Raw genomic sequence first — 144,179 nt, 5'->3', positions numbered from 1 at the left:
TCACTGCAGATTCAATGCTGAGTTCTCGGTGGATGCGTCTGCCTAGGGGCATCATTGTATATTTAAAGTTCCAAATGCTAGACAGAAGGCCTGAGTTTTGCTTCCAGGTATATTCAGAATTTAAGATTCATATTTATTTTCCAACTCTCAGCCTATGATGTGTGGGATGTGCACTGGGTTGAAATTTGGATTCTTGTAGTAGCTAGTAGCTAGGCCTCCAATGAGTTGTGGGCCTCTCTGTGCCTCAGTTTCCTTATCAATTAAATGGGTTTAATAATAATGCCTACTGCACAGGCCAGTTGTGCCATTAAGAAAGATAAGCATAAAATGCTTACCCATTGTAAAGATAAACCAGAGGCTACTAATAGAGACAATATATATTCTCTAATGCTGCTTCCTGAGGAAAACCGCCAGGCTAACCTTCTGTGTTCACGTCATGTGAGCAGCTGGCTCAAGCTCGCCAATGCAGATGTCATGATAGAAGAGACAGGAGTTGAGCAATGAGACAAATGGGCTCTGGGACCAAAAGCAGAGGGGCCGGCAAGGCATGCAGAGGCATGGGATGCTGGCCACGGGAACTGCAGGAGCTTTACTGGAACAAAGAGTACCAAGAGTGGGGTTTCTTTCTCTCATTGGGGTCCAGATATCGGGGATGGACTGTGAAACATGGCTCTTCTGAAAACAAGATGTAGCTATCTTAGCCAAACTGGTTTTTCCTCTCCTAGCTCAACAGTGTGGCAATAATCAACAGGGACCACACAGACAAAGCCTGACATCCCTCCATCCCTTTTGGTCTTCCCTGGCCTGTCTACTGTGCTCTGAGCTCCTGATCACCTTATCCACTCAACACGTGTCTTAGTTTCCTGGCACTGCTGTAACACAAGCACCACAAGTGGGTGGCTTTAAAGAACAGGAATTTATTCTCTCTCAGTTTTGGAGGCCAGAACCCCAAATCAGGGTCTAGGCTATGTGTATTCCCTCCTTGTCAGTAGCCCCAGGGGTTCCTTTCTTCCTTGACTCTTCTTGGCACCTGTCTTTTCTGCTTTATTCTGTGGGTCTATTCTGGTCTTTTTATAATTCAGAAGTTAACAGGTTTAGGACCCCAAAGAGGATTACATCCACAGGTACAGGGACCAGAAGTTCACCACATATTTTAGGCAGACACAATTCAATCCACAACAGTACTGGTTACAGAACATGGAGCAGACAGAGAGCCGACCTGAGGCTGAGGCAGCTCAGGCCATCCTCTTAGCCATCCAGCTCTTGAGAGTAGCAGCCTTTGGGGTTGCCTTGCAGGTTACTACCTTCCAGACAGGCTGATAACACTCTGAGTTTACTGACTGCTTGCTTCAGGCACAGCCCTTTTTCAGATGCAGATCAAACCACACAAGAGCTCAAAAGAATATTGACTCAGAAGACATAGTTATGAGCATCTGACCCTGGGACTTGACCCTCTTCCAGCTTCCCATGCTTACCTTGTACCCCAAAACATTATGCAACCCATGAGAAACTGAGTGCCTTGCCAGTCACAGGAAGGTACCCTCACGGCTCAGTCAGCCCAAAGGTCTCAGTACGAGGTCACCTGGTGCCACAGCAACAGCTTTCCAAAAAAAACGTCAAGAGATTGGAGCCAATGTCAAGAGCAGAAGCAGGCAGAAGCCTGTTAAGAGTGTCTTCACACAGGGAGGATGGGGTTAGAGTGCACAGATTCCAAGGTAAACAGACACACAGGAACCAGCTCCCACCCACACACAACACTCTCTATACCTGAACCCAAGGGGAAAGGAAAGGGGAGCTGGGCCCTCTGCCGGGAGACCTAAGCCAAGTTCAGTTGCTTAAAAGAATCAATCTAACTTGTGGGCTTGGTTGTAGACACCTTCCCAGGACTGTTCACCCTTCAAGCAATAAGGATACCTGAGCAGGGATCCAGTGGGGAAGGAGGACAAAGGCGAGAAGTTGCTCATCAGTTCAGGAGAAGGAGAGTCAAGTCCTGAGTCTTCCTGCGTCATCTCTTCCAAAACTTACAAACAATGCAATACAAAAGCCTGGGGTGGCTAATACTTCAGGAGTCTGTCTTCGATTTCCTCCACGTTTTTAAGGCAACATCAAAGTGCTGAAGTTGACCTTGCTATTACTACTGGAATAAAATGTGGGCCACACACATTCAGACTCGGACCCAAGCTGAGAATGAGAAACAGAGGCCTGTCATCTGCTCTTCCCCAGCCCCTTCATCCCAAGCTGGTGGAGAGGATGCCCCCAGAACTGCGGTCAGGGGTGGCTCCTCCGGTTTCATGAGCACCCCCTCTTGGAGTCACTAGCCCTTTGGAGTAGCATCATGGACAAATTGAAAATGGCACATGAAACAGCTCTGGGCCTTTTATATTGAGGGGTGTCTCTAATGAGCCTTTGAAAGGAAGCCTGGCATCGCTCAGTGGGAAGAAATATGCACTGACCACCAGTCCTTGCATGGACATTCCTTTCTTTGATTCCACCCAGTGTCATCTGTGCATTGTCTGGAGTTGGGCTCCCTCTGAATGCACTAAGAGATCCAGAGAACAGAACCAGGTTAGAAGAGAGGGCACTTGGTCACTCTTGCAAGCCCCAATGATTTCCTCCTTCCCCAGGCCCAGTCTTCCTGGCTACAGAACAGCAGCTCCCTTGACTTGCTCATTAATCTGAAAAGCCCAGCCTGGCTTTAGCCTCTGACCATAATGAAGAGGAGGCTTGCCAAGGGCTTCAGTGGCCTTGAAGATGAAAGGCCGATGCAAACATGAAATATGACACACAGACCAATAAAAGAATGTGTTCTTTTCAAGACACGCTGAAGAGAATTGCCTGATTCAAAGGCCTCAGAACGGCTTTGGCAACGTGACTCTCTTTTTCCATATTTGGCCAGAAGCATATGGGTAGACAAAGTAAATGCTACTGTTTTGAAATATGTAGTTATTTTTGCAAGATAGTCTATCTGGTCACACATTCCACAGCTGATATTAAATACTACTAAATGTCCACGTCAGAAAATTTGAGACCAAAATTAGGGTGGCAGTAATCAGAGCATCTCTTTCCCATGCCTACAGAGAGCTGAGGGTGGATCCGGCTCCAGCAAGTAACTTCTTCTAGGACATTCTGTGGATGGCTTTGAGTGCAGTGGTGGTTCAATGGTAGAATTCGCACCTCTCACGCAGAAGACCCAGGTTCAATTCCCAGCCAATGTACCTCAAGTGTAGCCACCACCCATCCGTCAGTGGCGGTTCATGTGTTGCTATGATGCTGACCAAGTTTAAGTGGAGCTTCCAGACTAAAATGGACTAGGAAGAAAAGCCCGGTGATTTACTTCTGAAAATCAACCATGAAAACCCCTTGGATCGCAACAGTTCAGTCTACAACTGATAATGAGGATGGTGCGGGACCAGGCAGCATTTTGTTCCATTACGCATGGGGTCATCATGAGTTGGTGGCCGACTGGACGGCAGTTAACAACCACAATGGATGACTTTGGCTGGTGGGTGGAGATTTGGAGTCAAAGGAGTCCCATGCACTTGGAGTCCATGAGCCAACAGGCTAGGCAAAGACGCTTGAACTTTTCAGGGCTGGTTTCTCTGTACATGTCCAATTCTAGTGCTTAGGAACAGGGACCCACACTGATGTCCAAGGACAAAAAGCCCCGCTTCCTTTAAGGAAGGGAGCAGGCCTGACCCTGATGCCCAAGAAGGGGCAACCCTAAGCTTTTTGGTTTTTTTGGCTCTTGGTTCCTTTTTGTTGTTGTTGTTGTTGTTGGCCTTGTGCTGGGCTTGTTTACAAACAATGTATTTTTTTAACCAAATATTAAAAATGGGAAACTTCATACATAGAAAAAAAAATGCATTTTCTCCATTCCTAGACACATTTTTACACTTAGTCTGAATCCAAAATAGCCCAAATTAGACCTGTTTCTTGAAGTCCATTTTTTTTTAGATGAAGTTATTGAAGGAAATTCACAGGCACAATTTTCCCAAAGCAAAAATTTCACCCGGTGGGTAGCAACTGGGTGGAAAGAGGGTGTCCTACCTGATGCCCTGGTGCTTACTTTGGGACGCCGGGTTGGCGGTCAGGTCAGGGCACAGCGGTGTGACTGTCAACCCAGGTGATGCTCTGGCCCCCTGTGCTGCTCCCCTGCCCACTGCAGCCCGGCCAGTGTCAGCAGAGCACGCACCCTGTGAGGGTGTGACTGTCATTCTTCAGCCCCTTGTTCGTGTGTGAGCAGGGCTCGGTCGGTGGCAGATGGGATGTGAATAAGCAGAGACTGGCAGAGCCATAGGTGGGCGCTGCCTCCTCCCCGCTGAGATATACTCAGCAGACTCACAATCTGCTCTGACGCGTCACAGGGTCTGATGGGTGGGAGCAGTGAGAATCTCGCAAAATCTGTGTCTAGTCACGATTCATATGCTTCTAGTGGGGACTGTACTTTCTTGCTTTTTTTTTTTCTTGATAAATAAACATCAAACAGGGTTTTGGAACAATTCCAATGCACCTCTGGAAAGAGATAAAGGAAATTTCCCCCCTACAAGGCAGTCTCACGCAAAAAAAGCGTTAGCAAAGCCCCGTGCTGCCAGAGTTGGATTCAGAGTTTAAAGCTAGCTGCTGTTGTTAGCTACCCTCAAGCTGTCCCGTGACTCACGGTGACCCCACGCACAACAAGACAAAATGCTGCCTGGTCCCGCGCCATCACCGTCATCGATTGCAGATCGGACCATTATAATTCATAGATTTTTGGAAGCAGACCGTCAGGCCTTTCTTCCTAGTCCATCTTAGTCTGGAAGCTCCACTGAAACCTGTTCGGCATCATAGCAATACACAAGGCTCCAGCAGAAATGTATTATTTCACTGCTGGCCAAGAATCATCAGACCTTCTTAGAAAGCAAGGGTAGGCAGTGGGGGCCAGACGACTATGCAGGAGCATAAGGCCCAGTCTATTTGAAAGAACTTGACTTTCAGGGGCCTGCATTGAAGTGTTCACAGGTTGTAGTTGCAGAGGAGAATAATAGGATGGAATATAATTCATTGTGGGGCAGAAATTGGAGCCCTGGTGGCACAGTGGTTAAGTGTTCACCTGCCAACCAAAAGGTCTGCAGTTCGAATCCACCAGCACTTCTTAGAAACCATATGGGGCAGTTCTACTCTGTCCTATAGGGAGGCTATGAAATTGGCCAATACTTTCTTTATAACTTCAAATATCAACGTTTGGATCTGAGACGCCCCAGCTCAGCTGCGCATCAGAATTCCCCAGGCAACTTTGCAAAGTCTCAATGCCCAGGCCTTGCCCAGACCAGCGGACTGGGACCTCAGGGGCATGGCCTGGGCATCAGCATTTTTAAAACCTTCCAAGCTCATCCAGGGTTGAAAACCACCGCTTTCGATCTACTTTTACTTAGATGTCACTCCTTTTCAGAAGGGTTGCACACGGAAAACAGACAAGATTTTTAAAGAATGTAAATTTATAAGCAGATTGAGCTCTCATAGGATCAAGTGAAACCCAGAGGAAGCAAATGACTGACCTTTCCTGCCCTCAAGCACCTGGGCACTTTCATCTTTCAGATGAGTCACCGTTGCCTCACAAGTGGCCTCCATTCCTGCAGCACAACCCGGCGTCCTCATCCTCAGAAGGCCACGCATAAGCTCTGCTGGCTCTGCACTTCTGCACCTCGTGGGCATGAGGGTGAGGGCTGGAGGTCTCTGATCTGCCTCTGTGGAGAGCCTCGGAGGGCTACAGGTGGGCGTCCATCTCCATCGTCATTAGTTGAACACCCACCTGAGGACAGCTCTATGCTGCACAAAGCTGATTAGCCAGACCAGGCAAGGGCTTTGCTCTGTCCTTGTGCTCAGGAAGCGCTGAAGCCACTACCCACATTTCCACTCCGAGCTTTACAGTGAGCCCAGGCACAAACTGCCACAGATGGGGATGATGAAATGACAGCAAACACCATTTGATGGAACACAAACCATCAGTTCTGACTCATGGTGACCTAGTATGTGTCACAGTAGAACTGTTGCCAGCGCCTCTATGCCTTTAATTGAATAAGGTTCTTGCCTCTCACTGGTCAAAAATGAATAGGTAAGGCACGCAGAATTTTCCATACGAGCAAAGCTTTATTGAAGAGGCTTGTAGGCAGAGACAAGGAAGGCCTAGGCAACGCTTATTCCCCTCTCACAGAACAAAGGACTTGCATGGATTTTTTAAAAATTCTTGAGCCCGGGGTGGGGGGTTGGGGGATGATTCATGTTTATTCATAGGTATAGGCGGGGTTTTACAGGAGGTGGCCCGTCTGGGCGGAGATATGTTAACTATGGTGCGGTGTGCAGCAGCTTTCTAAGATGGCTTTAAGTTGGCTCTAGCCATCTAAGATGCATCAATTGTTCTCAACCCACCTGGATCAAAGGAGAATGAAGAACACCAAAGACATAAGGTAATTATGAACCCAAGAGACAGAAAGGGCCACATAAACCACAGACTACATCAGCCTGAGATCAGAAGAACTAGATGGTGCCCGGCTACAACCCATGACTGCCTTGACAGGGAACACAACAAAGAACCCCCTAGGGAGCAGGAGAGCAGTGGGATGCAGACTCCAAATCCTCATAAAAAGACCAGACTTAATGGTCTGACTGAGACTAGAATGACCCCAGAGGTCATGATCCCCAGACCTTCGGTTAGCCCAGGACAAGAATCATTCCCAAAGCCAACTCTTCAGAAAGGGATTGGACTGGACTATGGGATAGACAGTGATACTGGTGGAAAATGAGCTTCTTGGATCAAGTAGACTCATGAGACTATGTTCGAAACTCCTGTCTAAACGGGAAATGAGAGGGAAGAGAGGGTCAGAAGCTGGCCGAATGGACACAAAAAGAAAGAGTGGAGGGAAGGAGTGTGCTGTCTCATTAGGGGGAGAACAATTAGGAATATATAGCAAGGTGTTTATACATTTTTGTATGAGACTCCGACTTGATTTGTAAACTTTCACTTAAGGCACAAAAAAAATTAAATATATATATATATATATATGGCTCCTGTCCCAGAGGCCTCTGGGATTAGTAGCAGGGCTTATTATGGGGTGTTGAGCCTGTGCAGTCTCCCAGCTGCTGCTGCAGCCCCTCACTGCCCCTGGTGGAAGGCCACACAGCTGTCACAGGTGGATGTTCTGCCCACGTCCTTGGGGCTGGTTTCATCCGGCTTCTTCTGAAACATAACTTTAAAGAAGTTTGTGGGCTGTTTTCTGATACCCTGCCCCATTATTCTGGGGAAGGGTTTGTTTCTGTGCCCTGGCCCATTTCCTGTTGCTTTGCTGCTTTAATTTGTTTATGCGAATTGCAGCTTTGGGGGCCCCTCTGTTCCCTGTTTTAGAACTGCTCCAGGGGGTTTTCAATGGCAGATATTGGGGAAGTCGATCTCCAGGCCTTTCTTGCAGAGTGCCTCTGGGTGAAATAGAAGGTGCAAATTATTGGTTAGCAATTCAGCACATTAACGTTTTGCACCACCTAGAGATTCCCATTTGGGTAATAATGGCTAATAAACTGACTATAAAAACCAAACCCGGAGCTGGCAAGTCAATTCCAACTCATAGCGACCCTATAGAACCAAGTAGAACTGCCCCATAGGGTTTCCAAGGCTGTGAATCTTTACGAAAATAGACTGCAACATCTTTCTGGCCGTTGTGTCCCACGTGACTCCGGGATGGCCATGACCTCAGTATTTGGACTCTGCCTCTCCAACCTCCCAGAGATCTATGCCTTCTCCACCAGCACCTCCCCTGTCCCTGGCACTCTCTCGCTGGGTGGCCAAGCTTCCCCCAAAGCCCCCTGCCCGGGCAGATCCTTTTAAACTTCTCTTTCCCTTTCTTTAATCTCTGGGTGTCTGTTTGGTGTCCAGCCTCCAGGCAGTGATCTTATGAACTACTTCACACTGAGGTGTTAATGACTAATCACAGTGATTAGAGATGCCAGGGATCTAAATCCTTGAATGAGTCAGCCCTCCCCATTTACAACTGGGGAAACTGAAGCCCAAAGCACTAAACCCTTGTCCCTTACTACGTGTCTGCTATTCTAGAATCCACTTTCCCTGGCAACCATTCCAGCTAGAGTTTGCTTTCGGTGCCTGAATCCTGCTGAGAACCCTCTCGTGTGAACAGAGGACAGGCATTTTCAGGACTGAATCTGGGCAGGAGCTCATGGGAACTGCCCCTCAACTCTGAGTTCTTGGTTCTGCTCCCAGATCTGCTGGGCAACATAGCCATTGCATGCTTTTCCCCAGATGAAAGGAGGTGAGCAGCTGGCTGTGCACCCCACTAAATGAGAGACGTGAGGTCTCCCCCAAAGCCTTCAGGTCAGGGACAGGGACCAGACACTGACCTCAGCACTGGCCATTGCTGCCAGCTTTCAGAACTCGGTACAGCATGTCCCTGAACACTGGGAGGCCCTGAGGGGTCAGCCTTTCTTCCCTGGCACGGGTCTCATGCCAAGCCCCGTACTGAGAACTGTGAGGACTTGGAGCATTCCAGGACAGGCTGCTCCAGCAGCTTTGCCTCTGCAAACCGCACTGAGGAGTCTTTCCCGTGGGCAAGCATGTGGTCCACATGTGTTTGCAAGCAGGGGCGGCTGCACAGAGCCTGGATCAAACACATCTTTAAACTGGGAACTGTCATTAATAATCTGATTTTTATCTTTATAGGGCTTTGGCCCCCAAGGTATTGAGCTTACGTATTCTCTCATTTCAGTCAAGCTTCCTTCCAGCACTCACTTGACATGATGTTTAATCTTTGCACTTCAAAGGAAAAGGCTTCGGCTACATTTGTCTGCTACATTTGTTGCTAGCGTTACCATCTGCCTGAATCCACCCTGCCCTGAAAAGAGAAGCGACCGCTCCAGGCTGTAGGAATTCCACTGCCTTCCCACCTCAAAGCCCCTAAAGACAAAGCCATTAAAATGAAATAAAATAAAATGTAACGGGGGAAAGCAAAACGGTAAGGTTTTATTTGTTTTTCAACATGTTCCCTACCATTACCACTGTGGAAGTCAGGCCAGCTTACCGCGGAGTGTCCACATGTTAAAGTGCTGCCGTATCTTACTATTAAACTAAGAGCACAGCATGTTATGTTTCTGTAGTCTCTCTGCTCCAAGGAGCTCAGAATACCCGGGGAACTTCTGAAGGATAGAACATCGTGGCCTGTAACAGTCACTCGATTAGGCAATGCATCTGCTCAGAACTGGCACAGTGGAAGAGGCCCCTCTTTCTATCAGCCCTTTCTCAGGGTGCGGCCATCACATTTGAAGGACACTGTCCACACACTTGCCCCCACCCAGGGGAACCAACCAGACTAGAGCCAGCAGAATCCTCGTCCCCACATTCCCACCACCTCCCATACACAAGTTTCTTACCTCCCAGCCTTTGTTCCCCGTCTCTGCACAGACAGCTGTGCACCCAGAGCCTTCAGCCTTCCAGAGCCAGCCCAGGAGCACCCTGTCCCCCACCGAGAGACCCCTCCTGTTTGTCCACCCTCGTCCAGGAGAACTGGCTGAAGTGCACCCCAATCAGGCTCGCTGCAAACAGCCACATCTCCCCTCCGATTGCGTGAGCTCGCAGAGAGCAGGGCCTGTCTGTAATAAAAAAAAAATAATAATAATAATAGGATGGTGAAATCCGACGTGCAGCCCAGGTGTCAAGGTGTAACAGGTGTGACACACTGGAAGTAAGGCAGGTCACCACCTGCGCCGAATAGTCAAAGCAAATGGTAGTGAAGCATCTCACAACCTTCCCACCCACCTGAGCAGGGAGAGGACGTGGTGACAGGACTTGGGCCTGAAGGAGGTGGTAGGTAGGTGTGTGTGTGGTGGGAGTATGACAGTTCCTTACCCGAGTGACACGGGGTTCCCATGAATACCTCTGAGAGCTTGACATGTGCTCCCTACAGCCTGAGAACATGGTGGCCCAGGATGGGTGTGAAGGTCCCCTCCCCTAGGGAAATTTAAGGAGTAAGAGATAGTGGGCTGCCTTCCGCATTGGGGAGGGGGAGCCACAAGTTGGGCCGCAACATAAGGGCCTGCATCCCCAGATCTGTTGAGCCAAAGAAGCAAAGTTGTGGGAGGGTTTCCCGAGGACCATGTGTGAGCCTACAGGTAACGTGGAGGCAGCCCTACAGGGCAACCCTAGGGAGTCCTCAGTGACCACCAAGAATAGAAGTGCATCAGCCCAAAGCAACACCAGGAAGGCTCAGGGTGGGAGCTGCCAGACAACCTACACAGGCCCCTGAAAGAGTCCACTTTGCCCAGCATGAGGCTGCCCTGGGGCCACCTGTGGACAACACCAGCTCAAGAGAGGCCTTTGCTTTCTCTGCCATCTCTCCCTCACGCCACCTGGCCCTGCAGATTCAGGAACTTTCCAGCAAACTTGAGGGAGGGCGGTGAGGAAGGAGCACATGGAGGAAGAACAGAAAAAGTGGCCCCCACATTGCATGTTCCCATTGCTGACTCCCATCCTAAATAAAGCAGGCCCAAGACGTTGCAGGGGGTGGGAGGTCTGATGCTAAATCAAATTCCGAGTCGGGATTAGCTGGGGCCAGACAAGCTCACGTTTTTAATCGAGATTGATTGTTCTGGTGACCTAAGCTGACTGAGGGTGCTTTATTGCCCAAGACGGGCAGGCAGGACATGGGCCTGCCCGAGTTCCCACCCAGGCCGCAAGGACTACCCTGAGCTGAAGAAGTTCATTCATTTCAGGTGCCGCAACTAGGACACTGTTTCCCTCCTAGCCTCGGATGATGTTTCCCCCCAGCCAATACTCAGTGAATATTTGTTGAAGGAACAAGGGTATTCATATGAAAACAAACGTCTGGGTTGAGGCATACGCAAGGTAACACCTGCAGGGCAGTCTCTTCTGAGGATACACCACCCCATCGTGCTCCTGGTTTGTTTCCTGGGCCCCCGGCGCAGGGGCTAGGCTCCTCGTCACTTCTCTGTCAGACGTGGGTCTGTCCCGTTTTGTATACCCATTCTCGTCGTAGCCAGGCTTTAACCCACCCTGAGGGAACAGCGACAGCCACCAGTTCCCAGTTCCCAGAGAGCTGACTCCAGCTCGTGGCGGCTCCGTGTGTGTCAGCGCAGAACTGCCCTCCACTGGGTTTTCAATAGGTGGTTTTTTTCTAAGTAGATCACGAGACCTTTCTTCTGAGTTACCTCTGAGTAGACTCGAACCTCCTATCTTTTGTTTAGTGGCCAGGCCTTTCCTCTAAGACACCTCTAGGTAAACTCAAATCTTCAACGTTGTGGCTAGCAGCTGAGCATGTTAACCATTTGCAATACCCAGTGACTCCCCAATTCACCGTGAGGTCATAATAGTAATAATCTCAGCTGCGACTTCCTGGGGGCTTACTCAGCTAGGCTCTGGGCTCACCCTGCACAGCCACTGCATGCCTCACCCCACACCCGGCATGGAGGAGACGGTGCATCCCCTCAAGTACAGGCAGGAAGGAGGGTGGGCCGTAAGGCATTTGGCACCATGGGGCAGGAGCTTTTTTTTTTTCCAACTAGGAAATGAAATACCTTGTCATGTGCCAGGGCTTCTTCAACAAATCAAGAATACCACACAGCTCACCATAACATGCAGTATGTTCCTTTTCTCTTGTTTAATTTTATTATGGTAAAATACCCAAAAATAACAAAATTGTTGCTGTTTTAGCCACTGTTAAGTGTGCATTTCAATGACATTAATCCCATTCACCATGCTGTGCAACCATCACCACCATCTACTTCCAACTTTGCATCCCCCCAAACAGGAACTCAGTACCCCTTCACAATAACTCTCCACTCTCCCCTTCCTCCAGCCCCTGGGAACCTCTGATCTACTTCAGTCTCTATGCATTTATCTATCCTAGATATTTCATATAAGTGGGGTCATACAATATTTGTCCTTTTGTGCCTGAATTATTTCATCCAGCACCACGTTTTCAAGGTTCATCCATGATGTAGCATGTATCAGGCTTCATTTCTCTTCATGGATGACTAACATCCCATTCCACCACTCTTCTGTCAGTTTGTCCTAACGTGATGGCTTGTGTGTTGCTGTGATCCTGAAAGCTAGGCCACTGGTACGTCAAATGCCAGCAGGGCCACCCATGGCAGACAGGTTTCAGTGGAGCTTCCAGACTAAGATAGACTAGGAAAAAAGGCTTGGTGGTCTTCTTCTGAAAAAACTGGCTAGTGAAAACCTTGTGAATAACAGTGGAACATTGTCTGACATAGTGCAGGAAGATGAGCCCCTCAGGTTGGAAAGTAGTCAAAATGCAACTGGGGAAGAGCTGCCTCTTCAAAGTAGAGTCGATCTTAATGACGTGGATGGAGTAAAGCTTTCAGGACCTTCGTTTGCTAATGTGGCACAACTCAAAATGAAAGAAACAGCTGCAAACATCCACTAATAATCAGAATGTGGAATGTATGAAGTATGAATCTAGGCAAATTAAAAGTTGGCAAAAGCAAACTGAACACAGAAAAATCTATATCATAGGTATTAGTGAGCTGAAATGGACTGGTATTTGCCCTTTTGAATTGAATGATCATATGGTCTACTATGCCAGGAGTGACAAATTGAAGAGGAGTGACATCACACTTATCATCAAAAAGGACATCGAAAAATCTACCCTGAAGTACAACACTGTCAGTGATGGGATAATATTCATACAAGGAAGACCAATTAATGTCTATTATTCAAATTTACCCATGAACCACGAATGCCAAGGATAAGAAATTGAAGATTTTTACCACCGTCTGCAGTCTGAAATTGATCCAACATGCAATAAAAATGCATTGATAATTACCGGCAATTGGAATGTGAAAGCAGGAAACAAAGAAGGATCAGTAGTTAGAAAATATGGCCTTGGTGATAGAAATGACACTGGAGATCACGTGATAGAATTTTGCAAGACAAATGACTTCTTCATTGCAAATACCTTTTTTCAACAACATAAACAGAGACTATACACATGTACCTCACCAGATGGAGTGAATACACAGAAATCAAATTAAACACGTCTGCAGAAAGAGACAATGGAAAAGCTCAAAATCATCAGTTAGAACATAGCCAGGGGCTGACTGAGGAACAGACCATCAATTACTCATATGCAAGTACAAGTTAAAGCTAAAGAAAATTAAAACAAAGCCACAAGAACCAAAACACAAACTTGAGTATATCCCACCTGAATTTGGAGACCATCTCATGAGGAGATTTGACTCACTGAACACTAATGACATAAGACCAGGCAAGTTGTGGGATGACATCAAGGACATTATACATGAAGAAAGCAAAAGGTCATTAAAAAGACAGGAATAAAAGAAAAGACCAAAATGGATGCCAGAAGAGACACTGAAACTTGCTCTTGAACATAGAGTAGCTAAAGTGAATGGAAGAAATGATGAAGTAAAAAAGCTGAACAGAAGATTTCAAAGGGCACCTCGAGAAGATAAAGTATTATAATGAAATGTGCAAAGCCCTGGAGTTAGAAAACGAAAAGAAGAATATGCTCAGCATTTCTAAAGCTGGAAGAACTGAAGAAAAAATTCAAGCCTTGAGTTGCAATATTGAAGGATTCTATGGGCAAAATCTTGAACTACTCAGGAAACATGAAAAGAAGATGGAAGAAATACACAGAGTCACTGTACCAAAAAGAATTGGAAGATGTTCAACCATTTCAGGAAGGAGCACACGATGGTACTGAACCGATGGTACTGAAGGAAGAAGTCCAAGCTACACTGAAGGCATTGGCAAAAACAAGGCTCCAGGAATTGACAGAATGCCAGATGAGATGTTTCAACAAACAGTGGAACACTGGAGGGGCTCGGTCGTCTATGCCAACAAGTCTGGAAGACAGCTACCTGAACAATTGACTGGGAGACATCCATATTTTTGCCTATTCCAAAGAAGGGAGATCCAAAAGAATGCAGAAAGTATTGAATAATATCATAAATATCACACTCAAGTAAAATTTTGCTGAAGATCATTAAAAAACGGTTGCGTCAACAGTACATCAACAGGGAACTGCCAGAAGTTGAAGTCAGATTCAGAAGAGGACATGGAACCAGCGATATCATTGCTGTCAGATGGATCTTGGCTGAGTGCAGAGAATACCAGAAAGATGTCTACCTGTGTTTTATTGTCTGTGTGGAGCAAGATAAATCATGAATAACATTGCAAAGAATGGGAATTCCAGAAAATTTAATTGTGCTCATGCCGAACCTGTACACAGACCAAGAGGCAGTCATTTAAACAGAACAAGGGGCTACTGTGTGATTTAAAATGAGGAAAGGTGTATCCCAGGGTTGTATCCTTTCACCATACTTATTCAATATGTATGCTGAGCAAATAATCCAAGAAGTTGGATTACACGAAGAAGAATGTGCCATCAGAATTGGTGGAAGACTCGTTAACAACCTGCGACATGTAGATGATACAACCTTGCTTGCTGAAAGTGAAGAGGACTTGAAGCACTTGGTGATGACGATCAAAGACTACAGCCTTAAGTGTGGATTACATCTCAACTTAAAGAAAACAAAAATCCTCACAACTGGGCCAACAAGCCACATAATGATAAATGGAGAAAAAATTGAAGTTGTCAAGGATCTTCATTTCATTTCATTTTAATTGGATCTACAATCAATGCCCATGGAAGCAACAGTCAAGAAATCAAACTATGCATTGCACTGGGCAAATCCGCTGCAAAAGGCTCCTTTAAAGTGTTGAAAAGCAAAGATGTCACTTTGAGGACTAAAGTGGGCCCGAATCTAAGCCACGGTGTTTTCAATCACCTCACATGTATGTGAAAGCTGGACAGTTAATAAGGAAAATGGAGGAGGAAGAATCGTTGTCTTTGAAATATGGTGTTGGGAAAGAATCTTGAATATACCATGGACTTCCAGAATAACTAATAAGTCTGTCTTGGAAGAAGTACACCCAGAGTGCTCCTTGGAAGCGAGAGTGGTGAGACTTCATCTCATGTACTTTGGATGTTGTCAGGAGGGATCGGTCCCTGGAGAAGGATATCATGCTTGGTAAGGTAGAGGGTCAGCAAAAAGAAGAAGTCTTTCAGAGAGATGAATTGACACAATGGCTGCAAAAATGGGCTGAAACATAGCAACAATTGTGAGGATGGCACAGGACCAGTCAGTGTTTTGTTCCATTGTACATACGGTCGCTAAGAGTCAGAACTACCCGACAGTGCCTAATAACAACAAAACATTCCATTGTATGAATGCATCACATTTTGAATATCCATTTATGTGTTGAGGAACACTAGTGTTGTTCCCACACTTTGGCTACTGTGAAAATGCTGCAATGAACGTTGGTGTAGAGCAGAACATTTTTAACAACTCTGTCCTCTGTAATAAAAACATCAGAAATAATCATGAAATGAAACAAACCCATTTCAGGTAGGAACTAAAATTTGCACTGTGTCACCCCAAACAGCCACCTAACATAGGACAAAACTGAAGTAATTCAAGTTCTGTTTTTTTGCCTTTATAATCATCATGTTGCCATTGCTTATTTCAAGACTGCTATTTAAAGTCAAGGGTACGTGGGACCACCACGTGATCCTTGTCCATTATGAACTTACTCTTGAAATGACCGTGTTTGTCTGAGTCTGCCTGTGTCAGGGCCAACCATACAACCAGAAGTTCTCCAAATTAACTTCCACGTAGAATATAACACTAATGAAAGGGTAAGTAGTATAACCTGGCATCTGATGATTCCGTCTACAGGCATACCTCATTTTATTGCACTTCACTCTATTGTGCTTTGCAGATACTGCATCTTCTACAAATTCAATGTCTGTGGCAACCCTGCGTAGACCAAGTCTATCAGAGCCATTTTTCCAACAGTGTGTGTTCCCTTCTTGTCTTTGTGTCACATTTTGGTAGTTCTCGTAATATTTCAATCGTTTTCATTATTATTGTATCTGTTATGGTGATCTGTGATTTATGATCTTTTTTTTTTGATGTTACTATTGTAACTTTTTTGGGGCACCACAAACCACACCCATATGAGACAGCAAACTTAATTGATAAATGCTGTGTGTGTTCTGACTGCTCCACTGACCAGCCGTTCCACCATCTCTCTCCCTCTCCTCAGGCCTCCCTATTCCCTGAGACAGGACAATATAGAAATTGGGCAAATCAATAACTCTACAATGGCCTCTAAGTGCTCAAGTGAAAGGAAGAGTAGCAATTTATAAATGATTAAGCTTAGTGAGGAAGACATGTCAAAAGCTGAGATAAGCTGAAATTAGGCCACTTGTGCCAAACAGTTTGCCAAGCTGTGAATGCAAAGGAAAAGTTCTTGAAGGAAATTAAAAATGCTACTTCAGTGAACACACGAGTGATAAGAAAGCGAAACAGACTTAATGCTGATATGCAGAAAGTTTTAGTGGTCTGGATAGAAGATCACACCAGCCACAGCATTCCCTTAAGGCAAAGCCCAATCCAGAACAAGGCCCTGACCAAAAACCAAACAAACCCAGCGCCATCGATTCGATTCCGACTCACAGCAAGGCCCTAGCTCTCTTCAATTCTGTGAAGGCTGAGAGAGGTGAGGAGGCTGTAGCAGAAAACTTTGAAGCTAGGAGAGGTTGGTTCAGGAGGTTTAAGGAAAGAAGCCGTCTCCATAACGCAAAAGTGAAAGGCGAAGAAGCAAGCGCTGCTGTAGAAGCTGCGGTCAGTTACCCAGGAGATCTAACATCACTGATGAAGGTGGACACGCTAAACAACAGATCTTCAGTGCAAACAGAACGGCCTTACGTTGGAAGAAGCCCCCACCTAGGACTTCCCTAGCCAGAGAGGAGAAGTCAGTGCCTGGCTTCAAAGGTTCAAAGGACAGGCCAACTCTCTCGTTAGGGGATAATGCGGCTGGTGACTTTAAGTTGAAGGCAATGCTCAGTTACCATTCTGAAAATCCTACGGCCCTTAGGAATTATGCTGAACCTACCCTGCCTGTGCTCTATAAATGGAACAGCAAAGCTGGATGACAGCACATCTGTTTACAACATGGTTTACTGAATATTTTAAGCCAACTGTTTAGATTTACAGCTCAGAAAAAAAAGATTCCTCTCAAAATGTTACTGCTCATTGACAAGCACCTGGTCACCCAAGAGCTCTGATGGAGATGTACAAGGAGATTAATGTTGTCATGTCTTCTAACACAACAACCATTCTGCAGCCCATGGATCAAGGAGTAGTTTCTACTTTCAAGTCTTATTGTTTAAGAAATATATTTCATAAAGCTATAGCTGCCATAGATAGTGATTCCTCTGATGGACCTGGGCCAAGTAAATTAAAAACTTTCTGGCAAAGATTCGCCATTCTAGGTGTCATTAAGAACATTCAGGTCTCATGGAAGGAGGTCAAAATATTAACATTAACAGGAATTTGGAAGAAGTTAATTCCAGCCCTTAGAGATGACTTTGAGGGGTTCAAGGATTCAGTGGAGGAATTAACTGCAGATGTGGTAGAAATAACAAGAGAACTAGAATTAGAAGTGGAGCCTGAAGACGTGACTGAATTGCTGTAATCTCATGATAAAACTTTAACGGATGAGGAGTTGCTTCTTATGGATGAGCGAAGAGAGTGGTTTCTTGAGATGGAAACTACTCCTGATGAAGATGCTGTGAACATCGTTGAAATGACCACAAAGGATTTAGATTACATAAACTTAGTTGATAAAGCAGCAGCAGGGTTTGAGAGTATTGACTCCGAGTTTGAAATAAGTTCTACTGTGGGTAAACCCTGGTGATGTTTTCAGTGGTTAAGAGCTCAGCTGCTAGCCAAAAAGGTTGGCAGTTCGAATTCACTAGCCACTTCTTGGAAACCCTATGGGGCAGTACTACTCTGCCCTATAGGTTCGCTATGAGTCAGAATCGACTCGATGGCAACAGGATTGGTTTGGGTTTTTTTTTGGTGGGTAAAATGCTATCAACAGAAAGGTATGCTACAGAGAAATCCTCATGAAAGGAGGAGTCAGCTGATGTGGCAAACTTCACTGTTGTCTTATTTTAAGAAATTGCCACGGCCACCCAACCTTCGGTAACCACCACCCTGATCAGTCAGCAGTCATCAACATCAAGGCAAGACCCTCCACCAGCAGAAAGATTACGACTCACTGAAGGCTCAGATGATGTTTAGCACTTTTTAGCAATAAAGCATTTTTAAATTAAGGTATGTACATTGTTTTTTTTAGACATAATGCTATTGCATGTTTAATAGACTTCAGTATGGTGTAAGCATAACTTTTATATGCACTGGGAAGCCAAAAAATTCATGTGATTCACTTTTTTGTGATATTCGCTTTGCTTTTTTGCAGTGGTCTAGAACCAAGCCAGCAATATCTCCCAGGATGCCTATGTATTATTAAAACTCCATAGTAGCCATTGTTTGACACTTAGACCAACAAAAAAAATTTTCAGGCAGAAGTATTTTATCAACGACTGACATCTTTTAGAATTGCTAGGGCATGGTGATAATACACAGCAGATGGAGCAGTCGGTCTAATTTTTGTGTGGAATTCTTTAAAGACAGGCAGCACCGTTACTGCCTATGAGGAGGAGGAAGCCACTACCATCACCCCATCCTTGTTGCCCACTGCCCAGGGTCACCCAGAGTAAGGGGAAGATCCAGGACTAAACTCCGTGTATAGCCAAGGCTGTGGTCGCTGACTCAGCCCCCTTAGCCTTCCCTGGAAGGGCCTGCAGACGGCTCCTGTTCAGGTCTCTGTCTGGGGATAATGCCAGGTGCACCAGAGGGCAGAACTCTAGGAGCAACATCAGCCAAAGAGGAGGGAAGTTGATGGACAGATCCCCCAACTTTCTCCTCACCTGAGGCATGACCTGCAGAGTCTCCCAGGGGCTCCTGTCTTAGATTCCTAGTGCCGCCATAACATAAATATCACAAGTGGTGACTTTTAAGAACGGAGATTTATTTTCTTATGGTTCTGGAGACTAAAAGTCCAAATTCAGGGCATGGCTCTACAGGGAGATCCTTCCTTGTTTATTTCAGCTTCTAGTAGTGGCTGGCAACACTTGCAGGTGCATCTGTCTCTGTCTTCTGTGTGTATTTTTTAATATCCTGCTCTTCTTGTAACTCAGAAGTGATTAGATTTAGAACCCACTCTACTGGGGGCATAACCTAATTAACCTAACAAAGAAAACCCTATTTTCAAAGACGTTCATATTTACAGTATGTTGTTAAAGCACTAGGCTGCTAACCAAAAAGTCAGAGGTTTGACCCCACCAGTGGCTCCACAGAAGAAAGATGTGGCAGTCCGATTCCACGAAGATTTACAGCCTTTGAAACCCCTTAGGGCAGTTCTACTCTGTCGTATCAGGTCACTATGAGTTGGAATCAAGTTGATGGCAGTGGACGTCATTGTTAGCTGTGGCCAAGTAGGCACCCCGACTCATGGAGACCCCATGCATAATGGAACAAACCACTGCCTCTTCCTGCGCCATCCCCACGATCAGTTGCAACTTGGTCCATTGTGATCCATAGGGTTTTCGTTGGCTGATTTTCAAAAGTAGATCATAAGGCTTTTCTTCCTAGTCTGTGTTAGTCTGGAAGTTCTGCTGAAACTTATTCAGCATCATAACAATATGCAAGCCTCCACCGACAGGCTGGGAACTGAACCCAGATTTCCTGCAAGGAAGGCAAGAATTCTACCACCAAACCACCACTGTCCTCCCCTCCTTCCCCACCGTTACAGACTACAGCATTGAAAATATGTCTATATTTTGAAGATAAATAGAACTTCAATAAAAAGGAGGGCAGTTCTGCTTGTAGTTGGCTTCTTGGGAGGATGCTCCAGGCCCCAGAACACTCTGTCTTGTAACTGCTTTGGTGGCAATACACCCCCTCCAAGCCCTGGCATGAAATCAGCCTGCATAAATATCTAGGAAAATTAGGTATTCTAAAAGAGAAACAAAGTCAGACTTGGTTCCCTAGGAGGAATCTTCAGCCCCCCAAAAAGCCTGAGAATACAGCCCAGGCTGCCCAGACAAGAGAAAAGTGCTCTTGCAAACAGAGGGTTTGGAGTGAGCACCCAGTGGACCGGCACTCAGGGGAGGGAGATTTGGACCCAGAAGTTGCCTGCACCTACTCAACTTGTCAATAAGGGAGTGGGTGCTCCAACTCAAACCCCATTCTCACCCTGAGGTGGTGTGCCTAAGAACTTTGACCTGAGGGGTTTCTTAAAGCATTCGCCACCACCAGAGTTTCTGAGTCAGCAGCCTGGGTGGGTGAGAGGTCCTGCATTTCTAAGCAATTCCGGGTGATGCGGTGCTGCAGGTCAAGCCACACATTTTGAGAACCACTTTTCTAAGATACTGGCATCATTAAGTACCTTCCAGCTGCCCAAAGAATAGCCTTCAGTCCCTCAGTTATCAGGATGGCAAAGAAGAGGATTTCTGGGTTTCCCTGCCTGGCCCCTGCCCAGTCCTTAATCTGCCCTAGCCCATGCGGCAGCTCAGGACAGAGAGACAGAAGTGCTGCCTGGAAACCCTTGGCTGCAAGCAGCCTGGGCGGCCTGACCCCTCCACCCTTCTTCCCCTCCCCCAGCTCCAAGAACCAGGTTGCCTGGCTGCTGCTCAGTCACCCTGGTTCCCGTTTAGCTGCCTGCAGAGGGGTCCTGCATCCCCAGCCCCAAGAGAGAATACCACTGCTGACCCCCTGCCCTCTTACTGTTTGACCCCCACTTCTTCTTGCCACTCCCCACTGTTTCCACAGAGAAGGATGCTGGTGACCAAGCCTGCTGCACACACTCCTTCCACATGAGCTGCCTGCCACCCTGATGCCCGGCCACTCTTGCTCACCCACCTTCCACTCGGCATTTGCTCTTTTTGGCTGAGCCCCTCTTTCCACTTTTCTTGAAGAATGCCACTCTGAAACCAGGCTTTTCTGAGATGGAATGCAGAGAACTGCAGGGCGGGGAAATGGATGCCCCAAAATGGATCAGAGATCTAAATATAAAACCTAAAATGATAAAGACCATGGAAGAAAAAATAGGGACAATGCTAGGAGCCCTAATACTTGGCATAAAAGTATACAAAACATTACTAACAATGCACAAACACCAGAAGAGAAACCAGATAACTGGGAGCTCCTAGAAATCAAACACTTATGCTCATCCAAAGGCTTTACCAGAAGAGTAAAAAGATTACCTACAGATGGAAAAAAAATCTCAGCTACAACAAACCCAATCAGGGTCTAATCTCTAAAATCTACAAGATACTGCAAAATCTCAAAAACAAAAGACAAATAATCCAGTTAAAAAATGGGCAAAGGATACAAACAGGTGCTTCACCAAAGAAGACATTCAGGTGGCTAACAGATACATGAGGAAATGCTCATGATCATTAGTCATTAAAGAGAAATGCAAATGAAAACTACAATAAGATACCATCTCACCCCAGCAAGGCTGGCATTAATCCAAAAAACACAAAATAATAAGTGTTGAAGAGGTTGTGGAGAGACTGGAACACTTATGCACTGTTGGTAGGAATGTAAAATGGTACAACCACTTTGGAAATCAATTTGGCACTTCCTTAAAAAGCTAAAAATAGAACTACCATAAAATCCAGCAATCCCACTCCTTGGAATATATCCTAGAGAAATAAGTGCCCTTATATGAATAGATATACGCACACCCATGTTCACTGCTGCACTGTTTACAATAGCAAAAAGATGAAAAAACCAAGGTGCCCCAAAATGGATGAATGCATAAACAAATTATGGTATGTTCACCCAATGGTATACTATGCAAAGATAAAGAAAAGGATGAATCTGTGAAATATTTCATAACATGGAGGAATCTGAAAGGCATTATGCTGAGTGAAATTAGTCAGTCACGAAAGGACAAATTGCATGAGACCACTATTATAAGAACTCAAGATAATGTTTAAACATAGGAGAAAACATTCTTTGATGGTTATGAGGATGGGGAGGGAGGGAGACGGATATTCGCTAACTAGATAGTGGACAAGAATTATTTTAGGTGAAGGGAAGGACAACACACAATTCAGGGGAAGTCAGCACAATAGGAATAAACCAAAAGCTAAGAAGTTTCTTGAACACAACCAAACACTTTGAGGGACAGAGTAGCAGGGGCAGGGACCTGGGGACCATGGTGTCAGGGGACATCTAGGTCAACTGGCATAACAAAGTGTATTAAGAAAACATTATGTATCCCTCTTTGGTGAGTGGTGTCTGGGGTCTTAAAAGCTAGCAAGCAGCTGTCTAAGATGCATTGATTGGTCTTAACCCACCTGGAACAAAGGCAAATGAAGAACACCAATGACACAAGGAAACCATGAGACCAAGAGACAGAAAGGGCCACATAAGCCAGAGACTCCATCACCCTGAGACTGGAAGAACTAGATGGTGCCAGGCTACTACCAATGTCTGCCCTGACAGGGAACACAAGAGAGAATCCATGATGGAGCAGGAGAAAAGTGAAATGTAGACCTCAAATTCTGGTAAAAAGACCAGACTTAATGGTCTGACTGAGATTGGAGAGACCCCAGAGGTCATGGTCCTGAACTCTCTGTTAGCCCAAAACTAGAACCATTCCCGAAGCCAACTCTTCAGACAAAGTTTAGACTGGACTATAAGACATAAAATGATACTGTTAAGGAGTGTGCTTCTTAGCTCAAGTAGACACATGAGACTTTGTGGGCAGCTCCTGTCTGGAGGCAAGATGAGAAGGCAGAGGGGAACAGGAGCTGGTTGAACAGACATGGGAAATACAAAGTGGAGAGAAGGAGTGTGCTGTCACATTGTAGGGTCACAACTAGGGTCACATAACAATGTGTATAAGATTTTGTATGGGAAACTGACTTGAATTGTAAACTTTCACTTAAAGCACAATTTAAAAAAACAGTACTTCTCACTACAAAAAAAAAAATCAATATGCTGTCTGTAAGAGATACACCTCAGGCGCAAAGACATAAACAGGTTAAAAACCAAAGGATGGAAAAAATACACAATCAAAAGAGAGTGGGAGTGGCAATATTAATATCTAAAAAAAAAAAGGCTTTAAGTCAAAACCATTATAAGAGACAAAAGAGGACACTATATAATGATTAAAGGGTCAATTCACCAAGAAAACATAACAATTGTAAATATGAATGCACCCAATACCAGAGCCCCAAAACTTATAAAACAAACCCTAATAGAATTGAAGACAGAAATAGACAGACCCACAACTATAGTAGGAGATTTTAACACACTTCTTTTGACAATAGAGAGGATAATTAGAAAGAAAATCAGCAAAGACACAGAAGACCTAACTAACCCTATCAACCATCCAAACCTCATGGACATGTGTAGAACAAACCACCCACAGCAGCACAATACACATTCTTCTCCAACACACGTGGAACATTCTCCAGAGCAGAACAGATCTTACACCACAAAGCAAGCCTCAATAAATGTAAAAAGATTGAAATTATATAAAGCATCTTCTCTGACCATAATGGTATGAAACTAAAAATCAATAACAGGAAGGACAGGGGAAAAAACACATGAAAACTAACACATTACTAAAAAATTATTGAGTCATAGAAAAAATCAAAAGTGAAATAAAAAAGATACTTAGAACCAAACGAGAATGAAAACGCAATGTACCAAAACCTATGAGACACAGCAAAAGCAGTGCTCAGAGGGAAAGGTATAGCAATAATTATATATATTAAAAAAGAAGAAAGGTACAAAATCAATAACTGGACATGACAACTCTAACAAATAGAAAAGGAAAAGCAAAAGAAGACCAAGGCTACAAGAAGAAAACAAATAATAAAGATCAGAACAAAAATAAATGAAATTGAAAGAAGAAAAACAATAGAAAGAATCAACAAAATTAGAAGTTGGATCTTTAAAGGAATCAATAAAACAGACAAACCACTGGCCAAAATGACAAAGGAAAAAAACAAAAAGATGTAAATAACAAAAATAAGGAACTAAATGAGAGACATTACCAGAGATCCAACTGACATGGAGAAGATCATAACTGAATATTATGAAAAATTATACTCTAACAAATTTGAAAGCCTACAAGAAATGGAAAAATTTCTAAAAACACACTACCTACCTAAACTAACATAAACAGAGGTAGAAAATCTAAAAGACCCATAACAAAAGAAGAGATTGAAGACGTCATTAAAATACTTCCAACAACAAAAGAAGCCCTGCCCAGATGGCTTCACTGGGGAATTTTACCAAACTTTCAGAGAAAAGCTAACACCAATTCTACTCAAACTCTTCCAAAACTCATTCTATTAAGCCAGCATCACCCTGATATCAAAGCCAGGGAAAGACATCACACACACACACACACAAAAAGAAAGAAAGAAAGAAATTTACTGACTAATATCCCTCATGAACATAGATGCAAATGTTCTCAAAAAATTCTAGCCAACTGAATTCGACAGCATATCAAAAATATCATACATCATTATCAGGTGGAATTCATATCAGGAAGGGTGGTTTAACATTAGAAAATCAATTAATGTAATTCAGCACATAAATAAAACAAAGGAAAAAGAATCACATGATTTCCTCAATTGATATAGAAAAACATTTGATAAAATCCAACACCCTTTCCTAATAAACACCCTCAGCAAAATAGGAATAGAAGGGAAATTTCTCAACATAATTAAGGGCATATATGCAAAACCAACAGCCAACATTTTTTTTTATGCAAAACCAACAGCCAACTTTTTTTTTTTTATGCAAAACCAACAGCCAACATTATTCTCAATGGAGAAAGACTGAGAACGGGATGAGCAAGGATGCCAATCAACTACTATCACTCCTATTCAATATTGTACTGGAAGTTCTAGTCAGATCAATAAGGCAAGAAAGGGAAATAAAGGGTATCCGAATTGGAAAGGAAAAAGTAAAACAATCCCTAGTTGCAGATGACATGACCCTATACATAGAAAATCCCATAAATTCTGCAAGAAAGCTATTGGATCTAATAGAACAATTCAGCAAAGCAAAGTAGCAGGGTACAAGATCTACACATAAAAATCATTTGGATTCCTTCACACTAACAAGGAGAACTCTGAAAAGGAAATCAAGAAAGCAATGCCATTTACAATAGCTTCCAAAAGGATAAAATACTTAGGAATAAACTTAACCAGGGATATAAAAATCTATACAATGAAAACTATTTAACACTACTGCAAGAAACTAAAAGAGACCTACATAAATGGAAGAATATTCCATGCTCGTGGATTGGAAGACTCAACATTGTGAAAATGTCAATACTGCTCAAATTGGTCCATGGACATAATGCAATCTCAATCCAAATTCTAACAACATTCTTTACTGAAATGTAAAAGCATTTTACCAACTTTATACAGAAAGGAAAGAGGCCCCAAATAGCCAAAGCAATATTGAAGAAGAACAAAGTAGGAGACCACAGATTCCTGATCTCAAAACATACTACACAGCCACAGTAATCAAAACATCCTGGTACTGGTTCAGTGACAGATACATAGACCAATGAAATAGAATTGAGAATTTGAAAAGGGGCCTCAGTCCACTCACCAGGGAAGAAACAGTCTCTTTAACAAATGGTTCTGGCAAAACTGGATATCCTTTCGCAGAAAAATGAAATAGAATCCATACCAAACACCAAAACCAAAAACTCACTCAAAATGGATCAAAGATCCAAAAGTTAGAGCTAAAACTACAAAGTTCCTGGAATATAACACAGGGAGAAAATGATGGGACCTAATTTTTTTTTTTGGTAATAAAATACCAATCACAACTTCAAATGCACAAGCAACAGAAGATAAATTAGATAACTGGGACCTCTTAAAAATCAAATATTTATGCTCATCAAAACAGTAAAAAAAGAACCCACAGATTCAGAAAAAAATCTTTGGAAATGATATATCTGATAAGGTTTTAATCTCTAAAATATATAGAAAACTTTGACAACTCAACACCAAAAAGACAAACAACCCAATTTAAAAATGGACAAAGTACAGGAACAGACACTTCACCAAAAAGGGCAGTCAAGTTCCCCACAAACACATGAAAAGATGCTTGTGATCATTAGCCATTAGAGAGATGCAAATCAAAACTACAATAAGATATCATCTCATCTCTGCAGAAATAGCACTGATCAAAAACAGAAGACAAATGCTGGTGAGAACGTGGGGAGATTATAACCCTTATCCACTGCTGGTGGGACTGTAAATTGGTACAACCACTATGGAAAATGGAATGGCACCTCCTTAAAAAGCTAGAAATAGAAATAACTTATGATCCAGCAATCCTACTCCTAGGTATGTACCCTAGAGATCTAATAACAGTGACACAAATAGACATATGCACATGTCTGTTCATTGTAGCATTATTCACAATATCAAGAAGACGGAAACAACCTAAGTGGCCATCAACGGATGAATGGATAAACAAAATGTGGTATACGTATGTACAATGGAATACGACATAACTGTAAAGAATAATCATGAGTCCATGAAAAATCTTATACCACGGATGAATCTGGAGGGCATTATGTTGAGTAAAATAAGTCAAGCACAAAAGGACAAATATTGTATGATACCAATTCTATTAAAAAAAAAAAAAAATAGAGCTGGAACCAAGATGTGGAATAGACAGATGCTTCTGTGGAGCCCTCCTTACAACAAAGACACCCAAAAACAAGTGAAACGAGTATATTTGTGACAACCTGGGAGCCCTGAGCATCAAAGGCAGGCTTAGACAATGAACTGAGGGGCAAGGAAGGAAGAGGCCGTTCAGAAGCTGAGAGGAGTTACCAGACCTGAATCACAGGGAGCCCTCAGGCACCATTCCTGGAGCGGCAGCGGAATGGTCCTAGTGTTTGGCCTCAGTTTCCTCAGGGAGAAGCAGCCAGCCACACAGCCCACTCACACCTCTGGAATCTGCGGAGGAGGGCGCGCTCGGCAAAAGCTAAGTACTTGCGTATATTTTACTGCGCCCCCCTCCCCCCGCCCCCAAGCCAGCTTCAGCAGCTGAATCCCTGGGCCTGAGATAGACCCTGGTGAGCACCTAGAGCCATCCTCCGGCCTTGGGGAAAGAAAAAAAATTGCAACTGGCGGAAAAGATAACTTGCCAGCTCCATTAGCCAGGGGAGCTCCGGACAGAAGCGGCTCCTGTCCAGGCATAACCGTCCATGGACCTTGAATACCTTTACCTTCTGCATGGACCTGTGTGGGTCTATTTCGGGAGAACAGGCCCTTGTTGGTAAACTACAACCATTTCAGCTGTTCTGTGGAGAGGTGGGTATTTGATGTCTGACATTGCTTTGCCTATCAAACAACGTCCTTACCTACCCACAACAGGGACCTAAGGACTGGTAGCTCCATTCAGGTCACCCAGCCACCCGTGACAGGGGTCCAAAGATAACTGGTACCTCCCAGTCCCTAAAACCAAAAATTTGGGTGCCCATGGTCCCTCTGCAGAACCCACCCACCAGCACACTCTAGGGAACAGAAACCCATTTTCCTCAGAGACACTTGGAGGTCAGTTCTCAGCCCGCTGCCTTGTTCAGACCGTGACCCCCTGCTGCAATCAGATACCGGTATGTACACCAATCACCCCTGCCCCTCTAAGACTGTAGGACAGAGCCTGTAACACACACTTGATGATCAGCTACCTGGAAACGTAAGCTGAATTCATACAAGAAAACTGAATGGACTCCTAGACTGATATACCTGATAACAGCTATAGCCAGCTGGGGAGAGAACGCTGGAGCTCCAAAGGCAAAAATAATCAAGCTAGCACACTCAAGCAACCCATGGGATATACCAAAAGAAAGCAAAGCAAGCAGCTATGACACAGTAAGCAAGCATGAACTAATACAATGACTTATAGATGACTTGGAGACAACAGTCAATATCAATGCACATAAGGAAACAGACCATGATCACCTCAAAAGGCTCTCAAAACAAAGAATCAGGGATCTTTTAGATGAAAGTGCACTCCTGGAATTAACAGATGCAGAATACAAAAGTTTAATATACATAACCCTTCAAGACATCAGGAAGGAAATGAAAAAATACGCAGAACAAGCCAAGGAACACACAGATAAAGCAACTGAAGAAATTAGAAAGATTATTCAGGAACATAATGAAAAGTTTAATAAGCTGGAATAATCCATAGACAGACAGCAATCAGAAATTCAGAAGGTTAACAATAAAATTACAGAATTAGATAACTCAATAGAAAGTCAGAGGAGCAGAATTGAGCAAGTAGGAGCTAGAATTTCTGAACTCGAAGATAAAAATCAGATAAAAGAATTAAAAAAAAAATGAAGAAACCTTAAGAATCATGTGGGACTAACCTACGAGTGATTGGAGTACCAGAACAGGGAGGGATAACAGAAAATACACAGAGAATTGTTGAAGATTTGTTGGCAGAAAACTTCCCTGATATCGTGAAAGATGAGAAGGTATCTATCCAAGATGTTAAACGAACTCTACATAAGGTAGATATTAAAAGAAAGCCACCAAGACATATTATAATCAAACTCTCCCAAAACAAAGAAAAAGAGAGAATTATAAGACCAGTGAGGAATAAAAAAAAAAAGTCACCTGCAAAGGAGAGCCAATAAGAATAAGCTCGGACTACTCGGCAGAAACCATGCAGGCAAGGAGGCAATGGGATGACATATTTGAAAAATTGGAGGAAAAAAAATTGCGTGCCAAGAATCATATATCCATCAAAACTGTCTCTTAAATATGAAGGTGAAATTAAGACATTTCCAGACAAACACAAGTTGAAGGAATTCGTAAAAACCAAACTAAAACTACAAGAAATACTAAAGGGAGATCTTTGGTTAGAAAATCAATAATATCAGGTATCAACCCAAGATTAGAACAATGGACAGAGCAACCAGAAGTCAACCCAGACAGGGAAATCTAAAAAAAACAAAGCAAGATTCAAAAAAAAAAAAGGCCCAACACAGTGTAAGAGTGATGGTATAATATAAAAGAAGACAACATTAAAATAATAAAGAGGGACTAAGAAATGTAATCATACACCTGTCATATGGAGAGGAAGATACAGTGACACGAAGAAATAAAAGTTAGTTTTAAATTTAGAAAAAGAGGGGTAAATAATAAGGTAACCACAAGGGAGACAAACTATCCCACTCATGAAAATAAAATACAAGGGAAAAATACAGACTCAGCAGAAACAAAAGCAACAACAACAAATATGAGGAAAGGACAATATATAAAGAAAATCTACTCAGCACATAAAATCAAGTGAGAAAAAGAAACTGTCAACACACAGAAAAAGACATCAAAATGATAGCACTCAATTCATACCTATCCATAATTACTCTGAATAGAAATGGACTAAATGCACCAATAAAGAGACAGAGAGTGGCAGAATGGACTAAAAAACAAGATCCATCTATATGCTGCCTACAAGAGACACACCTTAGACTTAGAGACAAAAACAAACCAAAACTCAAAGGATTGAAAAAAATATATCAAGCAAACAACAATCAAAAAAGAGCAGGAGTGGCAATATTAACTTCTGACAAAATAGACTTTAAAGTTAAATCCATCAGAAAGGAGAAGGAAGGACACTATATAATGATTAAAGGGACAATACACCAAGAAGATATAACCATATTAAATATTTATGCACCCAGTGACAGGGCTGCAAGATACATAAAACAAACTCTATCAGCACTGAAAAGCGAGAGAGACAGCTCCACAATAATAGTAGGAGAATTCAACACACACTTGAGGTGAAGAAAAGGACATCCAGAAAGAAGCTCAATAAAGACACGGAAGATCTAAATGCCACAATCAACCAACTTGACCTTGTAGACACATACAGAACACTCCACCCAACAGGAACCAAGTATACTTTCTTTTCTAGTGCACATGGAACATTCTCTACAATAGACCATATATTAGGTCATAAAGCAAGCCTTAGCAGAATCCAAAACATTGAAATATTACAAGCATCTTCTCTGACCATAAGGCCATAAAAGTGGAAATCAATAATAGAAAAAGCAGGAAAAAGAAATCAAACACTTGGAAGCTGAACAATACCCTGCTCAAAAAAGACTGGATTATATAAGACATTAAGGATGCAATAAATTCATAGAACTAAATCAGAATGAAAACACTTCCTATCAGAACCTTTGGGACACAGCAAATGTAGTGCTCAGAGGCCAATTTATATCAATAAATGCAGACATACAAAAAGAAGAAAAGGCCAAAATCAGAGAATTATCCCAACAACTTGAACAAATAGAAAGAGAGCAACAAAAGAAACCCACAGACACCAGAAGGAAACAAATAATAAAAATTAGATCTGAACTAAATGAAATAGAAAACAGAAAAATGATTGAAAGAATTAAGAAGACCAAAAGCTGTTTTTTTGAAAAAATCAACAAAATTGATAAACCACTGGCCAAACTGACAAAAGAAAAACAGGAGAGGAAGCAAATAACCCAAATAAGAAATGAGATGGGTGATATTACAAGAAAACCAACTGAAATTAAAAGAATCATATCAGATTACCATGGAAAACTATACTCAAATAAATTTGAAAACCTAGAAGAAATAGATGAATTCCTAGAAAAACGCTACTTACCTAAACTAACACAAACGGAGGTAGAACAACTAAATAGACCCATAAAAAAAGAAGAGATTGAAAAGGTAATCAAAAAAGTCCCAACAAGAAAAAAAAAAAAGCCCTGGTCTGGACAGCTTCACTGCAGAGTTCTACCAAACATTCAGAGAAGAGTTAACACCACAATTACTAAAGGTATTTCAGAGCATAGAAGAGGATGGAATACTACCAAACTCATTCTATGAAGCCACCATATCCCTGATACAAAAACCAGGTAAAGATACTACAAGAACAGAAAATTATAGACCTATATCCCTCATGAACGTAGATGCAAAAATCCTCAACAAAATTCTAGCCAATAGAATTCAACAACTTATCAAAAAAATAATTCACCACGACCAGCTGGCATTCATACCAGGTATGCAGGGATGGTTCAACATTAGAAAAACAATTAATGTATCCACCACATAAATAAAACAAAAGACAATAATCACATGATTTTATCAATTGATGCAGAAAAGGCATTTGACAAAGTTCAACACCCATTCATGACAAAAACTCTCAGCAAAACAGGAATAGAAGGAAAATTCCTCAACATAATAAAAGGCATTTATACAAACCCAACAGCCAACATCACCCTAAATGGAGAGAGCCTGAAAACATTCCCACTGAGATCAGGAACCAGAAGAGGATGCCCTTTATCACCACTCTCATTCGACATTGTGCTGGAGGTCCTAGCCAGAGGAATTAGGCTAGATAAAGAAATAAAGCGCATCCAGATTGGCAAGGAAGAAGTAAAAATAACTCTATGTGCAGATGACATGATCTTATACACAGAAAACCCTAAGGAATCCTCCAGAAAACTACTGAAACTAATAGAAGAGTTCAGTGGAGTATCGGAATACAAGATAAACATACAAAAATCAGTTGGATTCCTCTACACCAACAAAAAGAACATCGCAGAGGAAATCACCAAATCAATGCCATTTACAGTAGCCCCCAAGAAGATAAAATACTTAGGAATAAATCTTACCAGACATGTAAAAGAATTATACAAAGAAAACTACAGTGCACTTGTGCAAGAAACCAGAATAGACTTACATAAGTGGAAGAACATATCTTGCTCGTGGATAGGAAGACTTAACATTATAAAAATGTCTATTCTACCAAAAGGGATCTATACATTCAATGAAATTCTAATCCAAATCCCAACGACATTCTTTAATGAGGTGGAGAAACAAATCACCAATTTCATATGTGGAAGGGAAAGAGGCCCCGGATAAATAAGGCATTACTGAAAAAGAAGAACAAAATGGGAGGCCTTACATTACCTGATTTTAGAATCCATTATACTGTCACAGTAGTCAAAATAGCCTGGTGCTGGTACAACAACAGATACATGGACCAGTGGAACAGAACTGAGAACCCAGACATAAATCCATCCACATATGAGCAGTTGATACTTGACAAAGGCCCCAAAACAGTGAAATGAGGAAAAGACAGTCTTTTTTAACAAATGGTGCTGGCATAACTGGATATCCATCTGCAAAAAAAAGAAACAAGACCCATACCTCAGTCTATGCACAAAAACTAACTCAAAATGGATCAAAGACCTAAATACAAAATCTAAAATGATAAAGATCATGCAAATAAAAATAGGGACAACATTAGGAGCCCTAATACATGCCATAAACAGTAAACAAAACATTATAAAGAATGTAGAAGAAAAACTAGATAACTGGGAGCTCCTAAAAATCAAACACCTGTGCTCATCCAAGGACTTCACCAAAAGAGTAAAAAAACTACCTAAAACTACCTATAGACTGGGAAAAAGTTTTTAGCTATGACATTTCTGATCTGCGCCTGATCTCTAAAATCTACATGAAACTGCAAAAAGATAAATAACCCAACAAAAAAATGGGCAAAAGATATGAATAGGCACTTCACTAAAGAAGACATTCAGGTAGCTAACAGATAATGAGGAAATGTTCACAATCATTAGCCATCAGAGGAATGCAGATCAAAACGACGATGAGATTTCATCTCACTCTAACAAGGCTGGCATTAATCCAAAAAACACAAAATAATAAATGTTGGAGAGGCTGTGGAGAGATTGGAACACTTCTACACTGCTGGGGGGGGGGGATGTAAAATGATACAACCACTTTGGAAATCGATTCGGCACTTCCTTAAAAAGCTAGAAATAGAACTGCCATATGATCCAGCAATCCCACTCCTTGGGATATATCCTAGAGAAATAAGAGCCTTTACACGAACAGATATATGTTTATTGCAGCACTGTTTACAATAGCAAAAAGAAGGAGGCAACCAAGGTGCCCATCAATGGATGAATGGACAAATAAATTATGGTATATTCACACATTGGATTACTACGCATCGATAAAGAACAATGAGGAATCTGTGAAACATTTCATAACATGGAGGAGCCTGGGAGACATTATCCTGAGTGAAATTAGTCAGTTGCAAAAGGACAAATATTGTATAATACCACTATTATAAGAACTTGAGAAATAGTTTAAACTGAGAAGAAAATATTCTTTTGTGGTTATGAGAGGGGGGAGGGAAGGAGAGTGGAGGGGGCATTCACTAATTAGATAGTAGATAAGAACTACTTTAGGTGAAGGGAAAGGCAGCACACAATACAGGGGAGGTCAGTACAGTTGGACTAAACCAAAAGCAAAGAAGTTTCCTGAATAAACTGAACTCTTCGAAGGCCAGCGTAGCAGGGGTTGGGGTCTGGGGACCATGGTTTCAGGAGACATCTAAGTCAATTGGCATAATAAAATCTATTAAGAAAACATTCTGTATCCCACTGGGGTCTTAAAGGCTAGCAAGCGGCCATCTAAGATGCATCTGCTGGTCTCAACCCACCTGGATCAAAGGAGAATGAAGAACACCAAGGACACAAGGCGATTACTAGCCCAAGAGACAGAAAGGGCCACATGAACCAGAGACTACATCATCCTGAGACCAGAAGAACCAGATGGTGCCTGGCTACAACCGATGACTGCCCTGACAGGCAACACAACAGAGAACCCCTGAGGGAGCAGGAGAGCAGTGGGATGCAGACCCCATATTCTCATAAGACCAGACTTAATGGTCTGACTGAGACTCGAAGGACCCCGATGGTCATGGCCCCCCGACCTTCTGTTGGCCCGGGACAGGAACCATTCCCAAAGCCAACTCTTCAGACATGGATTGGACTGGACAATGGGTTGAAGAGGGATGCTGGTGAGGAGTGAGCTTCTTGGATCAGGTGGACACTTGAGACTATGTTGGCAACTCCTGGCTGGAGGGGAGATGAGAGGGTGGAGGCGGTTAGAAGCTGGCGAAATGGACAAGAAAAGAGAGAGTGGAGGGAGAGAGCAGGCTGTCTTATTAGGGGGAGAGTAATTCGGAGTGTGTAGCAAGGTGTACATGGGTTTTTGTGTGAGAGACTGTCTTGATTTATAAACTTCCACTTAAGGCACAATGAAAATTATTTAAAATATATATATATATATATATATATATATGTATATATATGTTTGTCCCATAGAGTTTTCCAGGAGACCCTCTGGTTAGCAGCCAGAGCACTTAGCCACTACCCCACCAGGGTTTCCAAAATAGGTATACATACAGAAATCAGTTTCTTCGGTGGTTACCAGATATGGGAAGGTGAGGGAGGAGGCATCGCTCTCTAGCAGTAGGCCCTTGGTATTTTTGGTGATGGGAAAGGCAGTACCAAATCTGGGTGAAGTGTATACAACTTAACCAAGGTAAATGATGACAGTAAGAAATACACAAGATTAAGGGACCTTATTGGTAAATGCTATAACGTATACAACTAGGCAACAGCAGTAACAACCCAAATATATGTGAGTGGTTAAATAGGTAGATACATATGCATATATGTGTATAGAAAGGTATGTGTATGTCTATAAGTATCTGTAGGCATAGATATATACATGTTTGTGTGTGCTGCACAAATAGTCATATATACAATAAAGCACAAAAGGAACACAGTCACATTTACCTTTCAGACATAACCAAACACCTCACAAGATTCGTTTACTGGGTTTGAAGGCTTAGGATCATAGTCTTGCAGGACAACTAGGTCCATAGGCACAACATATTTTATAAAGTTTATGTTCTACATCCTAGCATAGTAAGTAGTGTGTGGGGACTTAAAAGCTTGCTAGCGGCAATCTAAGATACAACTATTAGTCTCTATCCATCTGTAGCAAAAGAGAAAGAAGGAAACGAAAGACTCAGAGAAGAATATAGTCTACAGGACTAATTGTCTGCAGGAGCCACAGCCTCGTCTATCCAAAGACCAGAAAAACTAGATGGTACCCAGCTACCCCTACCTACCATTCTGATCAGGGACGCAATAGATGGTCCTGGATAGAATGGGATAAAATTGTAGAACAAAACTTTGATTCTTATGAAAAATTTAAAAAGCCAGACTTACTGGACTAGCAGAGACTAGAGGAACCCCTGAGACTATGGCTCTGACAGACTCCGGCTCTGACAGACTCCTTAAATTCTGAACTGAAACTACTCCTGGAGGTCGGTCACCTTTCAGCTAAAAACAGACTGGCTCACAAAATAAACAGTATCACCCGTGAGTTCTGTGCTTCTTTAAAAAAAAAAAAATCTACATCTGTATGAGACAAAATGGTCAACATTTACCCTAAAGCATAGGTGAGAAGGTCAGGGGTACAGGGAAGCTGGATTAACGGAAGTGGAACAACAAGAATGGAAATACAAAGATTGTTGACACAATATGTAAAACATAACCAATGTCACAGAACAATATGTATAGAAATTGTTAAATGGAAACCTAATTTTCTGGGTGAACTTTCACCAAAAACTTATTAAAATATTTACGAGAAAAACCAACAACCATGCCTATAGCTGTTTATAATATGGAGTCTTAGGTGACATGAATTCTCAGCTGCAAAAATTTTAAGACCATCTTTATGTTTTGCCTATCACATGCAAGAGAAACTTCATCTAGTGAAGATACACCTTAGCTGGTAGTGTGTTACACTTGGAGTGTAACTTGTTCATATTCTACATCTTCCCCATAAGAGAAAACATATTTCCTAGGTCAGTCACTCCCTGGGATTCTAAACTGAAGGAAAGCCATTACCTAATGGCATCCTGAACACGAATGCATTTGGCTACAAGCAACAGGAAACCTAATTCAAGGTGGCAGAAGCAATGAAGGAGAATCCAGCAATGGTTCAGGGACATGTGGTTTATCCAAGGTCAGTCACAGGTCTAGTCAGTGATACAGCCGGCACTAGACTTGATCGTGTGATCACTCCAGAGCACTCTAGAATTTCAAACAAATATTTTCTTCTTCTGTGTCACACAATATAATTCTTTTTTTTTTTGTCTTCTTAGAAGGTACTTGGAGTGTGTGTGTGTGTGTGTGACAAAGAGAGAGAGACGTCTATATCTTACTGGAAGAATAAAATTAGCAGATGTCCAAAACTATTCTAGGTAACTTTCACCCAAACCTATGCCACATTTAAGATTCTCAATCCTGGTTAATTGAATCATTTTCTGACAAGTTGCCCAGGCTTGAAATCACTACCATCCTGAGGTCTTCCACCTCAGCATCCCACCTTCACCCACCTAGTCACAAATGTGTTCTATTCTGTTGCAGAAATTCCTGTTAATTTCAGCCTTTCTCCTCACCCATCACTGTGTCAACCTCATAGCTAGTCTCCTGCCTTCCAGTTTCCCACCCAATGTGTTTTCCACACTGTCATCAAAGTTCTATTTCTAACTAAAATATGACCAAGCACTAAAAATCCTGACTATAAAAAAAGTAAAAAAAAAACTATGTTATTTCCCTTGTTTGCCTCCAAACTTTAGAAATGTATAGACTTCTTTTAAAAGAAATATATTTTATTTAAATATTTTATATGCAAATTGAAATACATATATCTTGAGTCTTTACTGTTGTCTCAAATTATATCATATCTATTTTATTCTTGTATATTTAAATATGTTTGAACCCAAAACTATGTATAAACCTTATTATTCTATTGCTATTTAACTGTAAACCAAATTCAATGTCATGAGTACAAATAAATGTATAAAACAAATAATATCATATTAAAGCCATTTATTCCACACAAATGATGTTTCATTCTAAGTGAATGACCGACAGTGGGGAGAAAGGTGTGGTCTCAGGTCCGATTCCATGTTTAATGTTTAGCTTTATTTTTTAATAATAATAATACCACCAAGAATGCTTGTTTGGTATTAATGGTCTGAGAAAGAGTAATAAGCATGTTAAGGCTTTGTTCATAAGTTCAGAATAATCATAACTCATAGTAAACCCAAAATGTCAGCAAGCAGCACTCAAAGTCACTTTTAATAAAATGTCACTTTGTAAATTAGTCAAGTCGCCCTGTTCACTGGAAAATCGACTTTAAATAGCCACCACCTGTTTGCCAGTTTGGACTGCAAAAGTTGGAAAGAAGAAAGATCAGTTGTTGAGAAACACGGCCTTGGTGACAGAAACAACCTCAGAGATCTTACAATAGAATGCTGCAAGACCAACTACTTATTCACCACAAATACCTTTTTTCAACAATACAAATGATGACTATACAGGTGGACCTCACCAGATGGAATATACAGGAATCAAGTTGACTACATACGTGGACAGAGATGATGGAGAAGCTCAATATCACCAGTCAGGATAAGGCCAGGGGCCAATTGTGGAACAGACCATCAATTACTTATATGCAAGTTCAAGTTGAAGCTGAAGAAAATCAGAATAAGTCCACTAGGGCCAAAGTATGACTTTGAGTATATCCCACCTGAATTTATGGAATATCTCAAGGATAGATTTGACTCAGGGAACACTAATGACCAGAAGAACTGGTGGATGACATCAAGGACATCATATATGAAGAATCAAAAGATCATTAAAAAGACAGGAAAGAAAGAAAAGACCAAAATAAATGTCAGAAGAGACTCTGAAACTTGCTCTTGAATATACAGTAGCTAGAGCAAATGGAAGAAACTATGAGGTAAAAGATGAATGAAGGACTTCAAAGGGAGGTTCGAGAAGACAAGGTAAAGTGTTATAATGAAATGTGCAATGGGACCTGGAGGCAGAAAAACAAAAAACAAAAAGATTTGGCATTTCTCAAGTTGAAAGAACTAAAGAAAAAAAATTCAAGCCTCAAGCTGCAATACTGAAGGAGTCTATGGGCAAAAAACTGAATGATGTAGAAAGCATCAAAAGAAGATGGAAGGAATATATTGAGTCACTGTACCAAAAAGAATTGGTTGACATTCAACCACTTCAGGAGGAGGTAGCATATGATCAAGAACCGATGGTACTGAAGGAAGAAGTTCAAGCTGCACTGAAAGCACTGGCAAAAAATAAGGCTCTAGGAATTGAAAGAATACCAGTTGAGATGCTTCAACAAACAGATGCAACGCTAGAATCACTCTCTCATCTATGGCAAGAAATTTGGAAGACAGTTACCCAGCCAACCGATTGGAAAAGACTCACATTTTCTCCCGTTTCAAGGAAATGTGATCCAATGGAATGAGGAAATTATCAAACAGTATCATTAGTAACTCATGCAATCAAAATTTTGCTGAAGATAATTCAAAAACATTATCAGTAAATTAAGCTGAATTCAGAAGAGGATGTGGAGCAATGGATATCATGGTTAATGTCAGATGGATCTTGGCTGAAAGCAGAGAATACCAAAAAGATGTTCACCAGTATTTTATTGACTATGCAAAGGCATTTGGCTGTGTGGATCATAAGATATCCTAGATGACATTGTGAAGAATGAGAATTCCAGAACATTTAATTGTACTCATGCGGAACCTGTACATAAACCAAGAGGCAGTCATTCAAACAAAACAAGGGGATACTGCATGGTTTAAAATCAGAAAACGTGTGCTTCAGGGTTGTATTCTTACATTATACTTATTCAATCTGTTTGCTGAGCAAATAACCCCAGAAACTGGACTATATGCAGAAGAACACGGCATCAAGATTAGAGGAAGACTAATTAATAAACTACCTGCAATATGCAGATGACACAACCTTGCTTGCTGAAAGCAAAGAGAACTTGAAGGGCTTACTGATGAAGATCAAAGACAATGGCCTTCAGTGTGGATTACACCTCACCATAAAGAAAACAAAAATCCTCACAATGGAATCAATAAGCTGTTGTTATTGTTAGGTGCCATACAGTCAGTTCCAACTCATAGTGACCCCTATGTACAACGGAATGAAACAATACCCGGTCCTGCACCATCCTCACAATCATTAAGCTTGAGCCCATCCGGTTAAGGGTCTTTCTCTTTTTTGCTGACCCTCTACTTACCAATCATGATGTCCTTCTCCAGGGGCTGATTCTTCCTGAAAACATGCCCAAAGTATATGAGATGTAGTCTTGTCATCCTTGGTCTTAAGGAGCATTCTGGCTGTACTTCTTCCAAGACAGATTTGTTCATTCTTTTGGCAGTCCATGGTATATTCAATATTCTTTTCCAACACCATAATTCAAAAGTGTCAATTCTTTTCTGGTCTTCCTTATTCATTGTCCAGGTTTCGCATGCTTCTGAGGTGATTCAAAACACCATGGCCTGGGTCAGGAGCACCTTGGTCCTCAAGGTGACATCTTTGTTTTTTAACACTTTAAAGAGGTCCTTGGCAGCAAATTTGCCCAATGCAATGTGTCTTTTAATTTCTTAACTGCTGCTTCCATGGGTGTTGATTATGGATCCAAGTAAAACGAAACTCTTCACAACTCTAATCTTTTCTCTTTTTCTCACGATGTTGCTTATTGGTTGCTGAAAGTGAAGAGGACTTGAAGCACTTACTGATGAAGATCAAAGACTTCAGTATGGCTTACACCTCAACATAAAGAAAACAAAAATTCTCACAACTGGACCAATAAGCAACATCCTGAGAAATGGAGAAAAGATTGACGTTGTGAAGAATTTCGTTTTACTTGGATCCATAATCAACATTCATGGAAACAGCAGTCAGGAAAACAAATGATTTATTGCTTTGGGCAAATCTACAGCAAAAGACCTCTTTAAAATCTTAAAAAGTGAAGATAATCGCTTTGTTGATTTAAGGTGCACCTAACCCAAGTCATGGTATTTTCAATCACCTCATATGCATGGAAAAGCTGGACAACGAAAAAGGAAGACTGAAGAAGAACAGATGCATTTCTTCTAGAAGAAGAATTATGGTGTTGGTGAAGAATATTGAATATACCACGGACTGACGAAAGAACTAACGAGTCTCTCTTAGAGGAAATACAGCCAGAGTGCTCCTTAGAAGGAAGGATGATGACACTTTGTCTCACTTACTTCAGGCATGTTATCAGGAGGGACCATTCGCTAGAGAAAGACATCATGCTGGTAGAGGGTCATCGAAAAAGAGGGAGAACCTTAATGAGATGGATTGACATAGTGGCTGCAACAATGGGCTCAAATATGGCAATGATTGTGAGGATGGCACAGGACCTGGCAACATTTCTTTCAGTTATACGTAAGGTCGCTATGAATCAGGGCCAACTCAACGAACCCTAACAACTTTAAATGAGATTCTAATACAATTATTTCTCTAATTAAAAATAGAAAATGTCTTCAATGGTTATTCCAACACTTGCTGCTAATAACCGGTTATGATATGATAAATAAAAAGACAGGATGTGCCAAGAACATCCATTCACAATGGGACTGTGGCTTCGACAATTAGAGTTCAAGTTCTTTTGATGTTGAAATGACAATACTACTTTGTTAAACGCAATGACTCAACTCTTGCACCCCTTTTCTCTCTTTAAACTGCTGTGAAACCTTTTGCTTTCTACGGCTGTAACATCATTTTGCCTTACTGGCGTGAAAGCTACTCTCAACACAACCACCGTGGCTCTGAAATCAAGTGTGTGTGCGTGTATGTGTGTGTGTGTGTGGTTTTAAGTTGGACCTCCAGATGATCCAGAATACACTTGTAATATTTTATTTTAAAATATCTGTATTAAAAACCAAAGAGAAATCACAGATTTCTGCAAAGTATCCTACAAAGCTCAGCCTGAGAAACAGATTGGTGGCTCAGTGGTAGAACCCTCATCTTTCATGTGGGCCGCCTGTTAGATTCCCCACCAATGGTCCTCATGCACAGCCACCATCAGTTTGTCAGCGGAGGCTAGTGTGTTGCTATGATGCTAGAGATCCACTTCAAGTGGTACACACGAAAGCATTTCTAAAACTAAAATTAATGATAAAGTGCAAAAATACGAAAAAAAAATTACCATGATCATAGCATTATTGGGCCTCCCAAACATATTTACATCTAAGCATCAGATCTAAGTCTGGGCTAAGGTGAACCGTAGCACTTAAAAACCACTTTTGCTTTTTTTTTTTTTTTTCAGGCTGAAGCTGATTATTTTCCAGCCCAAAGTCTTAATCCACTGTAGTGTAGTATTGGCGTACCTCTATTCTAATTTGTGTTCTGTGCATCGCACAGGTCATTTTTTATTTCAGTTGGTATAATTTTGAATAGCACCCAAGAGCACTAACAGCTACATGGGACTAAACAAACAACCCATTGCCGTCAAGTTGATTCCGACTCATAGTGACCCTATAGGACAGAATAGAACTGCCCCATATGGTTTCCAAGGAGCAGCTGGTGGATTCAAACTTCCGACCTTAACCACTATGCTACCAGAGTTTCCAGCTACAAAAAATACCCTGTACCCAGATGACAGAGTGGAACCCTTGGTGTCGAGAGATTAATCCGTAGAAGAGGCTGTTCGGCCCAGACAGACAGAAGTGTCAAGCCTAGCTCTGCTACTTTTTAACTGTGTGACCTTGGAAGCATTAATCAATCTCTCTGAGAACTGGTTTTCTCTTCTGTATCAATGCCACTGGGTTGTTGTGACACTAAACGAGGCAATGTGTATCATCTATCTCAATACAATCTGTATTTCAATTAAAAAAAAAACCCAAACCCACTGCCATCGAGTCGATTCCGACTCCATGAGATAGTAGAACTGTGTTCCACAGGGTTTTCAAAATGAGATTTTTTGGAAGTCAGTCACCAGGTCTTTTCTCCAAAAGCCTCTTGGTGGACTTGAACAGCCAAATTTTGGTTATCAGCGGAGTGTGTTAATCTTTTGCACCATCCAGGGACTCTGATGTGAAAATGCAGGGTAAATAATCTTTAATCAGAAGGGCCTGTTTGCCTGCATCAGCGCTTGGAACAGCCTCTTGTATGGGATGGGGCAAGGCTCCAGGGACCATGACTTCTCAGAGTGGATTGCTGCTTTGTGGCTGACCAAGGGGCTTTAGTTTTGCTAGGTGAGGAATCAAATTTCTGGGTAGGTGAGGTATCAAGATGAGGGTTGTTGTTGTTATTGTTAGGTGCTGTCAAGTAGATTTCCAAGTGACAAAGTAGAACTCCCCCATAGGGTTTCCTAGGCTGTAATCTTTATAAAAGCAGATCACAAGATCCTCCCATGGAGCTGCTGTGTGGGTTTGAACCGCCAATCTTTCAATTAGCAGCTGAGCACTTAACCATTGTGCTACCAGGGCTCCTTAAGCTGAAGGTAAGAGTGGAGTATCTCTGGATAATTGAGGTAATCTTGAGAAATAGTTTCTGTGAAGAAGGCGAGGAAAGAAAAGGTTGCTAACAGATGAGAATTACTTATTGAAAAACGGGTGTTTGACAAACTATGAAAGTTTTGTTGTTAATATGTGACATAAACTTTTTCTGTTGTTGTTGTTGTTGTTAGGTGCTGTCAAGTAGGTTCCGACTTTCCTTCACTTCCAGGAGATCTGCTCAATCTTACTCTCCCTATCCACCCCCATTTCCTGCCTTTTCCCCCTTGAAGTCTTTCCTGTAGGCCATTTTGTTGCTGTTAGTTGTCATTGAGTCATCCTCAGCTTACGCAGAATGAAACGAAGTGCCGCGCCATCCCCAAGATCGGTTGTAGATCAGACCATTGTGATCCATAGGGTTTTCATTGGCTGATTTTCCGAAGTAGGTCACCAGGCCTTTCTTCCTAGGCCCTTTATTCTGGAAGCTCCAGTGAAACCTGTTCAGCATCATAGCAACACTGGGCCTCCACTGACAGACGCTGACGGCTGCACTTGGGGTGCATTGGCAGAATCAAACCTGAGTTTCCCTAGAGTGAGAATGAAAATTCTCCCACTAAACCACCAAGGCCCCCAAACGCAGTAGGTGCTTTAGTCTGCAAACCAAACAGATCTTCAGCTGCTCATGCAGACTGTTTCCTGTGACTTAACCTTGGTGTGTTAATGTGCTGCTTTTCTCAAGCCCTTCCTAAGAGGAGAGAAAGAGGAGGAAGAAAACCCTTTCTTATCAGAAATGCTTTGTGTGAGCCAGGGATCCACTGATAGGCCTGGGGCCACAGCAGGGACTGCCTGAAGAGCCAGGCACAGACTGGTGACTACTGCCATTCCAAATTTATTTTAACAAGGAGTATAGCCTGTTATTATCACCGGAACAAGGGAACCTACATCTGGGAAGTGGCCTTTTCCGCTCAGAGGCCCCAGCCCTGAAGCTGTCCTGGGACTGTGTTGGAGCCCCTAGCATCTGCCCTTCAGCCCCCCAGCTGCCAGGCCTGAAAGCGGTTTTTGAGGATCAAAGAGTTGCAGAATGATACAAGACTTGCAGATCAAGGAGGCTCACCTGTTCTTTCAAAGGATCTGAAAGAATGCCTTATCCAGGGAGGTGCGGAGGCTGCAAATGTAACCCAGGGGGGTTTCCGTTACAAGACGAATGAGACAAACCAACTGGCATTGAACACATGGCAGAGGGGGCAGAGAGGAGAAGCCAAGGCCATTTGACAACAGCGGTTCACTGTGTTCCTGAAAGGCGGCCAAGATGAGCAAGGGGGACTCTGGTCCAAGGTTGTTTCGTGTTGTTACCATAACAGAGTGTGACTGTGGAAAGATCAGAGGAAGGTTATGGAGTGAGATAGTGGGGTGGAGGAGAGGGAGAGGGCCAAGGCACAGAATATACCAGCGTCCTTCAATGTCCTTTGAGAAAGAAAAAAATGCCTTATAAACAACATGCATTAATGGGCTCCATTCTCCTCTCTGTAGGAAAAGCAAGATTACCTCTGAAAAATTGCGGATAAAGTGCTCAGAAGTAACCATGTCTCTTTGTACATGCATTTACACACCCTTTAAAATGGGGTATTTGGTTTTTGGTGGCTCAGTAGTTAAAGCGCTGGGCTACTAATCTGAAGCTTGGTGGTTTGAACCTCCCAGTGGCTCTGTAAGATTAAGATTCAGCCTTGGAAACCCTAAAGGGCAGTTCTACTTTGTCCTATAGGGTTGCTATGAGTCAGAATCGACTCCCCGGCAGTCGGGTCTTCTGGGGTTTGGTTTTGGTTTTTAAAATGTGGTATCGTGGGGAGTGAGGTACCTGGTTTTTCCCAGAGAGCACCAGGTTCATTAGGGGTAAGATCTTTCCAAGGCCCAAACATTGTCTGTGCCAATTAACTATCTTTTTCGGCTGGGCTTTCCCTTTTTCAGCAACCACTGTGCTTGTATGGTGGGAGAAGCCATGAGTTAATATAATAAGTTGCTTCTCTGTATATATCTCTAGTCATATCCTACTTGCCATGACTTGCTTGCATTGCCCCTAGGATTATTCCAACATCAATCAGTCAACTTATCTTTAAGATAGGCTCAGGATAGAGGCTATTTCTCTCCCACAAGGACCTGGTATGGTGACTCCATGGTCACGAGGGACCCAGACCTCCATTTTTCTGCTCCACTCTCCTATCCTTACCTAATGTTCCAAAGTGGCTGCCAGAGCACCAGGCCACAGAGCTACTTTCCAGGCAGGAAGATAAAAGAAAGGAAAAAGGAAAGAATACCCCAGTAGGACCATCCTTCTCAAGTGAGGATCTGTAGTGTAGTTCCTCAGTGAGTTCTATTCCCAGGAAAGAAGGGAAGCATGAGCACTGGAGGACAGCTTCCCTCCTTCTCCTTATACTTTATCTAGGGAATTTAGGTAATTCACCCATCAGCCATATAGTTTGGTTTGGGAAGCTTTTATTTCATACATTCCATTGCATGACAAGCCCAAGTAAGTTACTGAGCCTGTAAAGAAGTTCTTTATTTTTCTAAAGTGAATCAGATCTGACTTCCAGCTCCCACTTATCAATGTCAGCAGAGGGAAAAAGCAGACAGTCCAGGAAAGTGGGGAGAGAAGCCACATTCTATTTTCCTTGAAAGCAGCAGTACCCTCTGGCCCCTGGACAAGCCCGCTTAAACATCTGAATTGATTCTGTCCACAGAGTGCCCCAAAACCTGCTAGGGGTTTGTTATGGATTGAATTATGTCTTTTCAAAATATATGCGGGAATCCTAACCCCTCACAACTAACCCCTCATAAATGGACCGATAAACAACATCATGAGAAACAGAGAAAAGATTGAAGTTGTCAAGGATTTCATTTTACTTGGGCCCACAATTAACACCCACGGAAGCAGCAGTCTAGAAATCAAAAGACACCTTGCAGTGGGCAAATCTGCTGCAAAAGACCTCTTTAAAGTGTTAAAAGGCAAAGACGTCACTTTAAGGACTAAGGTGTGCCTGACCTAAGCCACGGTGTTTTCAATTGCCTCACACGCATGTGAAAGCTAGACAATGAGTAAGGAAGACCAGAGAAGAATTGATGCCTTTGAACTGTGGTGTTGGCGAAAAATAGTGAATATACCATGAACTGCCAAAAGAAGGAACAAATCTGTCTTGGAAGAAATACGGCCAGAATGCTCCTTAAAAGCAAGGATAGTGAGACTACGTCTCACATATTTTAGACATGTTATCAGGAGGGATCAGTTCCTGGAGAAGGACATCATGCTTGCTAAAGCAGAGGATCTGTGAAAAAGAGGAAGCAAAAGAGTCAACGAAATGGATTGACGCAGTGGCTGCAACAATGGGCTCAGGTGTAACAGTGATTGTGAGGATGGTGCAGGACCAGGCAGTGGTTCGTTCTGTTGTGCGTAGGGTCACTATGAGTCGGAACCGACTCAACAGCACCTAACAACAACAATGACATACCTGTGGATGTCATCCCGTTTGGGAATAGGGCTTTCTTCGTTATGTTAGTGAGGTCATGTCAGTGTAGGGTGTGTCCTAAACCTAATCACTTCCAAGTTTTAAGGACCAACATAGACACAAAGATAAAGGCCACATGAAGATCAACAAGGGACCAAGAAATACTGAGGCTGAAAGAGACAAAGACCTGCCCCAGAACAGACAGAGAGCCTTTCCCTAGAGCTAGTGCCCTGAATTCAGACTTCCTAACCACATGAAAGGGAGTCCCTGGGTAGCATAACAGGTTAGCACTCTACTTCTAACTGAAAAGTTGTTAGTTTGGACCCACCCAGAGGCACCTCAGAAGAAAGGCCTAGTGATCTACTTCCAAAGGTCACAGCCTTAAAACCCTATAGAGCACAGTTCTACTCTGACACACATGGGGTCATCATGAGTCAGAATCAACCTGATGGCTCTAGTACTGGTGAGAAAATAAATTTCTGTTCTTTAAAGCCACCCACTTGTGGTATTTCTGTTACAACAGTGCTAGACTAAGATGGGCTCCTTTCCTGGCAACTTCTCTTTCTGTTCAGGCTTGAAACACAATAACCTGTTGGTTGCTCTTTGAATAAGGGGCCAGAGCACTGCACAGACACCTGGCTGCCCATCTTGAGTGCAGAGAAGAGTTTACATTCTCATTTTTCCACCCATAAAGGTAAAATACCAATTAGTTACCAAAAATGTGATGCCTCCAACATCATAGCATCATGCAGTAAGACAAACCCACAGAGACATAGGTGGTTGAGTTTTTAAACATATATTTTGACAATCCACAAATTAATTCCTTTTAGAGTACATAAAATTACTCCTGAACTTTCCAAAAGTAGTGCCATTTAAGTAATCTACTGTCAAAATAATCAATTTATATTTTCCCTTTCCTAGTTCAGTAAGTATATATTTCAAACCTCTCTGGTTCAATTTCCACATTCATAAAACAAGGAGGTGAACCAGAAAAATTCCAAGAGTCTCTAAGAGTCAAGGATTTGTTCATGGTTGGAAAAGTGAAGGTACACATGTTTAAAAATAAAAGGCATACGTGTACCTACTCCTGGCCAGATCTCTCGCTCAGTTTCCTGACTCCTTATGGGCACGTCGTAGAAGAAAGGCCCAGCACATTCAGGGAAGGTTCTGCCTGAAAGGTAAAGGAAAAGGAGAGTTCATCACCATTTCTCAGTATTTGTTGTTCTTATTAGATGCCATCAAGTCAGTTCCGACTCACAGCAACCATACTCTGCAGAGTAGAGAGGCTTACCAGAGCTCTCAAGGCTGTGATCTTTTGGAAGCAGATCACCAGCCTGGTCCTCCGAGGTGCCACTGGGTAGGTTTGAATTGCCAACCTTACAGCTAGTAGTCGAGTGATTAACCGTTTCCACAACCCAGGGACTCCTTCTCAGTAGTAAGACTGAAAAATTGGTGGTCTCTCCTGCAAATGCCATCTTCCCCAACCAGGGTTTAGTTTGCAAAAGATATATGTAATCTAGCTTTTGTGCCAAAAAGAAAAAAAAACAGTTCCTGCGGTTCTTAAATATTACATGTGTCTTCTATAGAATGTGTTTCACAGAGATCTGGATCAAGCATGACTAATGTCTAAAAATTTGGCCAAGTAAGTTACTCTTGTTCTCTTCCCCTTTCAGAAAGCTGGAAGTCAGAGAAGCTTCCTGGCTGGCATCTTATTCTGTACCACCAATCCAAAGGCAGGCAGGTGTGCACGGGTGTGACGAGGAAGACGCCCTTCTCATGCCAACCAGTTGCTGTGGAGTCAACTCTGATTCATGGCGACTCAACGTGTGTCCGAGTAGAACTATGCTCCACAGGGTTTTTAATGGCTGATTTTAGTCCTGATGTATTTTGATGTCCTCTGTATGTGTCCCCATCACTTATTTAAATATTTAATGAATCACAGGCAAAGGTGCAGGACTTGGAGTCATCAGCATCCGATTGGTTTTTTATGGTGTCTACCACCCATCTGTCAGTTTGTTGTTCTGTGGTGGCTTGCGTGTTGCTATGATGCTGGAAGCTATGCCGTCAATATTTCAGACACCAGCAGGGTCACTCATGGTGGACAGGTTTCAGTGGAGCTTCTAGAGTAAGACAGACTGGAAAAGAAGGCTTGTCGATCTACTTCTAAAAATATAGAGCTGGAAGATAAGCCCCTGGGGTTGGAAGGCACTCAATATACACAGTGGCTGCAACAACGGGCTTGAGCTTACCAATGATCCTGAAGATGGCTCAGGACCAGGCAGCATTTCGTACAGGGACCACCGTGAGTCAGAGTCAACTCCACAGCAACTAACAACGTTTCTAGTGTGTTCATTACTTGGCAAAACAATCTCTTCCTCACTTTTTTAACGAATAACACATGTCTCTCCCCAGTAAAAGAGTTAGCAGCTGTCAGGCAGTTCCAGAAGGCCGGGGTCAAGATCCACTCAGGAGAAATCAGTCCATTTACAAAGGGAAGCCTGTTTGACTAGTGAACGCAAAAGCTCTCTTAAATGAGAACAGCCGAATCTAAGACATTAAAATAATAAAGTTCATTTTTAAAACACTTTAATTGAATTTTAAATTCAGAAGCAATTGAGCGCATGGAAAAATTACATGGTTTTTCAAATATTCAACTGAAGTTTAACTCATTGGTTTAAACTTCAAATTTCTCCACAATAAACATGATTCAAAATATATGCAATTACTTTTTTCTCAGTAGAAAACAAAATTAATCTCATCTAAATCCTGAAGTTAGATGAAATAGACTGGGGCCCAACAACCAATCTGCAAAAAGGGCACTTCTTTCAGGTGGGTGGAAACATTTGCAAACTTCCTTCCCTTTTTGAGAAATGCATGGTTCACTTCCCTGGTGTTGACCAGCCTCCGAGGACTGCTACTGACCTGTGCTCTCTCTTCCTCCACAAGTAGCCTGTGCGATGTCTGCTAGCTCCTTGGGAGAGTCTTGGGCTTACAGCAGCGTGGAGAGAAAATCTTGTGCACTCTCTTCTGCCTGGGGGGGAGGGGAAAGGAGGCCTGGGGGGAGCATCTATGGCAGTAAGGGAGGGACTGTTCAGAACTCTGTGGCTTCTGGACCCAAATAACTAGCCCCTGTTTTGCCACAGCTTTATAACTCATGCAACAAACATCAAGAAAGAGAACAGCATGTTCCCCCAAATCTGAGGTTCTTAAAAAAAAAATTTAACTCATTCACAAAGGAGGCTTTGCTGCTTTATATAAGCCAATGTTTTATACTATCTTTATGCCTTTAGATACTCTGCTTGAGTGATTAAACCTGATCTGGTCCCAATTTGAGTTCCAGTGAAAGTGGTTCCCTTGTCTGTGATGGTGACCGAAGCCGGGGGAATGATGGATGCACATATGTGTACGCACACAGACATGAGCACACATACATATACACACATGCACACATATTTGCACATGCACACACATACATACTTGCACATACTGACATGTGTACACAAACTAAGGAATCAAGGAGTGTGATTCTCCACCGTTGATAATAAATAGCAAGGAGTTCTGCCAGCTTTGAGATTTTTTTCATTTGTCTCTTACAGAGGTTTTCAGATCACCAGAGTATTCTTTTAAAGGCTCAAATAGTAAACACACATGAAACGAGAAGTTTCAAGGAAGTAAACTAGACAGGCAGCTTCTTCCGTGTAATCTCAGAGGGCCTGTCACTCATTCACGCCTTCATTCAAGGGAATCAAAGTAATTAAAACCTGACTGGCTGCTGGAGATAAAAAAAAAAAAAATTTAGACTGGTGAAAACAAAAAAAAAAGCAGAGTTCCTAGCCTCAAAATCATTGAGACTAGTTGGAGGGACTAGTGAACACACAAATTTAATGCCTTGTTTAATAACTGCTGAAATTGGGCAAGATGACATAGGTTGCCTGAGGAATCACACAGGAACTCTCCCCAGGTTGCCTAGAGTGAGGACCACCAGCTCCCCCTCCCCTCAGTGGGCGGAACTACTCCTGACCCAATTTCCCCAAAGCTTCCAGGGCCTGGGAGCTGGCATTCCCAACAACTCCCAGGAAAACACTGAAGCTCAGCTCAGGCCATTTGGTGTAGAAACATAGGCTCTTCTTGCCCCTCTATGAAAACTGCTCTCTCACTTGCCCATGAAAAAGGAAAGCAACAGCAGCCAGATTTCCCTCTCTGGAGTACAGACCCTGCGTTCCAACTATACCTGGGCCCAAGCAGAAGGCCAGAGAATAGGAACCTGAGCACAGCCTATGATATTCCAGGGTGCTATTTTTTTTTTTATGGGTACACAGAAGAGGGCTTCCTGCTCTGTCTGGGACAAGGACAACTTCCCAGAGGCAGTGATGTCTACACTGAAACCAGCAGACCAAAGAGGAGTTGGTTAGTTAAGAGAGAGAACACCCCAGGCAGAAAGAGCACCAGCCTGGCAGCCTGCTTATCGTTAAGGCTTAGCTTCTCCATCCTTCTCCTCCCAGGCTACGTTCAGCTATGCTGAACACTCACGTTCCCCACACAACCTTTCTCGTTCTTCAACACATCCTCAGTACTTTGCTTGAAGTTGGCTTCTTAATGGAGCCAACTTCATGAGTCAGCAGCTTCCTAAGAACCTCTGAGAGTTGCCAGGGCTCAACCATGGCCTGGGTCCTGGGGAAAGTTGATGACTTCCACCAACCCACTGAGCTTGAGGATTCTCAGGCTGGATCTATCTGTTAGCCCTCTCCTAGTGCTTTATGCCAGCTGAAAAGGTTGTTCTCTGTGGGTGAGTATCAGTTGGGTTTCTGGTACAAAATGAAATGAAAGTTACTACCAACCCTCTAGTAAAGAAGGGTATCAACTCCTAGGGCCTCTGAGTCCTAGGACAAAAGAACTTGATTCCTTTGACTTGTACAAGGATCAAGTCTTCCCCAGGTAGAGGCCAGTCCTTAGGATTTGATCAGCTTCAGAAATCCTATCAAAGCTGTAGCAATCAGGGGACATTGTCTGTGAGAGTGACAAAGATGCTGCAGGAAGACAAGGAATGTAGGTCCTGCCTAGACAGCCAGTGTGATGGTTACTTTTACGTGTCAATTTGGTTAGGCTATGATTCTCAGTGGTTTGGCCAGATATTAGACTGGTTGCTGTTCCATAACGTAATGTTCTATAATCACACTTCCATGATACTCATCGAACTCCACATAAGGTAGATTTTAAAAGAAAGTCACCCAAACGTATTATAATCAAATTTGCCAAAACCAAATATACAGAGAGGATTTTAAGAGCAGCTAGGGATAAAAGAAAAGCAAACTACAAAGAAGATTCAATAAGAATAAGCTCCAACTCCTCAGCAGAAACCATGCAGGAAAGAAGGCAATGGGATGACTTACATAAAGTATTGAAGGAAAAAATCACCAGCCAAGAATCATATATCCAGCAAAACTATCTCTTAAATATGAAGGTAAAATTAGGACATTTCCAGATAAACAGAAGTTTGGGGAATTCGTAAAAACCAAACCAAAACTACAAACAATACTAAAGGGAGCTCTTTGGTTAGAAAATCAATAGTATCAGGTATCGACCCACGACTAGAGCACTAGGCAGAGCAGTCAGATGTCAATCCAGACAGAGAAATGGCAAAAATAAGGCAGATTAAAAAAAAAGGTTAAAACAGGGAAACAGAGATGTTGTTACAGAATAGAAAAAAAAAATTTTTTTTTTCTTTTAAGACCACATTAAAACAATAAAGAGGGACTAAGAAATGTAGTCATAGATCTTCCATGTGGAGAGGAAGACAAAGCAATACAAAGAAATAAAAGTTAGTTTGAAATTTAGAAAAATAGGGGTATAAAATAAGGTAACCACAAAGAAGACAAACTATCTTACGCATCAAAATAAAATACAAGAAAAAAATAGAGACTCAGCAGAAACAAAATCAACAACAATGAATATGAGGAAAAGACAGTACATAAAGATAAACTACTCTGCAAAAAAATTAAGTGGGTAAAAAAACTGTCAACAAAACACAAAAAAAGACATCAAAATGACAGCACTTAATTCATAATTATCCGTAATTATGCTGAACATAAATGGATTAAATGCACCAATAAAGAGACAGAGAGTGGCAGAATGGATTAAAATACACGATCCATCTATATGCTGCCTAAAAGAGACACAACTTGGATTTAGAGCCACAAACAAACTAAAACTCAAAGGATGGAAAAAATATATCAAGCAAACAATAATCAAAAAAGAGCAGATGTGGCAATATTAATTTCTGATAAAGTAGACTTTCAAGTTAAATCTACCACAAAGGATAAGGAAGGACCCTATATAATGATTAAAGGGACAATATACCAAGAAGATATAACCATATTAAACCATTATACACCCAATGACAGGGCTGCAAGATACATAAAACCAACCCTATCACCCTTGAAAAGTGAGATAGACAGCTCCACAATAATACTAGGAGATTCCAACACACCACTTTCGGTGAAGAATAGGACATTCAGAAAGATGCTCAATAAAGACATGGAAGATCTAAAATGCACAATCAACCAACTTGACCTTATAGATGTATACAGAACTCTCCACCCAAGAGCAGTCAACTACACTTTCTTTTCTAGTGCACATGGAACATTCTCTAGAATAGACCACTTATTAGATCATAAAGCAAGCCTTAGCAGAATCCAAAACATTGAAATATTACAAAGCATCTTCTCTGACCATAAGGCCATAGAAGTAGAAATCAATAACAGCAAAAGCAGGGAAAAGAAATCAAACACAGAAACTGAACAATACCATGCTCAAAAAAGGTTGAGTTATAGAAGATATTAAGAATGGAATAAAGAAATTCATAGAATCCAATGAGAATGAAAACACTTCCTATTAGAACCTTCGGGACACAGTGAAAATAGTGCTCAGAGGTCAATTTATATCAATAAATGCATGCATACAAAAAGAAGAAAAGGCCAAAATCAAAGAATTATCACTACAACTTCAACAAATACAAACACAGCAACAAAAGACACACTCAGGCACCAGAAGAAAACAAATAATAAAAATTAGAACAGAATTAAATGAAATAGAAAGCAGAAAAACAAGAGAAAGAATTAACAGGACCAAAAGCTGGTTCTTTGAAAAAATCAACAAAATTGATAAACCACTGGCCAAACTGACAAAAGAAAAACAGGAGAGGAAGCAAACAACCTGAATAAAAAATGAGACCGGCCATATTACAACAGACCCAACTGAAATTAAAAGAATCATATCAGATTACTATGGAAAATTGTACATTAACAAATTTGAAAACGTAGAGGAAATGGATGATTTTCCAGAAACACACTGCCTACCTAAACTAACACAAACAGAGGTAGAACAACTAAACAGACCCATACCAAGAGAAGAGATTGAAAATGTAGTCAAAAAACTCCCAACCAAAAAAAAAAAAAAAAAGCCCTGGCCTGTATGGCTTCACTGCAGAGTTCTACCAAACTTTCAGAGAAGAGTTAACACTGCTACTACTAAACGTATTTCAGAGCATAGAAAAGGACGGAATACTCCCAAACTCATTCTATGAAGCCAGCATATCCCTGATACTAAAACCAAGTGAAGACACCACAAAAAAAAAAGAAAATTACAGACATATATACCTCATGAACTTAGGTGCAAAAATCATCAACAAAATTCTAGCCAGTAGAATTCAACAACATATCAAAAAGTAATTCACCATGACCAAGTGGGATTCATACCAAATATGCAGGGATTGTTCAACATTAGAAAAACAATGAATGTAATCCATCACATAAATAAAACAAAAGACAAAAATCACATGATTTTATCAATTGATGCAGGAAAGGCATTTGACAAAATTCAACACACATTCATGATAAAAAAAAAAAAAAAACTCAGCAAAATAGGAATACAAGGAAAATTCCTCAAGATAATTAAGGGCATTTATTCAAAGCCAATAGCCAACATCCTAAATGGAGAGAGCCTGAAAGCATTCCCCTTGAGAATGGGAACCAGACAAGGATGCCCTATATCACAGCTCTTACTGAACAGTGTGCTGGAGTTCCTAGCCAGAGCAATTAGGCTAAATTTGAAGACAACATCATATTATACACAGAAAACCCTAAGGAATCCTAAAGAAAACTACTGATACTAATAGAAGAGTTCAGCCGAGTATCAGGATACAAGATAAACATGCAAAAATCAGTTGGATTACTCTGTTGTTGTTAGGTGCCCTTGAGTCGGTTACAACTCATAGCGACCCCATGCACAACAGAATGAAATCCTGCCCAGTCCTGAGCCAACCTCACAATCTTGTTATGCTTGAGCTCATTGTTTCAGCCACTGTGTCAATCCACCTCGTTGAGGGTCTTCCTCTTTTCCGCTGACCCTGTACTCTGCCAAGCATGATGTCCTTCTCCAGGGACTGATCTCTCCTGACAACATGTCCAAAGTATGTAACACACAGTCCCGCCATCCTTGCATCTAAGGAGCATTCTGGTTGTACTTCTTCTAAGACAGATTTGTTCATTCTTTGGCAGTCCATGGTATATTCAATATTCTTCACCAAGGCTACAATTCAAAGGCATCAATTCTCCTTCGGTCTTCCTTATTCACTGTCCAGCTTTCACATGCATATGATGTGATTGAAAATACCATGGCTTGGGTCAGGTGCACCTTAGTCTTCAAAGTGACATCTTTGCTCTTCCACACTTTAAAGAGGTTCTTTGCAGCAGATTTACCCAATGCAATGAGTCTTTTGATTTCTCGACTGCTGGTTCCATGGCTGTTGATTGTGGATCTAAGTCAAATGAAATCCTTGACAACTTCAATCTTTTCTCCGTTTATCATGATGGTGCTCATTGGTCCAGTTGTGACGATTTTTGTTTTCTTTATGTTGAGGTGCAATCCATACTGAAGGCTGTAGTCTTTGATCTTCATTAGTAAGTACTTCAAGTCCTCTTCACTTTCAGGAAGTAAGGTTGTGTCATCTGCATAAAGCAGGTTGTTAATGAGTCTTCCTCCAATCCTGATGCCCCGTTCTTCTTCATATAGTCCAGCTTCTCGTATTATTTGTTCAGCATACAGATTAAATAGGTATGGTGAAAGAATACAACCCTGACGCACACTTTTCCTGACTTTAAACCAATCAGTATCCACTTGTTCTGTCCAAACAACCACCTCTTGATCTATGTAAAGGCGCCTCATGAGCACAATTAAGTGTTCTGGAATTCCCATTCTTTGCAATGTTGTCCATAATTTGTTATGATCTACACAGTCGAATACCTTTGCATAGTCAATAAAACACAGGTAAACATCCTTCTGGTGTTCTCTGCTTTCAGCCAGGATCCATCTGACATCAGCAATGATATCCCTGGTTCCACGTCCTCTTCTGAAACTGGCCTGAATTTCTGGCAGTTCCCTGTCGATATACTGCTGCAGCTGTTTTTGAACGATCTTCAGCAACATTTTGCTTGTGTGTGATATTAACGATATTGTTCTATAATTTCCACATTCAGTTGGATCACCTTTCTTGGGAATAGGCATAAATATGGATCTCCTCCACTCAGTTGGCCAGGAAGCTGTCTTCCATATTTCTTGGCACAGGCGAGTGAGCACCTCCAACGCTGCATCTGTTTGTTGAAACATCTCGATTGATATTCCATCAATTCCTGCAGTCTTGTTTTTGGCCAATGCCTTCAGAGCAGCTTGGACTTCTTCGTTCAGTACCATCCGTTCCTGATCATATGGCACCTCTTGAAATATAATGACCCTGTGTATTCCTTCCAACTTCTTTTGATGCTTCCTCCGTTGTTTAATATTTTCCCGATGGAATCCTTCACTGTTGCAACAGACGCTTGAATTTTTTCTTCGGTGCTTTCAGCTTGAGAAATGCTAAGAGTGTTCTTCCCTTTTGTTTTTCCATCTCCACCCTTTGCACATGTCATTATAACACTTTACTTCATCTTCTCCAGATGCCCTTTGAAATCTTCTGTTCAATTATTTTACTTCATCAATTCTTCCTTTTGCTTCAGCTGCTTGACGTTCGAGAGCAAGTTTCGGAGTCTCCTCTGACATCCATCTTGGTCTTTTCTTTCTTTCCTGTCTTTTCAAAGACCTCTTGCTTTCTTCATGGATGACGTCCTTGATGTCATTCCACAATTTGTCAGGTCTTCGGTCGCTAGTGTTCGATGCATAAAATCTATTCTTCATATGGTCTCTAAATCCAGGTGGGATATACTCAAGGTCATATTTTGGCTCTCGTGTACTTGCCCTGATTTTCTTCAGTTTCAGCTTGAAACTGAAGAAATGAGTAATTGATGGTCTGTTCCACAGTCGGCCCCTGGCCTTGTTCTGGCTGATGATATTGAGCTTTTCCATCGTCTCTTTCCACAGAAGTAGTCAACTTGATTTCTGTGTGTTCCATCTGTTGAGGTCCATGTGTATACTCGCTATTTATGTTGGTGAAAGAAGGTATTTGCAATGAAGAAGTCGTTGGCCTTGCTAAATTCTATCATTCGATCTTCAGCATTGTGTCTATCACCAAGGCCATATTTTCCAACTAGTGACCCTTCTTCTTTGTTTCCAACTTTCACATTCCAATTGCCAGTAATTATCAATGCATCTTGACTGCATGCTGCATCAATTTCAGACTGCAGCAGCTGATAAAAATCTTCTATTTCTTCGTCTTTGGCCCTAGTGGTTGGTGAGTAAATTTGAAAAACAGTTGTATTAACTAGTCTTCCTTGCAGGCGTATGGATATTATTCTATCACTGACAGCGTTGTACTTCAGGATAGATCTTGAAACATTCATTTTGATGAATGCAACACCATTCCTCTGTAAGTTGTCATTCCCAGCATAGTAGACTATATGATTGTCTGATTCAAAATGGCCCAAACCAGTCCATTTCAGCTCACTAATGCCTAGGATATTGATGTTTACGTGTTCCATTTCATTTTTGACAATTTCCAATTTTCTTAGATGCATACTTCGTACCTTCCAGGTTCCAATTATTAATGGATGTTTGCAGCTATTTCTTCTCATTTTGAGTCATGCCACATTGGCAAATTAAGGTCCCGAAAGCTTTACTCCGTCCACGTCATTAAGTCGACTCTGTTTGAGGAGGCAGCTCTTCCCCAGTCATCTTCTGAGTGCCTTCCAACCTGGGGGGCTCATCTTCCAGTACTATATCAGACAATGTTCCCCTGCTATTCATAAGGTTTTCATGGCTAATGCCTTTCAGGAGTAGATTACTGGGTCCTTCTTCCTAGTCTGTCTTAGTCTGGAAGCTCAGATGAAACCTGTCCTCCATGGGTGACCCTGCTGGCATCTGAATACCAGTGGCATAGCTTCCAACATCACAGCAACACACAAGCCCCCACAGTACGACAAACTGACAGGCATGTGGGGGTGGATTCCTCTACACCAACAAAAAGAACATTGAAGAGGAAATCGCCAAATCAATACTATTTACAGTAGCCCCCAAGAAGATAAAATACTTAGGAATAAATCTTACCAGAGACGTAAAAGATATATTCAAAGAAAACTGCAAAACAGTACTGCAAGAAACCAAAAGAGACATACATAAGTGAAAAAACATACTTTCCACATGGATAGGAAGACTTAACATTGTAAAAATGTGCGTTCTACCAAAAGCAAACTATAGATACAGTGCAATTCAGATCCAAATTCCAGCAGCATTTTTTAATGAGATGGAGAACAAATCACCAATTTCATATGAAAGGGAAAGAGGCCCTGGATAAGTAAAGCATTACTGAAAAAGAAGAACAAAGAGGGAGGCCTCACTCTACCTGATTTTAGAGCCTATTATACCACCACAGAAGTCAAAACAGCCTGGTCCTGGTACAAGAACAGATATATAGACCAATGAAACAGAATCGAGAATCCAGACATAAATCCATCCACATATGAACAGTTAATATCTGACAAAGGCCCAAAGTCAGTTAAATGGGGAAAAGACAGTCACTTTAACAAATGGCACTGGCATAACTGGATATCCACCTGGAAAAAAAAAAGACCCATACCTCACACCATACACAAAAACTAACTCAAAATGAATCAAAGACCTAAATATAAAATCTAAAACAATAAAGATCATGGAAGAAAAAATAAGGGCAATGTTAGGAGCCCTAATACAGCACATCGACAGTATACAAAACATTACTAACGATGCAGAAGAGAAACTAGATAACTGGGAGCTCCTAAAAATCAAACAGCTATGCTTATCCAAAGATTTCACCAAGAGAGTAAAAAGATTACCAACCGACTGGGAAAAAGTTTTTAACTATGACATTTCCGGTCAGCATCTGATCTCTAAAATCTGCACGGTACTGCAAAAACTCAACTACAAAAAGACAAATAACCCAATTTAAAAATGTGCAAAAGATATGAACAGACACTTCACCAAAGAAAACATTCATTCAGGTAGCTAACAGATATATGAGGAAATGCTCATGATCAGAGAAATGCAAATCAAAACTACAATGAAATTCCATCTCACTCCAACAAGGCTGGCATTAATCCAAAAAACATAAAATAATAAATGTTGGAGAGGTTGTGGGGAGACTGGAACACTTCTACACTGCTGGTGGGAATGTCAAATGGTACAACCACTTTGGAAATCAATTTGGCACTTCCTTAAAAAAGCTAGAAATAGAACTACCATATGATCCAGGAATCCCACTCCTTGGAATATATCCTAGAGAAATAAGAGCCTTTACACAAACAGATATATGCACACCCACGTTCATTGCAGCACTGTTTAAAATAGCAAAAAGAAGGAAGGAACCAAGGTGCCCATCCACAGATGAATGGATAAATAAATTATGGTATATTCACACAATGGAATACTACACATCGATAAAGAACAGTGATGAATCCGTGAAACAATTCATAAGAAGGAGGAATCTGGAAGGCATTATGCTGAGTGAAATTAGTCCGTTGCAAAAGGACAAATATTGTATAAGACCATTATAAGAACTCGAGAAATAGTTTTAACAGACAAGAAAATACTCTCTGATGGTTAGGAGAGGGGGCAGGGAGGGAGGGAGAGGAGTATTCACTAATTAGATAGTAGATAAGAACTGTTTTAGGTGAAGGGAAAGACAACACGCAATACAGGAGAGGTCAGCACAACTGGCCTAAACCAAAAGCAAAGAAGTTTCCTGAATAAACTGAATGCTTTGAAGGCCAGTGTAGCAGGAGTAGGGGTTTGGGGATTATGGTTTCAGGGGACATCTAATTCAATAAAAAAAAAAAAAGTCAATAGGCATAATAAAATCTATTAAGAAAACACTCTGCATCGCACTTTGGAGAGTGGTGTCTGGGGTCTAAACGCTAGCAAGGAGCCCTCTAAGATGCATCAATTGGTCTCAACCCTCCTGGATCAAAGGAGAATAAAGAACACCAAAGACACAAGGTAATTATGAGCCCAAGAGACAGAAAGAGCCACATAATCCAGAGACTACATCAGCCTGAGACCAGAAGAACTAGATGGTGTCTGGCTACAATGGATGCCTGCCCTGACAGGGAACACAACAGAGAACCCCTGAGGGAGCAGGAGAGCAGTGGGATGCAGACCCCAAATTCTCATAAGAAGACCAGACTTAATGGTCTGACTGAGACTAGAAGGACCCCGGTGGTCATGGTCCCCAGACCTTCTGTTAGCCGAAGACAGGAGCCATTCCCAAAGCCAACTCTTTAGACAGGGATTGGACTGGACAATGGGGTAGGACACGATACTAGGGAAGAACTAGCTTCTTGGATCAAGTAGACACATGAGACTATGCTGGCATCTCCTGTCTGGAGGGGAGATGAGAGGGCAGACGGGGTCAGAAGCTGGCAGAATGGACATAAAAAGAGAGAGTGGAGGGAAGGAGTGTGCTGTTTCATTGGGGGGAGAACAAATAGGAGTATATAGCAAGGTGTGTATAAATTTTTGTATGAGAGACTGACTTGATCTGTAAACTTTCACTTAAAGCAGAGTAAAAAAAAAAAACGAGTACACACAGGCACACCACATACACATGCATATAGTCATGCACACACACAAAACACAGACTTGTGCAAATATACGACATACACACAACCTTACAAATGCACACCCACAAATAATACACACGGATACAGGCAAATGCACACCACACACACACAAATACACAGGGGCACATACAAATGTACACTATACACACACATGCGCATTTACACTCACACATAGGTGGACCTCATGCAAATACAGACACACCCACGTCAAAAGGCCCCCCACAGGCCCAGCAGCCAGCCGTGGAGACGGGGCTGTGCCCCAAACCACCCAGCACACAGGCTTTGTTCAGTGATATTGATGAGATGTAGACAGAAGAAAGGCTCAGGATTGCCCGGTAGAGGATCAGAGGGATTGAGCGGTCATGTACAAGGACATCTGGTTCATCTCCCTGCCTCCCACAAGGCCCACCCGCTGTGCTGCCAGGACTCTTTCCCTTTCACATACAAGGGAAGAATCACACCTGCTACCATTCTGGAGACTGTGTCCCAGGCACCTTGCCAAGGATTTTACACACATCACCTCATTTTATGCTCGTGGAACTCGTCTAGAAGGGCTGTAAACACCCATAGCACTGCCTATTCCTAACATAGCCCAGGTGGCTTCCTCCCTTGGGGTCCCTGGACACACAGAGGCTCAAATGGCACGTGCCACAGACAGTGCCAGGCTGCCCTCCGGCCGGGACATCTGCCATCAGCGTATGTGGGGGGGCCAGGAGGTTGGTCACACTCATCTCCTTCAGGGCCAGTCCAGGTTTTGGCACTCTCTCCGCAGGAATAGAGCTTCTTGAACTCCTTCCCACCACCAATGCAGAAAACAGTCTGTTACCAGCTGCTTTTGCTTACTTCGGTGGAAAAGTTTCAAGATATAATTTTGAGTAGTGTGCAATGACTGGTATTTAGCGGTGCATCATCTATAAGCTTCCCACCCTAAATTTTCTTTTGGAAGGTGTGTGCCTAAGTAGCCTGATATTCGAGTCCTTTCAATACACTCTCCGTAATAAAATACCAAGGTACCTGGGACATTTCCAGGAGCTGGGCTTGAGGGCCCAAAGATTTTCGGAGCTACTGAATGCAAAGCCCGAGTTCCATTGTTCCCTCACTGCAATCCCCATGGGTCGGGCATTCAGAGAGCCAAAGATGAGAATCTAACTGTTTTAACCTCAAAAGGAAACTTCTTAGCACATTCCTATTGTGAAATAAAGAAAGTTCGGGGCCGAAGTTATTTTTTGCCCCAGGAGTCATTGCCAAAATTTCTATTCAATACACAGAAAGGCTGTCAAAATACCTCTTGCCCTTTAAGGACTAAGTACCAGCTGCCACAGAGTCAACTCCAACTCCTGGTGACCCCAAGTGTTATCGCAGTAGAACCATGAGCCATAAAGTTTTCAGTGGCTGTGTTTTTGGAGGTAGGTCACCAAGACTTTCTTCTGAGATGCCTCCAACCTTTTGGTTAGTAACCAAGCACGTTTACAGCACCCAAAGACCCCGTGAGGATTAAAAGTGACTGTTTACATGAATGAACACACACTATAGGAAGGAAACACAGGAAGAAGGAAAATACAATCAGAAGTTGAAGGCTCACTCAGAATTCACGTTGACCAGCCTGCGGGCAGATGTGCTCACTACCTTATGTGCTCACCAGCTTATTTCACTGAATGCCACTGTCCTCTTTGGGAGTTTTTACCACACAGAAAATGACATCAGAGAGAATGGCAACAATTAGCTACAGAATCAAAAGGGCCAAGAGAAGACTGAGACACGGTATTTCTAGTTTAGCCATCAGCACTTGGGCTTTCTAATAGCCCACAGTGAGGAATGTAGCCTCAGGTGAATAAAAAAAAACATGAAGTAGAGATCATAAATACCAACCAAACACAGCAGCAGGGTTCGGAGCAACGAAAAAGTGGAAACAACCCAAAAATCCATCAACAGAGGAATGGATAAACAAACTGTGGTCCATCCACACGATGGAGTACTACCCAGCAACAAAAAGGAATGAAGCACTGAGCCTGGGAAAATTCTGCTAAGTAAAAGAATCCAAGTGCAGAAGACTACATATTGCATGATTTCATCAATATGATGTGTCCAGAAAAGGCAAATCTTTAGAGAGAGGATGCAAATCAGTGGTTGCTTGCCAGGGCTGGGGGTAAAAGTGAGGATTGCCTGCAAACGGGAGTGAGGGACCTTGTTAGGGACGACAGAAATGTTCCAAAACTGGATTGTGATGATATTCGCATAGCTTTGTAAATTTATTAAAAATAATTGAATAGTAAAAAAAAAAAAAATTTTTTTTATAGTTAGATTGGGTGAATTTTATGGCATAGAAATTATACCCCAATAAGGCTGATTAAATTTTTTTTAATTAAATATATATGTGTTGTTGTTAAAAAGTTAGCTGCTATCAAATCAGCACCCAGCTCATGGTGACCCTATGCGCAGGAACAAAGCTTCCCAGTTCAGACCACTGTGATCCATAAGGTCTTCACTGACTGATTTTCAGAAGTAGATCATCAGGCATTTCTTCCTAGTCCATCTTAGTCTGGAAGCTCTGCTGAAACCTGTTCAGCATCGAAGCAGCATGCAAGCCTCCACTGACAGGCGGGCGTCAACTGTACAAGAAGTGCATTGGTTCGAAATAGATCCTGAGTCTTCCACATGGAAGTTGAGAATTCCACCCCTGAATCATCACTGTCCTCTCTCTATATAAACAGAAGTACCAAACCAAACCCACTGTTGTCCAGTCAATTCCAACTCATAAAAAAAAAACAAAAAACACAGTGCCGTCGAGTCTATTCCGACTCATAGCGACCCTACAGGATAGAGTAGAACTGCTCTGTACAGTTTCCAAGGAGCGCCTGGCAGATTTGAACTGCAGCTGCAGCACTTAACCACTACACCACCAGGGTTTCCATAGTCAGTGAATATGTTAATTCTCTGGGTCAGAGTTCAAGACAGATTGTTAAATTGGACCAAAGAAGAGTTTTCTCTCTGCTGTCTAAAGTATTGAATCTCTCCTAATTGCCCACTCAAACACCAGCACTTTGGCACTTTCGTGAATTCAATCACGGGCCAGCTGAGCTCAAGGCACCTGACATTTGAGAAAGGCAGTCTACAAAACATCTTAACAATCCATTACTGTCTATTCTCTAAACACTGTCCTTAGATTAGATTAGGTTAGATTAGATTAGATTAGTGATTTACCTGTGCCATATTATCTTGGCACCGCAAGAAATAGATTCTCTCAATTAATATTTAAAAGGGAGTCCTGGTGGCTCAGTGGTTAAGCGCTCAGCTGTTAACTACAGGGTCAGCAGTTAGAACACATCAACCACTCTGCAAGAAAAAGATGTGGCACAATCGATGACTGCCCTGACAGGGAGCACAACAGAGAACCCCTGAGGGAGCAGGAGATCAGTGGGATGCAGACCCCAAATTCTCATAAAAAGACCATACTTAATGGTCTGACTGAGACTAGAGGAATCCGGCGGTCATGGTCCCCAAACCTTCTGTTGGCACAGGACAGGAACCATTCCCGAAGACAACTCATCAGACATGAAAGGGACTGGACAGTGGGTGGGAGAGAGATGCTGATGAAGAGTGAGCTAATTATATCAGGTGGACACTTGAGACTGTGTCGGCATCTCCTGTCTGGAGGGGGGATGGGAGGATAGAGAGAGTTGGAAGCTGGCAAAATTGTCACGAAAGGAGAGACTGGAAGTGCTGACTCATTAGGGGGAGAGCAAGTGGGAGTATGGAGTAAGATGTATATAAACTTATATGTGACAGTCTGACTTGATTTGTAAACGTTCACTTGAGGTTCAATAAAAGTTAGTTAAAAAAAAAAAGATGTGGCAGTCTGTTTTTGTAAAGATTTACAGCTTTGGAAACCCTATGGTGCAATTCTGTGAGTCAGAATTTGACTCCTTGGGATTTTCTATATATAGCATCATATCTCCTCGAACGGAGATAATTGCACTTCTTTTCCAATCTTGATACCTTTTATTTCTTTTTCTTGTCTTATTGCTCTGGCTAGGACTTCTAATGTAATATTGAAGTGGTGAGAGCAGGCACCCTTGTCTTGTTCCTGATTTCAAGGGGAAAGCTCTCAGTCTTTCTTCATTAAATAGCATGTTGGCTGTTGGCTTTTCATATATATGCTGAATCATAATGAGGAATTTCCCTTCTATTCCAATCTTTAGGGTTTCATCAAGAAAGGATATCTGGATTTTATCAAATGCTTTTTCTGCATCCATAGAGATGATCATGTGGTCCTTTTCTCTTGTTCTGTGGATGTGGTGTATTATGTTGACTGATTTTCTAATGTTGAAAATCCCTGCATTCCTAGAATAAATATCACTTGGTCATGCGACATGACTCTTTTAATATGCTGTTGGGGTCTCTTCGCTAGTATTTTGTTGAGGATTTTTGCATCTATATTCAAAGGAGATATTTGGCCTGTAATTTCCTTTTCTTGTGGTGTCTTTGTCTGGTATCAGTATGAGGATTATGTTTGCTTCATAGAGTGAATTAAGAAGTATTCCTTCGTTTTCTATCTTTTGGATGAGTTCAAATAGTGTTGGTGTCTATTCTTCTCAAAATGTTTGACAGAATTCTCCGGTAAAGCCATCTTGTCCAGGACTTTTTGTTGTTGTTGTGTTTGGGAGGTTTTTGATCACTGATTTCATCTCGTTATGGGTCTGTTGAGACTTTCTCTTTTCTCTTAAGTCAGTTTGGGTGGGTTGTGTGCTCCTAAGGATGTCCATTTCATCTACCTTATCCAGTTTGTTTCTGTATGGTTGTTCATAATATTCTGTCATGATTCTCTTTATTTCTATCATGTCAGTTGTAATGGCCCCTCTTTCATTTTGTATTTTGGCTGTTTGCTTCTTTTTTTAGTCAGTCTACCTAAAGGTTTGTCAATTTTATTGATCTTTTCAAAGAACCAACTTACGGTTTTATTTATTATATTGTTTTTCTGTTTTCAATTGTATTTCTGCTCTAATCCTCGATATTTCATTGCTTTTGGTAACCTACCTAGAACCAAAGGTAGGTTACCAAAAGCAATGAAATAACAAAGAGGTGAAGCTTATTTCGCTCCTCTCTTTCTAGTTCCTGGAGTTGTGGAGTTAGTCTGTTGATTTGAGATCTTCCTTCCTTTATCACGTAGGCATTTATTGCTGTAAGTTTTTCCTCAGAGCACTGCCTTTACTGTGTTCTGTAAGTTTTGGTAGATTTGTGCTTTCATTTGCATTTGACTCTAGGAAAATTGTGATTTCCCTTTTGATTTCTTCCTTGACAGATTTGTCGTTTAGTAGTGTGTTATTTAATTTCCATAGGTTTGTGTATTTTCACAGTGGTATTTTTTTTTTCCTTCCTTTGTCTCTCATATTGATTTTTACCTTCACATTGTTGTGGTCAAAGAAAATACTTTGTATGATTTCATTATTTTTAAATTTATTGAGGCTTCCTTTGGGACTTAACATGTGGCCTATCCTGGAGAATGATCCATGTGCACTGGAGTAGAATGTATACTGTGCTGTTGTTGGGTGGAGTATTCTATAGTGTCTGTTAAGGTTAGTTGGTTTATGGTATCATTCAGGTCCTCTGTTTCCTTGTTGATCTTTCTACGTGTTCTGTCCTATATTGAAAGTGGTGTGCTGAAGTCTCTAGCTATTATTGTAGTGCTATCTATTTCTCCTTTCAATTCTATCAGTGTTTGCTTTATATATTTAGGTGCTCTGATATTGAGTGCATGTATATTTATGATTGCTAAAGCTTCTTGATGAATTGACGCTTTTATCACTATACAATATCCATCTTTATCCCTTCTGACAGATTTTGTCTTAAAGTCTACTTTTTCTGATATTGAGATTACCATCCCAGCCCTCTTTTGATTATTATTTGCATGGAATATTTCTTCCATCCTTTCACTTTCAACCTATTTTTGTCCTCTGGTCTAAGGTGTGTCTCTTGTAAACACCATGTAGTTGGATCGTGTTTTGTTTTATCCATTCTGCTGTTCTCTGCCTTTTGATTGGAGCATTTAGTCCATTTACATTCACTGTAATTGGTGGTAAGAGCTGACTTACTCCTGCCATTTTGTTATTTGTTTTTGTATGTCTTAAGCTTTTTGTTTTTGTCCTTTACTACTGCTTACTTTTGTGTTTTTTTGGTTTATTGTTGTGAGCCATTTTGGTTCCCTTCTCCTTTGTATTTTTTTTTTTTTTTTAGATATTTTCTTAATGGAAACCATGAATATTACATTTAACAGCTTGTATTTATAACATCTGTCATGTTATAAACTTTGTACCCCAAAACTATCTGTCAACTTGGCTGGGCCATGATTCCTAGTATTGTGTGATTGTCCATCATTTTGTCATCCGATGTGATTTTCCTATGTGTTTTTAAATCCTACCTCTATGATGTTAATGAGATGAATTAGTGACAGTTATGTTGATGAAATCTACAAGGCAATCTCCTTTGAGAGCAGAGAGATGGCGGGGCAGGGTCCTCATACCACCAATAAAGCAGTGTCAGAAGCAGAGCACATCCTTTGGAACTGGGGTTCCTGAGCAGAGAACTCCTAGTCCAGGGAAAGATTGATGACAAGGACCTTCCTTCAGAGCTGACACAGAGAGAAAGCCTTCCACTGGAGCTGACACCCTGAATTTGGACTTGTAGCCTACTAGACTGTGAGAGAATAAGCTTTTGTTTGTTGAAGAAATCCACTTATGGTATTCTGTTATAGCAGCACTAGATAACTAAGACAACATCCCAGGGTAAGTTGGCACCAACTTAACGTCAATAATATGCAAAGAATTCTATACCTATATAATTCCTTTTGCCTTCTGCCCCATTTTGTGCATATTACTAATTATGTCTATATTTTATGTGCCCTGTAACATAATTTTATCCCTGATTTTTATACATTTGTCATTAAAAAACATGAAGGACAAAATGATTTGAATTATCAAGCATGAATACCTTATTACTAGCCCTTCTATTTGTCCATAAAATGCTCTTCAATATGGATCTTTCTTTCTATGCATGTCTTTGAATTACTTTCTAACGTTACTTCCCTTCCATCTACAGAACTACCATTAATATTTTTTGTCAGGCCGGTATGGTAGAAATGAACTCTCTCAGCTTCTGTTTGGGAATGTTTTAATTTCACCCTCAATCATGAAGGACACTTTCTTGGTTGACTTTTTTTTTTTAATTTAGCACTTTAAATATTTTTTTCCATTGCCTTCTGGCCTCCAATGTTTCTGAGGAAAAATAGGCATTAAATCTTACTGGAGATTCTTTGTATGTGACTGTTTGCTCCTCTCTCCCTACTTGCAGAGTTCTCTCTTTATCTTTACTATTTGAGAGCCTAAATATGATGTGTCTTGGTGCAAGTCTCTTTGGGTTTATCCTGCTTGGGGTTCTTTGTGTTCTTGGAATTGTAGATCCATGTCCTTCGTTAGATTGGGGAAATTTTCTGTCATTGTTTCTTCAAATATTCTTTCTGTCCCTTTCTTTCTCTCGTCTCCTCTACAGTCCGCATGATGGATATATTAGGTCTTCTGATGTTTGTCTATTAAACTATATTTAGCCTTCTTGAGCCTCCATTCTTGTTGCTCTTCAAACTCAGTAATTTTAGCTCTCTTATCCTTTTTTTTTTTTTTTACTGATTCTTTCATCTGCTTGATTAAATCTGCTGTTAAGGGGAGGGGGGCAAAGCCAAGATAGCAGAATAGACAGAGGTTTCCAGCAAGCCCTCTTTACAACAAAGACCTGAAAAAACAAGTGAAACGAGTATGTTTATAACAAGCTAGGAGCCCTGAACATCAAAGGCAAGCAAAGAAAATGAACTGAGGGGCAAGGGGAGGAACAGACGGTTCAGAAGCAGAGAGGAGTTACTGGACCTGAATCGTGGGGAGCCATGAGGCATCATTTCCGGGAGTGGAAGCAGGCTGGTACTAGCATTTGGCCACACTTTCCTCAGGGAGAAGCAGCCAGCCACACAGCCTATTCACACCTCCGGAACCAGAGAAGAATGGTGCTCTTGGCAAAAGCTAAGTATTTGTGTATATTTTACTGAGCCCCCCCCCCCCACCTCATGCTCCCAAGCTGGCTTCAGCTGCTGACTTCCCTGGGCCTGAGGTAGGCCCTGTTGAGTCCCTACAGCCATCCTCCCGGCCTTGGAGAAGGAATAAATTTTCAATTGGGAGAAAAGATAATTTGCCAGCTCCACTAACCAGAGAAGCTCAGGACAGAAGTGTCTCCTGCCCAAGCATAAATGGTACATACAATTTGAGTACCTTTCCCCCCTGCATGGACCTCTGTGGGCCTTTTTAAGGAGTAGGCCCTTGGCAGACTCTAGCCACTTCAGCTGTGCAGCAGAGAGGTGGGTGTTTGGTGTCTGATCTTTGACATTGCTTTGCCTATTAAAAAGGGTCCTCACCTACCCACATCAGGGGCCTAAAGACTGGTAGCTCCACTCAGGTCACCCAGCCACCCGTGACGGGGTCCAAGGATAACTGGTACCTCCCAGTCCTTACAACCAAAAACATTAAGTGCCCATGGTCTGTCTGCAGAACCCACCCACCTCTATGCTCTGGGGAACAGGAACAAGCTTTCCTCAGAGACACATGCAGGATGATTCACAGCCCCTTGCCTTGTTCAGAGTATGATTCCCTGCTGCAACCAGATACCGATACCTACACCAATCACCCCTGCCCCTCTAAGACTGTAGGACAGAGCCTGTACCACACAATTGATGATCAGCTACCTGGACACCTGAGCTAAAGTCATACAAGAAAAGTGAATGCACTCCTAGACTGATACACCTGATAACAGCTTTAACCCTCTGGGGACAGGATGTCAGAGCTCAAAAGATGAAAATAATGAAGCTATCTCACTCAAGCAATCCATTTGGGCATATCAAAACAAAACAAAGCAAAAAGCTACGACACAGTAAGCAAACATAAAAGAAGCCAATACAATAACTTATAGATGGCTCGGGGAAAATAGTCAATATCAAGTCACATAAAGAAACAGACCATGATGGCCTCAACAAGCTCTCAAAACAAAGAATCAAGGGATCTTCTAGATGAAAGTGCATTTCTGGAATTACCAGAGGCAGAATAAAAAGATCAATATACAGAACCCTTCAAGACACCAGGAAGGAACTGAGGCAGTATGCAGAACAAGCCAAGGAACACACAAAAAAAGCAGTTGGAGAAATTAAAAACATTATTCAGGAACATAACAAAAAATTTAATAAGCTGGAAAAATCCATAGACAGAGAGAAATCAGAAATTAAGAAGATTAACAGTAAAATTACAGAACTAGACAACTCAGTAGAAAGTCAGGGGAGCAGAATTGAGCAAGTGGAAGGCACAATTGGTGAACTTGAAGATAAAGCACTTGGCAATAACATATTTGAAGAAAAATCAGATAAAGGAATTTTTTTAAATTGAAGAAACCTTAAGAATCTTGTGGGACCCTATTAAGAGAAACAACCTATGGGTGATTGGCGTACGACAACAGGGAGGGATAACAGAAAATACAGAGAGAATTGTTGAAGATTTGTTGGCAGAAAAATTCCCTGGTAGCATGAAAGACGGCTATCCAAGATGTTCATCGAACTCCACATAAGTTAGACATTAATAGAAAGTCACCAAGACAAATTATAAACAAACTTGCCAAAACCAAAGATAAAGAGAGAATTTTAAGAGCAGAGGAAAAGTCACCTACAAAGGACACCCAATAAGAATAAGCTCCGAGGGGGTGGAGGCAAGATGGCGGAATAAACAGACACTTCTGGCAAGCCCTCTTTACAACAAAGACCGGAAAAAACAAGTATATTTGAGACAAACTCGGAGCCCTGAGCTTCAAAGGTAGGCTAAGAAAGTGAACTAAGGGGAAGGGGGAGGAAGAGACCATTCAGAAGTGGAAAGGACTTACCGGACCTGAATCATGGGGAGCCTTCATGCACCATTCCCGGAGCGGCGGTGGTGTGCTGGTATTAGCCTTCAGCCTCAGTTTCCTCAGGGAGAAGCAGCCAGCCACACACCCTACTCACACCTCCAGAACCTGAGGAGTACAGCACTCATGGCACAAGCTAAGTACTTGTGTATATTTTAATGCACCCTCCCACCCACAAACCGGCTTCAGTGGCTGAATTCCCTGGGCCTGAGACAGGCACTGTTGAGCACCTAGAGCCATCCTCCCGGCCTTGGAGAAGGAAAAAATTTGCATTTGTGGGAAAAGATAATTTGCTAGCTCCACTAACGGGGAAGCTCAGGACAGAAGCAGCTCCTCTACAGGCATAAACCTTCTGTGGACTTTCAGCACCATTCCCTTTTGCATGGACCTGTGTGGGCCTATTTTGGGAGAATAGACCCTTGTTGGCAGGCTCCAACCATTTCAGCTGTGCAGTGGAGAGGTGGGTGTTTGATGTTTGATATTGCTTTCCCTATTAAACAAGATCCTCACCTACTCACAACAGGGACCTAAGGACTGGTAGCTCCACTCAGGTCACACAGCAACCCGCGACAGGGGTCCAAGGATAATTGGTACCTCCCAGTCCTTACAACCCAAAACTTTGGGTACCCGTGGTCCATCTGCAGAATGCACCCACCTGCATGCTCTAGGGAACAGGGACTTGCTTTCCTCAGAGACACTCAGGGGTCAGTTCTCAGCCCCCTGACTTGTTCAGAGTGTGACCCTCTGCTGCAATCAGACACCGGTACATACGCCAATCACCCCTGCCCCTCTAAGACTGTAGAACAGAGCCTTACCACACTCTTGATGATCAGCTACCTGGACACCTGAGCTAAAGTCATACGAGAAAAGCAAATGGACTCATAGACTGATATACCTGATAACAGCTATAGCCAGCTGGGGACAGGACGTCAGAGCTCCAAGGGGCAAAAACAATCAAGCTAGCTCACTCAAACAACCCATAGGGTTATACCAAAACAAAACAAAGCAAGAAGCTACAACACAGTAAGCAAGCATAAACTAACACAATAATTTATTGATGGCTTGGAGACAACAGTCAATATCAAGTCACATAAAGAAACAGACCATGATCACTTCAACAGGCTCTCAAAATAATGAATCCAAGGATCTTCTAGCTGAAAGTGCATTCCTGGAATTACCAGCTGCAGAACACAAAAGTTGATTATACAGAACCCTTCAAGACATCAGGAACGAAATGAGACAATACACAGAATAAGCCAAGGAACACACAAGTAAAGCAACTGAAGAAATTAGAAAGATTATTCAGAAACATAATGAAAATTTAATAAGCTGGAAAAATCCAGAGACAGGCAGCAATCAGAAATTCAGAAGATTAACAATAAAATTAAAGAAGTAGACAACCCAAAAGAAAGTCAGAGGAGCAGAATTGAGCAAGTAGAAGCTAGAATTTCTGAACTTGAAGATAAATCACTTGGCACTAACATATTTGAAGGAAAATCAGATAAAAGAATTTTAAAAAAATGAAGAAACGTTAAGAATCATGTGGGACTAACATACGAGTGATTGGAGTATCAGAACAGGGAGGGATAACAGAAAATACACAGAGAATTGTTGAAGATTTGTTGGCAGAAAACTTCCCTGATATCGTGAAAGATGAGAAGGTATCTATCCAAGATGTTAAACGAACTCCAAATAAGGTAGATGTTAAAAGAAAGTCACCAAGACATATTATAATCAAACTTGCCCAAAACAAAGAAAAAGAGAGAATTATAGGACCAGTGACAGATAAACAAAAAGTCACCTACAAAGGAGAGCCAATAAGAATAAGCTCGGACTACTCGGCAGAAACCATGCAGGCAAGAAGGCAATGGGATGACATATTTAAAAAACTGAAGGAAAAAAATTGCCTGCCAAGAATCATATATCCAGCAAAAATGTCTCTCAAATATGAAGGTGAAATTAGGACATTTCCAGATAAACAGAAGTTTAGGAAATTCATAAAATCCAAACCAAAACTACAAGAAATACTAAAGGGAGTTCTTGGTTAGAAAATCAATAATATCAGGTATCGACCCAAGACTACAACATGGGGCAGAGCAAAGAGAAGTCAACCCAGACAGGGAAATCCAAAAAAACAAAGATTATACATTTTTTTAAAAAAGCTCAAAACATGGTAACAACGATATTATTATATAAAATAAGACATTAGAATAATAAAGAGGGACTAAGAAATGTAATAACACACATTCCATATGGAGAGGAAGATACGGCGATACAAAGAAATAAAAATTAGGTTTAAATTTAGAAAAATAGGGGTAAAAAACAAGGTAACCACAAAGGAGACACACTATCCCACTCATCAAAATAAAATACAAGGGAAAAATACAGACTCAGCAGAAACAAAATCAGCAACAATAAATATGAGGAAAATACAATATATAAAGAAAATCTACTCCGCACATAAAAGGAAGTGGGAAAAGGACCTGTCACAACACACAAAAAAAGACATCAAAACGACAGCACTAAATTCATACCCATCCATAATTACACGGATTCCAAATGGACTAAATGCACCAATAAAGAGAGAGAGTGGCAGAACGGGTTAAAAAAACAGGATCCGCCTATATGCTGCCTACAAGAGACACACCTTAGACTTAGAGACAAAAACAAACTAAACTCAAAGGGTGGAAAAAAAATATATCAAGCAAAAAACAATCAGAAAAGAGTAGGAGTGGTAATATTAATTTCTGACAAAATAGACTTTAAAGTTAAATCCATCAGAAAGGATGAGGAAGAACACTATATAATGATTAAAGGGACAATATACCAAGAAGATATAACCATACTAAATATTTATGCACCCAATGACAGGGCTGCAAGATACATAAAACAAACTCTATCAGCATTGAAAACTAAGATAGACAGCTCCAAAATAATAGTAGGAGACTTCAACACACCATTTTCGGAGGACAGGACATCCAGAAAGAAGCTCAATAAAGACATGGAAGATCTAAATGCCACAATCAACCAATTTGACCTCACAGACATATACAGAACACTCCACTCAACAGCAACCAACTATACTTTCTTTTCTAGTGCACATGGAACTTTCTATAGACTAGACCACATATTAAATAATAAAGCAAGCCTTAGCAGAATCCAAAACATTGAAATATTACAAAGCATCTTCTCTGACCATAAGGACATAAAAGTAGAAATCAACAACAGGAAAAGCAGGGAAAAGAAATCAAACACTTGGAAACCGAACAATACCCTGCTCAAAAAAGACTGGATTTTAGAAGATATTAAGGATGGAATAAAGAAATTCATAGAACCCAGTGAGAATGAAAACACTTCCTATCAGAACCTTTGGGACACAGCAAAAGTGGTGATCAGAGGCCAGTTTATATTAATAAATGCAGACATACATAAAGAAGAAAGGGCCAAAATCAAAGAATCATCCCTACAACTTGAACAAACAGAAAGAAAGCAACAAAAGAAACCCACAGGCACCGGAAGAAAACAAATAATAAAAAGTAGAGCTGAACTAAATGAAATAGAAAACAGAAAAACAACTGAAAGAATTAACAAGACCAAAAGCTGGTTCTTTGAAAAAATCAACAAAATTGATAAACCATTGGCCACACTGACAAAAGAAAAACAGGAGAGGAAGCAAATAACCCGAATAGGAAATAAGATGGGCGATATTATAACAGACCTAACTGAAATTAAAACGATCATATCAGATTACTATGAAAAATTGTACTCTTACAAATTTGAAAACCTAGAAGAAATGGATGAATTCCTAGAAACACACTACTTACCTAACAAAAACAGAGTTAGAACAACTAAATAGACCATAAAAAAAGAAGAGATTGAAAAGGTAATCAAAACACTCCCGACAAAAAAAAGCCCTGGTCCAGATGGCTTCACTGCAGAGTTCTACCAAACTTTCAGAGAAGAGTTAACACCACTACTAGTAAAGGTATTTCAGAGCATAGAAAAGAATGGAATACTCCCACACTCATTCTATGAAGCCAGCATAACCCTGATATCAAAATCAGGTAAAGACACCACAAGAAAAGAAAATTATAGACCTATGTCCCTCATGAATGTAGATGCAAAAATCCTCAACAAAATTCTAGCCAGTAGAATTCAACAACATATCAAAAAAATAATTCGCCATGACCAAGTGAGATTCATACCAGGTACGCAGGGATGATTTAACATTAGAAAAGCAATTAATGTAATCCACCACATAAATAAAACAAAAGACAAGTATCACAGATTTTATCAATTGATGCAGAAAAGGCATTTGACAAAGTTCAACACCCATTCATGATAAAAACTCTCAGCAAAATAGGAATAGAAGGAAATTCGTCAACATAATAAAGGGCATTTATACAAAGCCAACAGCCAACATCACCCTAAATGGAGAAGGCCTGAAAGCATTCCACTTGAGATTGGAAACCAGAAAAGGATGCCCTTTATCACCACTCTTATTCAACATTGTGTTGGAGGTCCTACCCAGATAAAGAAATAAAAGGCATCCAGGTTGACAAGGAAGAAGTAAAAGTATCTCTATGTGCAGATGACATGATCTTACACACAGAAAACCCTAAGGAATCCTCAGGAAAACTACTGAAACTAATAGAAGAGTTCAGCAGGGTATCGGGATAAGATAAACATACAAAAATCACTTGGATTCTTCTACACCAACAAAAACAACATCAAAGAAGAAATCACCAAATCAACGCCATTTACAGTAACCCCTAAGAAGATAAAACACTTAGGAATAAATCTTACCAAAGATGTAAAAGACTTTACATTACACTTCTGCAAGAAACCAAAAGAGACTTACATAAGGGGAAAAATGTACCTTGCTCATGGATAGGAAGAATTAATACTATAAAAATGTCTATTCCACCAAAAGCGATCTATAGATTTAATGCAATTCAGATCCAAATCCAAACAACATTCTTTAATGAGTTGGAGAAACATATGGAAACATATGGAAGGGAAGGAGGCCCCAGATAAGTAAAGCATTATTGAAAAAGAAAAAAGTGGAAGGCCTTACTTTACCTGATTTCAGAGCCTATTATACCCCCATAGTAGTCAAAACAGCCTGGTACTAGCACAACAACAGATACATATACCAATGGAACAGAACTGAGAATCCAGACATAAATCCATCCACATATGAGCAGTTGATATTTGACAAAGTCCCCAAAACAGTTAAATCGGGAAAAGACAGTCTTTTTAACAAACAGTGCTGGCGTAACAAGATACCCATCTGCAAAAAAATGAAACAAGTCCCATACCTCACTCCATGCACAAAATCGAACTCAAAATGGATTAAAGACCTAAATATAAAATCTAATACAATAAAGATCATGGAAAAAAAAAAATAGGGACAACATTAGGAGCCCTAATACATGGCCTAAACAGTATATAAAACATGATTAAGAATGCAGAAGAAAAACTGGATAACTGGGAGCTCCTAAATAAAACACCTATGCTCATCCAAAGACTTCAACAAAAGAGTAAAAAGACTACCAACAGACTGGGAAAAAATTTTTAGCTATGCCATTTCTGATCAGTGTCTGATCCCAAAAAATCTACAGGATACCGCAAAAACTCAACTACAAAAAGACAAATAACCCTATTAAAAAATGGTCAAAAGATATGAATAGACACTTCTCTAAAGATGACATTCAGGTAGCTAACAGATATATGAGGAAAGGTTCACAATCATTAGCCATTAGAGAAATGCAGATCAAAACTACAATGAGATTTCATCTCACTCCAACAAGGTTGGCATTAATCCAAAAAATACAAAATAATAAATGTTGGAGAGGCTGTGGAGAGATTGGAGCACTTCTACACTGCTGGTGGGAATGTCAAATGATATAACCACTTTGGAAATCGATTTGGCATTTCCTTTAAGAGCTAGAAATAGAACTACCATATGATCCAGAAATCCCACTCCTTGGAATATATCCTAGAGAAATAAGAGCCTTTACACGAACAGATGTATACACACCCGTGTTCATTGCAGCACTGTTTTAAATAGCAAAAAGAAGGAAGGAACTAAGGTGCCCACCAATGGATGAATGGATAAATAAATTATGGTATATTCACACAGTAGAATACTATGCATCGATAAAGAACAGTGAGGAATCTGTGAAACATTTCATAACATGGAGGAACCTGGAAGGTATTATGCTGAGTGAAATTAGTCAGTTGTGAAAGGACAAATATTGTATAAAACCACGATTATAAGAACTCAAGAAATAGTTTAAACTGAGAAGAAACCATTCTTTTGTGGTTACAAGAGAAGGGAGGGAGGGAGGGAGGGAGGGAGGGAGGGTGGGAGAGGGGTATTCACTAATTACATAGTAGATAAGAACTACTTTAGGTGAAGGGAAAGACAGCACGAAATACAGGGGAGGTCAGCACAACTAGACTAAACCAAAAGCAAAGAAGTTTCCTGAATAAACTGAATGCTTCGAAACCCAGTGTAGCAGGGCATGGATTTGGGGACCATGATTTCGGGGGACATCTAAGTCAATTGGCATAATAAAATCTATTAAGAAAACATTCTGCATCCCACTTTGAAGAGTGGCATCTGGAGTCTTAAACACTAGCAAGCAGCCATCTAAGATGCATCAATTGGTCTCAACCCACCTGGATCAAAGGAGAATGAACACCAAGGACACAAGGTAATTACAAGCCCAAGAGACAGAAAGGGCCACATGAACCAGAGTCTACATCATCCTGAGACCAGAAGAACTAGATGGTGCCCGGCTACAACCGATGACTGCCCTGACAGGGAACACAACAGAGAACCCCTGAGGGAGCAGGAGAGCAGTGGGATGCAGACCACAAATTCTCAGAAAAAGACCACACTTAATGGTCTGACTGAGACTGGAAGGACCCCGGTGGTCATGGCCCCCAGACCTTCTGCTGACCCAGGACAGGAACCATTCCCGAAGTCAACTCTTCAGATATGGATTGGATTGGACAATGGGTTGGAGAGGGATGCTGGTGAGGAGTGAGCTCCTTGGATCAGGTGGACACTTGAGACTATGTTGGCATCTCCTGCCTGGAGGGGAGATGAGAAGGTAGAGGGGGTTAGAAGCTGGAGAAATGGACACGAAAAGAGAGAGTGGAGGGAGAGAGCAGGCTGTCTCATTAGGGGGAGAGTAATTGGGAGTATGTAGCAATGTCTATATAAGTTTTTATGTGAGAGACTGACTTGATTTGTAAACTGTCACTTAAAGCACAATAAAAAATTATTTTAAAAGAATAAGCTTGGACTACTCTGCAAAAACCATGCAAGCAAGAAGGCAATGGGATGACTTACATAAAAAATGGAAGGAAAAAAAATTGCCAGCCAAGAATCATATATACAGCAAAACTGTCTCTCAAATATGAAGTTGGAAACTAGGACATTTCCAGATAAACAGTTCAGGGAATTGGTAAAAACCAAGCCAAAACTACAAAAATACTAAAGAGAGTTCTTTGGTTAGAAAATCAATAATATCAGGTATCAACCAAGGACTAGAACACTGAACACAGCAATCAGAAATCAACCCAGACACAGAAACCAAAAAAATAAATTGAGATTAAAAAAATGCTCAAAACAGGGAAACAGCAATGTTATTATGTAAAAGAAGACAACATTAAAACAATAAAGAGGGACTAAGAAATGTAGTCATATGTCTTGCATATGGAGAGGACGATAAGGCTGTACAAAGAAATAAAAATTAGGCTTCAATATAGAAAAATAGGGGTAAATAGTAAGGTAACCCCAAAGGAGACAAACTATCCTACACATCAAAATAAAGTACAAGAAAAAAACAGAGACTCAGCAGAAACAAAATCAACAATAACAAATACGAGGAAAGGACAATATATAAACATAATCTACACATCACATAAAATTAAGTGGGAAAAAGAAGCTGTCAACAACACAAAAAAAGACATCAAAATGATAGCACTAAATTCATACCTATCCATAATTACGCTGAATGTAAATGGACTAAATGCACCAATAAATAGACAGAGAGTGGCAGAATGGATTGAAAAACACGATCTGTGTATATGCTGCATACAAGAGACACACCTTAGACTTAGAGACAAAAACAAACTAAAACACAAAGGATGGAAAAAAAATATACCAAGCAAACAACAATCAAAAAAGAGCAGGAGTGACAATATTAATTTCTGACATAATAGACTTTAACTTTAAATCCATCATAAAGGGTTAGGAAGGACAATATATAATGATTAAAGGGACAATATACCAAGAAGATATAACCATACTAAATATTTATGCACCCAATGACAGGGCTGCAAGACATATAAAACAAAATCTATCAGCATTGAAAACTGAGATAGACAGCTCCACAATAATAGTAGGAGACTTCAACACAACACTTTCAGTGAAGGACAGCACATCCAGAAAGTTCAATAAAGACATGGAAGATCTAAATGCCACAATCAATGAACTTAACCTCATAGACATATACAGAACGTTCCATGCAACGGCAGTCAATTATACTTTCTTTTCTAGTACTTACGGAACATTCTCTAGAATAGACCACATATTAGGTCATAAAGCAAACCTTAGCAGAATCCAAAGCATTGAAATATTACAAAGCATCTTCTCTGACCATACGGCCATAAAAGTGGAAATCCATAACAGGAAAATTAGGGAAAAGAAATCAAACACTTGGAAACTGAACAATACCCTGCTCAAAAAGACTGGATTAGAGAAGACATTCAGGATGGAATAAGGAAATTCACAGAATCCAATGAGAATGAAAACACTTCCTATCAGAACCTTTGGGACATAGCGAAAGCAGTGCTCAGAGGTCAATTTATATCAATAAACACACACACACACACAAAGAAGGGGCTAATATAAAAGAAAACCCTACAACTTGAACAAATAGAAAGAGAGCAACAAAAGAAACCCTCAGGCACCAGAAGAAAACAAATAATAAAAATTAGACCAAAAGCTGGTTCTTTGAAAAAATCAACAAAATTGATAAATCATTGGCCAAACTGACAAAAGAAAAACAGGAGAGGAAGCAAATAACCCGAAAAAGAAATGAGATGGGCAATATTACAAGAGACCCAACTGAAATTAAAACAATCATATCAGATTACTATGAAAAATTGTACTCTAACAAATTTGAAAACCTAGAAGAAATGGATGAATTCCTAGAAACACACTACCTACCTAAGCAAACACAAACAGAGGTAGAACAACTAAATAGACCCATAACAAAAGAGGTGATTGAAAAGGTAATCAAAAAACTCCCGACAAAAAAAAAGCCCTGGCCTGGACTGCTTCACTGCAGGGTTCTGCCAAACTTTCAGAGAAGAGTTAACACCACTACTACTAAAGGTATTTCAGAGCATAGAAAAGGACAGAATACTACCAAACTCATTCTGTGAAGCCACATATCCCTAATACAAAAACCAGGTAAAGACACCACAAAAAAAGGAAACTGTAGACCTATATCCCTCATGAGGAAACCCTGGTGGCACAGTGGTTAAGTGATACAGCTGCTAACCAAAAGGCTGGCAGTTCGAATCCACCAGGCACTCCTTGGAAACTCTATGGGGCAGTTCTACTCTGTCCTATAGGGTAGCTATGAGTCGGAATCGACTCAACAGCACTGGGTTTACTGGGTATCCCTCATGAACATAGATGCAAAAATCCTCAACAAAATTCTAGCTAATAAAATTCAACAACATATCAAAAAAATAATTCACCGGGACCAAGTGGAATTCATACCAGGTACACAGGGATGGTTCAACATTAGAAAAACAATCAGTGTAATCCATTACATAAATAAAAAAAAAGAACCACGTGATTTTATCAATTGATGCAGAAAAGGCATTTGATAACATTCAGCACCTATTCATGAGAAAAACTCTAAACAAAATAGGAATAGAAGGAAAATCCCTCAACATAATAAAGGGCATTTATTCAAAGCCAATAACTAACATCATCCTAAATGGTGAGAGCCTGAAAGCATTCCACTTGAGATTGGGAACCAGACAAAGATGCCTTTTATCACCGCTTTTATTCAGCATTGTGCTGGAGGCCCTAGCCAGAGCAATTAGGTAAGATAAAGAAATAAAGGGCATCCAGATTGGAAGGAAGAAGTAAAAGTATCTCTATTTGCAAATGACATGATCTTATACACAGAAAACCCTAAGGAATCCTCAGGAAAACTACTGAAACTAATAGAAGAGTTCAGCAGAGTATCAGGATACAAGATAAACACACAAAAATCAATTGGATTCCTCTACACCAACAAAAAGAACATCGAAGAGGGAATCACCAATCAGTATCATTTACAGTAGGCCCCAAGGAGATAAAATAATTAGGAATAAATCTTAGCGGAGAAGTAAAAGACTTATACAAAGAAAACTACAAAACACTACTGCAAGAAACCAAAAGAGACATACCTAAGTGGAAAAAGATACCTTGCTCATGGATAGGAAGACTTAACATCATAAAAATGTCTTTTCTACCAAAGTGATATATAGATTTAAAGCAATTCCAATCCAAATTCCAACAGCAGTTTTTAATGAGATGGAGAAACAAATCACCAACTTCATATGGAAGGGAAAGTGGCCCCGGATAAGTAAAGTATTACTGAAAAAGAAGAACAAAGTGGGAGGCCTTACTTTACCTGATTTTAGAACCTATTATACCCCCATAGTAGCCAAACAGTACTGGTACAACAACAGATACATAGACCAATGGAACAGAATTGAGAATTCAGATATAAATCCATCCACATATGAGCAGTTGATATTTGACAAGGCTCCAAAACAGTTAAGTGGGGAAAAGACAGTCTATTTAACAAATGGTGCTGGCATAACCAGATATCCATCTGCAAAAAAATGAAACAAGTCCCATACCTTACTCCATGCACAAAAATGAGCTCAAAATGGATCAAAGACCTAACTATAAAATCTAATACAATAAAGATCATGGAAGAAAAAATAGGGACAACATTAGGAGCCTGAATACATGGCATAAACAGTATACAAAACATTACTAACGATGCAGAAGAAAAGCTAGATAACTGAGAGCTCCTAAAAATCAAATACCTATGCTCATCCAAAGACTTCACCAAAGAGTAAAAAGATTTCCTATGGGCTGGGAAAAAGTTTTTAGCTATGACATTTCAGATCAGCACCTGATCTCTAATATCTACATGATAGTGCCAAAACCCAACTACAAAAAGACAAATAACCCAATTAAAAATGGGCAAAAGATATGAACAGACACTTCACTAAAGAAGACATTCGGGTAGCTAGCAGATACTTGAGGAAATGCTCACGATCATTAGCCATTACAGAAATGCAAATCAAAACTACAATGAGATCTCGTCTCACTCCAACAAGGCTGGCATTAATCCAAAAAACACAAAACAATAAATGTTGGAGAGATTGGAACACTTATACACTGCTGGTAGGAATGTAAAATGGTACAACCACTTTGGAAATCAATTTGGTGCTTTCTTAAAAAGCTAGAAATAGAACTACCATTGGATCCAGCAATCCCACTCCTTAGAATATATCCTAGAGAAATAAGAGCCTTTAAACGAACAGATATATACATACCCATGTTCACTGCAGCACTGTTTACAATAGCAAAAAGAAGGAAGGAACCAAGATGCTTATGGTATATTCACACAATGGAATACTACACATCGATAAAGAACAGTGATGAATCTGTGAAACATTCCATAACATGGAGGAATCTGGAAGGCATTATGCTGAGTGAAATTAGTCAGTTGCAAAAGGACAAATATTGTTAAGACCACTATTATGAGAACTCAAGAAATAGCTTAAAGAGAGAATAAAATATTCTTTGATGGTTACAGGAAGAGGGAGGGAGGGAGAGGGGAAGGGAGGGTGGAAGAGATGTATTCACTAATTAGATAGTAAATAAGAATTACTTTAGGTGATGGGAAAGACAACACACAATATAGGCGAGGTCAGCTCAACTGGACTAAACCAAAAAAAAAAAAAAAGCAAAGAAGTTTCCTGAATAAAGTGAATCCTTTGAAGGTCAGCATAGCATGGGCGTGGGTTTGGGGACCATGGTTTCAGGGGACAGCTAAATCAATTGGCATAATAAAATCTATTAAGAAAACATTCTGCATCCCACTTCGGAGAGTGGTGTCTAGGGTCTTAAGCGCTAGCAAGCAGCCATCTAAGATGCATCAATTGGTCTCAACCCACCTGGATCAAAGGAGAATGAAGAACACCAAGGACACAAGGTAATTACGAGCGCAAGAGACAGAAAGGGCCACATAAACCAGAGAATACATCAGCCTGAGACCAGAAGTATATGGTGCCTGGCTACAACTGATGACTGCCCTGACAGGGAACACAACATAGAACCTGTGAGGGGGCAGGAGAGCAGTGGGATGCAGACCCCAAATTCTCATAAGAAGACCAGACTTAATGGTCTGACTGAGACTAGAAGGACCCTGGTGATCATGGCCCCCAGACCTTCTGTTGCCCCAGGACAGGAGCCATTCCCAAAGCCAACTCTTCAGACAGGGATTGGACTGGGAAATGTGTTGGAGAGCGATGCTGGTGAGGAGTGAGCTTCTTGGATCAGGTGGACACTTAAGACTATGTTGGCATCTCCTGGCTGGAGGGGAGATGAGAGGGTAGAGGGGATTTGAAGCCGGCGATATGGACAAGAAAAGAGAGAGTGGAGGCAGGGAATGGGCTGTCTCATTAGGGGGAGAGCAATTGGGAGTATGTAGCAAGGTGTATATAAGTTTTTATGTGAGAGACTGACTTGATTTGTAAACTTTTGCTTAAAGCACAATAAAAATTAAAAAAAAAATCTGTAGTTAAGTCCTTCTATTGTGTTTCTCATTTCATTTCTTCTCTCTTTCAGTTGCAGTATCTCTTTTTTTAGATCTTCATTTTTTTCTTACATTGTTTTCCTTATTTCTTTTAGCCATTTTCTAAGTTTTCCCTTAAGTCTTTAATTATGTTTAATGTTATTGTATTATATTCTTTCATTCTTTTCATTATTTGGTCTTCTCTAGTTGCACTTTCACTCTCTGTGTCATATTCGTTTGGAAGGACATTGTTTCTCTGTTCTTTGTGTGTCTTGTGATTTTTTTGTTGGGACACTGGAATTTTTGAGGATGTTAACTTTCTCAGTTCTCTCCAATATTTGATGATTTAGCCTGAACTACTTTCTGCAAAAAACTCTGAAGCAAGCAGAGCCTTCAGCCTTTTCTTACCATTTTCTCTCTCTTTCTCTCTCTCTCTGATAGCTTCTTTTCCCTCACTTGTTTAATTGGGATTTGAAAGTTCCAGATCTCGGTTTTCAACTTTCAATGTCTCCCAAACACACCAGAGAACACTCTCTGGTCAATCTGTCCAGTAGCAGGCACAGCCCCTCAGGGGAGTACCACGCAGTAATTGATCTGTGCACCAGGGAGTGCAGTCCTCTCTCTCTGATTATTACTCACTTCCCTTCTCGTTTCTGCAACATTTTCAGTCACAAAAGCAACTACCAGTGAGCCCTCTTCTGGGCTGAATGTTGCCATTTGGTTTTGCCCAAGGCTTCCTTCCCTGCTCTGTGGGGGCTGCTTATATCTGAGCTGGCATTTGGGGGAAGCACAGGCAGATTTTCCTCCTTTTCAGGACGAGGAGGGGCTAGCACTCCCCAGAAGAACCTTGAAGAGTTTTTTCTTATTTGTTTCAGAGCCCCAGTAGCCTTGTGATGGTTGGGGGACAGGCTCCACCTAGGTGACATTTTTCCTGGCTCCACTGTAAGGATCCTTCTGTTGGAGTGAATATTAGTCCAGTGTCTTACAGTTACCAAGTGGGGGATGGTTGTCACACTCCTAATTGACTCCCATGGAGGTCTGCATTGTTGTTATCAGAGTGCCCCCCATATTACATTGGTTGTGGGTGTAGCCTCCACACAAGATGTCCCTTTCTAGTACACAGAGTCTTAGTCAGCAGTCTTCAGCACTAACCAGAAAGCAGAGCAGACAGACCCAAAACTGTCCCCCAGGGAGGCCTGTCCTGTTGGCTTCAGAGGTCTGAGATATGGGATGAACAGTAAAGCAGGTAGAATAGTGACTTTGGGAGCAGACTCCACTGCAGGGGCCTTCTGCAGCCATTTGCAACAGCATGGCAATCAACTTTTACCAGGTGGGGCAACGGTGTCATGGTGCAGTAAAATCCCCATAGAGGTCTTGTTGCCGTCAGAACCCCTCTCCCCTATATTATGTTGGCTGTGCGTATAGCCTCCAGTCAAGATGCCTAGTTGCTAGCACATAGCAACCTCCATGAGCAGTCCTCAGTGCCAACTGGAAGGGGAGCAGATGGATCTGAACTGACTCCCCAGGAGGGCTATTCTGTTCCTTTCAGAGACCTGAGCCACGAAATGCTCAGGGAGGCAGGTAGAGTGCTGACTATGGAGAAGACCCCACTGTGGGGGCTTTCTGTACCAATTCACAGCCGGCTTGTGGGTGAAGGTATCTATGTAGGCGAGCAGTTGTCACACGCCAAACAGACCCCCAGGGAGGTCTGCCTTGTTGCTATCAGAGTGCCCCCCCCATATTATGTTGGCTGTGGGGGTAGCCTTGATTCAAGATGCTTGCTTGCTAGCACAGAGCAGCCTCAGTCAGCAGTCTTCAGTGCCAACCAAAAAGGGGAGCAGACAGACCCAAACTGACTCCCTGGGGGTCTGTCCTGTTCGTTTCAGAGACCTGAGCTATGGGGATTATGGGGAAGCTGGTATCATGTCGACTGTAGAGTAGACTCTACTGCAAGGGCCTTTTATAACAATTCACAGTAGGCTTTCAGCCAATAGTGTCCACATGAGAGAGGTGATGACACACTCCAAAGAGACCCCTGGGAGGTCTGCCTTGTTGATTTTAGAGCAGAAGCTTGGGGTCTTATCCCTTTGTACAGGCAAGGGGTGTGGTGGCTAGGAAAGCTGGCACTTTTGCTAGGGCAGCCAGTGGCCTGTGTGGCTGAGGGGAGGGGCAGGGATGGTGGGAGAAGCAATTTTCCTACTGTATGTGACTCATTGGGTCATTAATTCTTGCCTGTCTGCAGTTCCTTGCTACTCTCCTCTAATCCCTGATTCAGAGTCCCTTAAAGCCAAGTACTGTTTTTCTTTGTTGTATTCAGAAGAATGGTTTGTATATACTGCCATCTTCCCAGAATCCTCCTTTTGTTTCTTTTACTGTGTCATCGCTGCTAGACTCTAAGGCTCATGAGGGCACCAATATGTCTATCTTGGTGACAATGGTAGCCACTGTGCTTGCCCAGTTCCTGCATTGAAAAGGATTTGAGAACTAGAGGATAGTCATCAAAGCTTCTGGGACCCTCACATGCAAATATTTCAACAGCTTCAGTTTTACGTCCAGAATTCACAGGTAAGAGACATAGAGGGGGTCAGTAGGCAAGGCAATAGCCTTACTGCCATTTTCCAAAATCACAAATTTAACAAATCCTAAAAGTCATCCTGCAAATACAAACATATACTTTGGTCAAAGTAGTTAAGAACCAGCTAGATCACTGAAAGCACAGCCTACAGGGTGATGCTGAAAAGCCAAAAGGAGAGCAGAACAAAAACGCATCCATGAAATAGATTGTTTTGTTTACATAAGACTTCTGATTCCATGAAATACATATTTCCTTACATAAAACTTTTTATTCCAAGTGCTATTTGTGGTCACTTATGAAAAATGAAATAGAAACAGAAGGCCCGTGTAGAAAGGTAGGAAGCCCAGCTCTGCATGGAGGTGTGGTTTTGGGCAAAGAGTTTCCTCCAAGGCTTAAGATTTCCAGCTAGACTGGGGAAGGAAAGACGGGAGACAAAATAAAACCATCTTCATGAAGATCTTGGGATGATGAAATGAGACAAATGTGTGAAAAGTTGTCCTGATAAAGAATCATGCCTGGTTTTGTAATAGTTTCTCAGCAAACTATTACAGCTTGTGGAGTGGCTGGTGGACAGGCTTCTATTTGCAAGGTGTGATTTCGTTATTGCTTGTACCTATGGGACAAAGTGATGTTGGAGGAGGGAAATGGCTGTTGAGCTCTCTGCAGAGAAGAGGCACTAGGGACCAGAGCCACAGGAGTTGTCTCTTGAAAACTCTGTGAGCCTGGGGGCCATGTCACAGAGGGGGACACAGTATGAAGGAAGTGGTTATTGCCCGTGTCAACTGAAATGTACATTGCTCCAATAGGGCAGAGGCATGCAGGACATCCTGGCATCTGAATGATGTGCTGCTTAGGGACACTGAGAGTAGCAGCTGGGACAGAAGCAGAAGCAGGGTAGAGGGAAAACCTGGGATGGCAATTAGAATGAAATGAATGGTGGAGGTTGGTCCCTGAGCAGACAGACCAGATACACTAGTGAGGGGACATTTCATGGAGGGTTGAAAAGTCTTAAAGCAGCAGAGAAACACGTGAGGGCAGGGTCAGGTGATGGGCCCTGAGAAGCCTATATAATTCTGGGATTACTGTTACAGTGACCTCTCTTGAGCCAGCATATTACAGGCCTGCAGACATATTTATTTTATTTTGAAAGCTGTTTTTGGAAAGAAACCAAAGGTTCATCTGGATCTAGACTGATCCAAAGTCAGAAAGTGCTGCAGTATCACCAAACTCCGGTGGCTCATCAGCCTCCGAGCTTGTTACTGCCTCGCTAATAATAGTGGCCAATAAAATATGGTGGTCATTACTCTATCAGTATTACCCTGTCTCATTTTCACAGCTTAAGTGTCACTCGGCACTCAGGCATACTCTCCCTGCTCCCGATCCTGCAGACAGGTGCTGCGAGGAGAGTTCACCTCACCTTAGATGTCACTGGTGTCTGAGGCCTAAACAACCACTTAAAGCTTTGAACCTCTTTCTCCAGAAAATTTTGTCTTTTTAGAGTCCCAATGCTTGAGACTGACATAAAATAATTTTATGTCTATAAACCTAGTGGTTTATAGTCTTGTTTCCTGATGGGCTCCATGGCAAGCATATAAACATCTATGGTTCCATATTGATGATTTTCCACTATTGCTTTGCTACAATGCCAGTCCTATTTGTTAGTCCAGTGATTATCTCATATAAAAATAGTAATATGGGTGATGGTTTTTAGTCCCTTCTCAAGGATCTTCATAGCATCTGAGTACGAGGAAGGATAAATAGTAATTACATTGCCTCTGTGTAAATAGCATGGTATTTGGTCTCGCTTAGGCCCTTCTGTTTTGCTCTTTCACTACCTCCCTGGTTACACACCACACAGGTAAATGGAGAGAGGGATTAAAGCAAAAACAGCAGTGTTTTTCACACAAACAAAGCCCACCACACTACTACTCTAAAAGCTGGAAACCTGAGGAGAAGTCTCAAGGGATAGAGAATCAAGAATTTGATTTTTGATCTATGATGGGCATCAGCCCCTAATGGGAACTGACCAGGATCGTGTAGAGACAATGCATGATCTCAGCCAGATTTCAAGACAAAATAGTTTCACAAAGAACCTTGAAGCCAGAAACTATCCCAAAGGATCCTCTGTACTTCCAGGTAAAGGGTTTGAATGTTTTTTAGATTAGATTAAGTACTCAGGAGATTAGTCTAAAGCTAGAGTTGCCAGTTAATGAAAATTTCTAAGATTTTTCTGTAGTTCCATTAATCATGAAGCAAAGTAGCTCAGCAGGCAGTCCTTGGCATTTTATTCACTCAAAAGAATACTCCAGTGTTACTATTGCTTCTCGCATTGCTCATCTTGTAGTTATTTTCTGTGTTGGATAAATCATCAATTTTCAATTAATAAAACTCCCTTGAACTTCAAGGAAGCAGGGATGAATCTTAGGGTGATAAACACTTCAGACATACAAGAGGCCAGATGAGCACCTCCACGGAATGAGCTCCATGGGGAAGACGGGTAGATATGTCCATGATTGAATTTGAACTGATTTTCATCCTTAGCAGCCTGTGGGCATGCTCAATCTGTGCCTGCCGCTTCTGCCTGCAGTACCCTTCCTCCCCCACTCCTATCTCAACTTGCCCAGGTCTTATACGACCTTCACGAAGCAGACCAGATGCACGTCTTCCACGAGAGGAGCCTACATCCCCGCCAGGAGTCACCTCCTTCCTCACGCACTTCCTCAGTTCACTATTTTAAGGGCAGAAACTGCAACGGTTTTTAAGATTTTCAGTGATAGTCCTGACTTAATGTAATTTCATTTTTTTAATAAAAATGAATTTCTAACCTTAATTTTTGCAAGATGCACTGGGAGAGATTGCAAATAAATATCCCATTGTCCCTAAATTTGGGGGACACTTCTTCCTACAGTCCTTCCTGTAGAATCACAGTAGACAAGCACTGAGGCCTGGCAAACTGTTTGACCTGAGCTTCCCAAACTCATTTGACCGTACGACTCTTCAGTCAATTCTCCACGAAGGTCTCCAGATGCAAGTGTAGTCTGTGAAACACCATTTACCAGAAAAAAAAAAAAAAAACTGACTTAAACAACCAAGAACGTCTTAATTTTAGAATTTTTATGTAGATATATTACTTTAATAAGAAAAAAAAATTGGTGCAACTATGTGTGCTGGTTTAGGAATCAGAAAAGAAGGCTGTCGTATTTGGGACACACACCATTCCGTGGGTGGTATCACTTTACGGGAGTGTAGCTATCATATTCAATCATTAACCATCTGTGCTCAAGACGCTTCTCCTGCCATTGCCCTCTTTCTGTCCCTGGCCTGGACAATGTTATGTGTCCGTCACACCCCTTTTCTATGGCATACCACTAGGCTGTATTCCACAGCTCCCTTAGTCAGGGTCATGTGACTAGATCTAGCAAATGAGATGTGGGCAAAAGTGATACGAATCACATTTGGGCTTGGTCCCTGAAACCACCCATTTGATTCTCTGCATTCCATCTCTCTCCTCCTCTGCCACTTGGATGCAGACATCCCACAGGAGAGCTTCAAGACCCTGGAAGAAAGCAGAGCCCCTAGGTGGAAGCAATGTGGACCCCTGAATGACCACATGGAGCACTGTGTCCCCACCCCCACCCTACAGCCAGCCCTCACGTGATGGGAATGTGAGCAAGAAATGACCCTTTACTATGGGAAACAACTGAGCTTCAAGACTGTTGGTTAAAGCTGACTACACTGATTAATATACATCAAAGAAGCTGCCTTGCACCTCAGAGAGACTCAAAGAATGAATGTGTTGAATGAATGAAGTCATCCAGTGAGAAGAAAACTTAAAGATTTTTCGAAAAGAGAATTAAGAACTGAATGGTCTTGTGCCACAGATATGAATTTATAGGGGCACCGTTATGTATTGAATTGTGTTTCCCCAAAAGATGTGTGTCAACTTGGGTAGTCCATGATTCCCAGTATTGTGTGATTGTCCACCATTTTGTCACCTGATGTGATTTTCTATGTGTTGTAAATTGTACCTCTATGATGTTAATGAGGCAGGATTAGTGGCAGTTATGTTAATGAGATAGGACTCAAACTACAAGATTAAGTTGTGTTTTAAGTCAATCTCTTTTGAGACATAAAGGAGAGAAGTGAGCAATGAGACAGGGGGACCTTACAGAAAGCAACCTTGGGAACAGAGTGTGTCCTTTGGGTTTGAGGTTCCTGTGCTGAGAAGCTCCTAGCCCAGGAGAAGATTGATGACCAGGACCTTCCGCCAGAACTGACAGAGAAAGCCTTCCCCCTAGAGGTAGGGCCCAGAATTTGGACTTCTAGCCTCCTAAACTGTGATAGAATAAACTTCTGTTTGTTAAAATCATCCTCTTGTGGTATTTCTGACTCATAGTGACCCTAGAGGACAGAGCAGAACTCCCCCGATAGGGTCACTATGAATCGGAATTGATTCAATGGCAATGGGTTGTTTTGTTTTGTTTTGTTGGTTTTGTGGTATTTCTGTTTAGATATCTAAGATAGGCACACCGTATCAGTTATGAGCTTTATAAATATCAGGCCCAGCTGCTTTCACCATCTCTATAACCAGAGGCTGAAGGACATTCTCAGTCTTGAGCAAATAGGATATAAGAAGCCTTAAAGGATGTGCCAAGCTTGTTCTTGTTCCATCCAGTCGGACACAGGGGGACATGCCCAGCCCCAGATCCACCTGTCCATGTGGCAAGTGCCAACCTCCAAGGAAGCTCCACATCAACTCCACATCTGAGCTGGGCTTCTTCATGGAGTCTTGCACAGCAAAGGTGTACCCCTAAAACTGCTGTAGTGACAGCACTCCACCAACCTCCAACACACGCTGCCTTCACATCACCTCAAACCTAGCCAGCCTAACCTTTAAACTACACACTTTGTAAGCAGTTATACACCAGCACAGAGGCCCAGGTAGGTGGAGGATGATGGGACTGTAAGCCCAGGGCTTTTAGCAGCAATCCCAGCCAATCCCTTGTGACACCATATTGCAAGAAGCAATTTCTGGGATAGAGCAGATGTTGTTCTAAAGATAAGGTGAGTATGTTCATTAAGGAATGTTCCCAGGCATCACTGCATGTAGGCCCAGTGGGAGGTCCTGGAGACGTCAGATGAACAGGCAGGACCTGCCCTGCTTAAGGGTGGGTCAGGATGCAGACGCGCTGTACAGCTGAAGCATAGAAAGAAATTATAGAACAATATCATTAATATCAAACACAAGCAAAATTTTGCTGAAGATCCTTCAAAAACAGCTGCAGCAGTACATCGACAGAGAACTGCCAGAAATTCAGGCCAGTTTCAGAAGAGGACGTGGAACCAGGGATATCATTGCTGATGTCAGATGGATCCTGGCTGAAAGCAGAGAATACCAGAAGGATGTTTACCTGTGTTTTATTGACTATGCAAAGGTATTCGACTGTACAGATCATAACAAATTATGGACAACATTGCAAAGAATGGGAATTCCAGAACACTTAATTGTGCTCATGAGGAACATTTACATAGATCAAGAGGTGGTTGTTTGGACAGAACAAGGGGATACTGATTGGTTTAAAGTCAGGGAAGGTGTGCGTCAGGGTTGTATTCTTTCACCATTCCTATTCAATGTGTATGCTGAGCACATAACACAAGAATCTGGACTTTATGAAGAAGAACGGGGCATCAGGATTGGAGGAAGACTCATTCACAACCTGCCTTATGCAGATGACATAACCTTTCTTGCTGAAAGTGAAGAGGACTTGAAGCACTTACTAATGAAGATCAAAGACCACAGCCTTCAGTATGGATTGCACCTCAACATAAAGAAAACAAAAATCGTCACAACTGGACCAATGAGCACCATCATGATAAACGGAGAAAAGATTGAAGTTGCCAAGGATTTCATTTTAATTGAATCCACAATCAACAGCCATGGAAGCAGCAGTCAAGAAACCAAAAGGTGCATTGCATTGGGTAAATCTGCTGCAATGGACCTCTTCAAAGTGTTGAAAAGCAAAGATGTCACCCTGAAGACTAAGGTGCACCTGACCTAAGCCGTGGTATTTTCAATTGCATCATATGCATGTGAATAAAATAATTCAATACCGTACTGAATAGCAATTAGGCCAGAGCAATTACACAAGAAATAAAAGGCATCCAAATTGGAAAGGAAGACGTTAAACTATCTCTATTCACAAATAACATGATTCTATATATAGAAAATTCCAAAGAATCCACAAGAAATCTACTAGAGCTAATAAACGAATTCAGCAAATTCACAGGGTACAAGATCAACATACAGAAATCAATTGTGCTTCTATATACCAATAATGAACAATCTTAAAAAAAATTAAGAAAGCAATCCCAATAGCATCAAAAAGAATAAAATACCTAGGAATAAATTTAACTAGAAAGGTAAAAACTATAAAACATTGCTGAAAGAAATCAAAGAATACTTAAATAAATGGAAAGACACCCCATGTTCATTGGAAGACCTAATATTGTTAAGATGTCAGCTCTACCCAAAGTGATCTACAGATTCAATGCAATCCTCATCAAAATTTCAACAGCCTTTTTTGCAGAAGTGGAAAAGTCAATCCTTGAATTCATGTGAAATTGCAAGGGGCCCAAAATAAGCAAAACAATCTTGAAAAAGAACAAAGTAGGATGCCTCACACTCCTTTAGTTCAAAACATACTATAACACTATAGCAACCAAAACAGTCTGGTACTGGTATGATGATAGACATGTCTTCGTTGTTGTTGTTAGGTGCCGTCGAGTCAGTTCTGACTCAAAGCGACCCTGTGCACAACAGAACGAAACACTGCCCGGTCATGCGCCATCCTTACAATCGTTATGCTTGAGCTTATTGTCGCAGCCACTGTGTCAATCCACCTCGTTGAGGGTCTTCCTCTTTTCCGCTGACCCTGTACTCTGCCAAGCGTGATGTCCTTCTCCAGAGACTGGTCCCTCCTGACAACACGTCCAAAGTACGTAAGAAGCAGTCTCGCCATCCTTGGCTCTAAGGAGCATTCTGGTGGTACTTCTTCTAAGACAGATTTGTTCGTTCTTTTGGCAGTCCATGGTATATTCAATATTCTTCGCCAACACCACAATTCAAAGGCGTCATTTCTTCTTCAGTCTTCCTTGTTTATTCTCCAGCTTTCACGTTTGTTTGTGTTTGAGTGATAGACATATCAACCAATAAAATACAATTCAGAGCCCAGAAATAAACCCATACATCTGTGGCCAATTGATTTTTGTCCAGACTACCCTGGGGCTCCTTGTGGCTCAGTCACCCCAGCTGTGGTTTTGGAAGAAGTCATCCAACTTTACCTGACCCTAGTTTCCTCCTCCAAGATGGAATCATATGGCTCCTTTTCAGATTTCTTGTGAATTTTAACTCAGACAATGCTCCTGAAGTGCCAGTTAGTTGCTGCTGAGTCATGACAACCCATGTATAACAGAATGAAACATTGTTCAATCCTGTGCCATCTGCATGATTGAGTCCATTGTTGTGGCCACTGTCTATTTTGAGTGCCTTCTAACCTAGAGGGCTCATCTTCCAGCACTGTATCAGATATTGTTCTATTACGACCCACAGGGTTTTCTCTGGCTAATTTTCAGAAGTAGATCACCAAGCCTTTCTTCCTAGTCTGTCTTAGTCTAGAAACTCCATTGAAACCTGTCCCCTATTGGTGACTGTGCTGATATTTGAAATACCAGCAGCATAGCATCCGGCATCACAGCAGCACACAAGCTACCACAGTACGACAAACTGACAGATAGATGGTGGATGAAATACCTACCACTCAATAAATTGTAACTATTGATGGTAGTATTACCGATAATGAACAAAAGACAAAAAGCAGGTAAAAGATCTCCTCAGGGTGCCCAGGGATCATCTGGATTTTTTTTTTTTTTTAATATATCTCAAAATTAAGACCCCGTCAGTCATAGATCCTCTTAATGTGTCCTAAAACTTCTCTCTCAGATCTTGAAGAAGGCATTTACGGTAGAGCTTCCATTAATTTCATCATTAAGCACATCTTTAAAAAAAAAAAAAATTTTTTTTTCTTTTTTTAATCTTACTGCAATTCTTCCATTACCTCAAAATTATACTCGCTTAAGTTTACATGGTCTTCTCCTGAGCAGTCCATAAGATCTTAGAGGCCAGATTCAAGGAGACTCCCTTTATTGGGGGTCCCTGTTCTCTTAGATTTCCATACCCTCTGAAACCTTTTCAGAAGGGCCTTTAGCGAAAGCATTGCAGGATCGAGAGTCTGGACAAAGCTCTGGTCTCTGTGAAAACTGGCACAGAAATGCTATGGCAGCTTCCTTTTCAAAGATGACTGTGCCTTTATATGTACGTGTGCATATATATACATCTCCCATTCCACATTCTCCTCTTACAATGGGACCCACACTCCTCCCACTGAGAGGTGGGGTCTCTGTCGCCTCACCTGAATCTGGCCAGGCTTGTGACTAATAGAGTATGGCAGAGGGATTTCATGTGATATCCAAGGCTAAGTTGTAGATCACAAACAGTTTCCTCTGGGCTTTCTGAAGACCAGCCACCATGCTGTGAGAAGGCCCAAATTAACCCATGTGAAGAGACCTGAGAGGAAAAGAACTGAGGCCCTCAGCCTAGAGTTAACATCAATTGTCAAACTTATGAATGAATTACCACCTAGATAATCCAGCCCTCAGCATTTAAGTCTTCCAAATCAGGCTCAGGGCATCATGGAGCAGAAACAAGCTGTCCCATCTGTGCCCTGTCCAAATTCCTGATGCACAGAATCCATGAGCCTAATAAACGGTTGTTTTTCACCTCTAAGCTTTCAGGTAATTCATTACCATCCCGATTATCAATAGCTCTTGCCCACAGAGGGGAGGCAGCAGAGGAACCATGTCTTCAGGCTTTAAGAGGCCCCTTTTCAACACCAACAGGCCTGGCAATACCCCCAGAACAACCTGTTGGCAAGGGCTATCATGTGGAAGTTTCAGCAAATTCTGGCCAACACTCCAGACTACTGCCCAGCACATCACAGTGTCTCTGAACATCACATGCTTTCCCTGGTGGCTCCTAAGTCTGTGCTGAACCATGATGGGAATGGCTGCCCCATTCGGTCCTCACAATCACCCTAAGAGCTAGGCACCACTTTCTGCATAGACAGGAGGAGACAAAGGCCAAGAGAGGCCAAAAGGCTGGCCCACAATCACCCTGCATGTCAGCAAGGCCCTCCAGCCAGAGCCTGGCTAGGTCCCTTTAATGCTGGGCTGACAGCCTCCTCCCTGTGGCCCACAGAGTGGCCAGGCCTGCCAGGAGCAGCAGCTATTTTCCAGCCACGGGCAGTGATGGAGTGCTGCCAGAGGCCAAGTCTCACTGACTCCACACAGTGCATGTGGTGCCCACCCTGCTCCAGGGACCTCCCTCAACAGTAGCCGCCTGGCAGCTGGGCCCTGACCCCCCTTCCCAGAGCCAACAGTGTACAGGATGGGGACCCAGCAAGCTCTTCAGGAGTCAGTCCAGGGCAGGCCTGGCCTGTGGCTCTGTATCCCTCCAGGCTCCAGATTCCCACGGCAAAGCCTCTAGGGAATGCAGATGGGATCGTGAGCTGCCCGGATCCCCCAACCACACAGCTTTTCCAGTCCAGCACCACACCCATGCACGGCTGACTCAGTGGTCACTTCCAGCTCTGGCTTTGATGATAGTCTTAGCCCCCTCGGTTGAGACATTCTCAGGGCAGAGGCGGAGGGAGGCAGAAGGGGGTGGAAAGGTGGAGGCTTTGGAACAGGATCTCCTGGTTTGGAATCCCAGACGCCATCACTCACTGTGTGACCTTAGGCAATGTGACCTTGCTGAGCTTCATTTTCCTAGAAAATGTGGCTAATCTGTTCATCTGAAAAGTGAAGCTCATCAGACTTCTCTTGGGCTAGTGGTGAAAATAAACAGGATGGTTTGTGAAGAAACCCAACACGTGCTGACCTGGACCTTGGGGATATACAGCAGTGGGCAGTGCACAGCTTGTCCTGGCCCAGCCCCCTCTAGTGGGCTTATCCTGCAGGACCGTGCCCAAGCCACCGGTGCCCCCTCACACCCACCCCCAGGAGGACTACTGACTGCACGGTTGAACAATGACTCCTGATGACTCCTGGCTTGAAGGAGATTCCCAGATGTATAAATACGTATTTACACAACAAGCACCTGGGTTCCTCCTGACCTCCTCAGGCAGAGGGGAGCTTTGGGTAGTGGCAGTGGAAGGGCCTGGTCCCAGCTCTTTCTGGAAGGCTTTATGTCCTTAGGTCAGCCACCTGAGCTGTGATCTAAGACTTAAATTCCTCCAACTGGGTGATGCTTAAGGAGCTTCTGGCTCAGAGCCTTGCAATGACTTACTTCACAGCACCCTCAGATTCCTGGGAGCTCTTGAGAGCCCTGGAGGGTCTCAGGGGAGAAATGGGCTCACCTCCCTCCCTGTAGGAAGCCATAAGCCAGAGCTCTTTGATGACAATGGGGCCAGGCCTGCCTGCCTGCTCATAAGCCTCTGTCTCTTCCAGGCCAGGGATCTCTCTAGAAGGGTAGCTTCAGCCCAGGATGGGCTGAACGCGAGGGCCCGCCTGGGGGGCTCTGCATGGGAGAAGAGGGCAGCACTTCCTGGTCCTGGAGCTCGGGGTGTGCTTTTCCAGGTCGCCTGCAGTGTTAATGCCTGCTGTGCTCCAGGCGGAGGGAAAGTGGCACACCAGAGCCTGCGGGACCTATCCTTTCCTGGAAAAGTGCCTTTCAGTCTGCAATGCAAGCCTGTAAATGGAGCATTAGGAAGTGACTTTCAGTTATTTTCATCAGACAGAGTCTGGGGAATTTTTAGTTTCTTCCCAGAGTTTCCTTTTCCTTTTTGTAGCTTTTCTTCGTCTCTGCTTCCTTTTAAAAGAGACCTTCCCGACCCTACAGACCATAGAAATGCCCCATGGGAACTATACACAAAGTCGTGTGTGTATGTGTGTGCGCGCACACACGCGTGCATGAGTGGGTGTGCGGGAGTGTGTGTGGATGTGATTGTGTGTGCAACTGGGGTGTATGCACGTGGGGTGTGTGCATGTGTGTGCGTGTGTGCGTGAGGGGAAAGATTGAGCACATGTGGGTGTGGGTTGTACATGTACATGACCACGTGCCTCTCCTGGAGACAGAGTCCATGGCTTCCATCCACTTCTCAAAGGCTCATGACCTTAAACGAAGGTGAAGCCTAGCTGTCTGTGAGATCGTTTACGTTAGCTGTTATGGCTCTGTCTTTGGAGCTTCCCTTCCATCTCTGACTTTTAATGGGAAGCGGGCAGTGGCAGGGGAGGAAAAGCAGTCCTGTGCCCTGAACACGATGATGGCACATGCTTCCCCGCCCTACTAAGTCCGCAGCCCCCAGGCCCTTTCTGCACCACATCAGGACCTTCCCTCTGGGCTCAGGGTCGCCCCGAGTGCTGAGGGAGCCAGCAAGAGCAGCCAGCTGCACCCGCACACACCCTGGAGAGCAAGGAGCAATTCCCTGAAGGCTGCCCAGGAAAATCGTGGCGGACCAACATTGCATCTTATTTTCAGGATCACTCAGCATGAAGTGAGGGACCTGCAGCTCTCATCACAGCCGTGCGTGGGTGTGAGGGGGCTGGCAGCAGGGAGACCCAGGCTCGACCCCAAATATCTCAGCTCTGCTCAGGACAACTTGCTGCAGCCAAGGGTGTGAAGAGAGGTGCTCTAAAGACCAACACCAAGTGCACGGGAAATAGGAGACAGCTGTGGGATCCTGCCACTCAATCCTACAGAGGAATTCTGGGCATGCTGGGAACTTCTCAAGCAAGCTGTGCTGAAGGACCAGGTGTTCCTTGTTTTTTTTTTTTTTTTTTTTAACTTCAATTCACCTCGGACTAAAGCTTTTGTAAAATGCAATACAAGGAGTTGCTAAAAAAAATTAATCATAAGTTTGGGTGTTGCTGCAATGCCAAATCCCTGTTAAAAATTTCTCCTTGTCCTCAAGCAGAGCTCGCCACCCTGTGGCCCAGCACCAGTGTGCCCATCTGTGCCCAACTGCACACCACACCTCCTGGGGCACCGTGTGAAACACACCTGCAGAAGTAACCCCGTGCCCCAAGGGGTGAAGTAGTCGGGGTATTCATATGCCACCCCTGAGAGGCATCAGTTGGAGCCTGCCCAGGACAGCTAACCTACAGCCAGGTGAGACTAAGCCACCTTCAGCATTTCCAAAAAAGCCCAGGCCTAGAGATGCAGGCCCTGGTGGCTACAGGGCCAGGTGAGCTAGACTGACAAGGCCCCATGATGGGGAGGTGTGCAGGGCCCTGCCAGGCTCTGCTCAGCAAGGAGGCTTCAGGGAGGGGGTTAAGAAGGTGCTTGGGGGGAAAACAGTGGTTTGATAGGTGGAGAGGTGGGAAGGGAGTTCCAGGAGGAATGGCAGCAGGTGCAAAGGCCCGGAGGTGTGGTGGGCACAGACCCTGGCTGGTGCAGCACCAGAGAACGTGCCAGCCCACAAACGCTCTGAGGGAGTCCTGGTCATCCTGCCTCTCCTCCCTCCAATCTGTCACCTGCAGGACACATTCTCAAATAGCAAAACAGCAGGGGAAACAGTAAGAGCATGTAGGTGTATGAAGGGGGGCCGCATACCTGGAGCACACTGAAAACCCACTCCTGTTTGTCATTAGAGCCTGCATCAGTCCAAGCAGGGTCTGGGCGACCCGGCTGGTGGGACAACCCCAGTGGGCAAGGCAGGCAGAACAGCGAGCTCCAAGACCTGCCTGGTGTCCCTTGCCCCTTCTTCTTCAGAAGAACAGACCGCAGGGGTTATTTAAGGCAGTTGACATGCTCGAAGGACTGGAATAAGGATTTTTGGCCAGCTCCAGCCACTGACTCCAGACAGGACACCTCCCTGGACTGCACAAGATTGGAGTGTTCCCACGAAGTGAATCAGTGTTTCTGGTGCTTTCTCTCTCCGCGCCCCCACCCCCCACCCCACCGCCTCCTGTCCTGCCAAACCCTCTCCACGATGTGCAGAGTCAGGCCGTCCCGCACACCTGCCCTCATCCTGAGTGCAGGACAAACTGCCAAGGCAGATTCTGGAGCAGTGACCCATGGCCAAGAGCCTGCCAGCCCGTTGGTGCTGCACAGGCCAGGCTGGGACCACAGGGGGCTGAAAACATGGCAGATCACCCAGCCCAGGAGGCAGAGCACGTGCTGACATTCCTTTCATAGTTGAAGGAGGTCCAGGGTCCACTCTCCTGGCAGCTGCTCCCCATGGCAGCAGCCCCAGCTCACCCAGGCCTCTGGAATTCCTTACACTCAAGTCAGAAGTGGTTTCTGCTGCAGACACAAGTGTGCAGTGCAGAGCGTCGGCTGCGGTTAACACGCCCAAAGTTTCAGGGTCCCACGGGAAAGGGGGACTGGTTTAGATAATGTGCCCCGTAGTCCCAAAGGTTTTTGTCATCTGTTTCATCTGTAACATCTGTGGCTCATTAAATGACGTGATCAACAAAGTCAAAGAAGACACAGCATCGCCCACATTTCTGAGATATGGAAACCGAGGCATGAGAATGTCTGCTGGTCTACCCCACATCATTTAAGTCACTACCGAGTCAGACACCAGAATTCAGTCTCGGCTTCTAAGCAAGTTCCCTTTCCATAATTCAACCTTCTACTCAGGCAAATAAAAGTAAATGAAACCTTTTTCCTCATTGACTAATTGCCTGAGTAGATGTGGTAGTTTTTTTTTTTTTTTTTTGGTGTGGTGAAAACATACATGACGAAATCTATGTCGTCTCAGCAACTTCTACATGTACAATTCAGTGACACTGATTACATTCTCAGGTTGTGCACCCATTCTCGCTGTTCTTTTCCAGGTTTTTCCACCAGCAGTAACAACAACTCACTGGTACTAAACAAAAGCTTCCCCTTTCCCCCTCCTTCCCACCTCAGTTGTTGTTAGGTGTGGTGGAGTTGGTTCTGACTCATGGCAACCCTATGAACAACAGAAGGTACCACTGCCCGGTCCTGCACCATCTTCACAACCTTTGATGTGCTTGAGCCCATTGTTGCAGCCACTGTGCCAATTCATCTCGTTGAGGGTCTTCCTCTTTTTTGCTGACCCTCTACTTTACCAAGCATGATGCTCTTCTCCAGGGACTGTTCCTCCTCCTAACATGTCCAAAGGATATGAGATGAAGTCTTGCCATCTTTGCTTCCAAGGAGAATTCTGGCTGTACTTCTTCCAAGACACACTTGTTTGTTCTTCTGGCGGTATATTCAATATTCTTTACCAACACCATACTTCAAAGGCATCAATTCTTCTTCAGCCTTCCTTATTCATTGTCCAGCTTTCGCATGCATGTGAGGCAACTGAAAATACCATGGCTTGGGTCAGGCTAACCTTAGTCCTCAAAGTGACATCCTTGCTTTTCAACACTTGAAAGAGGTCTTTTGTAGCAGATTTGCCCAATCCAAAATGCATAGTTTGATTTCTTGACTGCTACTTCCATGCACATTGATTGTGGATCCAAGAAAAATGAAATCCTTGACAACTTCAATATTTTCTCTGTTTATCATGATGTTGCCTATTGGTCCAGTCATGAGGACCTTTGGTAACCACTAAAAATCTCTGTTTTCTATAGAATTTCTTATTTTATGTAAGTGAGATCATACAGTATTTGTCCTTTTATAACTGACCTATTTCACTCAGCATAATGTTTTCAAGGTTCAACCATGTGGTAGCACATACCAGGACTTCAATTCTCCTTATGGCAGAGTAATGGTTCATTGTATGTAGACGTGGTGGTTTTAAAACAGCTGAGTTCTCTGACACTTCCAATTGAGAGTGGGCCCTATGTCTTCTTCCCTAAGACCTGGGCAGGTTCTGGCAGCTTTGACCAAGAGCTTATGGCAAAAGGGATACAGGGTGGCTTCTAAAGCTAGATCATAAAGGCTGCATAGCCTCTACTTTATTCATGGAGCCTTGGGCCACCATAGAAGAAATCCAAGTACCCTGAGGCTGCCATCCTATGGAGAAGCCCAAGACACAGGGAGGAGCTCCAGGCAACTGTGCAGCCTTGGAACCATGCCAGTGCAGGCCCTACATATGTGAATGAAGAAGCTTCCAGATCATTCCAGCTCCCAGCCATCAAGTCACCCCTGCAAAGACAAGGCAAACCCACAAGGCTACCTGAACTCCTGACCCACAGGATCATAGGCATAGTAAAATGATGGTGGTTTTACGCCAGTAAGTTTGGGGTGGTTGGTGACTCAGCAACAGGTAAGAGGACCTATAACTGATTTCAGCTCCAAAAGGGAACCCCAGTCCTCAACTTCTCTTTCAGGCATCACATACCATTGACCCCATGCAACAGGGGATGAGGACATGGTGTGTAAGGAACTCCACTAGGTAAGGACTGAGGAGGGAGGGAATAAATTCACACTTCTCTCAAAGGGGCTGAGTCTGTAGAAGCAAGCAAACCAACAAATAGCTTGTTACCACCAGAGCCCTGTTCAGTGAAGCAGACTGTCTAAGAAGACATGTATACACATGCTGGCCCCCTACCACTCCTACAGGTCAGGGCCAAGTGCACCCAGCAGCGAAGCAAGGCCCCTGGCTGGTCAGTGAGCCCAAACCAGGCCCCAACCCATGTAGTGACCGTCTTGACTCTGCTGGAGCCTGCCATGGGCAGAGTCCTCAGGCGGGTCATTTGTTGTTGTTGTTAGCTGCTGTCAAGTCAGCCCCTGACTCATGGTGACCCCCTGCACAACAGAACAAAACACTGCCCAGTCCTGAGCCATCCCTGTGATTGGTTGCAGATTGGACTGTTGTGACCCATAGGGCTTTCGTTGGCTGATTTTCAAAAGTAGAATTCCTGGCCCTTCTTCCAAGCCTGTCATAGTCTGGAAGCTCTCCTAAACCCTGTTCGGGATCAGAGCAATACACAAGCCTCCACCGACAGGCAGGTGATGGCTGCACGTCAGGTACGTTGTCTGGAAATTTAACCCAGATATCTCACAGGGAAGGTGAGAATCCTACCACCAAATATACGCACAGTCAAAATGGAGGCTGCTGGCCAGGCTAAAGGGCAGGACAGGGGCTATCTGTGTGTCCCATAAACCTTGAGTGCTCTTGGGGCTCTGTGACCATGGCCGAAATAGGATCCTTGACTATCCTTCCTTCCACAAGGACACCAAAATGCCTCAGACACTCTGAGAGCTGCTGTAAACAATATAAAGCAGGGGGAATGTTTTTCAAGTTCAAACCAGTACCTAGTCACAGACAGGAGTTCTCCAGCCAAACAGCTCTTAGCACAGCAATTAAGATGTTATCTGCAAAAAAGTACACAAGAAAAAAGGACCCGTTGCTAATTGCTATGGCATATATAATTTGAAACAACAGTAAAAACAACCAAAAAATATATGTGCAGGAATATATATATAAAGAGCCCTGGTAGTGCAGTGGTTAAGAGCTTGGCTGCTAACCCAAATGTTGGTGGTTTGTATCCACCAGCTGCTCCTTGGAAACCCTACGGGGCAGTTCTACTCTGAGAGCTGCTGTAAACTATAGGGTTGTGACTGTGAGTTGGAATCAACTCGCTGGCAACAGATTTGGTTTGGTTTTTATGTATGTAGGCATATATGTGTATATGTGAGCATATATGTGTGTCTGTATAGGTATATGCATATGTATATGTACCTATGTGACTATATGCACACATTAATATATATATAATAAAGCACACAGGGGGCACAGTTACAGATACTTCTTAGACATAACCAAACACCTTGTGAGATTGGATTTCTGGGTTTGAGGTATTAGGACCATAGTCTCGTGGAACATCTTAGTCAATTGTATAATATAGTTCATAAAATTATGTTCTATATCCTAGTTTGATGAGCAGTGTTTAAGGTCTTCAAAACTTGTGAGTGGCAGTCTAAGACACAACTATTGGCCTCTACTCATCTGGAGCAAAACAGAAAGAAGGAAACCAGAGACTCAAAGAAGAGTATAGCCTACAGGACTAACACTCTATACCAATCACAGCCTCATCTACCATGAGAACTATACGGGGCCCACCTGACCCATAACAGATGGATCCTGATAGAATGGGAGAAAAATATGGAGCAGAGCCTCAAATTCCTTAAAACAAAACAAAACTGATCTACTGTACCAGTTGAGGCTGGATGAGACTAGGGGACTCCCTGAGACAATTGCCCTGAGACACTCTTCAAATCTTGAACTGAAACTAACCCCTGAGATCACCTTGCAACTATGTAATGAATTGGCTCAAAAAATAATGAACATCACCTGTGAATGCTGTCTGCAGCGTTTGCTCAGAGCTTTGCTCCCACTCAGATGTCTTGGGTGGGCCGGAAGGGCCAGGCACCACCCAGTGGTGTCTGCAGGGCCTAGGCCAGAGTGCCAGCAGCACAGGCAAGAGGGGAAGCTTGGGGCCCTGGGGAAGTTCCTGGGCTGGAGTTCCCCAGGAGGCTGCAGAAGCTGGCTGGATAGCTTGCCTGTGGGTCTCAGGCCAGGGGCACAGCTGAGTACCCCCTTTGATGTCCTGCCTCTGCAGACAAGCCTTCTTAGCTCTGAGTGCAACTGTCAAAAGTGGTTCTTCACTGGCCTTTTATCAGAGAGCAGAGGAAGGAATTGAAAGCAGAAGTCTTGAGTTTTCAAAAGAACCTCCGCGACTGGGCAGGGGAAGGAAAACCACCTCCAACCTTGAAAGGAAGCAAGCAAATATCAGCAGTCTCCCCTGAAGAGCAGCTGTAGCCTGCTGAAGCTGCCGCCCCTGGCTCTGCCCGGAGGGTCTCAGGGAGGTCTTGGGGTTAGCAGGTTTCCTTAGGTGCGGCATGGAGTATTCTGTCGGGGTTTGGGCTTCGGTTCAGTGTGGAGTCTACTGTTGTTGGCTGCAAGTAACTCCTGCCCCGTCTTCATGATTGTTGGTATATTTGAGTCCTTTGTTGTTGCTCTTGTGTCAGTCCATCACACTGAAGGATCCCCCAATTTTGCTGACCCTCTGTTTTACCAAGCACGATGTCCTTTTCTAGCACTTGGTCTTTCTTGATGAAGTGTCCAAAGTAAGTGAGATAAAGCCTTACCGTCCTTACTTCTAATGAGCATTCTGGTTGCATTTCTTTCTTTGTTTTTTTTTAATATTTATTGTGCTTTAAGTGAAAGTTTACAAATCAAGTCAGTCTCTCACATAAAAACTTATATACGCCTTGCTACATACTCCCAATTGCTCTCCCCCTCATGAGACAGCCCGCTCCCTCCCTCCACTCTCTCTTTTCGTGTCCATTTCGCCAGCTTCTAACGCCCTCTACCCTCTCATCTCCCCTCCAGGAAGGAGATGATGACATAGTCTCAAGTGTCCACCTGATCCAAGAAGCTCACTCCTCACCAGTATCCCTCTCCATCCCACTGTCCAGTCCAATCCGTGTCTGAGGAGTTGGCTTTGGGAATGGCTCCTGTCCTGGGCCAACAGAAGGTCTGTGGGCCACGACCACCACGGTCCTTCTAGTCTCAGTCAGACCATTACGTCTGGTCTTTTTACAAGAATTTGGGGTCTGCATCCCACTGCTCTCCTGCTCCCTCAGGGGTTCTCTGTTTTGCTCCCTGTCAGGGATGTCATCAGTTATAGCCGGGCACCACCTATTGTTCTTCTGGTCTCAAGTTGATATAGTCTCTGATTTCTGTGGCCTTTTCTGTCTCTTGGGTTCGTAATTACCTTGTGCGTTTGGTGTTCTTCATTCTTCTTTGATCCAGGTGGGTCGAGGCCAATTGATGTATCTTAGATGGCTGCTTGCTAGAGTGCAAGACCCCAGATGCCACTCTCCAAAGTAGGATGCCGGGTGTTTTCTTAATAGATTTAATTATGCCAATTGACTTAGATGTCCCCTGAAACCATGGTGTCCAGACTCCCACCCCTGCTGCACTGGCCTTCGAAGCATTCAGTTTATTGAGGAAACTTCTTTGCTTTTGGTTTAGTCCAGTTGTGCTGACCTTGCCTGTATTGTGTGTTGTCTTTCCCATCACCTAAAGTAGTTCTTATCTACTATATAATTAATGGATACCCCTCTCCAACCCTCTCTCCCTCCCGCCTCTTGTAACCATCAAAGAATATTTTCTTCTCTGTTTAAACTATTTCTTGAGTTCTTATGATAGTGGTCTTATACAATATTTGTCCTTTTGCAACTGACTAATCTCACTCAGCATAATGCCTTCCAGATTCCTCCATGTCATGAAATGTTTCACAGATTCATCACTGTTCTTTATCAATGTGTAATATTCCACTGTGTGAATATACCCACCACTAACCCACTGCCGTTGAATCGATTCCGACTCAGCGACCCTATAGGACAGAGTAGAACTGCCCCATAGAGTTTCCAGGGAGTGCCCGGTGGATTTGAACTGTGTGAATATACCATAATTTATTTATCCGTTCATCTGTTGATGGGCACCTTGGTTGCTTCCATCTTTTTGCTATTGTAAACAGTGCTGCAATGAACATGGGTGTGGATATATCTGTTTGTGTAAAGGCTCTTATTTCTCTAGGATATATTCCGAGGAGTGGGATTGCTGGATAATATGGTAGTTCTATTTCTAGCTTTTTAAGGAAGTGCCGAATCGATTTCCAAAGTGGTTGTACCATTTTACATTCCCACCAGCAATATAGAAGTGTTCCAGTTTCTCCACAGCCTCTCCAACATTTATTATTTTGTGTTTCTTGGATTAATGCCAGCCTTGTTGGAGTGAGATGAAATCTCATTCTAGTTTTAATTTACATTTGTCTAATGGCTAATGACCACGAGCATTTCCTCATGTATCTGTTAGCTACCTGAATGTCATCTTTAGTGAAGTATCTGTTCATATCCTTTGCCCATTTTTTAATTGGGTTATTTGTCTTTTTGTAGTTGAGTTTTTGCTGTATCATGTAGATTTTAGAGATCAGGTGCTGAGCAGAAATGTCATAGCTAAAAACTTTTTCCCAGTCTGTAGGTAATCTTCTTACTCTTTTGGTGAAGTCTTTGGATGAGCATAGGTATTTGATTTTTAGGAGCTCACACTTATCTAGTTTTTCTTCTGCATTCTTTTACTGTTTATGTCATGTATTAGGGCTCCTAGTGTTGTCCCTATTTTTTCTTGCATGATCTTTATCGTTTTAGCTTTTATATTTAGGTCTTTGATCCATTTTGAGCTCATTTTTGTGCATGGCGTGAGGTATGGGTCTTGTTTCATTTTTTTGCAGATGGATATCCAGTTATGCCAGCACCATTTGTTTAAAAGACTGTCTTTTCCCCATTCAACCCTTTTGGGGCCTTCGTCAAATATCAACAGCTCAGATGTGGATAGATTTATGTCTGGGTTCTCAATTCTGTTCCACTGGGCTATCTATCTGTTGTTGTACCAGTACCAGTCTGTTCTGACTACTGTGGCGGTATAATAGGTTCTAAAATCAGGTAAAGTAAGGCCTCCCACTTTGTTCTTCTTTTTCAGTAATGCTTTACTTATCCAGGGCCTCTTTCCCTTCCGCATGAAGTTGGTGATTTGTTTTTCCATCTCATTAAAAAATGCCATTGGAGTTTGGATCGGAATTGCATTAAATCTATAGATTGCTTTTGGTAGAATAGATGTTTTTATAATGTTAACGCTTCCTATCCATGAGCAAGGTATGTTTTTCCGCTTATGTAGGTCTCTTTTGGTTTCTCGAAGAAGTGTTTTGTAGTTTTTTTTGTATGAGTCTTTTACATCTCTGGTAAGACTTATTTCTAAGTATTTTATTTTCTTGGGGCTACTGTAAATTGTATTGATTTGGTGATTTCCTCTTCGATGTTCTTTTTGTTGGTGTAGAGGAATCCAACTGATTTCTGTATGTTTATTTTGTATCCCGATACTCTGCTGAACTCTTCTATTAGTTTCAGCAGTTTTCTGGAGGATTCCTTAGGGTTTTCTGTGTATAAGATAATGCCCTCTGCAAATAGAGGTTCTTTTACTTCTTCCTTGCCAATCCGGATGCCTTTTATTTCTTTATCTAGCCTAATTGCTCTGGCTAGGACCTCCAGCACAATGTTGAATTTAAGAGTGGTGATATAGGGCATCATTGTCTGGTTCCCAATCTCTGGGGGAATACTCTCAGGCCCTTTGCATTTAGAATGATTTTGGCTATTGGCTTTGAATAAATGCCCTTTATTATGTTGAGGAATTTTCCTTCTATTCCTATTTTGCTGAGGGTTTTTATCATGAATACGTGTTGAACTTTGTCAAATGTGTTTTCTGCATCAATTCATAAAATCATGTGATTCTTATCTTTTGTTTTATTTATATGATAGATTACATTAATTGTTTTTCTAATGTTGAACCATCCCTGCATACCTCGTATGGATCCCACTTGGTCGTGGTGAATTATTTTTTTGATATGTTGTTGAATTCTATTAGCTAGAATTTTGTTGAGGATTTTTTCATCTAAGTTCATGAGGGATATAGGTCTATGATTTTCTTTTTTTGTGGTGTCTTCACCTGTTTTTGGTATCAGGGATATGGTGGCTTCATAGAATGAGTTTGTATTATTCCATCCGTTTCCATGCTCTGAAATACCTTTAGTAGCAGTAGTGTTAACCCTTCTCTGAATGTATGGTAGACTCTGCAGTGAAGCCATCTGGGCCAGGGCTTTTTTTTTTGGTTGGGAGTTTTTTGATTACCTGTTCAATCTCTTCTTTTGTTATGGGTCTGTTTAGTTGTTCTGCCTCTGTTTGTGTTAGTTGTTCTGTTTTTGTTAGGTAAGTAGTGTGTTTCTAGGAATTTATCCATTTCTTCTAGGTTCTCAAATTTGTTAGAGTACAATTTTTCATAGTAATCTGATATGATTGTTTTAATTTCAGTTGGGCTTGTTGCAATATCGCCCATCTCATTTCCTACTCAGGTTATTTGCGCCCTCTCCTGTTTTTTTTTTTTTTTTTTTTGGTCAGTTTGGCCAATGGTTTATCAATTTTGTTGATTTTTTCAAAGTACCAGCTTTTGGTCTTGTTAACTCTTTCAATCGTTTTTCTGTTCTCTTTTCATTTAATTGTGCTCTAATTTTTATTATTTGTTTTCTTCTGGTGCCTGAGGGTTTCTTTTGTTGCTTTCTTTCTGTTTGTTCAAGTTGTAGGGATAATCCTTTCATTTTGGCCCGTTCTTCTTTTTGTATGTGCATTTACTGATATAAACTGACCTCTGAGCACTGCATTAGCTGTGTCTCAAAGGTTCTGATAGAAGAGTTTTCATTCTCATTGCATTCTATGAATTTCTTTATTCCATCCTTAATGTCGTCTATAATTCGTCTTTTTTGAGCAGGGTATTGTTCAGTTTCCAAGTGTTTGATTTCTTTTCCCTGCTTTTTCTGTTATTGATTTCCACTTTTATGGCCTTATGGTCCGAGAAGATGCTTTGTAATATTTCAATGTTTTGGATTCTGCTATGGCTTGCTTTACAACCTAATATGTGGTCTATTCTAGAGATGGTCCATATGCACAAGAAAAGAAAGTTTACTTGGCTGCTGTTGGGTGGAGTGTTCTGTATATGTCTATGACGTCAAGTTCGTTATCATGGCATTTAGATCCTCCATGTCTTTATTGAGCTTCTTTCTGCACGTCTTGTCCTTCACCAAAAGTGGTGTGTTCAAGTCTCCTACTATTATTGTGGAGCTGTCTATCACTTTTCAATGCTGATAGAGCACATTTATTTATCTTGCAGTCCTGTCATTGGGTGCATAAATATTTAATATGGTTATATCTTCTTGGTATATTGTCCCTTTAATCATTATATAGTGTCCTTCCTTATCCTTTATGATGGATTTAACTTTAAAGTCTATTTTGTCAGAAGTTAATATTGCCACCCCTGCTCTTTTTTGATTGTTGTTTGCTTGATATATTTTTTTCCATCCTTTGAGTTTTAGTTTGTTTGTGTCTCTAAGTCTAAGGTGTGTCTCTTGTAGGCAGCATATAGACGGATTGTGTTTTTCAATCCATTCTGCCACTTTCTGTCTCTTTATTGGTGCATTTAGTCCATTTATATTCAGTGTAATTATGGATAGGTATGAATTTAGTGCTATCATTTTGATGTCTTTTTTTGTGTGTTGTTGACAGTTTCTTTTTCCCTCTTAATTTTGTGCGCTGAGTAGATTATCTTTATATAATGTCCTTTCCTCATATTCATTGTTCTTGATTTTTTTTTTTTTTTTTTTTTGCTGAGTCCCTGTTTTTTTTCTTGTATTTTATCTTGATGTGTTGGATAGTTTGTCTCTTTTGTGGTTACCTAATTATTTACCCCTATTTTTCTAAATTTAAACTGAACCTGTATTTCTTTGTATCGCCTTGTCTTCCTCTCCATATGGAAGATCTGTGACTGCATTTCTTAGTCCTTCTTCACTGTTTTAACATTGTCTTCTTTTACATAATAGCATCACTAGTTCCCTGTTTTGAGCGTTTTTTTATCTTGATTTATTTTTGTGATTTCCCTGTCTGGGTTCACTTCTGATTGCTCTGCCCAGTATTCTAGTCTTGGATTGATACCTGATATTATTGATTCTCTAACCAAAGAACTCCCTTTAGTATTTCTTGTAGTTTTGGTTTGGTTTTTACTAATTCCCTAAACTTTTGTTTATCTGGAAATGTCCTAACTTCACCTTTGTATTTGAGAGACAGTTTTGCTGGATATAAGACTCTGGCCTGGCCATTTTTTCCCTCAATTTTTTTATATAAGTCATCCCATTGCCTTCTTGCCTGCATGCTTTCTGCCATATAGTCCAAGCTTATTCTTATTGACTCTCCTTTGTAGGTGACTTTTCGTTTATCCTTAGCTGCTCTTAAAATTCTCTCTTTATCTTTGGTTTTGGCAAGTTTGATTATAATGCCTTGGTGACTTTCTTTTAAAATCTACCCTGTGTGGAGTTCTATAAACATCTTGGATAGATAGCTCCTCATCTTTCACAATAACAGGGAAGTTTTCTGGCAACAAATCTTCAACAATTCTCTCTGTATTTTCTGTTATCCCTCCCTGTTCTGATACTCCAATCACTTGTAGGTTATTTCTCTTGATAGAATCCCACATGATTCTTAGAGTTTCTTCATTTTTTTAAATTCTTTTATCTGATTTTTCTTCAATTAGTGCCAAGTGCTTTATCTTCAAGTTCAGAAATTTTACCTTCCACTTGCTCAATCCTGCTCCTCTGACTTTCTATTGAGTTGTCTACTTCTGTAATTTTATTGTTAATCTTCTGAATTTCTGATTGCTGTCTATGGATTTTTTCCAGCTTATTATTTTTTTCATTACACTCCTGAATAATCTTTTTAATTTCTTCAATTGCTTTATCTGTGTGTTCCTTGGCTTGTTCTGCATATTGCCTCATTTCCTTCCTGATGTCTTGAGGGGTTCTGTATGTTAATATTTTGTATTCTGCCTCTAGTAATTCCAGGAATGGACTTTCATCTAGAAGATCCCTTGATTCTTTGTTTTGAGAGCTTGTTAAGGCCATCATGGTCTGTATCTTTATGTGACTTAATATTGACTGTTGTCCCTGAGCCATCTATAAGTTATTGTATTAGTTTATTTTAAGTTTGCTTACTGTGTCATAGCTTCTTGCTTTGTTTTGTTTTGATATGCCCAGATGGGTTGCTTGAATGAGATAGCTTGATTATTTTTGCCTTTAGATCTCTGACTTCCTGTCCCCAGATGGCTACAGTTGTTATCAGGTACATCAGTCTAGGAGTCCATTCACTTTTCTTGTATGAATTCAGCTCAGGTTTCCAGGTAGCTGATCATGAAGTGTGTGGTACAGGCTCTGTCATATAGTCTTAGAGGGGCAGTGGTGATTTGTATAGGTCCTGGTATCTGATTGAAGCAGGGGGCCACACTCTGAACAAGGCATAGGGCTGAGAATAGTCCCCTATGTGTCTCTGAGGAAAGCGTATCCCTGTTATGTACAGCATACAGGTGGGTGGGTTCTGCAGACAGACCATGGGAACCCAATGTTTTTGGTTATAAGGACTGGGAGGTACCAGTTATCCTTGGATTCCCGTCACAGGTGGCTGGATGATGCAAATGGAGCCACCAGCCCTTAGGCCCCTGATGTGGGTAGGTGAGGACCTTGTTTAATAGGCAAAGCAATGTCAAACATCAAACACCCACCTCTCCGCCACACAGCTGAAAAGGTTGGAGTCTGCCAACAAGGGCCTATTCTTCTGAGGTAGGCCCACACAATTCCATGCAGAGGGGAAAGGTACTCAAAGTCTATGGACCGTTTATGTCTGGACAGGAGCTGCTTCTGTACTGAGCTCTCCTGGTTAGTTGAGCTGGCAAAATATCTTTTCCACCAATTGCAAATTTATTCCTTCTCCAAGGCTGGGAGGATGGCTCTAGGGACTCAACAGGGCCTATCTCAGGCCCAGGGAAATCAGCCTCTGAAGCTGGCTTCTGAGTGGGGGGCAGTGGCCATGGTAAAATATACGCAAATACTTAGCTTTTGCGGAGAGAGTGCTGTTCTTCTCAGGTTCTGGGTGTGTGAGTAGGCTGGGTGGCTGGCTGCTTCTCCCTGGGGAAACTGCCCAAACACTAGTACCAGCCCACCATTGCTGCTCCGGGAATGGTGCCTGAGGGCTCCCTGTGATTCAGGTCCAGTGACTCCTCTCTGTTTCTGAACCATCTCTTCCTCCCCCTGCCCCTCAGTTCATTTTCTTAGCTTGCCTTTGATGTTCAGGGCTCCTAGCTTGTCATAAATATACTAATTTCACTTGTTTTTTCAGGCCTTTGTAGTAAGAATCGTCTGCCTATTCCGCCATCTTGGCTCTGCCTCCTGTATTTCTTCCAAGAATGATTTGTTAGTTCTTCTGGCAGCCTATTAAAAAAAAACCTAATTATAGAAACTAAGGGGGTGGGTCTCTCACAGTGCATCAAATCATGCAGCCCTGACATGCAAGAAAAGCCTCCCTCCATGTGCACAGTGTGCTGCTGCCTGTGTGGCCTCCTTCACACCTGGGCTCTCCACGTGCAAGGGCGAATACCCCTAGGTAAGTGAGAATGTAAAATAAGGATAGAACACTGTGCCCACGAGGGTGCCAGTGGCTCAGCGGTGCCTGACGTCCCTCACCAAGCAGGAGGCCTGGACTCCGGGGGCTAGGAGGAGGCCTAATGCTGTTTCTCAGACAGACGCTCCCACCAGCTCCTGAGTGGAAACCCCACACTCAGTCCAGTGACTGTGGTCCTCACCATGCTATTGACCATCAAGCTGTGTCTCTGTCCTGGTTCCATGGAAAACCAGACCACTGTCGATGAGACAGAGACCTTCACAGCAGCCACCGGGGCTTCCAGCAAAGGCCGGGGGACAGCATGGACTCTCAAAGCCAACAAAACAAATGTGATGATGGCCGCCTGAGGCATTGAGGCCTGGGTGAGCTGAGCCTGCTTCCTGACCCAGGGTGTGGCCAACATTGAGGGGCAGGTGAGGCAAGGCCTGCAGGAGCTGGCGGAGGTAAGGGCACTTACAGTATCCCGGGTCAGATAAGACACTTCTGCTTGCAGCCAAGACTTTTTTTTCCTATTGTAGTAAAACTTACCACTTTAACCATTTTTGAGTGTACACTTCAGTAACGTTAATTCCATTCACTAGGTTGTGCTACCATGACCACTCTCCATTTTCAGAAGCTTTTCCTCACCAAACGGAAGCTCGGTGCCCATTAAACAATGGCTCCCCATGCCTCCCTCCCAGGCTCTGGTCACCACCAGTAAACTTTGATTTCTATACAGTATTTACCTGTTCTAGAGATTTCATTTAAGTGGAGTCACACAGTATTTGCCCTTTTGTGTCTGACTTATTTCACTCAGCTTGATGTTTTCAAGGTTCATGCATGTTATGGCATGCATCAGGGCTTCATTTCTCTTTATGGCTGAGTAATATTCTACTGTATGTAGAATATTACTAGGCTTTTCTAGAATGCAGTTAGAACCACAAATTTTTTTCTCAGAAATGAGGAGAGAGGTATCACCAAAATCAGGTTTAAATACAAAATCGTCTCTACTAGATGAATATTTGTAATGCTAACTTCTCACCCACCCCCATTATCTGTTCCGAGGCAAGAGTTTATCCCCTGGTCCACACCCAGCAGCCACCACCTGGCCACTTTCCTTGCCTGCAGCAGAGAAAGTCCAGGGTCCTGTAGCATGACTGATTAGGGGCAGGCGTCCTCAGAGTAGGCGTCCTCAGAGCTCTTTGCCCACACCATAAAATGACCCACAGCCCACAACATTGTAAAACAGTGACCTCAGAATTATGGGAGGGTGCCGGGCTCATACTCAGAGGCTTCCAAGTAAGATTGATTGCTTCTTTCCAACTTAAGCCACAGATTAAAGCTATCAACTGAGAGCCCTTCATCACACCTATTCTGAGGCTTTCTTTCACATTGCGGACTTTGGTGGAAATAACTGCAAAGAACAGGTCCCATCTAGCAAAAGCAACTGTTCAGGCCCTGGAGGCCACTGAGCCTAGCTTTAACCTTTGCAGTTAAATGAAAATAGTCCCCAATACCAGCTTTTCTTTCAAGGCCAGCTTTCCAATTTTCTGAACACCTTTTTCATACTCCTCAATATGAATCAGTAAGTTACCTGGCAGCCCTGATGGAGACAGGCAATGTTAGAGCTGAAGTGAGAAGTGGGAAGGCATGGGAGAAAGCACAGATGTAAGGCTCGTTCACTGTCCTTGAGGGGCAAGCAGGTCAGCTGAGCCTTCTCCAGTTTTGCACCCCCTGTTGGTGTTCGAGGACCAGGTAAGGGGGTTTCCCAGCCTGAGGAAGGCCTGTTGCTGTCCCCACCTGGTCTAAACATCACTCATCATTTTCTGGGGGACAGATGGGGCATCAGTTGTCCCCGGTAGAAACCTGGTGATGTCAGTCAGCATGGTTGGCACGTTAAGAGCCCCTCCTGTTAAGCCCACATGAGCCACCATCACTGAGCCTGTCAGGAGCACAGGAGTGCAAAGCCCACTCTGGGCCACCTTCCCACGTATCCTGCTGGCTAGCTGAGTAAGGGCTACTGGGGGATCTCATTAGAAGGCAGATTCCTGGGCACTGAGGGGTGGGCCCGGTATGGGAGTGAATACCCTGGGGACTCTAATTCCCAGCAGGCATTGAAGAAAATCCAGGGGCTCTAAGAAATACATTCTCTACTTAAGAGCTTGTTACCCACTGCCGTTGAGTTGAATGCAACTCATAGTGACCATATAGAATAGAGTAGAACTGCCTCAAAGGGTTTCCAAGGCTGTCGTCTTTATGAAAGCAGACTACCATGTCTTTCTCCCAAGGACTGGCTGGTGGGTTCGAACCACTGACCTTTTGGTTAGCAGCTGAACATTTAGCCACTGAACCACCAGAGATTCTGAGGGCATATCAAGAGAATTTTAATAAGCATCCTAAAACGATAGTGTAGAACATCTGTTATGGACTGGGCACGGAAACTACGTTATGTCTTTTGAACCTTGAAACTGTTCTGTAGGGGTCAGCCAGCTCTGACCAAGTGGCCAACTGTGCCAAACCTGCTGTGTGAGAACAAGCCTTCTCCCAGAAGCCTTCAGGTACAGAGGAGTGTGTAGGGAGAGCAGCTCCAGTGACATCAAACGTCCAACAGATTCCACAAATGTAGACTTTTAACACAACAAGCACAAAAGAGGTCTCTTCCATGCCTCCCTGTGGTTTTCCCTGATCAATGACAATGTTGCCACATAAAGTGCTCCCTGGCTTTCTCAGAGAAGAGACTTAGATATGTAGATCCTTTCACAATGTAGTGTAACTACAGGACCTTTGTTCCACACCACCGCCCAGACTGGGGAATAAAGCCTGAAACTGCCTAAAGCACCCAAACCAGCTGCCATCGAGTTGACTCCAATTCACGGCAGCCCAACATGCAGCAGGGTAGAACTACGCTCCTAGAGATTTTTAGTAGTTAGTTTTTCAGAAGTAGATCACCAGGCCTTTCTTTTGAGGTTCCTCTGTGCAGGCTAGAACCTCCAACCTTTTGGTTAGCAGCAGAGTGCCTTCGCCATTTGCACTGCCCAGGGACTTCAGTGAAAAGCACAGGTGCTTGTAAAATGGCAAGCAGCAGGGGTCACAGCAGAACAAGGGCACAGTTTAGGTAAACACCTAATAATGCAGAGCACCAGGGGACACTCCAACTTGGTGTCCGGGACTGCCATCTTTCTGTAGCCCTCTATCAGCTCTGTCTCTCATGACACCTCCTCCTCACCTCGGGGACGGGAGAAGCTTCTGGAAGGCCAGTCGCTCAGCATTGACTAAGAACTTATTCTTTGTGGGTTATACTGCACTTGCTGGAGGGTGAGCCCCACCAAAGAAGTATAAGGAGCTCCCAAGGAAATGGGTGAGATTAAGGTGAGTGAAATAAATAAATGATAGCAAAAATAATAGAAAAGGGATACGTTGCTGTTGAGTTGATTCTGGCTCATAGTGACCCTATAGGACAGAATAGAACTGCCTCCATAGGGTTTCCAAGGCTATAAATCTTTATGGAGGCGTACTGCCACATCTATCTCCCGCAGATCAACTGGTGGGTTCAAACCCCTGACCTTTCAGTTAACAGCCAAGAGTTTTAACCACTGAGCCACGAGGGTGCCTTGAAAGTGTGATAAGTGCATTGCCATAGAGTCAATTCCTACTCATAGCGACCCTATAGAACAGGGTAGAACTGCCTCTAGGTTTTCCAAGGAGCAGCTGGTGGATTTGAACTGCCGACCTTTTGGTTTACAGCTGAGCTCTTTAACCACTCCACCACCAGGGCTCCTTAGAAGTGTGACAGAAACTCTTACAAGCTCTGGAGTTGGAAGAAAACTCACACCACTGCTTTTGCCACCAGCAGTGGCTCAGCACACCTGTGGATGGACTCTTGAGGGGCAGGTGTTGGATCCTTGTGGCCCTCTCTTCCTCCCCATACACAGGTACAATGCTGGGAGCAAGGCCAGCAAGGGGCACCGCAAAGGTCACCTGGGGAGCAAAAGGGAAGTAGCCAGGAGCCAGGCCACCATCACAGGCACCTCCCAGGGGCATTAGAAAGGGTAGTCCATCCATCACACTTGCACTTGCATCCCTCAAACCCAGCTCCTCCTAAGTTTCTAGCACTCCCCAGGCCAGGCAGCACCTCTGGCCTCAAAGCATATTAAGGTGGGGGCCCACCTCTTAGGGGCTAGGCCTCAAGGCAAGGGGGGAAGGCTGGAGGGGGCAATCTCAGAGGGCTAAGAAGGAGACATCCATCCTCCCTTGTCCCTGTGCTCAGACCTGGCCCACCTTGCCACCGAAAGCCCTCAGGGCACGCCACCAGCCCCATGAGAGTGCCAGCCCCAGCAATACAGGGAGAAGCCCACTGAGGGTCCAGGGAACTGCGCCGGCCTTAATATTCCAGTTATAACAGAATGCAGGCTGTCAGGAAGGAGGGGCAGGCCCTGGACACTCTCTCTTCCATACTGTGTATAAGGGGATGCTCATGAAAAGAAGAGGGCAGAGCTGATCCAGAATTCTTCTTACTATCCCTGTGGCAGCCTGAAGGGGGTAGAGAGGGTATAAGAGGTGTTTTCACACTTACATTGCACACCCATCCCCTAGATGCCTTGTTAAAATTCAGATCCTGACTCAGCAGGTATGGGTAGGGCCCAAGAATCTGCATTTCTAACAGCTCCCAGAGGATGGCGATTCTGCTGGTCCATGGACATACTTTGAGTAGCGAGGAGCTGGTGAGAGGGTTTGTGGGTAAATTGTTGTTGTTATTGTTGTTGTTAATTGTCATCGAGTTGACTCCAACTCATGGCAACCCCATGTGCAATAGAGCAAAACAGCCCAGTCCTGTTTGTTGCAGCCACTGTGTGTTTTGAGTGCCTTCCAACCTAAGGGGCTCATCTTCCAGCAGTGTATGGGACAATACTCTGTTGTGATGCATAGGGATTTCATTAGCTAATTTTCAGAAGCAGACCACCAGGCCTGACTTTCTGGTCTGTCTTAGTCTGGAAGCTCTGCTGAAACCCATCCACCATAGGTGACCCTGCTGGTATTTGAATTACCAGTGGTAAAGCTTCCAACATCATAGCAACATGCAAGCTGCCACAGTACAATAGACTGACAGATGGGGTGGCAGGTGACACGTGTGGGTGAGTGGCACATGTGAGAGACCACCAAATTTGTCATGTAGTGCTTCTATAACAGAACTACCACAAGCGGATGGCTTTAGCAAAGAGAAATTTATTTCTTGCTGTTTTCACAAGGCAATATCCTAAAATTATGCTGTAAAAATACTACTTAAGATACTGTAAATGACTTAGTCATTACTTTGTGATACATTTGGTTCGTAGAATACTCCCACGTTAATAAAATAAGAACTAGGAATGAATGAAGGTCTCTATTAAATTACTAAAACAAGACATTTATTGATATAATTAAATAAAATGACGTTTGCCTTAATATTAAGTATTTGCAACAAGTTTGATTTCCTTGTTTCAGAAAACTGGTTATTTTTCCAAAAAGCTTGTCACTTTTTTTTTTCTTATAGCAATTTGTTTCTGCCTTGAGGTACTACTGGTTGACTGAGTAGTTTCCACATTTCTTTTGTAGAAAGTCCATTTTGCCATTCACTTAGCTTTATGTTTAGAAACGTTTTCTTAGGGGCGCCAGCTCCAGGGGAAGGCTTTCTCTCTCTATTGGCCTTCTCGTCAATATTCCCCTGGACTAGAAGCTTCTCTGAGCAGGGACCCCAGGCCCAAAGGACGCACTCTGCTCCTGGTGCTGCTTTCTTGGTGGTATGAGGTCCACCACTCTCTGCTTGTTTCCCTTTCCTTTTATCTCTTGATAAAAGGCTACACTCCAGGAAAACTCCCTTTATACTGGATCAGAGATGTGACCTTAGTAAGGGTGTTACAATCTCACCTTAATCCTCTTTAACATAAAATTACAATCACAGAATGGAGGACAACCACACAATACTGGGAATCACGGCCTAACCAAGTCGACACCTATTTTTGGGGGGACACAATTCAATCCACGACACCACCCTTCCTCTGTTCCTTCACTGTTCCCCAAGTCACCACACAAACAACTCCATTTCTCCAAGGCTCATGCTAGCACCTCAGTTTACCTTCCCTGTGCCCCAGTAGAGACCACTAATAATGCTTCATCATTAGAAGCTATAGTAATAGGGAAATAAATATACAACAGATTCTCCCAGAAAGAAAAATTACACTCAAATAAATTCACGGCTAGGTTTTCAAATTTTTTTGTTAAATTTTCTGATTATGTGAAAAAAGAGCCAGCACTAATAAAAACTTGCATGATAATCATCTTTTAAAATGGAAGAGGAAAGCCACTTCTGACTCGAAACCTGCACACAGACACACACACACACACACACACACACACACACACACATACAGTCAATCACTAAAACACTGCAGGCCTGAGGTCAGCAGGAAATCCTTCTTGGCCCATGGCTCCTTCTCACTCAAACTATTAACCATTACTCATGTGAATTTCTCAAGCGGCTCTGAGAAAAATTAGAAAAAAAGGGGATGTGGTTGCCACTTTGATGATTAGTGAGGAAAAACCCTGAAGGAAAACTCAGCTTTTGGGTAGTTTCCTCGATGGAGCTGGCAAAAGAACGTTCCCGTAGGTGGCAATGGAAAGAGAGCTGCAGTCTGGCCTCACCAAGAGGTTAAAAGTTCACCGAGCTGCTTAGTTTCTGTTTATCTCTAGCATTTCTACATCCCGTTCAATAGACTTTTGTCCCTTTCCTCATGCTTGCTACCAAAAACAGAAAACAAAAAGATGGGGAACTCATTCAGAGAAATTAAACTGATTTGCAGAACATGGATTTTGATATTGTTCTCCGTTGTATTTCTCACTCTTTGTTTCCAGTCTCCATAGTACTTGATATTGTAGAGCAAAACACAAACATTATTTATTCATTCACTCCACAAATATTTGTTGAACATCTACCAGGAGATAAGTACTGTTCTAGGTCACAAGGATACATCAATGAACAAGATAAAAAAGGTCCCTGCTTCATCAAGCTTACTTCCCAGTAAACGAGAGCACACTTGTACGATGTCATTTCAGGGAGTGTGTAATGAATGAACAGAACTAAAAAAAAAAAAATTAGCCATTGAATTGATGCCAACTCATGATGACCTCATTGTGCCAGAATAGAACTGCACTCTGCAGGGTTTGCAATGGCTACTTTTTCAGAAGTAGATCTCCAGGTCCTCCTTCCGAGGTGCCTCTGGGCAGACTCAAACCTCTAATATTTCAGTTAGCAATCTAGAGTGTTAACTACAGCACCCAGTGACTCCAGGGAATTGAATAGTGTCTCCCCAAAATTCATGTCCACCCAGAACCTCAGAATGTGAAGTTATTTGAAAATAAGGTGTTTGCAGATGTAACTAATGCAAGAATCAAGATAAGATCATATGGATTAGGGTGGGCCCTAAATCCAATGAGAATGACTTTATAAGAAACAGAAAAGGACAAACAGACACACAGAGAAGAAGGCCATATGAAGATGGAGTCAGAGATAGAAGTGATGCGTCTATAAGCCAAGAAGTGCCAAGGACTGCAAGCAACCACCAGAAGCTAAGAGAAAGCCATGGAAAAAATTCTCCCAGAGAGCCTTCAGATTCTGGGCTCCTGAACCATCAGAGATAAATCTCTGTGTTTTAAGCCAACCAGTTTGTCATGGCAGTCCTAGGAAACTCGAAATGATACATGCTTTGAAGACTAACAAAGCAGGTACAAGAGCGTGCATGTAGGGAGGCAGGACAACCACACTTGGCTGTGGAGATTGTCTGGGGCTCGCCCCAGAGGGCACTATCCCTATGGGCTGGCAATGGGAACCACACCCCGAAGTAGTAAGCATTGAGATCCTGGGGGTTGGGGAGAGATTTAAATACCCCAGAAGGCTTGGAGATGGTCAGGGATGCACAAACCTGAACACAAGAGGGATTGTGGAGAGTCAGAGCTTTCTGGGCTAAGGGAACAGGGAGCACAAGGGCCCAAAGGTGCAGAGGGGCAGAGCTAGGCATGTTTTTGAGGAAGGAAGCACAGGGGACTGAGCAGGGCAGACTGCAAACTAAAAGGAGAGTGGCGGAGGGTAAAGCTGAGAATTTGTCCAGAACCAGATCTCGTAGAACCTTCCAGACCTTCTTATGGAGTTGGGAATTTAACCAGATGATGCCATACTTGTCTTGCACAAATATAACCATGCACAAATTATTTCTTGTGGTGCAGGCAAGGATTCTGTTGCTGTTGTTGTTGTTAGGTGCCGTTGAGTCAGCTCTGACTCATAGTGACCCTGTGCACAACAGAAAGATACACTACCCGGTCCTGAGCCATCCTTACAATTCTTGTTACACTTGAGCTTATTGTTGCAGCCACTGTGTCAGTCTACCTCATTGAGGGTCTTCCTTTTTTCTGCTGACCCTGTACTTTGCCAAGCATGATGTCCTTCTCCAGAGACTGATCCCTCCTGACAACATGTCCATCCTTGCTTCTAAGGAGCATTCAGGTTGTACTTCTGAGACAGGTTTGTTCGTTCTTTTGGCAGTCCATGGTATATTCAATATTCTTCCCCAACACCACAATTCAAAGGCGTCAATTTTTCTTCGGTCTTCCTTATTCATTGTCCAGCATTCACATGCATATGATGTGATTGAAAATACCATGGCTTGGGTCAGGCGCACCTTAGTCTTCAAGGTGACATCTTTGCTCTTCAACACTTTAAAGAGGTCCTTTGCAGCAGATTTACCCAATGCAATGCGTCTTTTGATTTCTTGACTGCTGCTTGATTGTGAATCCAAGTCAAATGAAATCCTTGACAACTTCAATCTTTTCTCTGTTTATCATGATGTTGCTTACTGGTCTAGTTGTGAGGATTTTTGTTTTCTTTATGTTGAGGTGTAATCCATACTGAAGGCTGTGGTCTTTGATCTTCATTAGTAAGTGCTTCAAGTCCTCTTCACTTTCAGCAAGCAAGGTTGTGTCATCTGCATAACGCAGGTTGTTAATGAATCTTCCTCCAATCCTGATGCCCCATTCTTCTTCATGTAGTCCAGCTTCTCGTATTATTTGCTCAGCATTCAGATTGAATAGGTATGGTGAAAGAATGCAACCCTGATGCATGCCTTTCCTGACTTTAAACCAATCAGTATCCCCTTGTTCTGTTGGAACAAATGCCTCTTGATCTAAGTAAAGGTTCCTCATGAGCACAATTAAGTGTTCTGGAATTCCCATTCTTCTTTCGAAGGATTCTGTAGTATGTGGTTAACAAAGGGATGCTTTACAAAGCAAAGACAGGCTATGGGGAAACCACAAGGGATGGGGGGATGAGAATCATTGCCACCTCCTGGCCTTAAAGGCAAGCGGAGAGAGAGGTTACTAGAGGGTCCTATGGAGGTCACTTAGGAGAGGCCCCTGACAGGAAATGTCACCTTTGATAAAGGATCACAGCCAGCCCACAGGGACCTTCTGCCAACCCATCTCCTGCTGCGGCTCCCCTCTGGTGGGACCCAAAACAGGAAGCCAAAGGACAAGAGTAGACAGCCTGAATGGAGTTCACACACGTCAGCACCTGGGGCACAGGGCAGGGTGAGACAGGGAGAGTGGGTCTTGGGGCAAAGACAAGATGCAAGCAGGGAACATCACAGTCTTAGAGATGAGGAAGGTGCGGTCTTACACCCAAAGACCACCAGGCTGGGGCTTCAGAGAGAGCAGAGCAGGCTCCTGTTACCCGCCCACCCTCCTGCAGCAGCTCGGCCAGTTCCGCATGGCTCACGCTGACCCCACACACATCCTGCTGTGTGCAGGTGAAGGCTAGAAGGGGCCAAAGCTGTCAAGAACAGGATCTGCTCACAAACAAGAAGATTGGTTTAGAATACACCAGGGAAGTTTTCGAGTGTTCCGCTCCACACAAACTCCACTAGGTTGAGGGGAGGTGTGAATTATTATGCCTATACAAAGGAGCATGCATCAATAAAAGGTTTTGTACCTTTAAATTCAAAGCAATATTAAAAAAAAAAAAAGTGGTGGTTGCTTTTTTTCTCATGCAAAGTTCAAGTTGAGAAAGACCTTTTGGAATGGCGCAGTTGTGGTTGTGTAAGTGTGGGGTTAGCTGTGCTCGATTATAAATAAATGAATAACAATGAATGAAGAAAGCCTAGCATACAGTGAACACCTATTTTCCCCACCCTTCATCTTTAAGACTCAGCTAAATCTCAGCTTGTTTTTTTTTTTAGCCTTTCTTGACTTTTCCCCTCACTCCTTCCCTAACCGAGTCAGTCTCTCTGCCCCCCGCGTCCTTGGGCCTAGCCTGCTCTGGCCCAACAGGGTTATCTCCTTGTATTGCAATCTTCTGTTTCCACATCTGGCTTCCCCACGCAACTGATTCCACGCAACTGGCTTCATCCTCGTTGTGTCCCGAGGACCTAGCCTGGAGCAGGGCAGGTGCTGGGCACCCAGAAAGTGTTTGTTGAATGACTGAATGCCAGACTCTCATCAATGTCCTCTCAGTTACTGCTCAAAGCCACCCTGAACTCTGGGTGTTCAGATAATGATATTATTACCATTTTGAAGTTTACAGATGAGTAAACTGTGGCTCAGAAAGGGCACTTCCCCAAGTCCAAACCTCTGCTTAGTGACAAAATAGGATTTAAACCCTGGTCTGGCTAATTCCAGAACCCCTGTCTTTGGATCAAAAAATCTCTTGTATTTTTCACAAAAACCTGGGCTAAATCTTGGTAAGAACTACAAAGACCCTAAAAGAAACTTGGAGAGCAGTTGCTGTCACCTTTTGATGCCTTCCACAGCAACGGGGCCAATGAAAGTTCTCTCTTCTTTTAGAGTTGACCAAATGTACCAGAGTTCTTTCTCGATCGGTGTATAGTAAGACCCAAGTGCCACCCCATCTCTGTCATTCATACTCTTGTGTCTCTGAGCATGTAAGGTGCTTTATTTCTTGGGTGCTCCATTTCCCTCAGTCAGTTATTCAACAAACATTTGCCAAGTGTTTGTGATACATCAGGTCATGAATTAGGTGGTAGGGATGCAACTTGGTTGCCTGCCTTCCAAGCGCTCATTGGCTAGCCAAGAGACAGGCCCACACGCCAAAAATTACAATAAAGTGTACAGAGAACTATAACCGACATATATGCAAAATCTACACAAAGTGCCAGGGGCCAGGGGGACCTAAGCCTGTGGGTAAATGGGGAGGAGATGTGTTGCTGGTTGACTCGTGTTCCCCGAAAACATGATGAAGTCCTAAAACCCCGTACGTGTGAACACAATCTTGTTTGGAAATAAAGTCTTTGAAAATGTTATTAGTTAATATGAAATCATGCTGAAATAGGCTGGAACCTCAGGCAATATTAGGGGTATCTTCATAATAGAGAAGAGGTACAGACACAGAGGGAAGACAGCCCTATGACGACGTAACCAGACATTGGAGTGGTACATCTACAAGCCAAGGAACAACAAGGATTACAGGAGCCACCAGAAGCTAGGAGAGAGGCATGGAGATTTTCCATCAGAGCCCTCAGAAGGAATCAACATGGCCAACATCCTAAATTCAGACTGCTAGCCTCCAGAACTGTGAAACAATAAATTTCCTGTTCTTAAAAGCCCCCTAGTTTGTGGTACTGTGTTATAGCTGCCATGGAAAACTGAGACAAGAAGGAAGGCTTTGCTGAGGAGGGAGCCCGTGTGCTGAAAAGAGGAGTTTCACACCAATGGCCTGGAAGGTCCCTTCTAGCTCAGAGAAGCTAGGAATTGCGGGTGTCCTGACCACATAAAGGAGGCTCAGCATGTAACCCTTCCCTGAGACTTTTGTGATCCATGAATGCCACATGAGTGGTAGTCAGAAGGGCTTCAAAGCCACTCGGCTTGGTTCAAATTCCAGCTTAGCTGCTCACCCCATGTGACCCAGGGGAACTTCACCTTCCTCACTTCAGCTTCTACTTGTGTGAAATAGCACATCATAGTCAGGCTCTTCCCCACAAGCCATGGAACCAAGGGAAAGATGGAGAAGCAGCTCCTGAAGGAGGCAGGACCAGTAGGGTGGCTCCACACCAGACTGACCAGATGAAAATCCAGTCCCTGGCCCAACCAAGCCTGGACCTCACCACAGCATGTGGAACCTATGTGTCAGCCATAACCCACTAGAGGGATGTAGAAAAATGGGGACAGAAGAATATAGGGCCCAGACCTTCCTCAGTGGTAGAGACCAGCTGGAAAGTGTGCAGAACAGTTGCTTCTGTGTCTGATGTAGGTCTGAGTCATCATAGGTCAGCTTGGCCAGACATGCAGTGGGGGAAAGCAGGACAAACTAGACCACCTGTCCATCTCATTGCCTCCAACTTTGATGTTGTAGGTGACCTATGAGAGGAGCTGGTGTCCTTCATCATGAACTTTTCCAGAAGTCTGGCCCTGAGCTCGGAGGAGCTGAAGAAGACCTGTGGGAGATAAAGGTGAGCCGCAGGTCCGCAACAATGGGCATGAGGTACAGTGTCACGTAGACCCTACACCAACCTTCAGGAGTAAAGTGGCTCCTGCTTCACTGCTGCCTCCCAGATCCTGTGTAAATTTCTCTTGAGGCCAACTTTAACCCAGGTAAAATGCAGCAGACACACCTAGGAACCCCTCAACAATCCCCATCCCCTGGAGTCCACACTTTTTTTAATCCCCTCCTCTTGAGTGCAGGTAGAACCTGTGACTTGTTTCTAACCAGTAAAATATGGCAAAGATGAAGGAACTGCTCAGATGTAATTAAGGTCCCTAATTAACTGGTTTTGAGTTCATCAAAACCGAAATTATTCTGGGTTGGCCTGACTTAATCAGAGAAGAGCCCTTAAAAGAGGGACTGGGCTCTCCCTGAAGTGAGAGATTCCTTCTCCCTGGCTGGGCTGGAAGAAGTAAGCTGCCCTGTTGTGAGGAGGCCTATGGAGGGGGCCACACGTCCAGGACATGTGGGCAGCCTCAAGGAGCTGAGACTGGCCCCAGCCAAAGCAAGCAAAAACATGGAAACCTCAGTACTACAACCACAGGAGCTGCCTTTTTCCAACAATTGAGTAAGCTTGAAATGGATTCTTGCCCAGAGCCTCCAGATAAGAACACAGCCCAGCTAACACCTTGACTGCAGCCTGAGGGACCCTGAGTGAAGGATCCAGCTAAGCCATGCCCAGGCTCCTGACTCAGAAAAACAGTGACATAATAAACAGCGGTATTTGAGGCCATTAAGCTTGTGGTATTTTTTGTTACACAACCATAGAGAACCAATGCAGAAGAGAACTCTGGGAAATGCTGTTCCAGCTTAGCTGAGTTGACACAGTATAGATCACTATACCCAGGTCCTGTCTGGTCCCCGTAATCTATCAAAGCCTCCGGGTCTCAGTGGAGACTGGGAACTTTCAGAGTCTCTCTCTGGAATATACAGGACCACCAAAACCACCCTGACGCCAGCCATTGCCACTTTACAGCTCCACTGTCATGTAGGGCATGGCCCCATTTTGAATTCAGGCTCCTCTGGGTGGTGTTCAGTCTGTACACTAGGAAGTGGGGAACCACCCTACATACCCCTGGATTTCCAAGCCTATCTGGGTGTTCCTATCACATCCTTCCTCCATCCCCGGGGGCTTTTGACCTAAGAGGGTTGGCAGGGACCTAAAGTCAGACCTCAAGCCCTCCTCTCTGCTAATACCAGGTGACCTTTATGTCCCATTTATTATAACCATAAACGTCTCAGATGTACAAAGCAAGGGATAAATTTGACTGACTAAAGTAAGTTTTTTCTCTGAGACAAGTAAAGGAAGATTTTGGCACTTTCAATTTCCCTGGATCACTAAACCCCTGGCAAGCACTGACAGCCCAAGAAAGCCTTTGGGCTACTGCTGAGTCCACATGTGGAACGCGGACCATAGCATATGGTCTAGATGATGAACCAGAGTTCTCTGGGTAGAACACCCAAAGATAAGGCCTTTTCTAAAAGGAGAGGTAAGCGATACAGTGTGGCTCTGATTTGCCATGACCCACCCAGGCATCTCACAGGCACTCTCCCTCCAGCCCCATGTGGAGAACGAGGTGGGTGGAACTCCATCGGTTCTCAGGCTTGTAATGGGCTATTCATCAGGCATATGTAGTTTAAGGAATGTTCAACAGCTTTATGTGTCACCTAAAAAGCTGCCGGGGTCCCCGAGTGCAGTGGTGTCACCACAGAGGAATAGGGAGCAAGGACCACACCAGGTGACACTGTCAGAGGGGGTGACTGTCTATAACAAAATTTTGTGCACTGTTTCAATAGAAATTTATTATTTTTTATAAAAAGTATCCCTGTAGTTAGTCATAACAACAAAAACTTTTTTGATAAGCCCAGCTTACATATATCAATATACCTACAAGGCTAAAATTCTATACTAATTTTTTTTTAACCTTCTAATGCATTCCAGGGTCTCTGGTGGCACAGTGGTTAAGAGCTCAGCTGCTAACCAGATGGTTGAAAGTTCAAATTCGCCACACCAGCCGCTCCTTGGAAATCCTATGAGACAGTTCTACTCCATCCTATAGGGTTGCTGTGAGTCAGAATCAACTTGAAGGCAACAGGTTTTTTAATGTGCTCCAGTCAGAGCTGTCATTATTACCCAATTATAGTGATGCTTCGTGTCACATGGTTTTGTCTGCACACGCCACAAGCACATGCTATTGTTTTCATTGTTGACAATGTTTTTACAGTTGATGATTTGGTCAAATTTTCTGATGTTTTAGCTACAATATTGTGGTAATTAGTGTCATGGATTGAATTGTGTTCCCCCAAAAATATGTACTAACTTGGGTAGGCCATGGAAACCCTGGTGGTGTAGTGGTTACAAGCTGCCGCTGCTAATCAAAAGGTCGGCAGTTCAAATCCACCAGGCGCTCCTTGGAAGCTCTATGAGGCAGTTCTACTCTGTCTTATAGGGTCGCTATGAGTCACAATCAACTCAGTGGCAGAGGGTTTGGGTTTTGGGTTTTTTGGGTAAGCCATGATTCCCAGTATTGTGTGGTTGTCCTCCAGTTTGTGATTGTAATTTTACGCTAAAGAGGATTGGAGTGGGATTGTAACACCACCCTTACTCAGGTCACCTCCCTGATCCAATAGGAAGCAAGCAGAGTTGGGGACCTCATACCACCAAGAAAGCAGCACCAGGAGATTGAGAAGCTCCTCTACCAGGGGAAGATTGAGGATGAGGACCTTCCCCCAGAGCCGACAGAGAAAGAAAGCATTCCCCTGGAGCTGACGCCCTGAATTTCACCTTGTAACCCACTAGACTGTAAGAAAATAAATTTCTCTTTGTTAAAGCTATTCACTTGTGGCATTTCTGTTATGGCAGCACTAGATAACTAAGACAATTATCATGGGAGGAGGAGTGACACCACCAGTTATCACACTGAGTAAAAACCAACCCTAATGACGCCATCACCTGAGTGAGCAATGGTAAAGTGCTTAACTGCTAACCTAGAGGCTGGAGATTCGAATTCACTCAGAGGCACCTCAGAAGAAAGACCTGAAAGCTACTTCTGAAAAATCAGCCATTGAAAATCCCCATGGTTTCAGTGTGTGGATTCCACAGTTTTATTCTGACACACATGGGGCCGCCATAGTGGAGTTGACATCCTGGCAACTGGTTTTAAGAAGCTGTCTGGTTCAGAAAATCACAAAAAGAAATTAAAGAGAGAATAGGAAACCAAGAAAAATTGAAGGTGGTTTGCAAATTTTTTTTTTATAATGTGGGCTTTGGTTCAGCCAGGGGCAATGTTCCTAGTCTTCCTGTTGCTATGAAAGCTTTCAGTGTACAATTTATTTCATATTCTGATGGTGAAATTTAAAAATTACAATCTCATTTGAGCAACTCTGCCCAATAATTCCTTTAAAGATGCTACATCTTGACTAAGTGAGAGTTGTAATTAGTTGCCATCGAGTCAGCTCCAACTCGTGGTGACCCTATGTACAACAGAACAAAACACTGCCCAGTCTTATGCCATCTTCACAATTGTTGATATGCTCAAGTTCATTGTTCTGTCTGTTGTGTATTTTGAGTGTCTTCCAACTTGGAGCTCATCTTCCAGCACAATATCGGACAATATTCTGTTGTGATCCATAGGGTTTTCACTGGCTGGTTTTCAGAAATAGATCACCAGGTCCTTCTTCCTAGTCTGTCTTAGTCTGGAAGCTCTGATGAAACCTATCCACCTGCTGGTATCTTAAACATCTGTGGCCTAGCTTTCCACACCACAGCAATACATGAGCCAGCACAGAATGACAAATTGACAGATGGGTGGTAGGATTAAAAGTGTTCTTTTCCATGTAGACTGAATTGTGGACAGGGGAAAAAGCATGGTTTTGCCTGGATGTGCTGACCTAAATCATGATTGTCACCCTACGAGGTGGCCTGTGGCTCTCAGTTTGGCAGTCTGCAGACAGCTGCATAGTGACCCTGTATTGACCTTTTAGGGCCCAATTCTGCTGGTTCTCTCCTTACATGTGTTTCAGAAAAGCTGCTCCTCAGAAATTCTGTTGTAAATGGAAGGGCTTGATTAATTTGCATTGTTCACGTGAAGTGAACGTTGCAGTTCTTTGGCCATGTTATTGAAGATCAGCAACTGCTCCAAAAGTGGCGGTATCCAGAACGATTAAATGTTTCGCTACCACCAAAGTCAGGAAAAGAAAAAGAACTTTTAGGAAATATTTTGAACTAGAATTTGCGATGCTATCTATCTACACTATCTCTGTCCTCGCTGAGTACCAAAAAACCAAACCATTGCTGTCGAGTCCATTCTGACTCATAGCAACACAAAAGACAGAGTAGAACTGCCCCATAGGGTTTCCAAGGAGTGGCTGGTGTATTCGAACTGCCAACCTTTTGGTTAGCAGCCAAGCTCTCAAGCACTGCGCCACCAGGGCTCCTTACTGAGTACAAGAATCTCTAATTCCCGGTCTTGAGTGACAGGATAACTGCTCTGAAAGAGAATTTCATTTAAGGGACAATTCTGTGTACGTTCAGCATATGTTAAGGTGATTATTTTGTATACAAAAAAAATACAATGTGTGGTAATAGAAACTGAGTCACTCCCTCCTCTCCCTGAATACATTGGTTGACGGACACCAGGAGACCATCCGTCCCAGTGTCTCCTGTCTGTCCAACATGGCCACAAGAGCCTTTCTCCTCGTGCCCACCTGGCACACCTCTCCTACAGGGTTCTGAACAACTTTTGTCCTGTGGATTCTTGTGGCAGTCCAGTGAAGCCCATGTGCCTCATTAGGGATTAAATTGTGTCCCCCCAAAATATGTGTTGGAATCCTAACTTTTATACCTGTGAATGTGATCCTCTTTGGGAGAAGAGTTTTCTTTGTTATGTTAATGAAGTCATATCAGTGTAAAATCAAACCAAACCAAACCCATTGCCATTTAGTTAATTCCAACTCATAGCAACCCTACAGGACAGAGTAGAATTGCCCCATAGAGTTTCCAAGGAGCACCTAATGAATTCAAACTGCTGACATTTTGGTTAGCAGCCTTAGCTCTTAACCATTGTTTCCTACCAGTGGAAGGTGGGTCTTAAATCTAATCACTTCTGAGTTATAAAAAGAGCAGACTAGACCCAGAAGCAGGCACAAACTGGGGGAAGACAGTCTCTAGCTGATGATGACTGAGACAGATGAATCTACAGGCCCAGGAACTTCAAAAATTGTCAGCTACTAGAAACTAAAATAGTCAAGGAAGTACCTCCCTCTAGAGCCACATCCTGAATTCGGATTTGTAGCCTCCTGAATTGTGACAAAATAAATTCCTAGTCTTTAAAGCCACACACTGTGATATTCCCATTACAGCAGCACTCAGAAACTAATACACATCCCTTCATAGAAAAAGATTTTTAAATAAATAAAATAAAATGCATAGGATTACAGAGAAAACCAATTGCAGTGAACTAGAGCTACAAAGGAGACCTGATGGTACAATGACTAAGCAGTAGGCTGCTAACAGAAAGGTTAGCAGTTCAAACCCACCCAGTGGCTCTAAGGGAGAAAGACCTGGTGATCTGCTTCCATAAAAACTACAGCCTAGAAAACCCTATAGCGCAGTTTTGCTCTGTCACATGGGTCGATATGAGTCAGAATCAAGTCAAAAGCATAAAATTGATTTAAAAATTTGGAATAGCACAATGTATGTTCTTTATTACCACACTAACAATGTATTGACTGGTCTACTAACTATCATACTGAAGTAGGGATGAGCATAAGTGAAATTTTAAGACATCTGCAACAACCATACTGAGAAAGCATATCAGCTGTGATTACCACCAGTGAGAAGTCACAGGCACCATCAGTAGATAGTTGAAGACATGCTAAATTGCAGCTGGAGGTTACTGAAAAGAATGATTTCATTTCTCCTCATCTACATTCAAAACGTCCCTGAATTTTATCCATGGGCCCCCTGAAGGTCTGAGGACCCAGGCTAAGAAATCCTACATAAAGCCTTTTCAATTGCCCAACCATGTGACAAGTCTTCGTCATCTTCCCTAGGCAGGGTGACGTTGTACTGGAGTCATTTGCTTCTGTGGTTGATTCTTCCTGGGATCCTTGAGGCTGAGTATCTTATTCTTACATACTCACTCTTACATGAATGCTGGGAAAGGATGGGAAGATGAGAGGGAAGAAGGGAGGAAGAAAGACAATGAACCAAAGAAGGAAAGAAGGAAGAAAGAAAAGGAAGAGGAGGAGGACCTCAGAGAGTGCTGGGCCTGCCTTCTTGATTTGATGGACCCGGGTCAGAGACATAACTCGCACACAGCCTGGGGACCCAGACAAACACCAGGTCCAGAGGCCTCCCACACTGGCCCTCACCTAACCATCAGAGGGAAAGTTCACAAAGCCCCAGCTGCTTCTCAGTTACAAAACAAGACCCATATCCTTCACAGGCCTCTCTCGGATCTTCTCTGCCCCGGGGTCCAGCTTGTAACAGTTAAATTTCTCAATGTGAAGTCCACAGTCCCTCAACTAACTGTATTGGTTTCCTAGGATTGTCATACAAAAATATTGCTGACTGGGGCTTTTAAGAACAGAAATGTTATTTTCTCCCAGTTCTGCAGGCTGGTCTTCCAAATTCAGGATGTCGGCAGGGTTGTACTCTTTCTAAAGTTTCTAGGGGAAGATCCTTCCTTGTCCTTTCCAGCTTCTGCTAGCCCCAGACATTTCTTAGCTTGTAGATTTCAGCAGAGCTTCCAGACTAAGATGGACTAGGAAGAAAGGCCTGGCGATCTACTTCCAAAAATCAGCCAATGAAAACCTTATGGATCACGATGGTCCGATCTGCAGCTGATCATGGGGATGGCGCAGGCCCAGGCAGCATTCCCTTCCACTGCGTGTGGGGTCACCGTGAGTTGGGGGCCAACTAAGTGGCAGCTAACATGTGACCATCCCCCCGTGTGTGTCTCCTCCTGGTTTTATAAGAACATCACTCGGATTGGATTACAATCCACCCTGCTTCAATCTGACACCCTGTTAACTGACATCATCTTCAAAAGCCCTGTCTCCAAACAAGGTCACATTCCCAGGTACCAGGGATTAGGGCTTGAACTTATCTTTTTGGTGGACACCATCCTCTTCCTAACATTTTCTGCCTCACAGGACCCCTAACCTTTCTGACCAGAATCAGAGAAAGTGGACAGAAAAGGCGTGAGCAGAAAACAGCCTCGAGCCAGGGAATCAGAGAAACATCTTTGGAAGACATTAAATCACTCTTCTCCAAAGTCCCAAACCCACTGCCGTCAAGTCAATTCCGACTCATAGTGACCCTATAGGACAGAGTAGAACTGCCCCATAGGGTTACCAAGGAGCACCCGGTGGATTTGAACCACCGACCTTTTGGTTAGCAGCTGTAGCACTTAACCACTACGCCACCAGGGTTTCCAAAAGTCCCAAAGGACAGCAAAATCCTCTAGAAAACAAATTCCCATGAAAGCATTGAGGGGGGAAAAAAAAGACTTTCATATGATTCTGCCTTCAACCTAAAACATCCAGGCAGGTACACATAACATCTGTCATAACATCCACTATTGTCCATAAACAGTTGCTGTTTTTGAAGGAGAGGATAACTTATGCTGTTGTTGAGCAAGAGTTGAGCTATGGAGTCACTTGGGGCAGAGCACCATGTCTTCCTTCAAGATTGTAGGCCTGAGGGCCAGACCGGCTCCCCGGTGACAGGTCTGCCTATTTCCATGGGGACAGAGCCCATCTACTCCGTGTTCCAAGAATGGATGAACACAATAATGTTCCAAACCAGCACTGACGTGGGTTGTGAGGTGCTGCCACAGAAAACACAGCCATTCTCTCTCAAAGACGGAACAGGAATGGAGAATAAATCATTACCAGCTGCCTTTGCTACGTTTCCATGGCCAAAATGGGATTTGTGCATCTCTGAATTGTTGGAGTGCCTGGCCCCCCACCCCACCTGAGTCATGCTGCAGAGGACTATTTATAAGCCTGGACCACTTGTTTACCTCTCGGCTCTTCCTGGGTCAGGTCCTTCCTGCACCTGCGCCATAAAAGTTGCTCATTGAAAATAAGAAAATTATTTCTCCCTTTTCAACTTTCCCTTGAAAACACACAGAAGAGGAGAGGAACACAGAAGAGACTTTAATCAAAAGATCCTTTCCTTTCCAACTAAAAATTTATCCAAATGTTGCTTCTTTAAGCCCCAAAAGGCAAGAAAGAAAAGAAAAAAAAATTTTTCTAGCTAGTTGATGTATTACTGAAACAAATTACTCAGACTCCACCACCTGTGTTCCTGGATGCACCAGGGGTTCCTCACAGCTGTCTGGTAGATGCAGGGGTGGAGGGGAGTATTGGAACTTAATAGAGCCCTCCACAACAGCAGGCAGGGCCCTAGGAAACAGCCCTGCTTCTTTCACATCAGCTCCGCTTGTACCTGTTGTGCACTTTGGGCATTTAAAGAAATGCTTCTGCTCATAAACACGAGTTCAAAAGCAAAAGGACCAGGTGATCAAGGGGGCCCTCCCAGCTGTAAGATGTACACACAATTTTGTCATATCATCCTGTATTGGTGCCATCAATAATAAAAGGTGCTGATCGAACATTCAGGGCAGTGAGCAGCCTTCAGCCACAGCCTGCTGGCAGATTAAGGCCTGTGGCATCAGTGACTGGGGGTAAGATCTACAAACAGAAGGAAGGAAAAAAGAAACCTAGTAGTTCATTCCTTAAAGAGTTGTAATCTCGTTATAGAGAAACATGATCCAAGAGGAGGAGAGATGAGGAGGGAAATGTGGCTGTCAGAAGCCCGGTAGTAGAGAAAGAAGCTACGTGGAAGGTGGTTGTGCAGGACGGGGAAGCAGCCACGTGGAAGGTGGTGGAGAACTGGGAAGCAGCCACGTGGGACGCAGCGAGGAGGAAGAAGAAGGAGCCATGTGGAAGATGGCTGTTATGGATTGAATTGTGTCCCTCCAAAATGTTTGTCAATTTGGCTACACCATGATTCCCAGTATTGTGTGGCTGTCCTCTCTTTTGTGGTCTGATATAATTTTTTATGTGTTGAAAATCCTAACCTCTATGATCTCAATGAGGCAGGATTAGAGACAGTTATGTTAATGAGTCAGGATGCAACCTGTAGGATTAGGTTGTATCTTGAGTCAGTCTCTTGGAGATATAAAAGAGAGAAGGGAGCAGAGAAGACAGGGACATCTCACCACCAAGAAAGAATAGTAAGGAGCAGAGCACTTCCTTTGGACCCGAGTTTCTGCTCAGAGGAGTTCCTAGGCCAAGGGAAGATTGATGACAAGGACCTTCCCCCAGAGCCAATAGAGAGGGAAAGCCTTTTCCAGGAGCTAGCACCCTGAATTTGGACTTCTAGCCAACTAGACTGTGAGAAAATAAACTTCTGCTTGTTAAAGCCATCTGCTTGTGATGTTTCTGTTGTAGCAGCTCTAGATAACTAAGACAGTGGCTATGTTGGTAGAAAGCCAAGCTCAGGGCAAGGACTTCTTTGCCCAATGACACTTACGCGGTTCCCTGACCACAGAAGGCAGTAATACCCTGCTGTTGGGCCAAACTGTGCAAGCTCCCAGCACACTAAATAAACAGGGCCAAGCTGGAAACCATTCCTTGTCTGGCTTTCTCATGAGATTGCAGGAAGCAGGACAGGCTGAAGTTTACTAAATATAACATCACACAGAACATGGGATTTATTCATTCATCTTTAACTATCCAGCCTCCCCCACCCCTGGCCCCACATACACACATATTATTTAAATGCGTTTAGTATACAATCTGTGAGTGAAAATACACATTGGCTACCCTGGATTCAGGGATTTAGGCAGTATACTCTATGAAACATCTGTAGCAGAATCTCTGGTTAAAAATGAAGATTCCTGACTCCTTGCTGCACCCTACCCGCTCCCACACCCACACACCACCAGCACCAGTTGCCGTCCAAGTCAACTCCACCTCATGGCAACCACATGTGTGTCAGAACAGAACTGTGCTCCACAGGGCTCTCGATAGCTGATTTTTCAGAAGTAGATCACCAGGCTTTTTCCAAGGGGCCTCTAGATGAACTCAAACTTCCAATCTTCCAGTTAGCAGCCGAGACTCTTAACTACTTGCACCACCCAGGAACTCGCCACACACACAACCACACAGTCCCTGTATTAGAATTGTTAGGAGGTGGGGCCTAGGAAACTGCGTTTTAACAACCAAGTCTGAAGTTAGAGAACACTGCTTCTAGATCTGAGTTTGAGAGCTACTGCTTCTAAATGAGTCAGGCTTGAAACTTTCAAACTCCTTTGATTAGGAAAAAACATAACCTTCAGATGATCCTAGCATCATGTAGAGTATACATCACCTGATACAGGCCAAGCACCTCCATCAACTTAGTTCTTAAAACAGCCCTATGAGTTTGGTAATCTGGGGATTTTCACTGCATGTCTCAAACGTCACACGTTTACAAACTTACAGGATCCTCCTATCTCAGGCAATGCTTGTGATTCCTAATGGGAAAAAATTAGCTCATCTTGGTGATTCAGGAAGGAAGAAAAAAGTCAGATGGCAATAAGGTAATGGACATTCTCCTATGAGCTCATTCTGTAATGAACTCCAAACAAAGGCTCATCAAGTGTTATCAGCACCTCCACTTCCCCGGCAGCCCTAGGGCAGCCCCACCTGGCCCTGCACTACCTGGTCCCTGTGCAGGGCAAAGACCCCAATGTCGAAGGAAAAACTGATAATGATGTTGATGTAATTCAAACTCCCCAAAATAAGGCTCTCCTTCCACTCCAGCTCCTGAAAAGGCCCATTTATACTCTCATATCTTAGAAGGATGACTAGAATCCTTCTTCCCTCCCAGCTGGAAGAAGGCTGTGGACCAGACTCCTTGATAAGCTCCTCTGCCCATTGGAATGTTCCACCCTGTCTGTCTCCTCTGCAGGCTTCCTTGGGGAGAAGTGGACAATTGGAGCAGGGATGAGGCTTGGGGAGAGTAAGCCCTCCTGTGGTGGAGGGTGGACCCACAAAGAAGCAAGGAGTAACTCACTTTGATGTGGTCCAGGAACAGTAGTGAACCCAGCATACCTTGTCTACAAATCACAGCCATTCCCAAGTTCCTGCTGAAATGGGCTGTTCAATTCCTGGAAGGACTCACCACCTTCCTGTTGTTCTCAAATAAAACCCTACGGCTCCCATCTGGGAAGCACTCCAAAGGTTGGAAGGCATTGTTTTATTTATTTATTTATTTTTATTGTGCTTTAGATGAAGGTTTACAGAGCAATTTTTTTCTCGTTAAACAATTAATACACATATTGCTTCATGACATTGGTTGCCAATCTGGCAACGTGTCAACACTCTCCCCTTCTCAATCTTGAGTTCCCCATTTCCATTTTTCCAGCTTTCTTGGCCCCCTGCCTTCTTGTTCTTGCCCCTGGGCTTGCGTCCCCTTTTAGTCTCGTATATATGCTTGAGCTACGTGTGTTATTATTTGTTTTATGGACCTGTCTAATCTTTGGCTAAAGGGTTTGCCTCAGGAGTGACTTCAGTACTGAGTTAAAATGGTGGCCAGGGGCCATACTCTAGGGGTTTCTCTAGTCTCTGTCAGACCAGTAAGTCTGGTCTTTTTTTTTCCTGAGTTAGATATTTTGTTCTACATTTTTCTCCAGCTCTGTCCGGGACCCTCTACTGTGATCCCTGTCAGAGCAGTCAGTGGTGGTAGCTGGGCACCATCTAGTTGTGTTGGACTCAGTCTGGTGGGGAAGGCATTCTTTTGGAGGTAGTTTCTTCTTTTGGCATTCTGTAAGAATTTAATCTCAGGACACCATCCTCTGAGAAACAACATGAAGACAATAACTGTCTTATTTTAGTCAGTGTCCCTTCTATTCGCCTTTATTCTGTAAACAATGATATTTCAAAACCCATCTCAGTGTCTAATTTCCTGTCTTACTGAAAATCAGCTCACCAAAACCCACCTTGACAAAATTAAGTTACAAGTTATGTTTATCCAAGAGGTGTATAGATAGAATCCAAGGCATCTGTGAACTTTGGGGGCAGGGAGAAAATGACATCTTTAATTCACTAACCTCTAAGTGGAATTTAGCTTTTTTTTTTTTCAATTATGGATGCAAACCACGGTAGAATTGGGGGTGCTTGAGACATTAAAAAATTAAAAAAAAAAACCAAACCCATGGCCATCAAGTGGATTCTGACTTATAGCAACCCTATAGGACACACTAGAACTGCCCCATAGGGTTTACAAGGAGAGCCTGATGGATTTGAACTGCCAATCTTTTGGTTAGCAGCTGTAGCTCTTAACCACTATGCCACCAGGGTTTCCTCTGAGACATTAGCACCACAGAAAACACAGATATTTGAGCAGCTTATTACTATTGTTGCAGATATTATGAAACTTTAAGAATCCTAACAACTTTATATACTTGCTTCTTTAGTTGAAAAAACAAGACAAATATCCTGGTTTTCTTTCTTGAAAAGATCAATTAAAATACTCTGTGTCAGAGGTGGGGCCAAGAAAGCAGAGTAGTCAGATGCTTCCGGTGGTCCCTCTTACAACAAAGACTAGAAAAAAAGTGAATGAATTATGTATGACAATCTAGGACCCCTAAACATCAAAGGCAAAGTTGAGGACTCAGACTGAGTAGCAGGGGGAGAGAGAGAATGGTTCAGAAGCAGCAAAGAGTTGCCAGAGCTGACCTGGCAGGAAATGGTACACTGCAGGCCAGATCGGCTGGCATGCATGGTGAGGCGAGCAATGGCATTCAGGATGAGTTTTCCACATAGGGAGAGACCGAGCTGTGGAGAGTCTACTCAAGCCTCCAGAACCAGTGAAAAGCAGTGCTCAATCAGCAAAAGATAAGTACATGCATCTAACCTACTGTGCAGATCAAAAACACTCTGGGAAGAAATTCTCTCCCATTTATCAGCTCCCTCCCCACTCTGCACCAGTCTGGGCTAGCTTCAGTGATTGCCACTTCCCCTGGGCCAGAAGTAGGACCTGTCACACACCCTGAGCCATTCTCCTTGCCTTGGAGAGGGAACAAATCAACAAACAGGAAAAAATCATCTGCCAGCTCCCCTAAGCCGAGAATTCAGGGCAGGCACAGCTCCTTGGCCTAGGTGCAGGCATAAGGGGTTGTCATGGATTGAACTATGTCCCCTAAAAAAATGTGTGTATCAATTTGGCTGGGCCATGATTTCCAGTATTCTGTGCTTGTCCTCCATTTTGTGATTGTAATTTTATGCTAAAGAGGAATAGGGTAGGATTGTAACACTCTTACTAAGGTCACATCCCTGATCTGATGTAAAGAGAGTTTCCCTCAAATGTGGCCTGCACCACCTTTTATCTTACAAGAGATAAAAGGGAAGGGAAGCAAGCAGAGAGAGTTGGAGACCTCATACCACCAAGAAAGCAGCACTGGGAGCAGAGCACGTTCTTTGGACTTGGGGTCCCTGTGCCTGAGGAGCTCTTTGCCAGGGAAAGATTGATGAGAAGGATCTTCTTCCAGAGGTGACAGAGACAGAAATCTTTCCCCTGGAGCTGACAGCCTGAATTTGGACTAGTAACTTACTAGGCTATGAGGGAATAAATTTCTCTCTGTTAAAAGCCATCCACTTGTGGTGTTTCTCTTACAACACTAGATGACTGAGACAGGGGTCCACAGATTTGAATGCCCTGCATAGACCTGTGTGGCTCCATTTCAACAGCATAGGCACTCATTAGCATAGTATAACAGGGTGTATACCTGAAGCTTAACGTCAGCTGTATCGGCTACATGGTGGAGAGGCAGGTTTATGACATTTGACATCACTCTACTCATTAAGCTGGGTCCTCACATATCCACATCAGGGGCCTGAGGACTGGTGGTTCCACCTATGCCACCTAGCAACCTGCAACAAGCGTCCAGGAGTAAGTGGTGCCTCCCAGTCCTTTCAAGCCAACAGCATTGAGTGCCCATAGTCCAGCTATAAAACTCACCCACCTACACAATCTAGGGAACAGGGATACAATTTCATCCCAGATACTCAGGGGCACCTATCAGCCCCCTGCTTGCTCAGTGCATGACCCCTACTGCAGCCAGATACCTGTGCCTGCTCCAATCACCCTGTCCATCTAGGAAGTATGTAAGAGCCTACACCACATACTTGGTGACCACCTACCTGGACACCTGAGCTGAATCCATACAAGAAAAGTAAATGGACTCCTGGGCTCACATGCCTAATAACAGATCTAACCACCTGGTAACAGGATGTGAGAACTTCAAAGGCACCAAGAATCAAACTAGATCATGTGAGTAGCCTATTCAGACATATCAAAAGAAAACAAGAAGCTAGGGCACAGTAAGAAAACATAAAATAAATACAATTACTTATTGATGGCTTGGAGACAACAGTCAATGTCAAATCACATAAAGAGGGAGACCATACTGGCTTCAGCGAGCTCCCAAAACAAAGAATAAAGAAATCTTTCAGAGGAAGAGAATTTCTTGGAATTACTGGAGGTAGACTACAAAACAATAATATACAGAACTCTACAAGAGATCAGGCAAAATGCAGAACAAGCCAAGGAACACACACACAAAGCAACAGAGGAATTCAAGATTAGAGAGGAGCACAATGAAAGATTCAACACACTGCAAGAATCCATACAGAGACAGCAAACAGAAATCCAGAAGATTAACAATAAAATTTCAGAATTAGACAACTCCATAGAAAGTCATAGGCACAGAATTGAGGCAATGGAAGTCAGAATTAGTAAGATTGAAGATAAAGCACTTGGTGTCAACTTATTCGAGGAAAAATCAGATAAAAGAATTTTAAAAAATGAAGAAACACTAAGAATTACGTAGGACTCTATCAAGAGGAATAACCTATGAGTAACTGGAGTACCAGAACGGGGGGAATAACAGAAAACACAGAGAGAATTGGTGAAGATTTGTTAGCAGAATACTTCCCTGATATCATGAAAGATGAGAAGATATCTCTCCAAGATGCTCATTGAACACCATACAAAGTAGATGTCCAAAGAAAATCACCAACACATATTATAATCAAACTTGCCAAAACCAAAGATAAAGAGAGAATTTTAAGAGTGGCAAGGGATAAACAAAAAAGTCATATATAAAGGAGAGTCAATAAGACTAAGCTCGGACTACTCAGCAGAAACCACGCAGGGAAGAAGGCAATGAGATGACATATATATATAAACTTGGGGGAAAAAAATTGCCATCCAAGAATTATATATCCAGCAAAACTCTCTCTCAAATATGATGGCAAATTAGGACATTTCTATGTAAACAGAAGTATAGGGAATTTGCAAAAACCAAACAAAAATTACAAGAAATACTAAAGGGGGTCCTCCAGCTAGAAAATAAATAACATCAGATAACAAACCAAGAGTAGAACATAGGACAGAGCAATAAGATATAAATCCAGATATGGAAGTCACAAAAATAAACTAAAGCTAAAATGCTGAAAATACAGAAACAGAGACATCAATATGTAAAAGATGACAACATTAAACAAAAAAGAGGGACTAAAAAGTGTAGTCATAGTGAAGGGGAAGTCAAAACGATATAAAGAAATAAAAGATTGGTTTAAACTTAGAAAACAGGAATAAATATTTAGGTAACCACAAAAGAAACTAAAAAAATGCTACACATTAAAAAACAAGAAAAACAAAGACTCAGCAAATACAAAATCAACAACAATGAGAGAGATGAAAATACATAAAGAAAAATGACTCAGCACAGAAAATTAAGTGGAACAAAGAAACTGTCAAGAACACAGGCAAAAAGACATCGAAACCTACTAGTAATTACACTGACTGTAAAAGGACTAAATGCACCAATAAAGAGGTAGAGAATGGCAGAATGGATTAAAAAAAAAATTATCCTTCTATATGCCGCCTACAAGAGACACACAAACAAACTAAAGCTCAAAGGGTGGAAAAAAATATATCAAGCAAACAACAATCAAAAAAGAGCAGGTGTGGCAATATTAATCTCTGACAGAATAAACTTTAAAGCAATATCCACAACAAATGATAAGGAACATCCAGAAAAAAAGCTTAATAAAGACACGGAAGATCTAAATGCCACAATCAACTAACTTGATCTCATCGACATATAGAGAACACTCCACCCAAGAGCAGCCAAGCATGCTTTCTTTTCCAGCACACATGGAATATTCTCCAGAATAGACTACATATTAGGCCATAAAATAAGCATTAACAGAATCCAAAACATTGAAATATTACAAAGTATCTTTTCTGACCATAAGGCCATAAAAATAGAAATCAATAAGAGAAAAAGCAAGGAAATAAAAATCTAACACATGGAAACTGAACAATACCTTGCTCAAAAACTACTGGGTTATAGAAGAAATTAAGGATGGAATAATGAATTTGCAGAATCAAATGAGAATGAAAACACATTACTAGAACCTTTGGGACACAGCAAAAGCAGTGCTCAGAGGTGAATTATAGCAATAAATGCGCACACCCAAAAAGAAGGAAGGGCCAAAATCAAACCATCAATGCTACAACTCAAACAAATAGAAAGAGACCTGCAGAAGAAAGGCAATAATAAAAATTAGAGCACAATTAAATGAAATAGAGAAACAATTGAAAGAGTTAACAAGACCAAAATCTGGTTCTTTGAAAAGATCAACAAAATCAATAAACCACTGGCCAAACTGACAAAACAAAAATAGGTGAGGAAGCAAATAACCCGAATAAGAAATGGTATGGGTGATATCAAAACAGACCTAACTGAAGTTTTTTAAAAAAATCATAACAGAATACCATAAAAATTGTACTGCAACAATTTGAAAACCTCGAGGAAATGGATGAGTTTCTAGAAACACACTTGCTACCTACCTAAACTAACACAATCAGAGGTAAAATAACTAAATAACCTATAACAAAAGAAGAGATTGAAGTGGTAATTTAAGAACTTCCAACGACAACAAAAAAAAGCCCTAGCCCTGATGGTTTCTCTGGAGAATTCTACCAAAGTTTCAGAGAAACATTAACACCACTACTACTAAAGGTATTTCAGAGTATAGAAAAGAACAGAATACTCCCAAACTCGTTCTACGAAGCCAGCATATTCCTCAAACCAAAATGAGTTGAAGATACATCCTCAACAAAATTCTAGCCAATAGAATTCAACATATCAATAATAATAATAATAATAATAATAATAATAATTCAACATGACCAAGTGGGATTCATATGAGATATGCAGGGACGGTTCAACGTTAGAAAAACAATCAGTCTAATCCATCACATAAATAAAGCAAAAGAACCACATGATCTTATCAATTGTTGCAGAAAAGTCATTTGACAAAGTCCAACAACCATTCATGATAAAAACTTTCAGCAAAATAGAAATAGAAGGGAAATTCCTCAACATAATAAAGGGCATTTATACAAAACCAGCAGCCAACATCATCCTAAAAGGAGAAAGTCTGAAAGCATTCCCCTTGTGAATGGGAACCAGACAAGGATGTCTTTTATCATAACTGTTATTCAACATTGTGCTGGAGATCCTAGCCAGAGCAATTAGGCTAGAAAAATAATAATAATAATAAAGGACACCTGAATTGGTAAAGAACAAGTAAAAGTATCTCTATTTGCAGATAATATGATCTTATACAAAAAACCTAGTGGCATGGGGGTAAAGTGCTACTGCTGCTAACCAAAAGGTCAGCAGTTCAAATCCACCAGGCATTTCTTGGAAACTCTATGGGGCAGTTCTACTCTGTCTTTAGGGTTGCTATGAGTCAGAATCGACTAGATGGCAATGGGTTATGGGTTATGATCACATACAAAGAAAACTCCAAAGAATCCACAAGAAAACTACTGGAAGTAATAGAAGGGTTCAGCAAAATATCAAGATATAAGATAAACATACAAAAATAGGTGGGATTCCTCTACACCAATAAAGAGAACTTCCAAGAGGAAATCGCTGAATCAATACAATCTACAGTAGCCCCAAGAAGATAAAATACTTAGGAATAAAACTAAAGAGAGATGTAAAAGACCTATACAAACAAAACTGCAAAACACTACTGCAAGAAACCAAAAGAGACCTATATATAAGTGAGAAAACATATCTTGCTCATGAATAGGAAGGCTCAACATTGTGAAAATGTCTATTTCATCCAAAACAATCTACAGACACAATGCAATTCAAATTCTGACAGCATTTTCTAATGAGATGGAGGAACTGATTACCAACTTCGCATGGAAAGGGAAAAGGCTCTGGATAAGTAAAACATTACTGAAGAAGAACAAAGTTGGAGACCTCACACTACCTGATTTTAGAACCTATTATACTACCATGGTACTCGAAAGAGCCTGGTACTTGTACAACAACAGATACATAGACCAATGGAACAGAATTGAGAATCCAGACACAAATTCATCCACCTATGAGCACCTGATATGTGATAAAGGCCCACAGTCCATTAATTGAAGAAAAGACAGTCTATTTAACAAACGGTGCTGGCGTAATGGGATATTCACCACAAAAAAATTAAACAAGACCCATACCTCACACCATGAAAAAAAAATGAACTCGAAATGGGTCAAAGACCTAAATATAAAATCTAAAACAATAAAGATCATGGAAGAAAAAATAGGGACAATGCTAGGAACCCTAATACATGGCATAGACAGTACACAACACATTACTAACAGTGCACAAACACCAGAAGAGAAACTAGATAACTGGGATCTCCTAAAAATCAAACACCTATGCTCATCCAAAGACTCCACCAAAAGAGTAAAAAGATTACCTACAGACTGGGAAAAAGTTTTTAGCTATGACATTTCTGATCAGTGCCTGATCTCTAAAATCTACATGATATTGCAAAAATTCAACAACAAAAAGACAAAGAACCCAATTAAAAAATGGGCAAAGGATATGAACAGACACTTCACTAAAGAAGACATTCAGGTAGCTAACAGATACACGAGGAAATGCTCACAATCATTAGCCATTAGAGAAATGTAAATCAAAACTACAATGAGATACTATCTCACCCCAACAAGGCTAACAATCATCCAAAAAACACAAAATAAAAAATGTTGGAGAGGTTGTGGAGAGACTGGAACAGTTCTACATTGCTGGTGGGAATGTAAAATGGTACAACCACTTTGGAAATTGATTTGGCACTTCCTTAAAAAGCTAGAAACAGAAGTACCATAAGATCCAGCAATCCAGAAGCACGGCCAAGATGACGGAGTAGTCAGATGCTTCCGGTGAATGCTCTTACAACAAAGACAGAAAAAAACAAGTGAAATGATATATTTACAACAAGCTAGGAGCCTTGACATCTAAGGCAGAGTTAGATAACGGACTGAGCGGCGGGGGAGGGAGAGATGGTTCAGAAGTGGAGAGTAGTTGCCAGACCTGAATCACAAGGAACCCTCAGGCACTACTGGAGCAGTGGTGGCAGACTAGAGGTAGCCACAATTTCCTCAGGGAGAAACAGATAGCCACGCAGCCTATGCACACCTCCGCAAACAGAGATGAACAGCACTCTCGGCAAAAGCTAAGTACTTGCGTATATTTTTCTGTGCCCCTGGCTTCCAAGCCGGTTTCAGTGGCTCTCAGTTTCCCTGGGCCAGAGATACATTCTGCTGCACATTCTAAGGCATTCTCCCAGTCTTGGAGAAGGAATAAATTCATAACGGGGGGAAAGATAATCCGCCAGCTTCACTACCCTGAGAAGCTCAGGGCAGAAGCGGCTCCTGTCCAGGCATAAACAGTCTGTGCGCTTTGAATACTTTTCCCCACTGCATGGACCTGTGTGGGCCTATTTCAGGAGAATAGACCTTTGCTGACAGACTGCAACTATTTCACCTCTGCAGTGGAGAGGTGGGTGTTTGATGTTTGACATCACTTTGCTTATTAAACAGGGTCCTCACCTGCCCACATCAGAGGGCTAAGGACTGGTGGCTCCACTTGGGTCACCCAGCCACCTACAACATGGGTCTCAGGATACCTGGTACCTCCTAGTCCTTACATCCAAAAGCATTGGGTGCCCATGGTCCGATTGCAGAACCCACCCACCTGTGTGTTCTAGGGAACAGGGATGTGCTTTCCTCACAGATACTAGGGGGATGGTTGTCAGCCCCCTGCCTTGTCAAGAGCATGACCACCTGCTGCAACCAGATACCAATACCTACACCCAACACCTCTACCCCTCTAAGACTGTAGGACAGAGCCTGTACCACACACTTGATGACC

The sequence above is a fragment of the Loxodonta africana genome, chromosome 9 (genome assembly GCF_030014295.1).
Source record: "Loxodonta africana isolate mLoxAfr1 chromosome 9, mLoxAfr1.hap2, whole genome shotgun sequence".
Classification (NCBI taxonomy): domain Eukaryota; kingdom Metazoa; phylum Chordata; class Mammalia; order Proboscidea; family Elephantidae; genus Loxodonta; species Loxodonta africana.
Note: the sequence above shows the minus strand (reverse complement) of the source record.